Source organism: Bufo gargarizans, chromosome 8 (assembly GCF_014858855.1).
Source record: "Bufo gargarizans isolate SCDJY-AF-19 chromosome 8, ASM1485885v1, whole genome shotgun sequence".
NCBI classification, from domain to species: Eukaryota; Metazoa; Chordata; class Amphibia; order Anura; family Bufonidae; genus Bufo; species Bufo gargarizans.
Genome location: NC_058087.1, coordinates 200,527,016 through 200,671,194, shown reverse-complemented (window position 1 = coordinate 200,671,194; position 144,179 = coordinate 200,527,016). Strand labels below are relative to the sequence as shown.

The window sequence follows — 144,179 nt, the reverse complement described above, 5'->3', positions numbered from 1 at the left end:
GTCATCCACAGATCCCCCATAACAGTGCGTCACCCACAGACCCCCCCATAACAGTGCGTCACCCACAGACCCCCCCATAACAGTGTGTCACCCACAGATCCCCCATAACAGTGTGTCATCCACAGATCCCCCATAACAGTGTGTCATCCACAGATCCCCCATAACAGTGTGTCATCCACAGATCCCCCATAACAGTGTGTCATCCACAGATCCCCCATAACAGTGTGTCACCCACAGATCCCCCATAACAGTGTGTCATCCACAGATCCCCCATAACAGTGTGTCATCCACAGATCCCCCATAACAGTGTCATCCACAGATCCCCCATAACAGTGTCATCCACAGATCCCCATAACAGTGTCATCCACAGATCCCCATAACAGTGTCATCCACAGATCCCCCATAACAGTGTGTCATCCACAGATTCCCCCATAACAGTGTGTCATCCACAGATCCCCCATAACAATGTCATCCACAGATCCCCCATAACAATGTGTCATCCACAGATCCCCCATAACATTGTGTCATCCACAGATTCCCCCATAAACAGTGTGTCATCCACAGATCCCCCCATAACAGTGTGTCACCCACAGATCCCCCATAACATTGTGTCATCCACAGATTCCCCCATAAACAGTGTGTCATCCACAGATCCCCCCATAACAGTGTGTCATCCACAGATCCCCCATAACAGTGTGTCATCCACAGATCCCCCATAACAGTGTGTCATCCACAGATCCCCCATAACAGTGTGTCATCCACAGATCCCCCATAACAGTGTGTCACCCACAGAGCCCCCATAACAGTGTGTCATCCACAGATCCCCCATAACAGTGTGTCATCCACAGATCCCCCCATAACAGTGTGTCATCCACAGATCCCCCATAACATTGTGTCATCCACAGATCCCCCCATAACAGTGTGTCATCCACAGATCCCCCATAAAAGTGTCATCCACAGATTCCCCCATAACAGTGTGTCATCCACATATTCCCCCCATAAGAGTAAGTCCTCCACAGATTCCCCCCATAACAGTACGTCATCCACAGATCCCCCCATAACACTGTAACAGTAAACCTTGTGCTTTTTTTTTTTTAAATGTGCCAGGGGAAGATTGCTAGGGCAGATTAGAACAGATAGTGTAGTTAGTGTTAGTGGAGGGTCCTGCTTAAAAGAGTCTACCTTGCCGTGGTAGCAGGCTTCATATTATTTGGTCAAAAACGAATTCCTTACTGAAATCACTGATTATCACTTTTTACTGTCTTTGTAGTTGTAAAAAAATTATGAAATTGGGGGTAGGTCCTTGGGGGTGGAGGGGAGGTGGAGTCAGGATGGATTCTAAAGGGGCGGGGTAGGAGGGGGGGCCCAGGCCTTGAGCTGTGTAAGGGGCCCCAAAATTTCTGATGGCAGCCCTGATGGTACCAGTTGCGTCTTTTATGCGGGGAATATAACTCAACTGTTGGCGGGGATGAATGAAGCGAGCTAAAGCTTTACCCGGTTTACTGGAGTGTTCAAAAAGAAAACTCCTAAATTTTTCATGCTGTCTGCGAGAAGTTTCTTTAAGTAAGCCTAACAATTGTTCTCTAAGAGTAGTGAGCTCATAAAGGGTATGGGGATTTAACATTTGCTTGTGAGATCTTTCCAGATCAGAAACCTTGGACCACAGATTCTTAATTTTAGCTGCCTTTTCCTTTTTGAGCCTGGACCAATGCTGTATTAAAACGTCTCTCAAAACACACTTCAGTGCCTCCCACTGAATGGGAAGAGGCAAGGCATCCGAAGCGTGTATATCTAGAAATTCCTTTATGCTGGAAGAGATGGCCGCCCGACAGACGCTATCTTTGAGCAAAGTGTCATTCAGGCGCCAGACCCATTCTTTAGCCCAGAGGCCAGGCAGTTCTAGAGAGAGGAATACTGGGGAATGGTCAGACCATGTCATAGTGCCTATGTGGGAGGATGGATTAAACATCAACGCATGGTGGGAGATAAAAAACAAATCTGGTCTACTATAAGATAAGTGTGTCGGGGAAAAGAATGTATAGTCACTATTCTTCGGGTGTAGGATGCGCCACACGTCAACTAGTTACCTTGAGAAGAGGGAAGGATGCACCCTGGAAAGCGTCGATTTTGGAACCCGTGAGAGTCCCGACAAGGAGTCTAACGATGGCTCCTAGACCATGTTGAAGTCTCCACCCAACAGTATTATCCCTTCTGCAAACCTGTCCAGCTTCGACAACATTTTCCTCAAGGATTTTCCTTGGCCCACGTTGGGAAGATAGAGGTTTCCAATGGAACAAGAACCTCTCCAAGGGGTCCGCTTGATGGTCTAAAAGGGAATAAGAGAGAGATTTATATATGGCAATAGAAACACCCCTGGACTTCAAATCAGGATTAGTACTATGAGCCCAATAACCATAATGTTTGGTAGATAAAAATGGAACACGGCCGGTTCTAAAAGGCAAAGTCCCAGCACAGCCCAACGCCAGTTTGTTATCCATGAGAAAAAACAAAACACTAAACCACCAGAGGTTCAGCTAACTAGAAAGAACACTGTGTCCTAAAATATCATAAATGAAAAACAGGTGACATAATAATACTGAGGAATACAACTGTAGACCCCTGATATGGTGAGGGGTCCAAGCCTTTAAACCGTGCCAGCAACTAAAGGTTACTAAAGGGCAAGGACCTCCAATCCCAATGGGCCTGGAGAAAAAAAAAACTTGAGAATCATCACAATAAAGAGTCACAATACATATTCAGGTGAGATAATTGTCGTCCTGACGTCTCTGGGAGTTTAATCAATTTCTTCTGAACGGAGGACCCGTTGGAAGTGGAGCAATGCACTGCCAATCCGGTAAGCGAAGAGAAGGGAGGTCAAGCGCTTTGAGGATGGGGTCAAAATCCACAGGATCTCCCAGTTCAAAGCGTCGGTCATTTCTGCGGACAACCAGTTGAAAAGGGAACCCCCAAGAATAGGGGATATCATGAGCTTGTAGAAGATCCAGCAATGGATTGAGGGCCCTCCTCTGGGCCAACGTGGCTCGAGAGAGATCTTGCAATAACAGTAGCGAAACCCCATTAAAATCAATGGAGGTTAAGGTTTCGCGCTTTCCTCATTATTTCTTCTTTAACTGAGTAATAGTGGAGGCGACAAATCACATCCCGCGGCCTAGAGGGGTCTTGACTAATTGGTGCCAGAGTCCTGTGAGCCCTATCAATTTCCAGACGGTCCGAAACTGGGACTTCCGAGATGGAGCTGAATATGCCCTTTAGGCCCCTTTCACACGGGCAAATATTCTGCGCGGATGCGATGCGTGAGTTGAACGCATTGCACCCGCACTGAATCCCGACCCATTCATTTCTATGGGGCTGTTCACATGAGAGGTGATTTTCACGCATCACTTGTGTGTTGCGTGAAAATCACAGCATGCTCTATATTCTGCGTTTTTCACGTAACGCCGGCTCCATAGAAATGAATGGGGTTGCGTGAAAATCGCAAGCAGCCGCAAGCAAGTGCGGATGTGGTGCGATTTTCACGCACGGTTGCTAGGAGACGATCGGGATCGAGACCCGATCATTATTATTTTCCCTTATAACATGGTTATAAGGGGAAATAATAGCATTCTGAATACAGAATGCATAGTAAAATAGCGCTGGAGGGGTTAAAAAAATAAAAATAATTTAACTCACCTTAATCCACTTGATCGCGCAGCCGGCATCTCCTTCTGTCTTCACCTTAGCTGTGTGGAGGAACAGGACCTGTGGTGACGTCACTCCGGTCATCACATGGTCAGTCACATGATCCATCACCTTGGTAAAAGATCATGTGATGGATCATGTGATGACCGGATGTGACGTCACCACAGGTCCTGTTACTGCACACAGCTAAGATGAAGACGAGCGATCAAGTGGATTAAGGTGAGTTAAAACATTTTTTTAACCCCTCCAGCGCTATTGTACTATGCATTCTGTGTTCAGAATGCTATTATTTTCCCTTATAACTATGTTATAAGGGAAAATAATACAATCTACAGAACACCGATCCCAAGCCCGAACTTCTGTTAAGAAGTTCGGGTTTGGGTACCAAACATGCGCGATTTTTCTCACACGAGTGAAACCAGCCTTAGGGTTGGAATCAAGTCCTCTGTTTTAGTCGCCTCTGGAAGGCCTCTAATTCTGATATTAATCCTTCGATTCCTATTTTCTAAATCATTGTGCAATTTGTATAGTTGGCAAATGTGACGATCTCTGATAGTCCCATGTGTAACCAGTTCCTCCACTTTCTCAGCCGTGCGGTCCTGTATGGACGCTACCTCCTCCACCCTTTCCTCAATAGCTTGTATATTTGCAATAACTACTGACAGTTCCTGTTGATAGGAATTTTCCAAGCACTCCATAAATGTCTCCATTTCTTGTCTGATAGTAAGAAGTTTTACGTGCTCTTTCCAGTCCCATTGTTCCCTGTCAGGGGTAGTAAGAGGAGCCCCCTTGCAACTTGGGGACGCGGTAGCACCTAGCAGCTTGGCCGTTTCTGGGCCTTGTGGCGGCGAAGAATGCGCGGTTTGGCGGTTAAGTTTAGGTCCCATTGTTGCAGAAACTGGGGACTGCAAATGTGAAACAGGCAAGTCCCTTGAAATGTCCACAATAGCTAAGGCCACAGAGCTTCCTTGTACTGGAGAAGAACTCGTGGGATGGAGTGCGCCAGGAACAAAAGGCTGTGCGTCTATATTGAGTTGCAAAGCGTCACTTTGTCGATCGCGCACCATAAAGTAGCTATGTAAACCCCTGTGTGGACTGGGCTTTCCTTTAGCAGGTGTATTACTATTAGAGCTTTTCCTGGTGCCCACAATGTGGGCTATTCAGATATAGGCGCCCCCACTACTGATGTCTCAGCCCCTCATAACTGACGGTGGAGGGGGGTGACAAATCCAGGTATATAAAGGTCCTGGATACCAGGAGTTGGCTATCCCCAGGGCAGGCCTCTCATGTAATCAGGGCAGTTGTGGCCACAGGCTGCAAAATCCTGCAGCTTTAAGGTAAGCAGGGAGGTGGCCTCTTGTAACAGGGGGTCAGTCTCTCACCCGTCTCCTGGCCTTAGAAGACCGCCTAGCACACTGAAGACCCCTGCAGAGCGGGAGTCGCAAGTGCGCACCAGCGCCGTCAGAAGGCCTCCGTCTGCAAAGTAGGCCGCACTGGCCGATGCCGACCCGGCTCGCGTATCGGGACCGGGAAGGTTTCAGAATGATCCACAGGACCCCCGACAGTGGAGCGAAGCAGAGTCGCCTTTGTGGGTACTTCGGGTCAGGGTGGGAAGAACCTCAAAGATCCGGCATAGGCCTCACTCCTCGGCTTCCGGTCACGCCCCAAATCCTAATATTTAGATTGTTACAATGTCTGCATTTAGTGGATCAGCCTTAGTCTTAAAACATGGTCTTAGCTTTGTGGAGGTCTCGCTATGGTCTAAAATGTGTGAACTGACGATTGTCTTGACTCTGTGATGCTCTTTAAATGATCCTAACACTGAGGTCTTTCGATGGTTTTGAGTATGTGAACTTAACTTTGTCTTAACTCTTGTGGTATTTCTAACGTCTTAACTCTGTAGACCTACCCTGATCTTAAGGATTTATCATTTTAGTGGTATTTCTATGGTCTTAAGACTGGTGAACTTTCCATAGTCTCAACTTAAGGAACTGACCTTGGTCTTCACTAAGCGTTTTTCCATAATCTGGGCTGTGCAGTTGACATTGAGGTTTTGCCATGTTCCTTGTTTTTTAGGTTCTCTATTTTAAAATTAGTAATGATGAAATCAAATAAATATAAATCAGAGCACCTCTTCTGGAAATGAATCCTTAATTTCTAACATTGAGTCTCTTTTTCAACTTCATTACTGAGGAGACCATGGTTGTGTGAACAAATTAGGATATCTTCAAGTTCTGCAAACCAGATTTTATTAAAACAAGATTTGTTCTAAGGAGATGATGAAAGTTAGTGGCTAGTTTCCATCACCATAAAGAAGAGCCGTTTTTCCCATGACAAGGTTGGTGTCCTAAAAACTAATAGACACGACTGCACCCTTTAAATGTCTCCATGAAGTGTCAATAAGGTGGCCAGAAAGTGCAGCTTACAAGTGTCAGGCTTCAGCGACGGTTAGGGCTCCTAGGTCACAGTCAGGTGGAGGGTCTTCATTCTTCTGGGCATTCTTTTTATTTTTTTTAATCATTGGGGTCAATGTGTCAGCGTTTCTCAGATAGTTTGTTTCTGGATCTTTTTTTTTTTGCAGACACGTGTTTATGACTTTGTGTTATGGTTTATTTTACACGGGCTTGTACGCACATGCATCAGCCGACCTACTCCACCCATTCTCCATTGTTGGTATATTTAATAACTATATGACGAGATCTGCAGAATTTATTCCCATTCTGCTGGTGACGGACCATTCTGGAATTTAATATAAAGGATGAATAAGAGGATTGAGACACCATGCGGATATATATATATATACTGGTAAGCAGAGGCAGCACTCCGGAGACAGTGATAATGGACCCCTTTTTTCACCCAATACTCGATGCAACTATTAAGCTCTTCCCAGTGGAGTCTTTGTCAATCAGTAACTGAAGGGCTCAGCAGATATACATACATATATACACACATACATACAGTACATATATATCCAATAGAGTTCCCTCTTTTTGTGGAAAACCACTCGTCTTGGCATAGAAATTTGGTCAATTATTCGGATAAGTTCTCTTTCAGAGTGTTTTGCCTCTGTAAAAATGTTTGGACACTGGTATGTCCGTCCTTCTTTCAGGTATATATATCTATGCTGATATAGGGCTCATGAACATGACCGCGTGCTGGCCGTGGGAGATGTAGAACAGAGGTACGAATCAGAAGCCCATGGAAGCACAATGAAGTGCATGCACTACTTTTTTAAGGTGCGGAGCGTCGGATACGCACGCGGCTGCCTCACAATCGGTGCCCGTGCATTGCGGACAGCAATTTACTGTCTGCAGCATGGGCCCGGCCAGCACATGGTTGTGTGCATCCCTAAACCTGGTTTTAACGTCCCACATTGTAGAATCACAGGTTAAATACTGTTTAATTGTAAAACATTCACCTGTGGTAGGATGTGTAAAGTCACCTGTGGTAGGATGCGTAGAGTCACCTGTGGTAGGATGCGTAATGTCACCTGTGGTAGGATGCGTAAAGTCACCTGTGGTAGGATGCGTAAAGTCACCTGTGGTAGGATGCGTAAAGTCACCTGTGGTAGGATGCGTAAAGTCACCTGTGGTAGGATGCGTAGAGTCACCTGTGGTAGGATGCGTAGAGTCACCTGTGGTAGGATGCGTAGAGTCACCTGTGGTAGGATGCGTAGAGTCACCTGTGGTAGGATGCGTAATGTCACCTGTGGTAGGATGCGTAAAGTCACCTGTGGTAGGATGCGTAAAGTCACCTGTGGTAGGATGCGTAAAGTCACCTGTGGTAGGATGCGTAAAGTCACCTGTGGTAGGATGCGTAAAGTCACCTGTGGTAGGATGCGTAAAGTCACCTGTGGTAGGATGCGTAATGTCACCTGTGGTAGGATGCGTAATGTCACCTGTGGTAGGATGCGTAATGTCACCTGTGGTAGGATGCGTAAAGTCACCTGTGGTAGGATGCGTAAAGTCACCTGTGGTAGGATGCGTAAAGTCACCTGTGGTAGGATGCGTAAAGTCACCTGTGGTAGGATGCGTAGAGTCACCTGTGGTAGGATGCGTAGAGTCACCTGTGGTAGGATGCGTAGAGTCACCTGTGGTAGGATGTGTAATGTCACCTGTGGTAGGATGCGTAAAGTCACCTGTGGTAGGATGCGTAATGTCACCTGTGGTAGGATGCGTAAAGTCACCTGTGGTAGGATGCGTAAAGTCACCTGTGGTAGGATGCGTAAAGTCACCTGTGGTAGTATGCGTAAAGTCACCTGTGGTAGGATGCGTAAAGTCACCTGTGGTAGGATGCGTAAAGTCACCTGTGGTAGGATGCGTAAAGTCACCTGTGGTAGGATGCGTAATGTCACCTGTGGTAGGATGCGTAAAGTCACCTGTGGTAGGATGCATAAAGTCACCTGTGGTAGGATGCGTAAAGTCACCTGTGGTAGGATGCGTAATGTCACCTGTGGTAGTATGCGTAAAGTCACCTGTGGTAGGATGCGTAAAGTCACCTGTGGTAGGATGCGTAATGTCACCTGTGGTAGTAGGCCTTTATAATGTGTTCAACTAACATCATCAAAGGATGCAAGGATAGCCTTATCGAGTAGGGTGATGTCTTGTATCACATTCAGGAAATCCGTAGTGCCCCGTATGTGTGACTGTGTGTGAAAAAAGAGAACCCCTCCCTGACACAATAGGACGCCCAAGGGGGTTGGTCAAAGATTTTTGAATCTTGGGTAAAACATATAGTACAGGTGCCTCAGAAAGTCAAACTTAGGATGTACTTCCTTTTCACTCCATCGTCTCCGGATTTCACCAATGTAATCACTGGTATCACCACTGCCTCACCGTGTGAGATGAGATCTGCACAATCTTCAGTGTCCAAGTCCAATCTAGCATCTTTTGTGAACGTGTCAATGGCGGCATGGTTAGTGGCTGGGTTAAAGACACTTGTGTCAAATCGATCCATGTCGTCTAGTTTGAGCTCAGCGGCCGCGTCCTGTCGTGGTATGGACGCCAAACGCTGCTCATCAGACCAGACTTTCAATTTAATTGATCTAAACAGTATGTGGGGATCTGACTCCAGGTGAAACCAATCTGTCTCTGCACATGGCCAGAAGGACAGTCCTTTATTTAGGGGGGGTAAGTGGAAATATTTGCCACTACTGTCGCTATACGTTTAGTCCCATCTATTGCGAGCATTGCGCCTGCGCCCTGAACACTGGCTGCACAGCTCTTTCCATCTCGAGTGTGAGAACAGTGACCCGGGCGCATGTGTGTGTATGGGCACTGAGCATATTGAGGCCGCACTACGGAGCAAATTCCCTACACCTATGATCTCGGTGCGCTGACACATGCCTATCCGTGATCCAGCAACTGCGGGGTCCCCCTCACTTAGGGAGTCCCACCGATGGTGAACACTTCAATGACGTTTTCACCTTGTATATTTGTCAGTTAATCGCTTTATGGTGTTATTAACAATCACTATGTGTATCATGGGTTCACTTACTTACTCACTTGTTATTCACACTTATGTCACATCTGCCGTACCATATCCGTTATGTTCTGTACGGGATTACGTGTGAAATTAAGAAGAAACAGGTTTATATGTTTGATTGAATTAATTCTGTACTAATCAGGTTCACATTGCTGTGTGTTTATATGTACATGTATGTATTTATGTGCTTAGATACAGTACATGCTCCTTAGTTTGGGATCAAGCCAGTCGGACGTTTATTCATTACTTCCAGCTATCTGCAACATCATCCGGGACACCTCCTCCTCATCCTCCTCGTCCTCCAGTAGTGGGCCCTGGCTGGCCACATTTGTACCTGGCCTCTGCTGTTGCAAAAAACCTCTTTCTGAGTCACTTCTAAAAGACTGGCCGGAAAGTGTTAGAGATGACCCCTCTTCCTCCTCCTCCTCCTCCTGGGCCACCTCCTCTTCCATCATCGCCCTAAGTGTTTTCTCAAGGAGACATAGAAGCGGTATTGTAACGCTGATAACGGCGTCATCGCCACTGGCCATGTTGGTGGAGTACTCGAAACAGCGCAACAGGGCACACAGGTCTCGCATGGAGGCCCAGTCATTGGTGGTGAAGTGGTGCTGTTCCGCAGTGCGACTGACCCGTGCGTGCTGCAGCTGAAACTCCACTATGGCCTGCTGCTGCTCGCACAGTCTGTCCAGCATGTGCAAGGTGGAGTTCCACCTGGTGGGCACGTCGCATATGAGGCGGTGAGCGGGAAGGCCGAAGTTACGCTGTAGCGCAGACAGGCGAGCAGCGGCAGGATGTGAACGCCGGAAGCGCGAACAGACGGCCCGCACTTTATGCAGCAGCTCTGACATGTCGGGGTAGTTGTGAATGAACTTCTGCACCACCAAATTCAGCACATGCGCCAAGCAAGGGATGTGCGTCAAACCGGCTAGCCCCAGAGCTGCAACGAGATTTCGCCCATTATCACACACCACCAGGCCGGGCTTGAGGCTCACCGGCAGCAACCACTCGTCAGTCTGTTGTTCTATACCCCGCCACAACTCCTGTGCGGTGTGGGGCCTGTCCCCCAAACATATGAGTTTCAGAACGGCCTGCTGACGTTTACCCCGGGCTGTGCTGAAGTTGGTGGTGAAGGTGTGTGGCTGACTGGATGAGCAGGTGGAAGAAGAGGAGGAGGAAGCCGAGAAGGAGGAGGTGGCAACAGGAGGCAAAGAATGATGCCCTGTGATCCTTGGCGGCGGAAGGACGTGCGCCAAACAGCTCTCCGCCTGAGGCCCAGCTGCCACTACATTTACCCAGTGTGCAGTTAGGGAGATATAGCATCCCTGGCCGTGCTTACTGGTCCACGTATCTGTGGTTAGGTGGACCTTGCTACAGATGGCGTTGCGCAGTGCACACTTGATTTTATCGGATACTTGGTTGTGCAGGGAAGGCACGGCTCTCTTGGAGAAGTAGTGGCGGCTGGGAACAACATACTGTGGGACAGCAAGCGACATGAGCTGTTTGAAGCTGTCTGTGTCCACCAGCCTGAATGACAGCATTTCATAGGCCAGTAGTTTAGAAATGCTGGCATTCAGGGCCAGGGATCGAGGGTGGCTAGGTGGGAATTTACGCTTTCTCTCAAATGTTTGTGAGATGGAGAGCTGAATGCTGCCGTGTGACATGGTTGAGATGCTTGGTGACGGAGGTGGTGGTGGTGTTGGTGGTACATCCCCTGTTTGCTGGGCGGCAGGTGCCAACGTTCCTCCAGAGGCGGAGGAAGAGGCCGAGGCGGCAGCAGCAGAAGAGGCCGAGGCGGCAGCAGCAGAAGAGGTAGCAGGGGGAGCCTGAGTGACTTCCTTGGTTTTAAGGTGTTTACTCCACTGCAGTTCATGCTTTGCATGCAGGTGCCTGGTCATGCAGGTTGTGCTCCGGTTCAGAACGTTAATGCCTCGCTTCAGGCTCTGATGGCACAGCGTGCAAACCACTCGGGTCTTGTCGTCAGCACATTGTTTGAAGAAGTGCCATGCCAGGGAACTCCTTGAAGCTGCCTTTGGGGTGCTCGGTCCCAGATGGCGGCGGTCAGTAGCAGGCGGAGTCTCTTGGCGGCGGGTGTTCTGCTTTTGCCCACTGCTCCCTCTTTTGCTACGCTGTTGGCTCGGTCTCACCACTGCCTCTTCCTCCGAACTGTGAAAGTCAGTGGCACGACCTTCATTCCATGTGGGGTCTAGGACCTCATCGTCCCCTGCATCGTCTTCCACCCAGTCTTGATCCCTGACCTCCTGTTCAGTCTGCACACTGCAGAAAGACGCAGCAGTTGGCACCTGTGTTTCGTCATCATCAGAGACATGCTGAGGTGGTATTCCCATGTCCTCATCATCAGGAAACATAAGTGGTTGTGCGTCAGTGCATTCTATGTCTTCCACCGCTGGGGAAGGGCTAGGTGGATGCCCTTGGGAAACCCTGCCAGCGGAGTCTTCAAACAGCATAAGAGACTGCTGCATAACTTGAGGCTGAGACAGTTTCCCTGGTATGCATGGGGGTGATGTGACAGACTGATGGGGTTGGTTTTCAGGCGCCATCTGTGCGCTTTCTGCAGAAGACTGGGTGGGAGATAATGTGAACGTGCTGGATCCACTGTCGGCCACCCAATTGACTAATGCCTGTACCTGCTCAGGCCTTACCATCCTTAGAACGGCATTGAGCCCCACCAAATATCGCTGTAGATTCTGGCGGCTACAGGGACCTGAGGTAGTTGGTTCAGTAGGACGTGTGGCTGTGGCAGAACCGCCACGTCCTCTCCCTGCACCAGAGGCTCCACCACCACCACCACGACCATGTCCCTTATTAGATGTTTGCCTCATAGTTAGCATTCACAAAGCAAAGTAAAAAGTGGTTAAGTCTGTAAAAAATAATTACCCGCAATAAAAACCCTAATGTAGGGTATTGCACTCTATTTTTTTTACTCTATATGACAGCGGTATTTGTGGCCTAAATGTGACAGTCACTTATGCACGTGTAATCCCAGATGTGCAGTATATCAGAGGGTTTTTTCACCCCAGTATGCCAAAGCAGTATTTCTGGACTTGCAGACATGCAGATAGTTTGTGCTGGTGCACTATCGTTGCATAAAATGGCTGCCGATCATGTATTGATATTGACTAACTGAAGAAAAAAATGTTTATTTTCAGCAGTAGTTGGCTCAGGGCAGGCTTAAAACAATTGTGCACTGCACCCAGAAAACACTTTTGCTGTAGATCGCTGAGTACATAAAACAGTTCTTGATAAGATTTCTCCCTGATCTCTCCTTCACAGCAGCTGCAGCCTCTCCCTACACTGATCAGAGCAGAGTGACGGGCGGCGCTATGTGACTCCAGCTTAAATAGAGGCGGGGTCACATGGTGCACTGGCCAATCACAGCCATGCCAATAGTAGGCATGGCTGTGACGGCCTCTTGGGGCAAGTAGTATGACGCTTGTTGATTGGCTGCTGTGCAGCCTTTCAAAAAGCGCCAAGAAAGCGCCGAACACTGAACCCGAACTTTTACGTAAATTATCGTGTTCGTATCGTGCCGAACAACATAATTGGCCACAATGCAGCTTTAAGAACCAAAATGCTGTTTACGACATGCACAGATGCATTGCCGATCAATAACCTGCATGAGGGAGCCTGACTCTAGCCGGCGTCTCTCCTGATATAATGCCCAGTAGTGATGTCACCACGAGGCAGTTCTTCTTTGTTTTAGATCCTCTTCAGGCTTTATGGAAGAAGTCACCAGTGATGGATCCCCGTATACACTACAAGAAATTTAGACTAGCACATTCATATTCATAGTCACAGGTGCATATCCATAAAGCAAACATGGTTGATAAAAAAAATGGCTGCACAACATTTCACATTCAAACAATAGAGCTGAGAAATGGGGATCATTCTTAATTAAAGTGGTATTATACCTACTATAAATAGAAAAATGGAAGCTCTTAGCGCACATTTTGATCAAACTTGTGTCGGGCCCATCTACCAGGCGCCCAAGAGATAAGTCCAAGAGAGGCGGGAAATTAGTGTTGGGTACCCGTCTGCCGAAGCCACCTTGACGCCTGGTAGATGGGCCCAACACACGTTTGATCAAAATGTGCGCTAAGAGCTTCCATTTGTCTATTTATTGTAGGTATAATACCCCTTTAATGTAGAATTATCCCCATTTCTCAGCTCTATTGTCCTCGTATACACTGTCAGACCATACCACTGCCAGCCGGTTTAGCCCGGAGCACAGAGAGGACAGAATTGCACTTTGGACTTGTTGTTTATGCTCCCGGGAATGAGTCACTGACCCACAAAAACAGGTTGCTTAATGTCTATTGTTTAATGTGTATTGTTCTATTATCCAGCAATTAACTAAATCACACAAAAGGATAATTAAAATTGTCTGTATTGTAAATAATACCAGAGAAACAATCTCTGATACCTTTATATTCTGAGCATTGCACAAAGAGAGGAAAAAGCAGAAGACCAAAAGATGTGTGACACCGAGCAGGAGATCAGTCACCGTACTGTACATATGATGTGTAACAATCAGCAGAATACACAGGGATAAACCTGTCACAGCAGGTGAGACAAAGCAACGGTCTATAGATCTCCAGAGAGATGGACAGCAACATAAATGTGCCATGGGTTCACGTGTCTGGTGCTGAAACAGACTAAACTAAATATATTATACCTATAGTGACAATTCTAATACTGCCTACTATGTACAGGAATATAACTACTATAATACTGCTCCTATGTACAAGGATATAACTACTATAATACTGCCTCCTATGTACAAGAATATAACTACTATAATACTGCTTCCTGTGTACAAGAATATAACTACTATAATACTGCTCCTATGTACAAGAATATAACTACTATAATACTGCCTCCTATGTACAAGAATATAACTACTATAATACTGCTCCTATGTACAAGAATATAACTACTATAATACTGCTCCTATGTACAAGAATATAACTACTATAATACTGCTCCTATGTACAAGAATATAACTACTATAATACTACTTCCTGTGTACAAGAATATAACTACTATAATACTGCTCCTATGTACATGAATATAACTATTATAATACTGCCTCCTATGTACAGGAATATAACTACTATAATACTGCTCATATGTACAAGAATATAACTGCTATAATACTGCTTCCTGTGTACAAGAATATAACTACTATAATACTGCTCCTATGTACATGAATATAACTACTATAATACTGCCTCCTATGTACAAGAATATAACTACTATAATACTGCTTCCTGTGTACAAGAATATAACTACTATAATACTGCTCCTATGTACATGAATATAACTACTATAATACCGCTCCTATGTACAAGAATATTACTACTATAATACTGCCTACTATGTACAGGAATATAACTACTATAATACTGCCCCCTATGTACAAGAATATAACTACTATAATACTGCCTCCTATGTACAAGAATATAACTACTATAATACTGCTCCTATGTACAGGAATATAACTACTATAATACTGCCCCTATGTACAAGAATATAACTACTATAATACTGCTCCTATGTACAAGAATATAACTACTATAATACTGCTCCTATGTACAAGAATATAACTACTATAATACTGCCTCCTATGTACAAGAATATAACTACTATAATACTGCTCCTATGTATAAGAATATAACTACTATAATACTGCTCCTATGTACAAGAATATAACTACTATAATACTGCTCCTATGTACAAGAATATAACTACTATAATACTGCCTTCTATGTACAAGAATATAACTGCTATAATACTGCTCCTATGTACAAGAATATAACTACTATAATACTGCTCCTATGTACAGGAATATAACTACTATTATACTGCTCCTTTGTGCAAGACTATAACTACTATAATACTGCTCCTATGTACAAGAATATAACTACTATAATACTGCTCCTATGTACAAGAATATAACTACTATAATACTGCTCCTGTGTACAAGAATATAACTACTATAATACTGCTCCTATGTACAGGAATATAACTACTATAATACTGCCCCTATGTACAAGAATATAACTACTATAATACTGCTCCTATGTACAAGAATATAACTACTATAATACTGCTCTTATGTACAAGGATATAACTACTATAATACTGCTCCTGTGTACAAGAATATAACTACTATAATACTGCTCCTATGCACAGGAATATAACTACTATAATACTGCTCCTATGTACAAGAATATAACTACTATAATACTGCTCCTATGCACAGGAATATAACTACTATAATACTGCTCCTATGTACAAGAATATAACTACTATAATACTGCTCCTATGTACAAGAATATAACTACTATAATACTGCTCCTATGTACAGGAATATAACTACTATAATACTGCCCCTATGTACAAGAATATAACTACTATAATACTGCTCCTATGTACAGGAATATAACTACTATAATACTGCCCCTATGTACAAGAATATAACTACTATAATACTGCTCCTATGTACAAGAATATAACTACTATAATACTGCTCTTATGTACAAGGATATAACTACTATAATACTGCTCCTATGTACAAGAATATAACTACTATAATACTGCTCCTATGTACAAGAATATAACTACTATAATACTGCTCCTATGTACAGGAATATAACTACTATAATACTGCTCCTATGTACAAGAATATAACTACTATAATACTGCTCCTATGCACAGGAATATAACTACTATAATACTGCTCCTATGTACAGGAATATAACTACTATAATAATGCCGCTATGTACAAGAATATAACTACTATAATACTGCTCCTATGTACAAGAATATAACTACTATAATACTGCTCTTATGTACAAGGATATAACTGCTATAATACTGCCTCCTATGTACAAGAATATAACTACTATAATACTGCTCCTATGTACAAGAATATAACTACTATAATACTGCCCCTATGTACAAGAATATATTTACTATAATACTGCTCCTATGTACAAGAATATAACTACTATAATACTGCTCCTATGTACAAGAATATAACTACTATAATACTGCTCCTATGTACAAGAACATAACTACTATAATACTGCTCCTATGTACAAGAATATAATTACTATAATACTGCTCTTATGTACAAGAATATAACTACTATAATACTGCTCTTATGTACAAGAATATAACTACCATAATACTGCTCCTATAGTAGTATCAGTACAGCAGGTACAACTCCCTGGTAGCTGAATGGTATTATGGGTCCTTAGGGGCTCCTGTTCCCTTTTGAGAATTGCGTGGCTAAGGGCCCTTTCACACCTGCGTTATAGTCTTCCGGCATAGAGTTCCGTCGTCGGGGCTCTATGCCGGAAGAATACTGATCAGGATTTTCCTAATGCATTCTGAATGGACAGTCCGTCCTTCAGGATGCATCAGGATGTCTTCCGTTCCGGAACGGAACGTTTTTTGGCCGCAGCAAATAGCGCAGCATGCTGCGCTTTTTGCTCCGGCCAAAAATCCGGAACACTTGCCGCAAGGCCGGATCCGGAATGAATGCCCATTGAAAGGCATTGATCCGGATCCGGCCTTAAGCTAAACGTCGTTTCGGCGCATTGCCGGATGCGACGTTTAGCTTTTTCTCAATGGTTACCATGGCTGCCGGGACGCTAAAGTCCTGGCAGCCATGGTAAAGTGTAGTGGGGAGCGGGGGAGCGGTATACTTACCATCCGTGCGGCTCCCGGGGCGCTCCAGAGTGACGTCAGGGCGCCCCACGCGCATGGATCACGTGATCGCATGTACACGTCATCCGTGCGCCTGGGGCGCTCTGACGTCATTCTGGAGCGCCCCGGGAGCCGCACGGATGGTAAGTATACCGCTCCCCCGCTCCCCACTACTACTATGGCACCCAGGACTTTAATAGCGTCCTGGGTGCCATAGTAACACTGAAAGCATTTTGAAGACGGATCCGTCTTCAAATGCTTTCAGTACACTTGCGTTTTTCCGGATCCGGCGTGTAATTCCGGCAAGTGGAGTACACGCCGGATCCGGACAACGCAAGTGTGAAAGAGGCCTTAGGCTACTTTCACACTAGCGTTTTTCTTTTCCGGCGCTGAGTTCCGTCCTAGAGGCTCAAATCCGGCAAAGAACTGATCAGTTTTATCCTAATGCATTCTGAATGGAGAGTCAGTCCTTCAGGATGCATCAGGATGTCTTCTGTTCAGTCTTTTTGACTGATCAGGCTTTTCAGAAAAACGTAGCATGCAGTATTTTTACCTCCGGCAAAAAAGCCTGAACACTTTGACTGAACGCCGGATCAGGCCTTTTTTTCCATTGACTTGCATTAACGCCGGATCCGGCGCCGTGTGTTCAGTCAAAACGGATCCGGCTTTTGCATGTTAAACCCGAAAAATGTGAAAAAAAAGTTAGTCCATAAATGGCGGATCCGTTTTTTCCAATGCATTTTTCCATTGTGATCGAAAGCCTGATCAGGATTCAAATGTAATCCGTTTTCACACGTTTTTCCGGATCCGGCGGGCAGTTCCGGTGTCGGAATTGAACGCCGGATTAAAACAACGCTAGTGTGAAAGTAGCCTAAAAAAGAATTGTGCATGGCTAAAAACTGATCACAGGTCTCACTAACTCCCAGGGTGTTTTACAAGAGTCTTAGGAGGGTATCCTGGGGTTGGTTAGATCATACTATACTGACTTGTTTCAGAGGAAGGCTTTGGATAAGGAAAAAGTGACCCAATTCTTGGAGGCAACTCCAGGGCCTGATACTAGAGATTTAGACTTTTATCCTTTAACAGCAGAAATAACGGTGGAGGAGATAAAAGAGGTGATTGATAAGGTACATCTGAAGAAGGCACCAGATCCAGATGGTATTACAGAAGAATTTTATAAGAAGCTCAGAGACCTCTTAGCTCCAATCCTTGTGGATGTGTACAGAAATTGTCTAGAAAACCACCTGATGCCTCCATCCTTGAGGATGTCCTCGTCCTCATTAATTCTGCTGTCTAATGGGAAAGAGCCTAGTGATATCAAGAACTGGAGTCCGATCGCCCTCTTGAATGTCGACAGAAGGATTTTGGCCAAAATTCTGTTCTCTAGGTTAGTTTGTTTGTCCCGGGCACTGTTGGCAGGCTGTCAGTTCGGCACAGTGAAAGGGCGGAACATCTCTGGAGCAGTTATCTTGATAAGAGAGATGTTTGAGAGATGTAAAGCTCTTAGGTGTGGGAGATATGTTATTGGTCTTGACCAGGCTAAAGCCTTCGACAGAGTAGACCATGAGTATCTATGGGCAACTTTGTCAAAGTATGGTATTCCAGAACAATTTATTGATTGCCTAAAAACCTTGCATAGAGAGGCAGAGAGCTTTCCTCTGGTCAATGGTTGGCAGGGTGAAACATTCAGGGTTGAGGCGGGGGTGAGACAGGGTTGCTCGTTGAGTCCACTGCTGTATGTGTTTGCCTTAGACCCAATCCTGAGATCACTGCAGCGATGTGATTTTCAAGGAGTGCCAGTCCCTCATTGCTTGCCCCTGGATGTTGTTGCCTATGCGGATGATGTGACAGTGGTGATATCTGAACCTCGTGAGGTGGAGATGTTGACTGCAGCCATCAGAAGTTACTCTGAGGTCTCAGGGTCTTGGTCAACTTGAGAAGAGTAAACCTTTCTGGACATTGGAAACTGACCCTGATTTTGATCTGCCACAATTTGATCTGCCACAAATGAAGGCTTCCACCTATATTAAAATCCTTGGAGTTAAGTTTGTTAGGGAAGATAATGGCAAACTAAATTGGGAGTAAAAGTTGGATGCCGGAAATTGAAAGCGCTCCGTATAGTATTAGAATGTATTGGCTCCGATGAGCCGAAGTTATTACTTTGCGAAGTCTCGCGAGACTTAGCATAATAACTTCAGAAATTGATTTATACTGTAAAATAACATTTTCCGAACTCGGGTTCAGTTCCAAGTGTGGCAGGCGCAGCGCTATGAAGTGCCTTTTGCACCATGACATTAGAAGAATTTTGATATCTCTGACTTTTAGTCTAACCAGACTGTCTATTACTCTGTATTTCCTCTAGCGCCGTTCTATGGAAACAGTAGGTTTAAAGAGCACAGCAAATGCTTGAAATAACTTCTTTATTAACTTCAACTTTTCTTCATATATAACACTGCCACCTCCGCAGCAGATAGTCCATGTACAAAACACGTGTTGCATAAAGATTCACAACATGGCGCTATGCATAAGATGGTGGTTCAACTGTTCAATCTTGTCATTCAACATAAAATGGTGGATATATTTCTCTCTTCAGTATCTGTACTCTCACTTTAAGTCATTTAAGCACTTTATGATCTCTCTTAGAGGTATATCTGAGGTCTAACTAATAGTTCTACTTGCTCAACTTGGTTTCAGTTTGCAGTATGCAGTTAGCAGTAACTACTTGCAGATTGATTGAGTTTGATCTGGTATGGCTGTATGCAATATGGAATGCAAAATAGAATTTGAAATTGGTTGCAATTTGGTGAAATTTGTATGTGAACTTTGTAGTTTGCAATTGGTGGAACTGTAAGTAAACACACATATAATTGGTTCAGTATACAGTTCTAATCATTATATTAACAGTAAGAACATTATATAACTGTTTTTAAATACCTATTTTGGTCTCTCTGCTTCCATAAAACACAGCTCTTAGTGGAGTCAATGTCTGTTCAGCTCCTCTCTTTGGTTTAATGATTCTAGCAGCTCCTGCTAGGGGAATTTCCCACACAGGCTGTGTGTGAGGCTGGCTGTGATTGGTCAAAACTCTTGCTGTGTGTGAGGCTGGCTGTGATTGGTCAAGACTCCTGCCGAGCAACAACAGTTTAACTCTATGCTTTCTGTTGTTTCTGCTGTGCCATTGAGCTTCCCTTACATTATATAATGAATATTAAAGGGGCACAATATATAATAGTTATATGACATCCAAACATGAAGTCACTGTAAATAACTCTGCTTTTGTCTTAAACACACAAACATAGGAACTGTATTAAGGTTATTGGCAGGTTTAGCTGTATACACATATAAGCTATAATAGCAACCTAGGACAGGTCTTAGCTGGCCAGCTACCCCAAGTGGAATCACCTACCTACAGAGGAGAGAGGGTGGGCTGCATATGTTAAATCCAAGGGTTTTTATTGACTCCATGTTTCTTAAAGTTAATTTTGGTGACCTGGACTCAAGAGGGGTCGATTAACTTGTGACTACCTCCCCCAGTATTTGGACTATGGCATAGGATGTCTGAAGAAATGGGGTATATACAAGTCTTTCATTGAGAGTATAACCAGGAAAGATCTATACTCCAGAGTAGGTGGGACTTTCTATTGTTTATAGCTAGCACTTACAGATTGTCCAACCACAACCTTATAGGATAGTCTGAGGCTTCTCAATGTACCGAGGCTGCCCCCTTAATTCTGTGATATTGCCTCACTCTCATTGCAAGGAAAACTATTTTTCAGGGGGATTCTAAAATTACTCAGCGTGTCAGATCACATGTGTCCCTTAGGTTGTCAGCAGGGGGAGACTATGCTTCATTTTATCTCAGAGTGCTGGAGTGGACGGAAAATCTGGCATGATATAGCCACCAAGCTAAAAATCCCGTCATTACAGTCGCTAAAATACCCGGAAATCCTTTATGGGGTCACATCTCATGTGAATAACATCGACCGGGGGACCATGTATCTGATGATCACCGTCATCAAATATTGCCACTGGCAAACCAGAACCCGAGTGTCCATCCATAGCGATCCATTCCATCATACCACAGCTATAACCCTCACCATGTCAGAACTCAGGTGGATCCGGTCACTAGCGGTCAGGAAAAAATTGGAAAATATAACACTATGGAGGAACTTCCATCTAGCGCAGGCACGCTCAACCTGCGGCCCTCCAGCTGTTGTAAAACTGTACCTCCCACAATGCCCTGCTGTAGGCTGTTCGGGCATGCTGAGAGTTGAAGTTTTGCAACAGCTGGAGGGCCGCAGGATGAGCGTGCCTGATCTAGACTGATGGTTCAATTGTATGATGTGACTGTGTTTATTTTCTTATTTTATTTTATTTATTTTTTCTTTTACTGCTTTAGCTAAAATGTACTTTTAAGTTACAGTTAATATACATTTTTATTTTCTTATGAACATGTATGATTTATACTGAATGATCTGTGACTTATAAGGATAAAAAAGTATTTCTGTATTTATGTTTGTTTTATACAAATAAAAATTCACTTCTATGTACAAGAAGTATAATACTGCTACTATGAACAAGAATATAACAACTATAATACTGCTACTATGCACAAAAATATAACTACTATAATACTGCTCCTATGTACAAGAATATAACTGCTATAATACTGCTCCTATGTACAAGAATATAACTACTATAATACTGCCTCCTATGTACAAGAATATAACTGCTATAATACTGCCTCCTATGTACAAGAATATAACTGCTATAATACTGCCTCCTATGTACAAGAATATAACTGCTATAATACTGCTCCTATGTACAAGAATATAACTGCTATAATACTGCTCCTATGTACAAGAATATAACTACTATAATACTGCTCCTATGTACAAGAATATAACTAATATAATACTGCTCCTATGTACAAGAATATAACTACTATAATACTGCTCCTATGTACAAGAATATAACTACTATAATACTGCTCCTATGTACAAGAATATAACTACTATAATACTGCTCCTATGTACTAGATTATAACTACTATAATACTGCTACTATGAACAAGAATATAACTACTATAATACTGCTCCTATGAACAAGAATATAACTACTATAATACTGCTCCTATGTACAAGAATATAACTGCTATAATACTGCCTCCTATGTACAAGAATATAACTACTATAATACTGCCTCCTATGTACAAGAATATAACTACTATAACACTGCTCCTATGTACAAGAATATAACTACTATAATACTGCCTCCTATGTACAAGAATATTACTACTATAATACTGCTCCTATGTACAAGAATATAACTACTATAATACTGCCCCCATGTACAAGAATATAACTACTATAATACTGCTCCTATGTACAAGAATATAACTACTATAATACTGCCCCCTATGTACAAGAATATAACTACTATAATACTGCCTCCTATGTACAAGAATATAACTACTATAATACTGCCTCCTAGCTGTGAGGACGTGTGTCAGTAGCTCTCCTGAGGCTTTGGATGTCTGGAGAAAGCCCAGGGCGGGGCCACTCTGGGTGGGAATGCTCCCCAAGCAAGGCCCAGGCTTCAAGGCCTATTCTGGGAAACAATTCCCAGACCTCTCACACCATGGATAATTATCCAAAAGTTTCTTTGGAAGGAAGGAATGTTCCGAGTGCTGCCAGTCCCAGTGCAGCAGGAAGAAGCAAAGAAGAAAAGAAAGTGTTTGAAGTAAAGAAGGAGACATCACTGAGTGAGAGCATGGCTGCAGGTGTGCAATCCACCCCACCCGCAGGCAGACAGAGGAGAACCTCCCTGGAGAAGCAGACCATGCAGGAGAATCTGCAACAGTCTGTCCTGATGCGGTCTGACCGCACACGCTATGGAAGTGGAAACAGCGCAAAAGTCGCCAACACAACAGATGAGACCAGAGGGAGTACTGCAGGAAGGCTTCATGGGGCCACAAGTGCGGTCACTGGGAAGAACCAGGGGCCCAGTCACCAATCTGGAGATAGTGACCTTGCAGCAGTGACCACGGCTGCACCAAGTCCAGTGCAAGGACCAAGCAGAGGGACGCCTGTAAGGAGCCATTCTGTGAGTACACTGCCGACACAGCCCCCCAATACTCAGCGTGCACCAGAACTATGTCTGGCCGAGCGGATCCCAGCTCTGGTCAAGAGACTAGAGACTTTAAAAAAGACTAAACTACAGCTGCAGAAACAGATAGATTGTGTCTATAAGCTAAAGGCAGCAAACCCCAACAATCAGGCTGTTCACGACAAGAAGCTGAGCTCCCTCGCTGTGCAGCTCGCTGACACTGTGCAGGACATGGAGGCTGTACTGGAGCAGATGGGACCAGTCGCTGAATCCTTCAGAAACCAGCAAAGGCTTGAGGGACATGAGGAAAAACCTGCGCCAGAACCATCTACATCTAAACCCAGGTCTCCAACCTGTCCAGATGACACCCAGCAGGCCTGTGCAAGACCAGTCCTCAGACCAGCCAGCTTCCCTTTTGAGAAAGGGAATTTGTACAGAGAAGTGGGAGAAAGTGTCCAGCACCAGCAAAGACCTGCAGAGACTCCTCAAAAGGTACCACAAGTTCCAGCAGTTTGTACTGTGAAGCAGGACTATGGACTCCAACCAGAAGGTAACTCTGCAGTAGCAGTGCAGTCACCACAAGCGCTGGGGGGCAGTAGAGAGCAGCAGGACTGTGGACTGAAACCAGAAGGTAACTCTGCAGTAGCAGTGCAGTCACCACAAGGCCTGGGGGGCAGTAGAGAGCAGCAGGACTGTGGACTCTCGCCTAAAGGTAACTCTGCAGTAGCAGTGCAGTCACCACAAGGCCTGGGGGGCAGTAGAGAGCAGCAGGACTGTGGACTCTCGCCTGAAGGTAACTCTGCAGTAGCAGTGCAGTCACCACAAGCCCTGGGGGGCAGTAGAGAGCAGCAGGACTGTGGACTCTCGCCTGATGGCAGCAGTGCAGCAGAGAGCTCACAGGTCATGGCTCAGCAGGACTGTCGGGGCTCTGTACAGCAGGATCATACTACCAGTGACTGCGTTGATATGACTGCATGTGATGTTACTGATGATGTTTCTGCAGAGGGGAGCGCTTCACAGTCTGTGTGGGATTTGGGGTCATCTCTAGACTCGGGTCCACCATTAGGTCAGCCTTCAGAGGCTTGTGACCCGCAGAGTATTATGGATGGTGGTGGGGAGGGGGCTGTACAGTCTGATGCACAGCACTTCCCCCCTTTAGTTACACCAGAAGTGTCAGACCCCCATAGTGCAGGTGGTCAGCAGCCACCACAGCGCCCCCAAGTTCAGCAGGAGGGTGGAACTGGTGGTGTCTCCTCTGGTAATGCCTGGAGTCGTGGGTCACCATCCTTCACATCTAATGTGAATTATACAGGTCAGGCTTTTAAGAGGAGGAACGTGGTCAGGTTCAGGCATAGAGGGGCCAAGGAGGAGTTGCCTGACAGAAGGTTTGTGGTCCGTGAACTTCTGTGCCACCAAATAGGTTTCCTGCCATCTAACATCTTGGCAGTGATAAACCTTCCTGACAGGCAGGGGTATGACGTCAGCTTTAAACTCATGTCTGACCTGGACCGCTTCTGGGCTCATTTCGCCCGGGTGAGAGATGCTGATGGCTGGAATAAGTTCAGCCTCATCCCCATCTCTAGACCAGACACAGCAAGCGTCACCATAATATTCTGGAACGAGTCGGTACCCTACCAGGATATTGTTGTATGGCTAAAAAGACACTGTGACCTAATGTCAGATCTCACCAAGACCAGGGACGAGGATGACATATGGACTGGGGGGTGGAAGGTCCTGGTAAAGTTACGGCAGGTTAACAACATTACCCAGCATCTGCCCAACTCATTCTTTATTGGCCGGGAGAAAGGGGTATGCTTCTATGCGGGTCAGCCTAGAAAATGTTTTAAATGCGGAAAGGCCGGTCATATTGCGAGTGTGTGCACCCTGGTAAAATGTAACTTATGCGGGGAGATCGGCCATGTCAGCGCCACCTGCCAGAACATCCGGTGCAACCTCTGTGGTAGGATCGGTCACTCCCACAGGGACTGTCCAGACGCCTGGCATAATGTTTGTAAGGACTTCCCTGATGAGGACTTGCTGGAAGGGGCAGATGACCTAGAGGAGGAGATGTTGTTGTCAGGGTCAGCAGTGACACCGCCCGAGCCTCAGCACAATATGGGTGACAATATAGGTGACATAGTGCCCGACCAGTCCCAGCCAGGAGCCACTGAGGGGAACGGGGAGGTCACTGAGCAGGTTGTGGGCATGTCGTCTTCTGCCCCAGCGTCAATAAATCCACAGAAAAGACGGAAGAAGGACAAAACCAGCCGTAAGCCTGAGGGGGAATGGACCACTGTCCAAAAACCTTCCAAAAAGAAAGTAGACCCCGGGTCAGGTGTCATGACCATAACAAATAGGTACGGTGTCCTATCAGAGTCAGACGCTGAGGAAGAGATGGAGAGAGAGTTAAAGAGAGTGATAGATGAATTTAATGAGGACCAAGAGGGCGACCCCCCCACAAAAAGGAAACCCCCGCGAGCTAAACGTCTGTCCGAATCGGACATGGAGACAGGTGGTCGGCAGGTGGACTCAGACTCAGATCTATGATGATGGGGGTAATATCTCTGCTACTTGTGCTTTGCTTTGCTTTGATGGCTGACTTCAACCTTAAAGTGTTCTCCAGTAATGTGAACAGTGTCAGAGTGAGGAGGACCAGGCATGCGGTTTATGAACATCTAAGGTCTCTTGATGCTGATATATTCTTCCTACAAGAGACACGTTTAAATACGTTAGGACTCTTACGGGAAGCCGAGCGTGAATGGCGGTCTGGTCCATCCTTTTGGTCACTGGCTGTAGAACCAAGTGCCGGAGTCTCTATCCTCTTTAACACCAATGATGTAACTATACATAGGTTGACAGAGGTATTGATGGGAAGGTGCCTAATTCTGGAAGTTACTATTCGGGGTAGGAGGCTCCGTCTCATCAATATCTATGGTTCGCAGACAGTGACTGAAAGGATTAACCTTTATAATGAAGTGAAGCCATATCTCTTCACATCTATCCCTATCATCATGGCTGGAGATTTTAATGCCGCCAGGGCATCTAGTGACAGGACCTCTAATAGGCCTCTTACCAGAGACTCCAAGGTTCTAAACAGAATCATTCAACAGGCCGGGTTGTCAGATGTGTTTGTGCAGGGTGGTCGTAAACCAAAATTTACTTATTTTTGTGGTGAAAGAAGAAGTCGGATAGATTTAGCTCTGGTGAGTCCTACAGAGACCATTGGTGAGAAAGATGAGAAGATCGTCCCTTATTCAGACCATCTGGCCTTATATTTCTGTTTGGGTGTCACAAAGTGTTCTGGGACAGGTAGAGGGTTATGGAGACTTAATTCCAGTCTATTAGAAGACCCTTCGGTTCAGAGTCATGTTCACTCTCTTATACAGAGTCAGCTAGAGAGAGTGGACTTTTATGGCAATATGGCCGACTGGTGGGAGGATGTCAAGGATGAGATCAGATCCCTCTTAAAGAGACTGTCAGTTATAAAGGGGAAGAGTAAGTATGGCCAGTATCTCAAGCTGCGGAAAGAATTGGAGTCACTCTATTCGGCGGGAGGGGGTGACCAACAAAGGATTGACCTGCTGAAATCTGAGATGAGGCAGTATCAGTACAGCAGGTATACCTCCCTGGTTCTTGAACGGGATTATGGGACCTTAGGGTCTCCTGATCCCTTTGAGAATTGCCGGGAGCGAGTGGCAAATAAATCTGTCACCGGTCTCACTGACCCCCAGGGTGTTTTGCAAGAATCTCGGGAGGGTATCCTGGGGGTGGTGAGATCTTACTATGCTGACTTGTTTCAGAGGAAGGTTTTGGATAGTGACAAGATGACCCAATTCTTGGAGGCAACTCCGCTCCCTGATACTAATGATTTGGACTTTTCTCCTTTGACAGCAGATTTGACGGTGGCGGAGGTTAAAGAGGCCATTGATAAGTTACATCTGAAGAAGGCACCAGGTCCAGATGGGATAACAGCAGAATTCTATAAGACATTCAGAGACCTCTTGGCCCCAATCCTCGTGGATGTATATACAAATTGTCTAGAAAGTCACCTGATGCCTCCATCCATGAGAGTGTCCTCGCTGATTCTGCTGTCCAAAGGTAAAGAGCCGACCGACATCAAGAACTGGAGGCCGATTGCCCTCTTGAATGTCGACAGAAAGATTCTGGCAAAAATTCTGTTTTCTAGATTAGTTTGTCTGTCCTCAGCACTGTTGTCAGGCTGTCAGTTTGGCACAGTAAAAGGGCGGAACATCTCTGGAGCAGTCCTCTCGATAAGGGAGATGTTTGAGAGATGTAAAGCTCTGAGGTGTGGGAGATATGTCGTGAGTCTTGACCAGGCTAAAGCCTTTGACAGAGTAGATCATGAGTATCTATGGGCCACTTTGTCAAAGTACGGTATTCCGGGGCAATTCATCGATTGGCTGAAGACTTTGTATTGCGAGGCTGAGAGCTTTCCTCTGGTCAATGGTTGGCAGGGTGATACCTTCAGGGTTGAGGCAGGGGTGAGACAAGGTTGCCCACTGAGTCCACTGCTGTATGTATTTGCCCTAGACCCATTCCTGAGGTCACTGCAGGAGTGTGATTTTCAGGGGGTGCCGGTCCCCCATTGCCTGCCCCTGAGTGTTGTTGCCTATGCGGATGATGTGACTGTAGTGATATCTGAGCCTCGTGAGGTGGAGATGTTGTCTGCAGCCATCAGAAGTTACTCGGAGGCCTCAGGGTCTCTGGTCAACCTTGAGAAGAGTCAAGCTCTTTGGATATCAGACAGTGATCCAGATTTTGATCTGCCACAATTTGTGAGGGCCTCCACCTATATTAAAATCCTAGGGGTCAAATTTGGGAGGGATGATAACGGCAAACTAAATTGGGAAGAGAAGTTGGAAGCCGGAAATGCAAAGGTTCAGCGATGGAAGAACTGGAGGCTGACCTATAGAGAAAGGGTTAAAATGTTGAAGACTTACCTGGTCCCTGTCTTCTTGTATGTCTCTGTCGTTTTTCCTTTGCCAGAATCTTTCTCCGCTAGGCTCTTTAGCCTGTTCTTCCAACTGTTGTGGGGGAACAGGTTGAACCTGATAAAAAGAGGGATCACCTACCTACAGAGGAGAGAGGGTGGGTTGGATATGCTGAATCCAAGGGTGTTCTTTGACTCCATGTTTCTAAAAGTTAATTTTGGTTGCCTGGACTCAGAGAACAGCTCCCTGTGGGTGAACAGTGTCAGGGACTGGATATTGCCTTTTGCAGAATCTTGGGTGCGAGGCGGCAGTCTCAAGAGGGGTCGATGGACGAGTGACTACCTCCCCCAGTACCTGGACTATGGGCTGAAGTGTGTGAGAAGGTGGAAGATAGAGAAGTCCTACATTGAGGGTAAGCCAAGGAAACATCTATATGTGAGGATCTGCAGGGCTTTCTTTTGTTCTCCACTAGTCTTGAGGGATTGTGTGACTAGCACTTTACAAGAAAGTCTGAAGCTCCTCAATGGGAAACGTCTCCCCGCCAAATTCTTTGACATATCTTGGTTGTCATTACATGGAAAGCTATTTGTTAGGGGTAACCTAAAATTTTTGAGTGTTTCAGATAGGAACTGTCCTCTCGGTTGTCAGCAGGAGGAGACGATGGAGCACTTCATATCTGACTGCAGGGGTGGGAGGAGAATATGGGAAGAGGTGTCACAAAAGCTAAACATCCCATTACTGCAGTCCCTGACTTATCCTGACATCATCTATGCTGTTCCATCCAGAAATAGGAATGTAGACAGGGGGACAATGTACCTGATCATTTCTGTCATAAAATATTACCATTGGCACATGAGAACCCGCGTGTCTATACACAATGAGCCATTCCACCAGACCACAGCCGTAAACCAAATAATGTCTGAGCTCCAGTGGGTTAAGTCATTAGAGATAAGGAGTAACCCAAATAATAGGAAATTATGGAGGAATGTGTCTTTGGTTTAAAACAGAAAATATGTTATTTTGTGTTGTTTTGTTTTTTTGTTCCCCCCCCCCCCCCTCTTCTTTTTCCTCCCCAGCAAATGTGGACTTTATCAGTTTAATATAATTCTATAGGCATTCTAGCCGAGTAGTCTTTGTGTGTACAATGCCTGTTATTTTTTGGGTTTTGTATTGTAAGAATGTATTTTTATTGCATGTTTTTGTTTGTTTGTTTTCACAATAAAAATTGCCTCCTATGTACAAGAATATAACTACTATAATACTGCCTCCTATGTACAAGGATATAACTACTATAATACTGCTCCTATGTACAAGAATATAACTACTATAATACTGCTCCTGTGTACAAGAATATAACTGCTATAATACTGCTCCTATGTACAGGAATATAACTACTATAATACTGCTCCTATGTACAAGAATATAACTACTATAATACTGCTCCTATGTACAAGAATATAACTACCAGTACTATAATACTGCTCCTATGTACAAGAATATAACTACTATAATACTGCTCCTATATACAAGAATATAACTACTATAATACTGCTCCTATTTACAAGAATATAACTACTATAATACTGCTCCTATGTACAAGAATATTACTACTATAATACTGCTCCTATGTACAAGAATATGACTACTATAATACTGCTCCTATGTACAAGAATATATCTACTATAATACTGCCTCCTATGTACAAGAATATATCTACTATAATACTGCTCCTATGTACAAGAATATAACTACTATAATACTGCTCCTATGTACAGGAATATAACTACTATAATACTGCCTCCTACGTACAAGAATATAACTACTATAATACTGCTTCTATGTACAAGAATATAACTACTATAATACTGCTCCTATGTACAGGAATATAACTACTATAATACTGCTCCTATGTACAAGAATATAACTACTATAATACTGCTCCTATGTACAAGAATATAACTACTATAATACTGCTCCTATGTACAGGAATATAACTACTATAATACTGCCTCCTACGTACAAGAATATAACTACTATAATACTGCTCCTATGTACAAGAATATAACAACTATAATACTGCTCCTATGTACAGGAATATAACTACTATAATACTGCTCCTATGTACAAGAATATAACTACTATAATACTGCTCCTATGTACAAGAATATAACACTATAATACTGCTCCTATGTACAGGAATATAACTACTATAATACTGCTCCTATATACAAGAATATAACTACTATAATACTGCTCCTATGTACAGGAATATAACTACTATAATACTGCTCCTATGTACAAGAATATAACTACTATAATACTGCTCCTATGTACAAGAATATAACTACTATAATACTGCTCCTATGTACAAGAATATAACTACTATAATACTGCTCCTATGTACAAGAATATAACTACTATAATACTGCTCCTATGTACAAGAATATAACTACTATAATACTGCCTCCTATGTACAAGAATATAACTACTATAATACTGATCCTATGTACAAGAATATAAGTACTATAATACTGCTCTATGTACAAGAATATAACTACTATAATACTGCTCCTATGTACAATGATAACATACTATAATATGCTCCTATGTACAGGAATATAACTACTATAATACTGCTCCTATGTACAAGAATATAACTACTATAATACTGCTCCTATGTACAAGAATATAACTACTATAATACTGCCTCCTATGTACAAGAATATAACTACTATAATACTGCCTCCTATGTACAAGAATATAACTACTATAATACTGCTCCTATGTACAGAGAATATAACTACTATAATACTGCCTCCTATGTACAAGAATATAACTACTATAATACTGATCCTATGTACAAGAATATAAAGTACTATAATACTGCCTCATATGTACCAAAGAATATAACTACTATAATACGGCTCCTATGTACAAGAATATAACTACTATAATACTGCTCCTATGTACAAGAATATAACTACTATAATACTGCTCCTATAGTACAAGAATATAACTACTATAATACTGCTCCTATGTACAAGAATATAACTACTATAATACTGCTCCTATGTACAAGAATATAACTACTATAATACTGCCTCCTATGTACAAGAATATAACTACTATAATACTGCTCCTATGTACAAGAATATAACTACTATAATACTGCCTCATATGTACAAGAATATAACTACTATAATACTGCTCCTATGTACAAGAATATAACTACTATAATACTGCTCCTATGTACAAGAATATAACTACTATAATACTGCTCCTATGTACAAGAATATAACTACTATAATACTGCTCCTATATACAAGAATATAACTACTATAATACTGCCTCCTATGTACAAGAATATAACTACTATAATACTGACTATAAACTACTATAATACTGCCTCCTATGTACAAGAATATAACTACTATAATACTGCTCCTATGTACAAGAATATAACTACTATAATACTGCCTCCTATGTACAAGAATATAACTACTATAATACTGCTCCTATGTACAAGAATATAACGTACTATAATACTGCCTCCTATGTACAAGAATATAACTACTATAATACTGCTCCTATGTACAAGAATATAACTACTATAATACTGCTCCTATGTACAAGAATATAACTACTATAATACTGCTCCTATGTACAAGAATATAACTACTATAATACTGCTCCTATGTACAAGAATATAACTACTATAATACTGCATCCTATGTACAAGAATATAACTACTATAATACTGCCTCCTATGTACAAGAATATAACTACTATAATACTGCTCCTATGTACAAGAATATAACTACTATAATACTGCTCCTATGTACAAGAATATAACTACTATAATACTGCTCCTATGTACAAGCAATATAACTACTATAATACTGCTCCTATGTACAAGAATATAACTACTATAATACTGCCTCCTATGTACAAGAATATAACTACTATAATACTGCTCCTATGTACAAGAATATAACTACTATAATACTACTGCTCCTCTGTACAAGAATATAACTACTATAATACTGCCTCCTATGTACAAGAATATAACTACTATAATACTGCCTCCTATGTACAAGAATAATACTATAATACTGCCTCTAGTACAAGATAACTAATACTGCTCCTATGTACAAGATATAACTACTATAATACTGCTCCTATGTGCAAGAATATAACTACTATAATACTGCCTATGTACAAGAATATAACTGCTATAATACTGCTCCTATGTACAAGAATATAACTACTATAATACTGCCTCCTAGCTGTGAGGACGTGTGTCAGTAGCTCTCCTGAGGCTTTGGATGTCTGGAGAAAGCCCAGGGCGGGGCCACTCTGGGTGGGAATGCTCCCCAAGCAAGGCCCAGGCTTCAAGGCCTATTCTGGGAAACAATTCCCAGACCTCTCACACCATGGATAATTATCCAAAAGTTTCTTTGGAAGGAAGGAATGTTCCGAGTGTTGCCAGTCCCAGTGCAGCAGGAAGCAAAGAAGGAAAGAAAATGTTGGAAGTAAAGAAGGAGACATCACTGAGTGAGAGCATGGCTGCAGGTGTGCAATCCACCCCACCCGCAGGCAGACAGAGGAGAACATCGCTGGAGAAGCAGACCATGCAGGAGAATCTGCAACAGTCTGTCCTGATGCGGTCTGACCGCACGCGTTATGGGAGTGGGAACAGCGCAAAAGTCGCCAACACGACAGATGAGACCAGAGGGAGTACTGCAGGAAGGCTTCATGGGGCCACAAGTGCGGTCACTGGGAAGAACCAGGGGCCCAGTCACCAATCTGGAGATAGTGACCTCGCAGCAGTGACCACGGCTGCACCAAGTCCAGTGCAAGGACCAAGCAGAGGGACGCCTGTAAGGAGCCATTCTGTGAGTACACTGCCGACACAACCCCCCAATACTCAGCGTGCACCAGAACTAAGTCTGGCCGAGCGGATCCCAGCTCTGGTCAAGAGACTAGAGACATTAAAAAAGACAAAACTACAGCTGCAGAAGCAGATAGATTGTGTGTATAAGCTAAAGGCAGCAAACCCCAACAATCAGGCTGTTCACGACAAGAAGCTGAGCTCCCTCGCTGTGCAGCTCGCTGACACTGTGCAGGACATGGAGGCTGTACTGGAGCAGATGGGACCAGTCGCTGAATCCTTCAGGAACCAGCAAAGACATGAGGAAAGACCTGCGCCAGAACCATCTCCATCTAAACCCAGGTCTCTAACCTGTCCAGATGACACCCAGCAGGCCTGTGCAAGACCAGTCCTCAGACCAGCCAGCTTCCCTTTTGAGAAAGGGAATTTGTACAGAGAAGTGGAAGAAAGTGTCCAGCACCAGCAAAGACCTGCAGAGACTCCTCAAAAGGTACCACAAGTTCCAGAAGTTTGTACTGTGAAGCAGGACTATGGACTCCAACCAGAAGGTAACTCTGCAGTAGCAGTGCAGTCACCACAAGCGCTGGGGGGCAGTAGAGAGCAGCAGGACTGTGGACTGAAACCAGAAGGTAACTCTGCAGTAGCAGTGCAGTCACCACAAGGCCTGGGGGGCAGTAGAGAGCAGCAGGACTGTGGACTCTCGCCTGAAGGTAACTCTGCAGTAGCAGTACAGTCACCACAAGGCCTGGGGGGCAGTAGAGACCAGCAGGACTGTGGACTCTCGCCTGAAGGCAGCAGTGCAGCAGAGAGCTCACAGGTCATGGCTCAGCAGGACTGTCGGGGCTCTGTAAAGCAGGATCATACTGCCAGTGACTGCATTGATATGACTGCATGTGATGTTACTGATGATGTTTCTGCAGAGGGGAGCGCTTCACAGTCTGTGTGGGTTTTGGGGTCATCTCTAGACTCGGGTCCACCATTGGGTCAGCCTTCAGAGGCTTGTGACCCGCAGAGTATAAAGGATGGTGGTGGGGAGGGGGCTGTACAGTCTGATGCACTGCACTTCCCCCCTTTAGTTACACCAGAAGTGTCAGACCCCCATAGTGCAGGTGGTCAGCAGCCACCACAGCGCCCCCAAGTTCAGCAGGAGGGTGGAACTGGTGGTGTCTCCTCTGGTAATGCCTGGAGCCGTGGGTCACCATCCTTCACATCTAATGTGAACTATACAGGTCAGGCTTTTAAGAGGAGGAACGTGGTCAGGTTCAGACATAGAGGGGCCAAGGAGGAGTTGCCTGACAGGAGGTTTGTGGTCCGTGAACTTCTGTGCCACCAAATGGGTTTCCTGCCATCTAACATCCTGGCAGTGATAAACCTTCCTGACAGGCAGGGGTATGACGTTAGTTTTAAACTCATGTCTGACCTGGACCGCTTCTGGGCTCATTTCTCCCGGGTGAGAGATGCTGATGGCTGGAATAAGTTCAGCCTCATCCCCATCTCTAGACTAGACACAGCAAGCGTCACCATAATATTCTGGAACGAGTCGGTGCCCTACCAGGATATTGTTGTATGGCTAAAAAGACACTGTGACCTAATGTCAGATCTCACCAAGACCAGGGACGAGGATGGCATATGGACTGGGGGGTGGAAGGTCCTGGTAAAGTTACGGCAGGTTAACAACATTACCCAACATCTGCCCAACTCATTCTTTATTGGCCGGGAGAAAGGGGTATGCTTCTATGCGGGTCAGCCTAGAAAATGTTTTAAATGCGGAAAGGCCGGTCATATTGCGAGTGTGTGCACCCTGGTAAAATGTAACTTATGCGGGGAGATCGGCCATGTCAGCGCCACCTGCCAGAACATCCGGTGCAACCTCTGTGGTAGGATCGGTCACTCCCACAGGGACTGTCCAGACGCCTGGCATAATGTTTGTAAGGACTTCCCTGATGAGGACTTGCTGGAAGGGGCAGATGACCTAGAGGAGGAGATGTTGTTGTCAGGGTCAGCAGTGACACCGCCCGAGCCTCAGCACAATATGGGTGGCAATATAGGTGACATAGTGCCTGACCAGTCCCAGCCAGGAGCCACTGAGGGGAACGGGGAGGTCACTGAGCAGGTTGTGGGCACGTCGTCTTCTGCCCCCGCATCAATAAATCCACAGAAAAGACGGAAGAAGGATAAAACCAGCCGTAAGCCTGAGGGGGAATGGACCACTGTCCAAAAGCCTTCCAAAAAGAAAGTAGACCCCGGGTCAGGTGTCATGACCATAACAAATAGGTACGGTGTCCTATCAGAGTCAGATGCTGAGGAAGAGATGGAGAGAGAGTTAAAGAGAGTGGTAGATGAATTTAATGAGGACCAGGAGGGCGACCCCCCCACAAAAAGGAAACCCCCGCGAGCTAAACGTCTGTCTGAATCAGACATGGAGACAGGTGGTCGGCAGGTGGGCTCAGACTCAGATCTATGATGATGGGGGTAATATCTCTGCTACTTGTGCTTTGCTTTGCTTTGATGGCTGACTTCAACCTTAAAGTGTTCTCCAGTAATGTGAACAGTGTCAGAGTGAGGAGGACCAGGCATGCGGTTTATGAACATCTAAGGTCTCTTGATGCTGATGTCTTTTTCTTACAAGAGACACGTTTAAATACGTTAGGACTCTTACGGGAAGCCGAGCGTGAATGGCGGTCTGGTCCATCCTTTTGGTCACTGGCTGTAGAACCAAGTGCCGGAGTCTCTATCCTCTTTAACACCAATGATGTAACTATACATAGGTTGACAGAGGTATTGATGGGAAGGTGCCTAATTCTGGAAGTTACTATTCGGGGTAGGAGGCTCCGTCTCATCAATATCTATAGTTCGCAGACAGTGACTGAAAGGATTAACCTTTATAATGAAGTGAAGCCATATCTCTTCACATCTATCCCTATCATCATGGCTGGAGATTTTAATGCCGCCAGGGCATCGAGTGACAGGACCTCTAATAGGCCTCTTACCAGAGACTCCAAGGTTCTAAACAGAATCATTCAACAGGCCGGGTTGTCAGATGTGTTTGTGCAGGGTGGTCGTAAACCAAAATTTACTTATTTTTGTGGTGAAAGAAGAAGTCGGATAGATTTAGCTCTGGTGAGTCCTACAGAGACCATTGGTGAGAAAGATGAGAAGATCGTCCCTTATTCAGACCATCTGGCCTTATATTTCTGTTTGGGTGTCACAAACAGAGGACTTATGGAGGGTTATGGAGACTTAATTCCAGTCTATTAGAAGACCCTTCGGTTCAGAGTCATGTTCACTCTCTTATACAGAGTCAGCTAGAGAGAGTGGACTTTTATGGCAATATGGCCGACTGGTGGGAGGATGTCAAGGATGAGATCAGATCCCTCTTAAAGAGACTGTCAGTTATAAAGGGGAAGTGTAAGTATGGCCAGTATCTCAAGCTGCGGAAAGAATTGGAGTCACTCTATTCGGCGGGAGGGGGTGACCAACAAAGGATTGACCGGCTGAAATCTGAGATGAGGCAGTATCAGTACAGCAGGTATACCTCCCTGGTTCTTGAACGGGATTATGGGACCTTAGGGTCTCCTGATCCCTTTGAGAATTGCCGGGAGCGAGTGGCAAATAAATCTGTCACCGGTCTCACTGACCCCCAGGGTGTTTTGCAAGAATCTCGGGAGGGTATCCTGGGGGTGGTGAGATCTTACTATGCTGACTTGTTTCAGAGGAAGGTTTTGGATAGTGACAAGATGACCCAATTCTTGGAGGCAACTCCGCTCCCTGATACTAATGATTTGGACTTTTCTCCTTTGACAGCAGATTTGACGGTGGCGGAGGTTAAAGAGGCCATTGATAGGTTACATCTGAAGAAGGCACCAGGTCCAGATGGGATAACAGCAGAATTCTATAAGACATTCAGAGACCTCTTGGCCCCAATCCTCGTGGATGTATATACAAATTGTCTAGAAAGTCACCTGATGCCTCCATCCATGAGAGTGTCCTCGCTGATTCTGCTGTCCAAAGGTAAAGAGCCGAGTGACATCAAGAACTGGAGGCCGATTTCCCTCTTGAATGTCGACAGAAAGATTCTGGCAAAAATTCTTTTTTCTAGATTAGTTTGTCTGTCCTCAGCACTGTTGTCAGGCTGTCAGTTTGGCACAGTAAAAGGGCGGAACATCTCTGGAGCAGTCCTCTCGATAAGGGAGATGTTTGAGAGATGTAAAGCTCTGAGGTGTGGGAGATATGTCGTGAGTCTTGACCAGGCTAAAGCCTTTGACAGAGTAGATCATGAGTATCTATGGGCCACTTTGTCAAAGTACGGTATTCCGGGGCAATTCATCGATTGGCTGAAGACTTTGTATTGCGAGGCTGAGAGCTTTCCTCTGGTCAATGGTTGGCAGGGTGATACCTTCAGGGTTGAGGCAGGGGTGAGACAAGGTTGCCCACTGAGTCCACTGCTGTATGTATTTGCCCTAAACCCATTCCTGAGGTCACTGCAGGAGTGTAGTTTTCAGGGGGTGCCGGTCCCCCATTGCCTGCCCCTGAGTGTTGTTGCCTATGCGGATGATGTGACTGTAGTGATATCTGAGCCTCGTGAGGTGGAGATGTTGTCTGCAGCCATCAGAAGTTACTCGGAGGCCTCAGGGTCTCTGGTCAACCTTGAGAAGAGTCAAGCTCTTTGGATATCAGACAGTGATCCAGATTTTGATCTGCCACAATTTGTGAGAGCCTCCACCTATATTAAAATCCTAGGGGTCAAATTTGGGAGGGATGATAACGGCAAACTAAATTGGGAAGAGAAGTTGGAAGCCGGAAATGCAAAGGTTCAGCGATGGAAGAACTGGAGGCTGACCTATAGAGAAAGGGTTAAAATGTTGAAGACTTACCTGGTCCCTGTCTTCTTGTATGTCTCTGTCGTTTTTCCTTTGCCGGAATCTTTCTCCGCTAGGCTCTTTAGCCTGTTCTTCCAACTGTTGTGGGGGAACAGGTTGAACCTGATAAAAAGAGGGATCACCTACCTACAGAGGAGAGAGGGTGGGTTGGATATGCTGAATCCAAGGGTGTTCTTTGACTCCATGTTTCTAAAAGTTAATTTTGGTTGCCTGGACTCAGAGAACAGCTCCCTGTGGGTGAACAGTGTCAGGGACTGGATATTGCCTTTTGCAGAATCTTGGGTGCGAGGCGGCAGTCTCAAGAGGGGTCGATGGACGAGTGACTACCTCCCCCAGTACCTGGACTATGGGCTGAAGTGTGTGAGAAGGTGGAAGATAGAGAAGTCCTACATTGAGGGTAAGCCAAGGAAAGATCTATATGTGAGGATCTGTAGGGCTTTCTTTTGTTCTCCACTAGTCTTGAGGGATTGTGTGACTAGCACTTTACAAGAAAGTCTGAAGCTCCTCAATGGGAAACGTCTCCCCGCCAAATTCTTTGACATAGCTTGGTTGTCATTACATGGAAAGCTATTTGTTAGGGGTAACCTAAAATTTTTAAGTGTTTCAGATAGGAACTGTCCTCTCGGTTGTCAGCAGGAGGAGACGATGGAGCACTTCATATCGGACTGCAGGGGTGGGAGGAGAATATGGGAAGAGGTGTCACAAAAGCTAAACATCCCATTACTGCAGTCCCTGACTTATCCTGACATCATCTATGCTGTTCCATCCAGAAATAGTAATGTAGACAGGGGGACAATGTACCTGATCATTTCTGTCATAAAATATTACCATTGGCACATGAGAACCCGCGTGTCTATACACAATGAGCCATTCCACCACACCACAGCCGTAAACCAAATAATGTCTGAGCTCCAGTGGGTTAAGTCATTAGAGACAAGGAGTAACCCGAATAATAGGAAATTATGGAGGAATGTGTCTTTGGTTTAAAACAGAAAATATGTTATTTTGTGTTTGTTTTGTTTTTTGTTTCCCCCCCCCTCTTCTTTTTCCTCCCCAGCAAATGTGGACTTTATCAGTTTAATATAATTCTATAGGCATTCTAGCCGAGTAGTCATTGTGTGTACAATGCCTGTTATTTTTTGGGTTTTGTATTGTAAGAATGTATTTTTATTGTATTTTTTGTTTGTTTGTTTTCACAATAAAAATTGCCTCCTATGTACAAGAATATAACTACTATAACACTGCTTCCTATGTACAAGAATATAACTACTATAATACTGCTCCTATGTACAAGAATATAACTACTATAATACTGCTCCTATGTACAAGAATATAACTACTATAATACTGCTCCTATGTACAAGAATATAACTACTATAATACTGCTCCTATGTACAAGAATATAACTACTATAATACTGCTCCTATGTACAGGAATATAACTACTATAATACTGCTCCTATGTACAAGGAATATAACTACTATAATACTGCTCCTATGTACAAGAATATAACTACTATAATACTGCTCCTATGTACAAGAATAACTACTATAATACTGCTCCTATATACAAGAATATAACTACTATAATACTGCTCCTATTTACAAGAATATAACTACTATAATACTGCTCCTATGTACAAGAATATTACTACTATAATACTGCTCCTATGTACAAGAATATGACTACTATAATACTGCTCCTATGTACAAGAATATAACTATTATAATACTGCCTCCTATGTACAAGAATATAACTACTATAATACTGCCTCCTATGTACAAGAATATAACTACTATAATACTGCTCCTATGTACAAGAATATAACTACTATAATACTGCCTCCTATGTACAGGAATATAACTACTATAATACTGCTCCTATGTACAAGAATATAACTACTATAATACTGCTCCTATGTACAAGAATATAACTACTATAATACTGCCTCCTATGTACAAGAATATAACTACTATAATACTGCTCCTATGTACAAGAATATAACTACTATAATACTACTCCTATGTACCAGAATATAACTACTATAATACTGCCTCCTATGTACAGGAATATAACTACTATAATACTGCCTCCTATGTCCAAGAATATAACTACTATAATACTGCTCCTGTGTACAGGAATATAACTACTATAATACTGCTCCTGTGTACAGGAATATAACTACTATAATACTGCTCCTATGTACAAGAATATAACTACTATAATACTGCTCCTATGAACAGGAATATAACTACTATAATACTGCTCCTATGTACAAGAATATAACTACTATAATACTGCTCCTATGTACAGGAATATAACTGCTATAATACTGCTCCTGATAAATGAGATATTGGAGCAGTCAGAATAGCTTGTGCTGGGGTTGATGCTTCAGGTTCAGGTCTTTCTATTTCTGATGTGATTCATTTTGTGCATTGACACCTGGGACAATGTGCGGTGACGGTGGAGATGATGCACCGAGGTGACACTCCATTGTCTCTGCTGCGCTTTGCTCCTAGCACGTGTTCGCTTATTGTTTGTAAATTTACAGAGAAGATGAAGGTGAAGAAACATCCAGCCCTCGTGGCTCCAGGACGGGTCCGGTGACATTCCTGCCTTCAGGACCGCCACTCCACAAGGTATTTCAGGAGATAGAGATGAGATGAGTCGGGCATCTGCAGAGCATCTCTCAGCAGCACTGAAGCGAGGATGATGAGAGTCCTGGTTATTCTTCTGCTGACTGGTGAGTGCAGAGACAATCACTATGATTGTACCTAATGGAGACCATGCAGTCCTCTGTAGAAGGCTACAGTCTATTGCCCCTGTTATCAGCCATTTCATGGGGGATGTGACATGAAGTTATCTTTACTGCTGGGACCCCCCAGAGACATGGACTGGTACGTCGTCTGTGGTGATGGTTTCTTCTAGGTATTTCTATTGAGTACTACTCCCATCATGCGCTGCTGAGCTTTGTATGGTAAGGCTGGGAGACATTCAGTCTGTGGTGGTCCTCTCCGTAGTGAGGCATCTCTGGATCTATGAACTCTTAGATCAGATTGTCAGTTCTTGGGCACAGAGGCTGATGAGCAGTACGGTATACACATCTCTCCACAGGGACTGGGTGCCATACTGGGGGAATGACCACCCGCCTGGCTCTTACACTGGCACAGATTTTCATTAGGTGCCATGTTCTGCCTCTTGTATACAGCAGGGGGCACAATACTCCACATTCACCTGTAATAACTCCAATGACTCCCGATACGTCAACCTTCTCTTGTTTCTTCTCCCCCAGTCCTCCCAGCAGTCGTGCTCCCCGAGCGGCCGCTTCCCCCCGTCTGCGGCTCTCCGGTGTTCTCCCGGAGGATAATCGGAGGAACGGATGCAGCAGAAGGAGCCTGGCCCTGGCAGACCAGTATACTGTACAACTGGAGCCCGGTCTGTGGGGGGTCCCTGATCACCACCCAGTGGGTGCTCAGCGCCGCGCACTGCTTCTCCGCGTGAGTCACCCCTCTAATATATATATATATGTGCGATACTGCCTGCTGAGCCGTGTATCTAATCCTCTCCTGTGTGATACAGTCTGCTGAGCTGTGTATCTAATCCTCTCCTGTGTGATACTGTCTGCTGAGCTGTGTATCTAATCCTATCCTGTGTGATACTGTCTGCTGAGCTGTGTATCTAATCCTATCCTGTGTGATACTGTCTGCTGAGCTGTGTATCTAATCCTATCCTGTGTGATACAGTCTGCTGAGCTGTGTATCTAATCCTATCCGGTGTGATACTGTCTGCTGAGCTGTGTATCTAATCCACTCCTGTGTGATACTGTCTGCTGAGCCGTGTATCTAATCCACTCCTGTGTGATACTGTCTGCTGAGCTGTGTATCTAATCCACTCCTGTGTGATACTGTCTGCTGAGCTGTGTATCTAATCCACTCCTGTGTGATACTGTCTGCTGAGCTGTGTATCTAATCCTCTCCTGTGTGATACTGCCTGCTGAGCTGTGTATCTAATCCACTCCTGTGTGATACTGTCTGCTGAGCTGTGTATCTAATCCTCTCCTGTGTGATACTGTCTGCTGAGCTGTGTATCTAATCCTATCATGTGTGATACTGTCTGCTGAGCTGTGTATCTAATCCTATCCTGTGTGATACTGTCTGCTGAGCTGTGTATCTAATCCTATCCTGTGTGATACTGTCTGCTGAGCTGTGTATCTAATCCTGTCCTGTGTGATACTGTCTGCTGAGCTGTGTATCTAATCCTGTCCTGTGTGATACTGTCTGCTGAGCTGTGTATCTAATCCTATCCTGTGTGATACTGTCTGCCGAGCTGTGTATCTAATCCTAGGATTAGTAGCAGCAGTAATAGTAATGGTGATAGTAGTAGTAGCAGTATAGTGGTTGTAGTCAGGGGCGTAGATATAGGGGAAGCGGCTGCTTTTTCTTCTCTGTACATTTCTCCGGTGTTTCTTCTCTGTACATTTCTCCGGTGTTTCTTCTCTGTACATTTCTCCGGTGTTTCTTCTCTGTACATTTCTCCGGTGTTTCTTCTCTGTACATTTCTCCGGTGTTTCTTCTCTGTACATTTCTCCGGTGTTTCTTCTCTGTACATTTCTCCGGTGTTTCTTCTCTGTACATTTCTCCGGTGTTTCTTCTCTGTACATTTCTCTGGTGTTTCTTCTCTGTACATTTCTCTGGTGTTTCTTCTCTGTACATTTCTCCGGTGTTTCTTCTCTGTACTTTTCTCCGGTGTTTCTTCTCTGTATATTTCTCCGGTGTTTCTTCTCTGTACATCTCTCTGGTGTTTCTTCTCTGTACATTTCTTAGTGTTTCTTCTCTGTACATTTCTCCGGTGTTTCTTCTCTGTACATTTCTCCGGTGTTTCTTCTCTGTACATTTCTCCGGTGTTTCTTCTCTGTACATCTCTCCTGTGTTTCTTCTCTGTACATTTCTCTGGTGTTTCTTCTCTGTACATCTCTCCGGTGTTTCTTCTCTGTACATTTCTCCGGTGTTTCTTCTCTGTACATTTCTCTGGTGTTTCTTCTCTGTACATTTCTCCGGTGTTTCTTCTCTGTACATTTCTCCGGTGTTTCTTCTCTGTACATTTCTCCGGTGTTTCTTCTCTGTACATCTCTCCTGTGTTTCTTCTCTGTACATTTCTCCGGTGTTTCTTCTCTGTACATCTCTCCTGTGTTTCTTCTCTGTACATTTCTCCTGTGTTTCTTCTCTGTACATTTCTCCGGTGTTTCTTCTCTGTACATTTCTCCGGTGTTTCTTCTCTGTACATCTCTCCGGTGTTTCTTCTCTGTACATTTCTCCGGTGTTTCTTCTCTGTACATCTCTCCGGTGTTTCTTCTCTGTACATTTCTCCGATGTTTCTTCTCTGTACATCTCTCCGGTGTTTCTTCTCTGTACATTTCTCCGGTGTTTCTTCTCTGTACATTTCTCCGGTGTTTCTTCTCTGTACATTTCTCCGGTGTTTCTTCTCTGTACATCTCTCCGGTGTTTCTTCTCTGTACATTTCTCCGGTGTTTCTTCTCTGTACATTTCTCCGGTGTTTCTTCTCTGTACATTTCTCCGGTGTTTCTTCTCTGTACATTTCTCCGGTGTTTCTTCTCTGTACATTTCTCCGGTGTTTCTTCTCTGTACATCTCTCCGGTGTTTCTTCTCTGTACATCTCTCTGGTGTTTCTTCTCTGTACATTTGGATTTGTATGGATCCTGGGAGTTGCCGCTTTTTATTATATTTCCTCCTTTTTTTTAGTAAATTGTAGTTACTATATTGTGAACAGTTCTACAAATTTCTTATTGACCTGGGTGTTATTTTATTTATATTTCTAGAATCATGTTTCGTGTCAATGAATTGATATATTCCTGTTTACATTCAAGCTTCTCTGCACCTAATCCTGCTCACACAACTAAGGGTTTGTTACAATGTGTCAGTAAAGGTGAATGTATCAGTCTGAAGTTCAGGGATTTTTAGTTGACAGGAAATTGTTAAGACTGAATACAATAGTGGCAAATCCATTGCCAGGAGGCCTACACGATAATGATTACTGTGACTTGGGATGTGATTGGAGAATAAGGTTTTACTTAAAACCAATAGAACCCTAGTTGCTCTGCTTGGCCGGGGCAGGTGCACATATAATCCCGGTAACAGGCGTTGAGATTGTGATAACACCTTGTTTCTGCTCCTTTCAGATCCTCATCCGCCTCACTGTACTCTGTCTACCTGGGGGTCTACAAGATGGACATCCCCAATTCGAATGCGCTGCTAGCTAATGTGGACAGTCTGGTTATCCACCCCCAGTACACAGGTCCTGGAAGCAGTGGAGATATTGCTCTGGTCCACCTCTCCAGACCGATCACCTTCACCCAGTACATTCGCCCAGTGTGTATGCCATCAGCCTCCATGGTCTTCCCACCAGGATCCAGTTGCTATGTTACAGGATGGGGCCGGACAAAGTCTGATGGTGAGTAACCACAGTGACCCTCAGCCAGACGTTTACTCCAGATCCCCCCTATCTGTACAGTGGAGCCCCCTCTATTCTCCATCTTCCCCCTTTCTACATGCTAGCCTTGCTTTCCCAACGTGGTGCTTTCTCTTAGCCTTGTTCTTTTTCCTCTAATAATCTTCAGAGATGGTAGATCCTATACTATAAAATAATCCTCAGCTGCTGCAAAACTTCTTTGATAGAAAGAGGAGCTCCAAGAAGTTTCCCCCTCCTCATCCCAAAGAGGTTCTGCAGCAGATGCTTTAAAAAGTAAGAATAACACATGTCTAATTTTAATATGCAATGTTTTTCATGTTTTTAGTCATTATATGTGAATGTTGCCATTGGGGGGCGCCGTGGCTCTCAAAGCAGTGGTCATCATTGTGACGTCTGATTTATGAGCCCTAATCTTATAATATCCAGTCTATGTAATCTCTTCGTCCTCACACTGTGCCTCTGTTGTAGGTGTTCTTCATGTTTTGGTTGTTATATAGGAATGCTGCCACTAGGGGGCGGTGTGGCTCTCAGAGAAGTGGTCATCGTAGTCATTTATGAGCTCCAGTCTTATAATATCCAGTCTATGTAATCTGTCCTTATTGCGCCTGTTGATGTCTCATTTATGGGCCTAATCACTGTTTAATCTCCTGTTAAACCTTCCACCAGGTTATCTTCTCCCATGAGACTTCTCTGCGCTGCGGTTTCCGGTGATGAGACAGGGCACAGTCCGGGCGCGGTGCCAGTTGTTAGAAGTAGCTGGCATGGCGCCTGGAATGTCTCCTGTATCATTACATTTATTTCTGCTTCCCTCAGACTGAAGCTTCTGTTTGTTTGCTTGGGGCAGAGGCTCATGTGGAATATTGGGGGAAGAGTTGGAGTTTTGGAGGTGGGCAGTTGAGGCCACATTGAGGACCTCTGGAGGATCACCATTGGGTTCCATGCAGTAAGACTGCTCATTGCTTCACTTGTGTCTCTGCAGAATTCCTGGCGTCACCTAAGACCCTTCAGCAGCTGATGCTTCCGCTGATCAGCAGGGAGATCTGTGACCAGATGTACCACATAGACTCAGGTACCGGAGCCAGCGTGGCCATCATCAAGAGTGACCAAATCTGTGCTGGGTACCAAGCTGGACAGAGAGATGCCTGCCTTGTAAGTCCTAGAAATCTGATCTGGGGCCTGAATCTCATCTCTTTTTGTTGTTCTTATTTCATCCTTTGTTGATACAATGTTGCTGTTTTGTTACCTGGGAACATCAGACATTTTTATGCAGATCCACGGCTCTCATATATTACTTATGTTCAAACATGGTTCCCCCTTTCCCCGTGACGGGACAAGCTGAGCCTCTACGTGTAAAAGTAAGATTAACCGTCTGTCCAGGTCCCCGGACTGGAGCTCTGTGGCCTTCACTCTGGAGGGACATTTGACAGTAGAAGGTTATGAACACAATGGAAGGATCGAGAATCTCCACCAATCATGAGGAGCAATCAGGATTGATCTTATTATTGCCACAATGCATTTCAGGCCCAGATTGGTTTCTGGTTGGCACCAGTCCTGAAATGCAGTTAAATGTTGAAAATACATCAACCACTACTCCACTCATCATATTCTTTCCTCCTGATCATCCTGGAAAGTAGTGATTCCTCTTCTGTAGATTCATTCCAGTTGGCTAGATCACTGTTGACTAGGTCACTTTTCACCAGTTCAACATTCATTAGGAGACTATTTATCTAGATCAATATTCAATAGGTAATGATTCAGTAGGTAACTATTCAACAGTTCACTGTTCATCTAGATCACTGTTTACCATGTCACTATTCACCATGTCACTATTCACCATGTCACTATTCATCTGGATCTTTATTCACCAGGTCACTAGTCACTAATTATCTAGATTACTATTCACTAGGTCATTATTTCATCAGGTCACTATTCACTGGGTCACTATTCATCTAGATCACTATTCACCTAGATCACCATTCACCAAGTCATTATTTACCAGTTTACTATTCCTCTAGATCTTTATTCACCAGGTCACCATTCACTGGGTCACTATTCATCTAGATCACTATTCACCAGATCACTATTCACCTAGATCACCATTCACCAAGTCATTATTTACCAGGTTACTATTCCTCTAGATCTTTATTCACCAGGTCACCATTCACTGGGTCACTATTCACCAGATCACTCTTACCAGGTCACTATTCAATAGTTCACAATATTTTATTTCCACATTCAGCTTCTGCAATAATCATTGTGCACTTTCTATATAATGTGGGCTAAACGTGACCCTTTCTTCCTTTACAGGGAGACTCCGGGGGTCCTCTGGTGTGTAAAATGAATGGGTATTGGTACCAGGCTGGCATTGTGAGCTGGGGAGATGACTGTGCTCTGCCAAACCGCCCAGGAGTCTACACTTTGGTTTCATCCTATGAGTCATGGATCAACTTGTACATTATCAAGAGCTTCTCCTCCTCTTCTCCCAGTCTGGGTGCCTCAGTGCTGCTCCTTATGGTCTCTCTGATGCTGCATAGCTGATTAACGTCTCCCATGAGGCTAAGGAACCCAAAAAATAACTCTACCTAAATGCCTACAACGGCCAAAGTCACGACTCCAGATAAATGAGTATGGAGATTTATTTTAAAGACTAATTCTTCATGACTTGGTGAATATTGTGCATCCTCATCATCGTGTCTCATCTTTATTCTGCCTCTTCATCTTCATTGTTTCTCTTCATCATCATCGTGTCTCATCTTCATCATTACATCTCCTCATCTTCATCGTGTCTCATCATCATCATTACTTCTCCTCATCTTCATCGTGTCTCATCATCATCATTACTTCTCCTCATCTTCATTGTGTCTCATCTTAATCATTGCATCTCCTCATCTTCATCGTGTCTCATCATTACATCTCCTCATCTTCATCGTGTCTCATCTTAATCATTACATCTCCTCATCTTCATCGTGTCTCATCTTCATTCTGTCTCCTCATCTTCATTGTCTCTCCTCCTCATCATCATTGTGTCTCATCATTACATCTCCTCACCTTCATTGTGTCTTATCTTCCTCATTGTCTCCTCATCTTTCTCATCATTGTGTTACCTCATAGTCCTCATTATTGCGTCTTCATTGTGTATCCTCATTTTCTTCATTATTGTGCCCCATCCTCCTCATCTTCATTATCATTTTGTTTTCCTTCTGGAGAACATCCTGCTCACTGTGGGTTCTGTTCACCCTTGTGTGTCTTGAATGGATGGACGTCTTAATTCGTTACCAGAACATGATGGATTTAGCGGACAGTGGACAATGTAATAAGAAAAGTTGTAGCCATAGACGTCTTCCCCATTCCCAGTTCACCTCAAGAAGCAGACATGGATCAGAAGATTTGCACACAGAACTGAGGGGGCTACAGCAAAACATCCTCATATTAGATGCCCCCTTACAATCCCAGGACAAGGGGTCCAGCACATTGTATGGGATAATGGAGACATGTCCGTCTGCCCAGTCATCCTGCCCTCTGCTTGTGTTCCAGTCTGGGCACTGACGAATGGCAGCTGTGGGACTGCGATCTAGGGACTCCTTCTCCATGGACGCCACAGCAGCCAGCAACAGGACAGAAGATATTTCCAGGATTTTTGGGAGATTTTATAAATGGTGCAGAGCACATGTAAAGCCCACACCAACTAAATATGTGTTTGATCCTGTCTGGTCTCTGAGGACAGCATTTTGCAAGGATATCAGTCCCAGGAGCCCCATCTATGTATAGATCCATACACTGCCGTCCATATTGAGCAGACATGACCAAACAATCCTGCCGAGGAAATCGAACCATCCCCTCTGAAGTCGTGATCCCAGACATAACTAACTGAGCACTGAAACTTCGATAGGGGGTGAGTTATCCGACCTCCTGTGATTGTGACCACAAGACATTATGTGGAGGATTTCATTGTTCTTAGTGACACTGATACAATGTAACAATAATAATAACAATAATAATATTTTGTTTAATCTTGTATATAGAAGCTGACATAAGTAAAGTCACATAAATAAAATCTAGTTTCAGTATTCCAGCGTGTAATATAATGATTGCGGTCGTAGTCATTTATCTGATGTGTCGCCCCCTAGTGGCCCCTGCTGGTGCTGCACACGGACATGAATCAGGTCTTTTCAGACAGTATCTGCTCCTCTGGATCAATTCTTATACAAAGTTTTGACTCAGTCCCTTTGGCTTATATCAGCCGACATTGGGTCTTACCCAAAAATCCTTAAAGGGGTTCTGCCAACATTAACTCTTATTTTTAAAATTCAGCATGAAGAAGTTGTTATTTTGGAATTTACTTTCTGTTACAAAAATGTTTCAGTAGTGAGAAATTATCTTTACTTTATTATAATGGCGCCCCTGGTGTTTAATCTGTATAGTAATGTGCATGTCCACCTACTGAGGTGGTCACACATGCTCAGTTCCATCCTGTAACTACCACCAGCCAAATCTACTGTTAGAAGCTGCAGCAGTAAGGATATGCCCCCCTGAGGAAGGACGCATCCCCTATGAAGATCATCTAGCAGAGCAATTGGGGCAGTGAATGGGGAGGTCTGTGGATCCATGTGAGGTCCAGGGCTGCTTCTAGGAAGGACAACCCCTCTTATTTCTGAGTATAATACATTTATCCATAAAACACAATACAGATCATGGTTCTTGGCACAAAGGCTGATGCTCACATGTGGGTGTAAACTGAGCCATTCCATAAATGAAGGTATCTAGAAGGCTAAAAACCAGTCCTGAACTAATACTTCTCACAGCTGAGGATTGCTACATTGCAGCACATTTTACGATCTAGGGGTGCCGGGAATCGGACCCTCACTGATCAGATATTGAGAATATAAGGCTACTCTCACACTTGCGGCAGCAGGGTCCGGCAGGCTGTTCCGGTGAGGGACCAGCCTGCCAGATCTGTGATAAGGCTAGCCCACCATGTCGCCGGAAGTCTGCTCTGGCCCCATTCACTACAATGGGGGTGGGCCAGAGGTCTGGCTGCAGCACGGCAAACATCCCGAGAGGCGGACGGACCAAAACGACAGCACGCTGCAGTGTTTGTCTGGCCGCCTTTCGGCTTGTTGCCGTGCTGCAGCCGCAACCTCCAGCCCACCCCAATTATAGTGAATGGGGCCATAGCAGACTTCCAGCGGCACGGTGGGCTAGCCTTATCACATATCTGGCAGGCTGTTCCCCTACCGGACCTTGCTGCCGCACGTGTGAGAGTAGCCTTATATTATCAATATCGGATCAGTGAGGGTCCGATTCCCGGAACCCCTAGATCGTAAAATGTGCTGCAATGTAACAATCCTCAGCTGTGAGAAGTATTAGTTCATGACTGGTTTTTAGCCTCTAGATACCTTCATTTACTGACAGCAAGCAGAGATAATTAACATTGCAATGAATTGAAACACAGAGCATTTGCTTATACAATGACAGAAGACAGGAGCAGCCTCATTGATTTGCCGAGATCATCGACTGAGTGACCGAAGCGAAGGTCCACGTGTCATCCCCTTTTCTGATAATGTCCTGACCTCTCATGTCACCACCAGGCAGATCTTATTGTCCCAGGACTGGAAGTCAACTTAAGATGGAGAAAAGTCTAGGAGAAGGCATCAGTCCTAACAGGCACCACTTTATCAGGGTCACAGTGGATCATGGAGATGGAATCACAGCAGAAGCAATGGGCTCAGGAGGATCACCAGGAGGCTGACCATGGACCAGACATGAGAGTGAGCTCCACCATATGTGAAGCCCACATTTGTGAAAACACTGGGAGTTGAGGGTCCCACCTCTTGACCATGCGGGGTGGACTTCACAATACTGGTCTTGGGTTGTAAGGTGATGGGGGCTTTAGTTGTGTTGAAGATTTTACTTGGAAGTAAAATGCTCCCCCCATTGCTGTACGGCAAAGAGGGCACATACTGCTGAAGCCAGGACTGGTAGTACTGGACTCTGGTGTAAACTCCAGGCCGATTGGCCATTGCGCATCCAATACCCCAGCTGGTAATGCCAATCTGCAGCCAAACACCGTTCACGTTGTACATGAGCGGTCCACCGGAGTCACCCTGCAAACAAACAGCACAATCACTGAAAGTCAATCTACTGGTCAGTGGTCAAGAAGAGCGTCGTGTAACTGACATGTAAGGCTGCTTTCACATGAGCGTTTAAGCTGTCCGGTTTTTGAGATTCACCAGGACTTCTCATAACCACAGCGAAACTCTTCCGTTATTATAATCTAACCGTTCAGATTGGATCCGGTTTTATTAAATTGAAAATTAAGAAACCGGATCCGGCACTAAAACCAATGGGTGCAAGATCAGTTTTTTTCATGTCTGAATAATCCAGATCCGGCACCATTGACTTACATGGTTTTTGGTGCCAGATCCGGTTTGTTCCGTTTCTTATGACGCACGTCCGGCATGGGAACGCAACGAAACAGAGCAGAATGCATTCTGGTGCACTGCGCTCCGCTTTGTCCAGTTTGTCCCCATTGACAATGAACGAGGACAAAACTGAAGCATTTTCTTCCGGTTTTGAGATCCTCTGACGGATCTCAAAACGGGAAAGGAAATCGCAGATGTGAAAGTCGCCTCTGTAAATGTGTCCTTCATTCTTACACATGACACAGAGTTCTGACAACCCCTGTACAGAGGGGCTGAATACAAACGCAAACCACACTTTTCAGATTTTTGACATTGTGAAAATCTTGTATCATCTTCTTCTCACAGATTTGTGCCTTCAGTCAATCACATAAAATCTCAAAAACATACATTTACGTTTGTGGGTGTAATTAGTGATGAGCGGGAGGTGCCATATTCGATTTCGCGATATTTCGCGAATATTCGAATGAATATTCGTGTTATATTCGTCGAAATCGAATATTCGTAATTATTCCAATTATCGCGAATAATATCCGATTTTTTTTTTCGCGTATTGCGATTATTTATCTTGATAGTGTAAGGCAACGTTCCTATGCTAATTGACTATGGCTAGGCTAATATGTGTATTTTACGAAATTTCATGATTTGCTCTAACTTCGTCTCTTAGAATATTACGAATATTCTAAAAGAGGAAGTTAGAGCAATATTACGAAATTTCGTAAAATACACATATAGATTGTAATTTAGCTAATATAGTGCTATAATCCCTTTTTTTTCCTCTAATTTTTTTTTGCCTCTTCTGAACTTAAGTTTTGTAAAATATGTACACTATTAAAAAATATTACTATAGCAGTATATTAGCTAAATTACAATCTATGTGTATTTTACGAAATTTCATAATATTGCTCTAACTTCGTCTTTTAGAATATTCGTAATATTCTAAAAGACGAAGTTAGAGCAATATTAAGAACATTTGCAAAAGCCGAAATTGCGATGCGAGTAATATAACACGAAATAATCGCATGAAGATTTCAACTTAGCACAGCTATATTCCATATTCTAGCCTAATATGCAGTATAGCAGTGCTAAGTAGAAATCTTCATGCGATTATTTCGTATTATATTACTCGCATCGCAATTTGCGAAATTTCGTAAAATACACATAGATTAGATTGTAATTTAGCTAATATGGAATATAGCAGTAAGTTGAAAACGCCACTGACTGGAGCAGCCAGGAAGCCAGGAATCCAAAGGACAGGTAAGAACAACTTTAGAGAAGTGGGAAAGAAAAAAATATAATAATAAAAAAAAAAAAACGAATATTCGAATTCGCGAATATATAGAACGATATTCTAAATATTCGCGAAATCTCGAAATTGCGATATTCGAGAAAAAAATTCGCAATTCAAATATTCGCGCTCAACACTAGGTGTAATGTGGAAAAATGGGGAAAAGTTCAAGGGTATGAATACTTTTTCAAGGCACTGTAACTAAGGCATAAAGAAAATATTAGTGCCCACGTAACAGCTTCTGCCATAGCAGTGCCAATCATAAGCCTAAGACAAGGTAGCGCTCAAGTATTAACCAGAAGTGAGGCATCAGGAAAACGAGTAGAATGGACTAGAGAAGGGGCACTACTACACCGGAGACTAGAGAAGGGGCACTACTACACCGGAGACTAGAGAAGGGGCACTACTACACCGGAGACTAGAGAAGGGGCACTACTACACCGGAGACTAGAGAAGGGGCACTACTACACCGGAGATAGTGAAGGGGCACTACTACACCGGAGACTAGAGAAGGGGCACTACTACACCGGAGACTAGAGAAGGGGCACTACTACACCGGAGACTAGAGAAGGGGCACTACTACACCGGAGACTAGAGAAGGGGCACTACTACACCGGAGACTAGAGAAGGGGCACTACTACACCGGAGACTAGAGAAGGGGCACTACTACACCGGAGACTAGAGAAGGGGCACTACTACACTGGAGACTAGAGAAGGGGCACTACTACACCAGAGATTAGTGAAGGGGCACTACTACACCAGAGATTAGTGAAGGGGCACTACTACACCAGAGATTAGTGAAGGGGCACTACTACACCAGAGATTAGTGAAGGGGCACTACTACACCGGAGACTAGTGAACGGGCACTACTAAATCGGAGATTAGAGAAGGGGCACTACTACACCGGAGACTAGAGAAGGGGCACTACTACACCGGAGATAGAGAAGGGGCACTACTACACCGGAGACTAGAGAAGGGGCACTACTACACCGGAGACTAGAGAAGGGGCACTACTACACCAGAGATTAGTGAAGGGGCACTACTACACCTGAGACTAGAGAAGGGGCACTACTACACCGGAGACTAGAGAAGGGGCACTACTACACCAGAGATTAGTGAAGGGGCACTACTACACCTGAGACTAGAGAAGGGGCACTACTACACCGGAGACTAGAGAAGGGGCACTACTACACCGGAGACTAGAGAATGGGCACTACTATACCAGAGATTAGTGAAGGGGCACTACTACACCAGAGATTAGTGAAGGGGCACTACTACACCGGAGATTAGTGAAGGGGCACTACTACACCAGAGATTAGTGAAGGGGCACTACTACACCAGAGATTATCGAAGGGGCACTACTACACCGGAGATAGTGAAGGGGCACTACTACACTGGAGACTAGAGAAGGGGCACTACTACTCCAGAGATTAGTGAAGGGGCACTACTACACCGGAGATTAGTGAAGGGGCACTACTACACCAGAGATTAGTGAAGGGGCACTACTACACCAGAGATTATCGAAGGGGCACTACTACACCGGAGATAGTGAAGGGGCACTACTACACCGGAGATTAGTGAACGGGCACTACTACACCAGAGATTAGTGAAGGGGCACTACTACACCGGAGATTAGTGAACGGGCACTGCTACACCGGAGATAGTGAAGGGGCACTACTATACCACAGACTAGAAAAGGGGCACTACTACACATGAGACTAGAGAAGGGGCACTACTACACCAGAGATTAGTGAAGGGGCACTACTACACCAGAGATTAGTGAAGGGGCACTACTACACTGGAGATTAGTGAAGGGGCACTACTACACCAGAGATTAGTGAAGGGGCACTACTACACTGGAGACTAGAGAAGGGGCACTACTACACTGGAGACTAGAGAATGGGCACTACTACACCGGAGACTAGAGAATGGGCACTACTACACCGGAGACTAGAGAAGGGGCACTACTACACCAGAGACTAGAGAATGGGCACTACTACACCAGAGACTAGAGAAGGGGCACTACTACACCAGAGACTAGAGAATGGGCACTACTACTCCAGAGATTAGTGAAGGGGCACTACTATACCAGAGATTAGTGAACGGGCACTACTACACCGGAGATTAGTGAACGGGCACTATTACACCAGAGATTAGTGAAGGGGCACTACTACACCGGAGATAGTGAAGGGGCACTACTACACCGGAGATTAGTGAACGGGCACTACTACACCAGACATTAGTGAAGGGGCACTACTACACCGGAGATAGTGAAGGGGCACTACTACACCGGAGATTAGTGAACGGGCACTGCTACACCGGAGATAGTGAAGGGGCACTACTACACCAGAGATTAGTGAAGGGGCACTACTACACCAGAAACTAGTTAACTTGCACTACTACACCTGAAAATAGTAAAGGGACACCACTATATCTAGAGAAGGGGCACTACTACACCACAGACTAGTAAAGGGGCATTATTACACCTGAAACTAGTGATGGGGCACTACTACACTAGAGATTAGTGAAGGGACACTACTACACATGAGACTAGAGAAGGGACACTACTATACATGAGACTAGAGAAGGGGCACTGCTACACCTGAGATTAGTGAAAGGGCACTACTACACCAGAGACTAGTGAAGGGGCACTACTACACATGAGACTAGAGAAGGGGCACTACTACACCGGAGATTAGTGAAGAGGCACTACTACACATGAGACTAGAGAAGGGGCACTACTACACCGGAGATTAGTGAAGGGGCACTACTACACCGGAGATTAGTGAAGGGGCACTACTACACTAGAGATTAGTGAAGGGGCACTGCTACACCAGAGATAGTGAAGGGGCACTACTACACCGGAGATTAGTGAAGGGGCACTACTACACATGAGACTAGAGAAGGGGCACTACTACACCGGAGATTAGTGAAGGGGCACTACTACACCGGAGATTAGTGAAGGGGCACTACTACACTAGAGATTAGTGAAGGGGCACTGCTACACCAGAGATAGTGAAGGGGCACTACTACACCGGAGATTAGTGAAGGGGCACTACTATATCACAGACTAGTAAAGGGGCACTAGAGATTAGTGAAGGGGCACTACTACACCAGAAACTAGTTAACTTGCACTACTACACCTGAAAATAGTAAAGGGACACCACTATATCTAGAGAAGGGGCACTACTACACCACAGACTAGTAAAGGGGCATTATTACACCTGAAACTAGTGATAGGGCACTACTACTCGAGAGACTACAGAACAGGGAATACTACACCTGAGACAAGTGAAGGGGCACTACTACATCTGAAACTAGTAAAAGGGAACTATTACACCAGAGTCTTGTGTAGGGGAACTACCACACCTGAAATTAATAATGGGGCACTAATACACCAGAGACTTGTGAATGGGCACTACTAAACCTAGAGAAGGGGCTTTTACTACACCTGTGATAAGTAAAGGGGCACTACTACACCTCAGACTAGTGAAAGGAGACTACTACACCTAAAGGAGGGGCTTTACTACACCTGAAACTAGTAAAGGGGCACTACTACACCAGAGACTAGTAATGGGGCACTACTACACCAGAGACTAGTAATGGGGCACTACTACACCAGAGACTAGTAACGGGGCACTATTACACCAGAGACTAATGTAGGGGCACTACCACACCTGGAATTAGTAATGGGGCACTATTACACCTGTGACTGGTGAATGGGCACAACTAAACCTAGAGAAGGGGCTCTATTACCCCTCTAGAGAAGGTGCATTACTCTGGCTGTGGGTCTTGTCCAGGTACTTTGTAACCATATACCAATGCAAGAGATTGTTGAAAATGTTTCATTTTATGTTAAGTGTTTCCTTTTATCGCATGATAAAAGCTTCACCAGGACACTGAGAAAGTGGTGAACAGCCTGCCCCCTGCTGGAGCTTCACATAAAGACACTTTACAATACTCAAAACAATGAAGACAGTAAAATGGTACTAACTAAAATGTTTTGATTCTGTTTTCACCTACTACAACCCCCAATGTCTCTCCGTACCTGACATGAATCCTTCTTCCCCTCTTGGTAGCCGGCACACATCATGTCATCCTTGATAAGACTATAGCTGGACCTAGAGGCCCTACCAGAGTTGTACATTGTGTTGCAATGTGTGTTGTCTATCAGCTCTACCTTCACCTTCTGAAGAGTTTTAGGGGTGGGGAGGGGCACTGTGGAAAACAAGAAGAACACAACTCGTGTCACTGTTATGGCCAACATCAATTTTGGTTTATCTTTGGGACCTCTGCTTTACCATCTTCTTGTACATTTCCCCAGCCTGTGGTCCAGCACAAGGTCCCCTCTGGCAGCTGGACAGCTTGAGATGGCAGGCACACCGGAAGGATAAAATCTGTAAAATTGACAGGACTCTCTAGTTTCACCAAAGCAATGTCCCCACTGGATCCCTCACTTGTAAAGTCGGGGTTGATAATTATTTTTTCCACTGCTCTGGACACTGTTGTGTTGTTCTGGAGGTCTGATAACTGGTATGCCCCAAGATAGACTATGTATGCAGAGGTATCCTCAGACCTGGAAGGCAAGAAGGTGCATGGTGATAGGATGTCCAAGAAAACCAGGAGGTTACAGGGTTTCTACCACAACAACAGGTGGGGTGGATCTGAGTGCAACAAAATAGTATCACACATCAGTGGCTCAAAGGAACGAGACTAATGTCTATGTCCAGAGAGCTTCAAGATGAAAAATAACAAGCTTACTAAACCTTAAATTACAGGTCTACATAAAGTGGAGGGTCCATAGCAAAAATCATAATGGAGCTTGCTACTGCCATCATGTAGACCGGGATTCTTTCCGCAGGATGTTCAACGTACATAAGTGGCTGCACACATTTCAGATGTACCTTCACCACGTTAATCACATCATGAAGGTAATATTTTCTGTGATGTCTATAGTCTGTACTGACCCTTGGAGATTAAGAAGCATCTCATTATTTGGGGTTGATCTAGACCCATGGCGGTGCCCAACCACCAATAGACAGCACCTTTATATATTAGATATACTTGCTGACATCCTATTTTATCCACTACCTAACCACTTATGGTATACTTGATATGGCACACTAGTCAGAAGGACAGCAGCCTCACCACCCTTATCTTATGAATAGGGGGAAGAATGCCAGGAACTTACACCATAACGCAGTGAGCGGCTGTCAGCACCCAGGTGTCACTGATGAGGGAGCCTCCACAGTGGGCAATGCCATTGAACTGCAGGCTGATCTGCCAGGGCCATTCTCCCGGAACAGAGTCTTCTCCTCCCACAATCCTTTCAGAAAAAATTGGCTTTCCACAACCTGATAAATCTAGAAAACACCATTAGAAGATATTAATACTCCACAGATAGTATCAGACCTATGGAGCAGGTAGAGCAATGCTATGGACTAATCTAGACTGAACTCTGTGGTCAGAGATGAAAGGATGAATTAATATGCAGTGAACTGAACCACAGGGGTGATTCCAGGTGGGGTGGATATGCTGCTGTTTTTCTGAGTCCCTGTTGGTAAGAAATCTATGGAGCATCTTGTGCAAAAGAGGAAGGACCACTCTGAATGTGGAGGATCATAGAACCAATCTGCAGTGGTAATAGCTGCTGCACCTTACAGGTATGATAGGACCATGACTCAGCCAGGGTTCATGGGTTCACATTTGCTAGTAAATCCCCAGGTTGGGATATTTCTTACCTGAAAGCGCTCGAATTCCCTGGAATCCTGTGGAAAGGGGAGAAAACAAGAGATTATAAACCTTGTACAGACAGGATGATGAGGGTGAGGATAATGAAGATGAGGAGGATGAAGATGATGAATATGACATGGATGATGAGCAGGATGATGAGTTCAGGAGTCTCTGGGTCAGTAGATGTGGGGTGGACAGTAGGTTCTTACCATGCTGTGTGAGCAGGGTGAGGAGCAGGAGAAGCTTTGTCATGTTGCTGCTGCAGGAGATGATGGTGTCTTCTTCTTGACACGATGAGACGGTCACTCTCTGTATTATGGACACGGTGGTGACACGGCTTATATGCAATATTAAAGCTGCTGGACTGGTTCTATACATTTGTCATGGTGCAGGGATGTTCAGATTTCTCCTGGATAAATGAGGTGACAATCTACTGGATGGCGGATGGACCTGAAAGACATGCGCCACAACTAGAGATTAGCGAACTTCTCAAAAATGTGATCAGGCTGCTTTGCCAAATTTTACAAAAAAATTAGCTTTGTGACAAATTACTTAATCTCGAAACACATTTCTTTGTAAGTAGTGGGTGTAATGGCGAGGAGCGGTGATTGTGCCTCCCCCATCATTGAAACCCTCAGATGACGCATTCAGCGGTGATCGCAGCATCTGAGATCAATATTAAGGCCTGATTAAGGGTTGATCCCCAAAAAATATTGTTCTTGCCTCATACATTTGAGTGCGAAGAGGCCGCGGTGGCCATCTAGCTTGAAGATCCAGCGCGAAATCTTGCGTGGCGTGTGATGACGTCATTACTTGACCGGCGTAGTGCCATTATATGTCACCACGCACAAGATCTCACGCGGGATCTACAAGCAAGATGGCCGCATCAGCCTCTTCACGCTCAAATGGATGAGGTAAGTATTATTTTTTTTATTTATTTTTTACAGCAATTTCAGGGAATATCGATTCGTTACTGCGAAGCACAAGGAAATTTTCCACTTTGTCAACTTCGATTCGCTCAACACTAGCCGCAACCCAAGGTTCATTCTTATTGACTACTTATTGATTTGGTGCTGCCCAGCCATCTATAAGGCTACTTTCACACTTGCATTGGTAATTCCGATATTGAGATCAGGCAGAGGATTTAAACGGATCCATTTTGATTTTGCACATCAGGATGCATCCGTTCCTTTAGGAATGAGGTTGTGAGAAATCAAAATAGAAAAAAACGGATCCGAATCACTAAATACATTAACAGTCAATGGGTGACGGATCTGTCACTATTGACTTACATTGTTTCAGTGATGGATCCGTTTTTTTCCATTTTATTGACCGGACACAAAACTGAATACTGCCGGAAAGGAAGACATCCTGATACATCCTGAACGGATCTCTTTACATTCAGAATGCATGAGGACCAAACATTTTTTATTTATTTTTTTCGGTATTGAGATCCTCTGCCGGATCTCAATACCGGAAAACAACAATGCAAGTGTGAAAGTAGCCTAACCAGAGTCTGAGACAGACTGAAATCCAAATACTGACTGGATTTACATTTCTTGTATGTTATTGAGTTCACATCACCATTTAGCTTTCCCGTAAAAAAAAACGAATATTAGACGGAAATAACTGATGCAACAGGGTCAATTTTTTTTCGGATCAGAAGAATGGAAGGCTAAACGGTGATGTAAACTCAGCCTTACTGTCCACAATTCCACCTGCCTAAGACTTTTGCCCAGTATTGCTTTGGGAATTGGTTGTAGCGCTGTATGCCACTCCTTTATCTTGTCTGCGGTTGGACTGTCTCCTCAGCTCCCCGAGCACAGGAAGATTCCTCTGGACAGGGAAATAGTGAGCTCATCACTGTTTTTCTTGAATTGTAGAGTCACGGGTGATTATCCATTATAAATGGTAGATATCCGGTCACAGTTCTTCAAATTTTTGTTACGTGTGAAGGGAGAGAAATGCTGAGGGCCATTTCTATGCTTAATGTGTAAAACATATTGCAGGTGACATGAGAGCCGCGCCTTCCCCCGACATCTAAGGCATGAACATAATTGTGTCATAGGAGGGTCACAGTCCAAAAATTATCACCAGAGCAGGACTATAGTCCAATAATCATATCGAGTGCAGAACTATAGTTCAATAATCATCACCAGTGAAGGACTATAGTCCAATAATCATCACCAGTGAAGGACCATAGTCCAATAATCATCACCAGAGCAGTACTATAGTCCAATAATCATCACCAGTGAAGGACTATAGTCCAATAATCATCACCAGTGAAGGACTATAGTCCAATAATCATCACCAGTGCAGGACTATAGTCCAATAATCATCACCAGTGAAGGACTATAGTCCAATAATCATCACCAGTGAAGGACTATAGTCCAATAATCATCACCAGTGCAGGACTATAGTCCAATAATCATCACCAGTGAAGGACTATAGTCCAATAATCATCACCAGTGAAGGACTATAGTCCAATAATCATCACCAGTGCAGGACTATAGTCCAATAATCATCACCAGTGAAGGTCTATAGTCCAATAATCATCACCAGTAAAGAACTATAGTCCAATAATCATCACCAGTGAAGGACTATAGTCCAATAATCATCACCAGTGCAGGACTATAGTCCAATAATCATCACCAGTGAAGGGCTATAGTCCAATAATCATCACCAGTAAAGAACTATAGTCCAATAATCATCACCAGTGCAGGACTATAGTCCAATAATCATCACCAGTGAATGACTATAGTCCAATAATCATCACCAGTGCAGGACTATAGTCCAATAATCATCACCAGTGCAGGACTATAGTCCAATAATCATCACCAGTGCAGGACTATAGTCCAATAATCATCACCAGAGCAGGACTATAGTCCAATAATCATCACCAGTAAAGGACTATAGTCCAATAATCATCACCAGTGCAGGACTATAGTCCAATAATCATCACCAGTGCAGGACTATAGTCCAATAATCATCACCAGTGAAGGACTATAGTCCAATAATCATCACCAGTGAAGGACCATAGTCCAATAATCATCACCAGAGCAGTACTATAGCCCAATAATCATCACCAGTGAAGGACTATAGTCCAATAATCATCACCAGTGCAGGACTATAGTCCAATAATCATCACCAGTGCATGACTATAGTCCAATAATCATCACCAGTAAAGGACTATAGTCCAATAATCATCACCAGTGCAGGACTATAGTCCAATAATCATCACCAGTGCAGGACTATAGTCCAATAATCATCACCAGTGCAGGACTATAGTCCAATAATCATCACCAGTGAATGGCTATAGTCCAATAATCATCACCAGTGCAGGACTATAGTCCAATAATCATCACCAGTGCAGGACTATAGTCCAATAATCATCACCAGTGCAGGACTATAGTCCAATAATCATCACCAGTGAAGGACTATAGTCCAATAATCATCACCAGTGAATGACTATAGTCCAATAATCATCACCAGTGAAGAACTATAGTCCAATAATCATCACCAGTGAAGGACTATAGTCCAATAATCATCACCAGTAAATGACTATAGTCCAATAATCATCACCAGTGAAGAACTATAGTCCAATAATCATCACCAGTGAAGGACTATAGTCCAATAATCATCACCTGTGCAGAACTATAGTCCAAAAATCATCACAGGAGCAGGACGATAGTTCAATAATCATCACCTGTGCAGGACTTTAGTCCAATAATCATCAGCAGAGCAGGACTACAGTCCAATAATCATCCCCAGAACAGGATTATGGTCCAATAATCATCACCTGTGCAGGACTATAGTCCAATAATCATCACAAGTGAAGGACTATAGTCCAATAATCATCTTCTGGGCGGGGCTATAGTCCAATAATCATCACCTGTGCAGGACTATAGTCCAATAATCATCACCAGAGCAGTACTATAGCCCAATAATCATCACCTCTGCAGGACTATAGTCCAATAATCATCACAAGTGAAGGACTATAGTCCAATAATCATCACCTGTGCAGGACTATAGTCCAATAATCATCACAAGTGCAGGACTATAGTCCAATAATCATCACCTGTGCAGGACTATAGTCCAATAATCATCACCAGAGCAGTACTATAGCCCAATAATCATCACCTCTGCAGGACTATAGTCCAATAATCATCTTCTGGGCGGGACTATAGTCCAATAATCATCACCTCTGCAGGACTATAGTCCAATAATCATCAGCAGAGCAGGACTACAGTCCAATAATCATCACCTGTGCAGGACTACAGTCCATTAATAATCCCCAGAACAGAACTATAGTCCAATAATCAGCACCAGAGCAGGACTACAGTCCAATAGTCATCACCAGAGCAGGACTATAGTCCAATAATCATCAGCAGAGCAGGACTATAGTCCAACAATCAATAATTGATACAATATTGACACGTCTTGTGAAACCTTCTCAATCCTTCCTCCTTGCTTTGTGAATAGTCTTCATACTTCCATTGAGCACCATAGGGACATAACATCTGAATCAGATCTCACTTCACCACAACAAGTATTTTGTATAGAATTACTGAGTATTATTCTAGAGGAGAATGATTTCCTCCATGGGGATGATTATTATGCACAGTGAAGTGGAACCGCCATGGGTTCTATCCTGGCGCCATCGTATGCTAATGTGTGCGTGATTCTTTTTGAACAGGAATATGTCCACACCCACTCCTTGTGTAATCAACATGTGATAGCTGGTACCGCTTCATAGGTGATATTTTGTGTCTATGAAGAGGACCAGAACACACGATCGATCAGTTCTTCATCCTGAATTTCCCTTCACGCTTCATAAGAACACAGAAGACATTAGTTTTCTTGACACCAGGATAATGAGGGAGCCTTCTGACACATTCACCACAGATCTATGCACCAAACCAACAGATCACAGTAGCCTTTTATATTGTTCTAGTTGTCACCCAGGAGCACTAAAAACTCCCCACCACAATCTCAATTTACAAGGGTCAGGCGGACTGTATCTAGTCCAACAATACTTGGTAGCAGACTAATAGAGATGCAAAATAAATTCTCCACACAGTAATACCTCATCTCTGTACTGGAAGATGAGTTGGAATCAGTTAAATTAATCATAGAGGGGGCCCAAAAATTCTCAGGACCAACTAGGGTAACATGTGCTACTACTTGTCATCCTCTTTTTCCCAAGGAAACGTCGGCCGCTCTTACACATTGACTTAAAGGATAGCTGTCTTACATCTGATGGCATTAGAGGTGGAGCTTGTTAAGAGCTCCCTTCTTCCCAGAATTCCAGAGGAGCATGTATGACCTATAAGTCTCCTCAGGCTGATTAAGGCGCTCTCTCCCCAAGGACCCCCCAAAACAAGTCACATCCAAAAATAGAGGAATTTACCCACACACTCACTCACTTACCTTTACCTGTTATAAGAGATCCAAAAATCTACGAGATAAACTCATGAAAGCCGATGTAGACAGTTTGGTTACACGACCCATAAAACAGTTCCTCCAGACTTCCAGGAATTTCCGTGTCTAGGATGTGCACAATGTTCGGGGCGTGATAAATGGAGATCATGTTCTACAGCCATACAATGGTCGTCACTATCAGTTATTACATATGCTGAAATGCCTATACCAATACACCATTAGATGTGGCAATCTGTTACTGCCAGTTCCAGCAGATTTTGACCAATGGAAACATCACCCCTCACGACTGAGATTTATGGTGCTAGATCACATTCCACAATTGTGACGGAAAGGGAGACAGAAGAGCTTTACTGAGACAAAGGGAATCTTTATGTATACATCGGCTGGATTTGCTGTTGTCTAAAAGAATGCAACTTTTAGATTTGCCATTTCCATCTCGGAAATTAATATATGTACAGTTGTGTTCAACATAATAGAAGCCAGACATCACTAACCTGATCAATCACAGTTTTTGGTAGAAATGATAGTTCTACATGGCAAATTTACTAGCAGGTGTAGTAGAGTAATAGAAACCCAACAGACCCAACAGTCGTGCCATGCATGCTGCTGATTCTCTGTAATTCAATCACTTATTGAAAGGGGCATGTCCAAAATAATAGCAGTGTGGAGTTCAATGAGTGAGGTCGTTCATTCTTTGAAAAACAGGTGGCAATTATTGCCCTTATTTAAGGAAGGAAGGCAGCAAATGTTGTACATGCTGGTCACAGTGCATTTCTCTCTGAAATTGTGAGTAAAATGGGTCGTTCCAGACATTGTTCAGAAGAACAGCGTACCTTGATTAAAAAGTTGATTGGAGAGGGAAAAACATATAAAGAAGTCAAGAAATGATCGGCTGCTCAGCTAAAATGATCGCAAATGCTTTAAAATGGCAACCAAAACATGAAAGACGTGGAAGAAAGCTAAAAACTACCATTCAAATGGATAGAAGAATAGCCAAAATGGTGAGGACTCAGCCAACAATCAGCTCCAGGAAGATGAAAGAAGGTGTACAGTTCCCTGTGAGTCCTGTTACAATAAGAAGACGCCTCTGTGAAGCCGAGCGATCTGCAAGAAGCCCCCGCAAAGTCCCACTGTTGAAAACAAGACATGTGCTAAAGAGGTTACAATTTGCCAAAGAGCCCATTGACCGGCCTGAAGAGACATTTTGTGGACTGATGAAAGTAAGATTGTTCTTTTTGGGTCTAGTGGCCGGAGACAGTTTGTCAGACGACCCCCAGACACTGAATTCCAGCCACAGTACACTGTGAAGACAGAGAAGCATGATGGGCAAGCATCATGATATGGGGATGTGTCTCATACTACGGTGTTGGGCCTATTTATCCCATACCAGGGATCATGGATCAGTCTGAATCCATCAGAATACTGGAAGAGGTCCGGCTGCCTTATGCTGGAGAGGAAATGCCCTTGACATGGGTGTTCTAACAAGACAACAACCCCAAACACACCAGTAAACGGGCAACATCTTGGCTCCGGATCAACAAGACTGACGTTATGGAGCGGCCGGCCCGATTCCCGGATCTTAATCCAATAGAAAACTTGTGGGTGACATCAAAAATGCAGTTTCTGAGGCAAAACCAACAAATAGAGAAGAACGGTGGAATGTGGTCCAATCATCCTGGGCTGGAATACCTGGTCACAGGGGCAGAAGGTGGTGACTCCGAGCAGCACAGACATCCAGCGTATTAGTGACGGGATTCAGAGGAAAGAAAAGATTCAGACATTTCTCAGTTTATAGAGTGAATGTTTGAATTTGTAAAGAAGAAGACAAACACTGCTATTTTTTTGAATAGTCTAATATTCACTTTTCTTCAATTTTTTTTAAAGGAAAAACACAAATTTTATATGTTTTTATTAATGTTTTGATGTGGAATAGAATGTCCTTTCCTTTTATCATCTCTTCTATTCCAACAATGCTGTTACATTATAAGGAGCATTGGTCTATGCCCTCACGCACAGTCCCACATAGGACCTTCGTACCCATGCTGGTGATGTGACAGGTCTTTGTCATGCGCATTATATTGAACAGTAGGAGCCTTCTGATGGGAGGATACCAGTCGAAAAGGTCTTCTTTCACGTGCCACCTCTCTGGCACGTTCCTTGAACCGCAAATCAATTCGAGTGGCCAGGGAGAAGAGTTCATCCAAGGTAGAAGGAACATCCTGTCCGGCCAGCTTGTACTTAATTTTCATGGAGAGACCCTCCCAAAAAGTGACCATCACAGCCTCATTGTTCCAGCCTAGTTCAGAGGCCAACATACTGTCACGGACATTCCCGTGGCAGGTACCAGGATATTAAAGAGGCTGGCAACACAGGGGTTAAATTGACAAGTTCCTTGTGGATCTTATAGTTAAGTCTTGTCTTTTCTTATTGTATTGTGTTTGTTATTTTCCCTGTTGTCTGTATCTGGAGGGGAATGATGCAGAGGCTCATCGTCTGGAGCTAGAACTCCTCAAGCGGGAGAGCGAGCTTCCTCTAGATGAGCTGCTGCAGAACCTGCCTCCTGAGGTCCTACAGGATGACTGTCTCATGCAGGTATGTGTGCTCCAGCGTGCCATGAAGTTCTTCCTTGGGGCTGTTTGTCCTTCAGTGAGACTTCTCCGATGACAGAGGAACAGTTTTCTTGGATATATGAATGTCTTTAAGTCTGTATCCAGTAACCTGATTTACATAAGGGGTGGGCTTCCAAGGGGCGGCCGGCCGTCCTGCTGCATCTGGTCCCTGTTCCAGCGTCGTGTCGCTGTGTGCGTGAGACTGTGGGCCTGAGACAGAGACTTCCATTCATCCATCTGGGGGGGAATGGGTTGTCTCTGGTCCTAACCTTATTTCAGGGCCTTATAGGGAAATAAGGGCCTAGTTATCCTGCATATGAATAGTCCTACCTTCAAGGTCTATTCATATTGATAGATAGTTAGGGCCCGGATTAGGGTTATATAGGAGGTGACCTGTTTCTTCCCTAGTTTCCAGGTCCAGTTACTGTTCCCCTTCTCTTCTGTGTTCAGTGTGGTGTTCTCCCCCCCCCCCCCACACACACACTGACCGTGACATTATAGGATCCACAAGGAACTTGACAATTTAACCCATGTGTTGCCAGTCTCTCTGATCTCCTGGTACCTTCCACGGGAACGTCCGTGACACATACGGAACGGGGCTCCATACTGGCCTACGAATGAGATCCCTTGACTCAACCGCAGTATAGAGGAGGAGGTGCGTCCTGGCTCATCGAATACCCTGCGGAAGTCCTCTAGGAAGGCCTGTAGATCCATTATGACAGGATCATTCCTCTACCAGAGTGGGTTAATCTAGGCCAGCAGCTCTCCAGTAAGTTGAGATATAAGAAAGGCCACTTTGACTCGGTCAGAGGCAAATTGGTGAGGCAAGAGTTTGAAATGCAAAATGCATTGATTAATAAACCCCCAATACTGCTTGGGGTCACCACTGAAGCATGTAATAGCTAACAGTCGAGGTCCAAATTCTGGCACGTAGAGAGATGGCTGAGCCAGAGATGGGTTTGCCACTGCAGCACGACCTTGTGGTGCAGGATTGGCAGATGTCAGGTCATTTAGAGAAACATTAAAATTGCGGAAATAGGAAAGAATTTGCTCCTGGTGCTCACCATGCTGTAGGGCAATCTCCTGATATAATTCTGTGAGGCTGGGGGGTTTCAGATCAGCGGGGTCCATGGCCTGAACAAACTGTAACGGATCAGTGGGTGTGAACCCGCTGTCCCACGTGACCAATCTCCTCAGAGGGCAATGTCTAAGTGCACCCCTCCTTCTTCACAATACCTCTGATGGTGAAGATAGACTTTCCTGAGGGGGTACAACAGGTGCTACCTCTGAGGTGGATTGGAACACGAGGGAAATGGAACCTGGGTGTGGACCCACTGGACTGACCTCCAGATGGTACGAGACACCCAGAAGGCGCTAAGGGTCTAGAGCCTGATCTGAAGAGTCGGGACAGGCCGGAAGTACGGCAAAGTCTGCGTACAAAGTCTGAGGTCAGGGCAAGCGGAAATATGGCGATGTCCGTGTACAAGATCCGAGGTCAGGGCTGGCAGCAATATAGCAAAGTCAGTCTGTTAAACGTAATCCAAGGTCTGGTACACAGTAATAGTAAGAGCAATGGAACACCTTTTGCAGTGTCCCAGGGGGGTCAGTAGTGTAGCTATAGGTATGCTGGGCTTTGTAGTGCAGGGCAACCCACTAACCTGGGATTCACTGCCGTCTTCAATCTGGGTAGATACTGGAACAGGCAGTTCATAAATGTTCGTGACGCCAGTGCCAATTGAACGGTGACACGCCGTATAATGTTATGTGGAATAATGGAGTAACCACGTGATAGCCAACCAAAAACTGGAACTTTACTGGAGTGGTCAATAGTCATCAAGCATGGACATCATTGGAAGCGCAGTTCCATTGAAGACAGTTGGTTTTACATAGGTTGACAGTGGTTTCATAGAAGTTACAGACTGGCCGGTTATAGCAAGGTGCATTACAGAGTGTTAATCACAGGAGTGGCAGTACAGGCGGCTTGCACTCTATTCCTGACTGGTCCTGAAACATGTGACTTATTCTCCAAGGTCTAATGCCCTATCTCTGGCGTATCCTTGAATCTGTCTTTACCGAGTACCTCCTCTGTTACCTTGAGTACCTCTTGCTTCATCAGGTTGGCCTCTGTTTTATTCTGTGTCCCGGCTGGTTGAATATGACGTTTCGGCTAAAATGGCTAATGACTCAGGAGGGGAACCTTTTCCTTGGATCCGGAACCCGGTTACAGGGCCTATACTACCCTCTCCTAGTCGGCAGGCTTCAGGCCTGCTCTACTCTCACAGGCCCATGGCCTGGCCTTGACTCAGACACAGGATCATCTCTGACTCCTTCTCCCACTGTCTGCCTGCTTTCTACTTCCTGACTGGGCCTTATATAAACTAGGGCTCCCTAGCTCCCTCTAGTGACTCAGAGCTGGAATGACACCCTAGCCGGCCTGCACATGCACGTTTCACAGTAACAGGGAAATACATAGCATTATATTAGCAAGATGTTTTATACCAACCTCCCCATAAATACAGGGGGAACGACAGCACACAAGTGACCCTTCTGTAGTGACGGGGTATTACTCTCCCGTACACTACATACCCCGCTGCTTTAAGCTGAGTACGACCTCGTACTCCATCAGGGCCCGCCCAACTGGAATCATTACCTGAAATAGAGACAGACACATGCATGCATACATATATGTCATTTACACTCTTATCAGACCCAATTGGCAAAGGTGAAGTGCGGTGACAAGGGGCGTCGATCTCTTCTTCTCAGGATAGTGTGTGGAACGGGGGCGCTGACCTGGCACAGCGAGATGTTTAAAGAACCAGGATAGTCCATGACAATGAATAAGTCCATAATAAAATCAATATCTCTGAGGCTCGCACATAGGAAGTCCATCTCTGGGCACATAGACGTGAAAAAAACCGGTTATTAAATACAGTCAGCAGCACATATATAAAATGACAATACAGGACTCTGACAATACCAGGGCCATGTTATCCTGGCAAGTCCTGCTTACCCTTTAAAATAGTGCTGACATAAAAATGTCTTTTCAACCTGAAATGGGGGTTAAAAGGGAAAATGGTGCAAACTTAAGGCACAACCGGGATATTTTAGCAGCAGGCCGGGTGTCCCAAACATAAAATGGGCAGGCTGGGAGCAGTGGTATTCAATGGCACTTTCATTTGGTTATAATGCCACCGGCCGTGTAGAACTGGCAGTAAGCTTCACCAGCTTTGCCAACAGGAGGGAACAACTCAGCCATGATGGATACACGTCTGTGGAAACATATAGCAAGGCCTAGCCGGCCTACTTACAGTCGGGTATCATATTCCTCATCAGAAGAGGATTCCACAAAAGGTTCTTGTAGCAAGTGTTCGGGTAAAGCAGGCCACATCTGGAACCCATCCCCTCGTATGATTTTCAGAGGAGGAGGTTTATCCTTCATTGCCTCGATTTCATCCTGGGTTCTGGGGAACGGGATGCACTGGACGCAGCCTGCGTACCCAAGGTCCTCTACCCAGTAGATCCTCTTCCACAGGGCTTCTATGTCCACCTTCTCACTAGTCAGTGGTTCCACCGGGGGTCCGGTAATGGTGGCCTCCAGTGTAACTGCAGTGGCTGCCGCCAGACGCCGGGCCTCAGCGCAGTCCTCCGACCGCTGGTAGCTGTCTTGTCTCTCTTTTGCCACCTCCCGCCTCACTGCTTCAGGAGGGGGATATTGCTCAGCCGGCCCCTGCAACACTATGGGCTCCCAGAAGACATCGGGCCCGAGGTAGATCTGGCTGTGTAGGTGAGTGGATCGGGACGGTTTAACTCTCGCCTCCTCTGTTTCAATCGGGTCAGCACCCTCCTTGTCTTGATCCCAAGTTTCGGGCGGCGCCCTGGGGCGGGTGACGGCGGTGGCATAGGGGCCCCTTAAACTCTCTGCTGGGGTGTACTCGACTATCTCCCCCAATGTTAAATTGTGGAGGCGCTCCGGCAGATAATGGCGTTTTACTGAACGCCGGTTAACGAAGAAGTCCCGGCCAGTTCCCAGCTCCTGGATAAATCCAAACCCCCGCTCCTTATCGAAGGCCACCACGATCCCGCGGCGCCTTTCCAGCTGGGGCTTACCTGGGAAGGAGTCTCCCTGTATGGATTTGGCCATCTCCTCAAATCGCTTTTTCCTGGTAGTGTTCTTCCTTGCGACCGCAGCTCTCAATTCGGCCATTAGTGCCGGCCATTGCGCAGGCCGGCGACGGGTCACCCGTAGATCGATGGCTTGTTCCTGGAAACCGGCCGCCCAGGCTGGGGGATCCCATGCCTCCAAAGCAGGACAGTCCGGTGGAGTGGCGCCCCACTCACACGTGGAATCAAACTCGGGCCTCTCAGCGTCCGCCATCTCCATGTCTTCTTCCCCTGTACTCAGCGTCCACACTGACTCCTCCCTCAGACTGGGCAGGCCTACCTCCGTCACAGGCCCGCCTCCTAGGCGTAACATTTCAGGGAAGGCAGCCGCCTCATGACTCATCAAGGTGGGTGGCGCTCCAGGGCATTCTCCTCCTCCCTCTTGGAAGGTTTTGGCGCCAAATATTCGCGCCTCTGCACTCCGTGATGGCGCAGTAAGGCATTCCATGGCATCGGCAGCCATTTTGGATGTCCTGATGCTGCTATTCAGTGACAGCAAGCAGGATGATGAAAAGTCCAATAAATCACAGTCCACAAATACGATTTTCTCTCTGGGGGTAGCGCAACACAGTACAGCGCCTCCGATTCCTCCCAGGCACAATTGTAATCCACTGGCTTGGAAATAAAGGGTACAGTCCTTGCAATACGGTGGTGGAATAGTTAAAGCACACAGTTCACACTTCTCTGCACTCCAGAAGCATGCAGATCCTGTTCGTGACGCCAAAAAGAGCGATGGAGTGTCCCAAGGGGGTCAGTAGTGTAGCTATAGGTATGCTGGGCTTTGTAGTGCAGGGCAACCCACTAACCTGGGATTCACTGTCGTCTTCAATCTGGGTAGATACTGGAACAGGCAGTTCATAAATGTTCGTGACGCCAGTGCCAATTGAACGGTGACACGCCGTATAATGTTATGTGGAATAATGGAGTAACCACGTGATAGCCAACCAAAACTGGAACTTTACTGGAGTGGTCAATAGTCATCAAGCATGGACATCATTGGAAGCGCAGTTCCATTGAAGACAGTTGGTTTCTATTTGAATACAGGTGGTTCTTAGAAGTACAGACTGGCCGGTTATAGCAATGTTCATTTCAGAGTGTTAATTACAGAAGATGCAGTACAGGCGGCTTGCACTCTATTCCTGACTGGTCCTGAAACAGGTGACTTATTCTCCAAGGTCTAATGCCCTATATCTGGCGTACCCTTGAATCTGTCTTTACCAAGTACCTCCTCTGTTACCTTGAGTACCTCTTGCTTCATCAGGTTGGCCTCTGTTTTATTCTGTGTCCCGGCTGGTTGAATATGACGTTTCGGCTAAAACGGCTAATGACTCAGGAGGGGAACCTTTTCCTTGGATCCGGAACCCGGTTACAGGGCCTATACTACCCTCTCCTAGTCGGCAGGCTCCAGGCCTGCTCTACTCTCACAGGCCCATGGCCTGGCCGTGACTCAGACACAGGATCATCTCTCACTCCTTCTCCCACTGTCTGCTTGCTTTCTACTCCCTGACTGGGCCTTATATAAACTAGGGTTCCCTAGCTCCCTCTAGTGACTCAGAGCTGGAATAACACCCTAGCCGGCCTGCACATGCACGTTTCACAGTAACAGGGAAATACATAGCATGACATTAGCAAGATGTTCTATATCAACCTCCCCATAAATACAGGGGGAACGACAGCACACAAGTGACCCTTCTGTAGTGACGGGGTGTTACACTCCCGTACACTACACTTTTCACTGGAACTAGACAAGCTAGAGACCAATATTGTTCAACTGATTTCCAGCTATTGGCTGGGGAAGACTGAGGGTGTGCGCGCACTGCCCCACATAAGGAGGAGGAGCACGCGCAACCTATACACAGTCAGAAAGCTCTGAGCATGGAGCACAAGCGCCATGAAGGGGAGATGTCGGTGGCAGGAGCCGCTGCAGAGCAGAGAAGCAGAGTCCGCGCCGACACGAGAGAAGGTAAGCCCCCACGGAGCCCAGGACAGCGGGAGGTGAGAAGCCCCGTGTCCGTGTGGCATGTGGTAGTAGTGGGGCCCGTGCTAACAGGACTTTAGTCCTATAATCATCTACAGAGCAGGACTATATGTCGGTAATAGCGAAATGACCAGGAGGTCGGAATGCCAAGTAAAGAGAAAAATCGCTGCACTCCGATGTTTATGTTGCAAGTAAAGATATATTTTATTGTCCTTTACAGAGACATCAAACGGATTTCTGATCCAGATATTATTATCATCATTTTTTCACAGTAAGTCACCGAACGTTTCTGTCCAGGTGGATCTTCTTCAGCGGTGTTGGCCGTGTGAGTAATATGACGTCAGGGAAGGCTGGAAAAACGATATCTTTATTTGTAACATAAACATTGGAGTGCAATGATTCTTCTCTCCACAGTTCAGGACTATAGTCCTATAATCAGCACTAGAGCAGGACTATAGTCCTATAATCATCAACACAACAGGATTATAGTCCTATAATCATCAATAGAGCAGGACTATAGTCCTATAATCAGTAGCTGGAACAGGATTATAGTCCTATAATGATCACTAGAGCAGGACTATACTTCCATAATCAGTACCTGGAGCAGGACTATAAAGTTCCTTGATCCTAACCTGGAGCATTGAGCTCCCCCTAGTGGTCATTAGCAGGACACACAATGCCCAATCCTTCCTCTCCTGCTGTGAGGTCCTGGTAGCACAGTTATCATTTTCTGCCACTGTCACCTATGTTTTCCTATCACCCTTTGCCCATTTCATGTATTTTGTGACAGAGGTGGAAGAACAGAGGTCGTAGCCATTAGAGATTCATTATTGCAACCATTTGCACCTGACCTCACAGACTGGGCAATGACGGAGGACAATGAGTTCATCCAACAGCTATCCGGGTGAAGATCCAGGGCCATGGTTTGGGGGAGGGGAGTATTCTGACACCCCTGTAATGGACACATGAGAAGGTCATGGTGGACTAGACTGGTCCCAGTAGAATACAACATTGATATGTTTAAGGAAAATCCAGTTTATAGCATAAATCAATAGTTTTAGAGTTTTTATTTTTTTATATTAACCTCCTTATCTGTTACTGTCTGGTCTGTGGAGATCACTTCTCAGCAGCCATCTTCTTATCTTCACTGGAAAGATTACAATGACAATAGGCAAAGTCACAGCTGATTCCTCTCCTTCCCTGCAGATCGTTGGTGAATATTAGACTTGTCGTTGGTGATATAGTGAAGATGTATTCAAGTCCTGCTTGTAACGCTGTAACCTTGCGGCGTGTCTCTTCAGCTTTCACAGCTGGTGGCTCACGGGCATAGGGAAAAGCCTGGCAAGTAGTACCTTCAGAAAGACCTTTGGTGTGACGTCACATCATACAGATATCTATCGGGTCCACAAAACCTTCCGACGCATTTTGGATTCTTTCATCAGGGAAGTGTGTGTGAAAGCTGAAGAGACACGCCGCAAGGTTACAGCGTTACAAGCAGGACTTTAATACAGCTTCACTATACCACCAATGGCAAGTACAATATTTACCCACAATCTGTGATGACTTTTTATGTTTGTATTGTATGCCGGCCAGCGCGGGTATCTTTACTCTATTTTCAGTTTTGTTTTCCCTCAGTGCTGGAAGATAGCCACTATAATGTGATGCCCAGCAGTGGTCATTTGCCTTTTTATTTGCATACAGTCAGCGGTAGCGCGGGTGTAATCCACTTTATTATAGGTCATAGAGCATGTCCACTGCCCTGTCGAAAAGAGGTCAATCAGTGATGGTCACAGCTCACCTCCTCCCCCTCCCTGCACAATGTCATACTTGCATGCCACTTTCAGCTAATATATGGTAGTCTGCTGGCATCTGTAACGGGACATCAGGGTCCGGTTAGTAACACAAAACAATAGGGCACATTTATTAGGACTGGCATTTTAGACGCTGGTCTTAATAAAGCCCTAAGCGGGCGGTGGATCCGTCCTAGTTATGAAGAAGTGCCAGCCTCTCCATAACTTCGGCGCATCCAGCACCAGTTCTAAATTTAAGAAGCTCCCGAGCTTCCAAGCGGTCTTACATTTAGACCATTTTCTACGCCTAAAACAGGCCTATAAAATGGCAAATGAGACGGGCCAGCCAGCGCCTCCCCTCCCCGGCCCCCAGATTAGTGAATGACTCCCAAAGTTCTCGAGCAGACACAGTGCATATAATAATAATGTTAATATGTGTTTACACATTATTATTATCTGAAAGACTGAACAGAGGGAGAGAGGACCCGTGGTACGGTTACACGGACGCCAAAATATGCCGTGGGTCAGGATATGAGTGTAATAGTCTATAGTTTTGTTTGTGACGACAATTGCAGTGGGCGCAGGGAACTAACACAGGGCCCTTTAAGATGTTGTAACTCACGTACCAGGTGAGGAATGCCAGAGTGGTATAATGTCTCCGTATGATAGTGGTAATAGTGTCACGGCTGGACTCCTGGATCCTGGCTCACTTGCAATAAATTGAGTGTGGTGCTAGCAGGAGTAATAGAGGAATTTGCAGCAATAATTGAGGTCCAGACCTTTGGTAAAGTTAAAACTTGTCTTTACTAGTTGTAGCTTTCATCCAAGCAAGATACAGCATTAGTATTTGGTCCCAGCAGGTATTGGCAATGTGTGGCAGGAATATATATCTTCTGCTATATCATGTGCCTGGAGCTTTGCAGGAAAAGGCGTCTGCTTAATAGCTCTGTAATGTGGCAGGAATTTGGCTTCTGCACTATCTATCGTCTGCTGTGTGGGGATTGACTAGTTGAGGAGGAATATGGCTCCTCCTAGTTATCTGGACGGTACTCACAGCTATTGTGTCAGGGTATGCTTCCTCCTGGAACTGGAGTTGTCTGCTTGCTTCTTCCAGCTGAAGCTGCAAGACTCAGGCTGGGGATGATGATCAATTATCTCAGCCGAGACAAGATCCTGGCTTTGGATCCCTATATCTGGGAGCTCCTACACGCACAGCCTTCCCCTAGCAGGGGTGGGTTACACTCTCACTAACTTCCTTCCCTCCCCATAAGGCAGGATGTGGGCGCAGCCCACTTTGCTCACATAGGGGGGAGCTGAACTGGAATGAACTATTCCAGCTCAGAAACACTAAACTGGCTCTAGTCCCTGCTAACGCATTGCTGCCACCTGCTGGTGAACATAGAAATTACAGCAATATACATTTAACAAGGCTTTCAATGCACATTTGTGATGGTATTATGTGAAATTACACAAGATGACAATGTAAATGCTCTTAACAGGTTGTAGCGGGGTAAAAGAGTTTAGTAACACAACTCTGGGGTGTTACAATTGCTTTCCTGAGGAGGTCAATTTTCAGGTTGTTTTTTAAAGGTTTGAATGGTGGAAGACAGTCTAATATGCTGGGGGAGTGGGTTCAAGAATACAAGGGGCGTACATGAAAAATCTCAGAGAAGGTTGTGTGAGGAGCAGATAGAAGAAGAGCAAAGAAGGAGGTCCTGTGAGATTGGAAATTACACATGAGGAAGCATCAGGAGATTAGGTCAGAGATGAATAGAGAGCACAGGATCTGGACTGGAGATTAAGCATAGGTAGATATCAGGAGATTAGATCAAAGATGTTTGGAGAGGAAATGTTGTGGACTGGAGATTATGTGTGAGGAGGATTCAGGAGATTATATCAACGATGTATGGAGGGGACAGGTTGTGGACTGGGGAATATATGTGGGGAGGTATAAGGAGATTAGTTCAGAGATGTATGGAGAGGACAGGTTATGGACTGCAGATTATATATGGTTAGAAATCAGAAAATTAGGTCAGAGATGTATGGAGTTGACAGGTTGTAGACTGCATATTATGGGTGATGAGGTATCAGGAGATTATATCAAAGATGTATGTGTCACGGCGGGGAGTGGGGGAAACCAGACACCGTGCGGTGTCAAAGGGTAAAGGGGATCAGCCAGGCCAAAAAGGAGTAATAAGGGAGCAGGTCACCTCCTACCACATCCCTAATCCTCTCCCTGACTCCTCACCCTATGAGCGGACCCCGATGGTGGGACGGCTCATACCCTGGATACCTAATATCCTGAGTCGCCCTGGAAATCCCTCACTTAGGAGCAGGGGGAGAGACGACCTGTTCATCCCACTCATGGAGGAACAGGAGTCTCTATCTGAGGCCAGCCACACATACAGCATATGGAGATGGCAGGTAAGCGAAACCAAAAACACACTAACCTGCCACAGACACCCTGACTGGATCCCGTGCACAAGTGCTGGTGTCCACACCAACATTAGAGGACACAGCACACACCACAAACCACACAGGGACCCAGGACACCCATAGCTGCAATAAACATAAGACAGGGGAATGTCTAGCCAAACATGCTGGACACCAAACACCACCAGACATGAAACACCAAACCAAACATACCAAAACCCTAAACATAACCCACTCCATACAAATAAGGACAGGAAGGGAAGGAGACACCGGAATAACATTGATGACCACAAGGTTGTCCCTCACTGGACAGATGGAACACCCTGGACTGGAGCAGAGCTCCAGCACCAACAACAGCTAAAGTACCACTGACTCCAGCCAGGAAACCACAAAAGATATAAGCCAAGTGACCACACCCAGTGAGGGAGTTAACCCTTACAGCACCAGAGGGAGGCTACAACTTAAAGGGGAAGTGCACACACAAGCATACCAAACACATAACCACCGGCAACAGCATGCGTGGCAACCATGTCAGAAGGCCGAGACACTACCACTGCATGCTCTCACAGCAACACAGCAAACCAAAGACCGTGACAGTATGGAGGGGGCAGGTTGTGGACTGGAGATCATGTGTGGGGAGGTATCAGAAGGTAATATCAGAGATGCATGGAGAGGATAGGTTGTGAACTGGACATTATGTGTAGGGAGGTATCAGGAGCTTATACCCGAGATGTATTGAGAGGACAGGTTGTGAACTAGAGAATATGTGTGAGGTGGTATCAGGAGATTAGGTATAAGATGTATGGAGATGACAGGTTGTGAACTGGAGATCAAGTGTGTGGAGGTATCAGGAGATTATATCAGAGACGTAAAGAAAGGACAGTTTGTGGACTACAGATTACATATGTGGAGATTAGATGAGAGATCTGTGGAGAGGATAATCTGTGGATTGAAGTGTTTTTGTGGGGAGACATCAGGAAATTAACAATGAATTCCTATGGGTGTCACTCACGAGTGTGAGTACGAGAAAGAACTTCAGCAACATGAAGGCTCATCAGGAAAAAAAACATAAAACATAAATATTGCAACAAAAGGCTTTTTATTACATTTGATAAAAACACGGGACTACATAACAAGACCGGAAATTATTTACATTTGATATAAATTACATATGAAGCTTTGGTGGTCTGTTGAGTGTTTGTAGAATTCACAGACATAAACTCAAAGTCAAATTACGAATTGATAGCAGTAGAGCAAATGTAGGAATCAAAGCAAGTCCTAAACCTGACCTCACGAAGAACACCATCGTGAAGAGACCCGTCCTTCAAATGGAGATGGACAGACTAGTGGGCTTTCTCATAATGGTGGTTATAGTAGTCATGATGCTGACTGAGCTACAGAAGTAGCACAAGACCCAAGAGGATGAGCAAGACATTAGCCATGGACCAAAGATTAGAATGTGCTCCACTGCTTGGCTGAGCGTTCCCCATGTTGGGATCGGTATTATTGTCGGTTAGGTTCCCGCTCTCTGTAACATTTTTGTCATATGCCATATAACTAAGGCTACTTTTGTTTGGTTGGAATGTAAGGTTTTGCTTTGTGATATTGATGTTATTGGTCAGATACAAGCTGTTGAATTTTTCCATCTTCCGCTCAGTTATAGAATCCTCAATCCAGGACAGGTAATATTGGACACTTGTATAGACCCCAGGATGTTTGGGCTCCGCACATCCAAAACCCCAGCTGACGATGCCAATCTGCACCCAGACACCGTCCATATTATAGACAAGGGGTCCACCTGAGTCACCCTGTGAAGAAGAAAAATGTGGAAAACATCTTTAGCATTCTCATTAACCCATTGCTATCACCTTCCAAGAAGATTTTTATCTGGAGATGAATATCAGGAAATAATAATCCTGAAGATGCCTCAAACAGAAAATGAATAATCACAACCTAAGCCATAAATATAGAAGAGAAAACTTGAGATGAAGAAGAACATGCGGCACCGCAACAGCAACTGTACTAAAAATCCAAGTTGGGGGGGAGGGTTGACTTTTTTGTAAAATTTTAGCAAATTGATTTTTTGTTTTATTTTACTGCATTCGTATATAAGCACATTTTTCAAGTAAAGGTGGCCGTACACAATAGAGTTTTGTCATCTGATATCAGTAGAGGCTTCATAACTCTTCAACGTTTGCAGGTATTGGAGGACAGAAGTAATGGGCAGTTGGATTCAAAATCCCCCATCCTTTTGTATAAAATACCACCAGGGCAATCTGAAGAAGACACCTCTCCACATTCACAGCAACCTGAGCATGCATGTGTATGGAAGGCTGGAAGAGGTCACGGCCTGCTATGTCAGGCTTCCTTAAGACCTTCTGCTAGAACATTACCTGAGGGTATGTTCACAGGGCAGAATCCAAGGCAGACAAATCAGTAGCAGATCAATAGCTGAAAACAGGTCATTTTTGGTGGTGGATTTATAGTAGTATTTACATTTTAGAATAATTTTTGTTTCAGGATTTGAAAGTTTTTAGTAACGTTTTTAGAAGTGTTTTGGCAGCATTTTTCTTATCCAGTCCTTGGATGGGATAAAGTGGAAGTTTTTTGGGGCAGAGAAGATGCCACTAGAAATGCTTCTAAACTGCTTCTAATTGAAGTCAGTAGGAGATTGTCGGTGGCATTCTAATGTCGGTGGATTCCAAGGTGGAAAAATGTCAGTTTTCTGAAACGGAATCCACACCAAATTTTAATTGTGTGAACATACCCTGAACACAGTAGTTGCATATCTCCACATACCTGACATGAATCTTTCTTTCCTTCTTTGTAACCAGCACAGAGCATGTCCTTCTGGATCAGCTTGATTTTGGGGTTGTAGCCCAAGCTGGTCTGGTACATGGATTCACAGTTCTTGTTGTCAATCAGAGCGAGCTGGACCTTCTGTAAAGTTCCTGGGCTGGGCAGTGGCACTGTGAGGAGAGGATGTCTTTATTACAACCTAACAGACTACGACTCCCACCGTATTTCCACCATAATCATTTAGTTATAGTTTTAATTCTAAATCCTTCTGTCCGGATGACTCTACATAATTACATGGTGGGAAGAGGCCAGCTAGCTTTCCCAATAATTACTCCCCCTGTCTACTGACCTCAACTAGACATGTCAACCATCATCTATGTATCCAGGTGACTATGGCCTTACCTCCATCTTTAATGTCGCCCCAGCCAGTTGCCCAGCACAAGGTTCCCTCAGCGAGTTTCAGAGTCTTAGGTGGCAGACAGACGGGAAGTACATGGGGGCTGAAATTGACTGGTTCTTCTAACTGCACCAAGGCAATGTCTCCACTGGATCCTTCGCCTGAGAATGTGGGGTGTATAATGACTTGCTTCAATCTTCTGACCACAGTGCTGGGGTTCTGCAGATCCGAAAGCTTACTCACTCCAAGGTATGTGGCATATGCTGAGATATTCACCGGCCTGCAAAAGAAGTAATAAGAAAACATGTCCTTAAATGCCTTCTAACCTTGGGACGTCTTTTTCTTGGAATTCTACGTTTGGCAAATGTCATAAATTGGTGATTCCTGAGAGGTAAAGCATGGGGGACAGGAACCATTCCAATAGGTTTCAGGTCTGTCTATCATTTAAGAAACCTGCCAATGAGTCTGGTTCACCTATGGAAGCCTATGATCTACCATAGATGAAGCAGTCGCTCTGTTAAATGCATTGGAGCAATATTTCTGTGAAAACTTTTGACTTTTCCAGTGTCCTCCATGGTTTACTTTTGTGCTTTTTGTCCATAACCAAAACAGACTTACGTTTCAAAGCAATGAGCGGAGGTCAGCACCCAGGAATCACTGATGAGTGACCCCCCGCACAGGGCAAAGCCATCTCTCTGCAGGCTGACCTTCCATGGCCATTCTCCAACCTGTGAATCTGTTCCTCCTACGATTCTTTCTGATACCAATGGCCTTCCACAACCTGCACCATCCAAAGAGAAGCTGTCAGACACTGATATATCACTTCTTCCATATGAGCAGAGGACATTGATGGGACATCTTGGACTGACCAGCTAACATGTCAACCATTCCCAGTTACTACAGATTACCACCATAGACGAGAGTGCAGAGAGAGACATGCAGCTAAATGGTCCATATAACATGAACATGTGTCTAGTGTCCACATACATGAGTCAATAACATAGAACATGGACCTACCTGTCAACGCCAGAAGACCCTGGAGTCCTGGATGAGCATCACAAAGGAGGAGAAAGAAAGGAGGGGAGACAAATAGAAGATGTTAGTCCTACTACACTGATATTATCATCTAGACACGCTATTACATCACACATCATGCCCCCCTCCCTGGAGTATGACCTAATTGTCTAAAGAGACATCAGACTCATGTTTATCAGCGATGCATATGTTGGAAACATTACTGGTCCAAAATAAAAATATAAAAATAACCCAAAATGAAAATCTCGGTTGCCATGTTAGATGTGGCCCCCAGGGTCCTGAGGTTCTTACCGTTCTGTGAGAGAAGTGAGAGAAGGAGCACAAGAAGCTTCTGCATGATTCTGTGGTGGTGAACCTGCTTGTCCTTCTACAGATGTCTATCATTTGATTGCTGATGTTCTTCTGTTTGGTCATGCTGAGGACACGACTTATATAGAACCCTAGAGCTGCCCAACTGGTTGTGGCTCATTAGCATCTTAGCAAAACATGAACATGTGGAGAGGCTCTCAGTGACACTCGGGTTTTGTATTTTATGTGGTTTTGTGTTGTCTTCTGTGCTATGATTTATTTTCTGTGGAATTATATGTTGAGCTGTATTTTGTGTTTCATTTTATGTTGTATTTTGTGTTTCATTTTATGTTGTATTTTGTGTTTCATTTTATGTTGTATTTTGTGTTTCATTTTATGTTGTATTTTGTGTTTCATTTTATGTTGTGTTTTGTGTTTCATTTTATGTTGTATTTTGTGTTTCGTTGTATTTTGTGTTTCATTTTATGTTGTATTTTGTGTTTCATTTTATGTTGTATTTTGTGTTTCGTTGTATTTTGTGTTTCATTTTATGTTGTGTTTTGTGTTGTATTTGATATTATATTTTCTGTTTTGTAAAGGTTATAGATGAGTTTTGAGCATTTTCTGGTCTCAGTATGAATTGGACCAGTTCAACTTTCACCATTTAAGGGTCACTGAGTCTTCATAAAAACTATTGATATTTCATAGGGACATATCAAAAGTTTTGATCGGTGGGGGTCTGAGTGCTGAGAACGGGGAGAGAGACGCGCTCACGTGCAGTGCATTCATAAAGTCCTCACACCCTCAGGACAGTGCATTCATAAAGTCCTCACACCCCTCACTGTTCTCACATTTTGTTCTCTTGCTCCTTGTGCTATCACTTCCCCCATCATTCTGCCCTCAATCCTCCATAATGAGAAAGTGAGAAGAAGGTGAGAAACTTTCACTAATTTACTGAAAAGGAAAAAGTATAGTCTCACATTTGCTCAGGGCATAAGTATTCCTAGAGTTGTCCCTAAGCAGCTCCTGCGTTGCCTTGGCTGTGTACTTAAGAATATCTCTGGGCTCCTTTCAGTCTCCCTGCCCCCCAGACACGATGCTGCCCCACCATGCTTCACTGTAGGGATGGTATTGGGCAGGTGATAAGCGGTGCCTGGTCTCCTCCAGACATGATGCTGCCATCACCATGCTTCACTGTAGGGATGGTATTGGGCGGGTGATGAGCGGCGCCTGGTCTCCTCCAGACACGATGCTGCCCCACCATGCTTCACTGTAGGGATGGTATTGGGCGGGTGATGAGCGGCGCCTGGTCTCCTCCAGACACGATGCTGCCACCACCATACTTTGCTGTAGGGACGGTATTAGGCAGGTGATGAGCGGCGCCTGGTCTCCTCCAGACATGATGCTGCCACCACCAGGCTCCACTGTAGGGATGGTATTGGGCGGGTGATGAGCGGCGCCTGGTCTCCTCCAGACACGATGCTGCCACCACCATACTTCACTGTAGGGATGGTATTGGGCAGGTGATAAGCGGCGCCTGGTCTCCTCCAGACATGATGCTGCCACCACCATGCTTCACTGTAGGGATGGTATTGGGCAGGTGATAAGCGGCGCCTGGTCTCCTCCAGACACAATGCTGCCCCACCATGCTTCACTGTAGGGATGGTATTGGGCGGGTGATGAGCGGCACCTGGTCTCCTCCAGACATGATGCTGCCACCACCATGCTTCACTGTAGGGATGGTATTGGGCAGGTGATGAGCGGCACCTGGTTTCCTCCAGACACGATGCTGCCCCACCATGCTTCACTGTAGGGATGGTATTGGGCAGGTGATGAGCGGCGCCTGGTCTCCTCCAGACATGATGCTGCCGCCACCACCATGCTTCACTGTAGGGATGGTATTGGGCAGGTGATAAGCGGTGCCTGGTCTCCTCCAGACATAATGCTGCTACCACCATGCTTCACTGTAGGGATGGTATTGGGCAGGTGATGAGCGGCGCCTGGTCTCCTCCAGACATGATGCTGCCACCACCATGCTTCACTGTAGGGATGGTATTGGGCGGGTGATGAGCGGCACCTGGTCTCCTTCAGACATGATGCTGCCCCCACCATGCTTCACTGTAGGGATGGTATTGGGCAGGTGATAAGCTGTGCCTGGTCTCCTCCAGACATAATGCTGCTACCACTATGCTTCACTGTAGGGATGGTATTGGGCAGGTGATAAGCGGTGCCTGGCCTCCTCCAGACATAATGCTGCTACCACCATGCTTCACTGTAGGGATGGTATTGGGCAGGTGATGAGCGGCGCCTGGTCTCCTCCAGACATGATGCTGCCACCACCATGGTTCACTGTAGGGATAGTATTGGGCAGGTGATAAGCGGTGCCTGGTCTCCTCCAGACATAATGCTGCCACCACCATACTTCACTGTAGGGATGGTATTGGGCAGGTGATAAGCGGCGCCTGGTCTCCTCTAGACATGAAGCTGCCCCCACCATGCTTCACTGTAGGGATGGTATTGGGCAGGTGATGAGCGGCGCCTGGTCTCCTCCAGACATGATGCTGCCACCACCATGCTTCACTGTAGGGATGGTATTGGGCAGGTGATGAGCGGCGCCTGGTCTCCTCCAGACATGATGCTGCCACCACCATGCTTCACTGTAGGGATGGTATTGGGCAGGAGATGAGCGGCGCCTGGTCTCCTCCAGACATGATGCTGCCACCACCATGCTTCACTGTAGAGATGGTATTGGGCAGGAGATGAGCGGCGCCTGGTTTCCTCCAGACAAGACGCTTAGAACTGAGGCCATAAAGTTCCATTTTGGTTCCATCAGAGCAGAGAATCTTGATTCTCACAGTCTGAAAGTCCTTCATGTGTATTTCCAGAGAAATTAAAGGCCCTCGAGGTAAGTGTAATAACAAAGGGGCTGAATACTTATGTCGACGTCATAGGGGCTGAATACTTATGTCGACATCATAGGGGCTGAATACTTATGTCGACATCATAGGGGCTGAATACTTATGTCCACGTCATAGGGGCTGAATACTTATGTCCACGTCATAGGGGCTGAATACTTATGTCGACATCATAGGGGCTGAATACTTATGTCCACGTCATAGGGGCTGAATACTTATGTCCACGTCATAGGGGCTGAATACTTATGTCGACATCATAGGGGCTGAATACTTATGTCCACGTCATAGGGGCTGAATACTTATGTCGACATCATAGGGGCTGAATACTTATGTCCACGTCATAGGGGCTGAATACTTATGTCGACATCATAGGGGCTGAATACTTTTGTCCACGTCATAGGGGCTGAATACTTATGTCCACATCATAGGGGCTGAATACTTATGTCCACGTCATAGGGGCTGAATACTTATGTCCACATCATAGGGGCTGAATACTTATGTCCACGTCATAGGGGCTGAATACTTATGTCGACATCATAGGGGCTGAATACTTTTGTCCACGTCATAGGGGCTGAATACTTATGTCCACATCATAGGGGCTGAATACTTAGGCCCAGGCCACATCTTAGTTTTTCCTTTTTAATATATAAGCAAAAATTCCTAAAACTTTGTCACTTTTTTATTATGGGGCATTGAGTGGATATTGATGGGAAAACTGGATTTTTTAAAATCTTAGGACAAGATGCAATATATCAAAATGTAAAAAAAAAGTTAAAGGGTGTGAAGACTTTCTGAATGCATTGCGTTGGGCCGTCTCTCCTTGCTGTAGGAGACAAGATGTGCCATAGACTTCTATTGAGTCTGCCTCACTTTTCTCCTGCAGGGATATATATCTCCTCGTTCTAGTGATTGTCGGGTCTCAGAACTCAGACTCCGCCGATTAAAACTGTTAAATTGGTCCAATTTATACTGAAATCAGAAAATGTGACCCTTTAAACAAAAATATGTAACGTAACCCATTAAAGAAGCAGGGCCGGCGATACCTGAGAGATATGTTCTAGAGCATCCTGGAGGGGAGATGGTCTCATACTACAGGGTAGGGGCCAAATAGTTATCAAAATAAGTGCCTACTCTTACAGAAGTGGGTTTCGGCTTGAGCTGGCCTTATACATCTCATAAATAATAGCTGAACCCGACGATGTTGGCAACACCGGCTAACCTTCTTATGTCTATGGGTAGCCTCCTGGCTGCCCCCTACAGAAAAATAAATAAGGGTTGGGCATTTAAATTTCAAGTACCTCCTTGGGGAGATAAGGCATCACCAAAAGAGTCCCCATTCAGGACAGACCACATTCAAGCTTGGCAGAGGAGTCGGGAGAGACAGACGTTGGCTGAACGAGCATTCGGCAGACGGCTATCTAATGTTTATGATCACTTATATACTCCAATAATCAGGAGAAGGGTCGCGCTTTTGAACGCCTGCCCCATGTACTCCTGCCTGGAGATCAGCCACAAAACAAGCAAACAGCTATAAAATCCACTGGATGTGGACAGGAAGGGGTAACCGCCCCCTGACTTCTTGCGGTACCCATGTACATAATGTGACTCTTGGGTGGCCAAGGACTGTTGCTGATTTTGGTGGATAACCATTGAGACAGTTTGATGAATCTGGCAGCCAAGACCAGAGGAGACTAATCCAGAGAGTGAAGCTCCATGACAGGTGAGAGAGGCTACCTAAAGCTTCCATATTCTGCTCAATATTACCAGGGTGCACCTTTACACAATAAGACTGGGGGGCAGCAGAGAAACGGGTATGAGACAACCACTGAAACCATCTAATAATCGGGTGTCCTGAGACCATCTCCATAGCTCAAAGTTCAGAAATAATTTCACCCAGAAAAGATAATATTATCATTAGTGTGGTTTTGCCTTAGGCCCAACACCAACACCATATCTGGTTGTCCTAAAAGCCATGAGAAAGACTCCTAGACCACATTACTGGCCTGAAGAATTCTGTATACATTAGAAGAAGGTGCAGATTTAACATCAACAATAAAACATATTCTTTTTATTCCAAAAACATTACAATCACAGCCAGGACACGGGGTGTACAGGCAAGGCGACGGCTCTTTCGCATTTCACACTTCTTCGTGGACCTGTGAGATGTAAAGTCACACTGATGTTGGCTCTGCGCCAATCACTGTTTCCAGAGGAGGCTTCTCTTCAATCTCTCACCCGGATCAGAGGGTTATCTACCATTTTACATCTCTTCCTGATCTTCTCACTTCCCAGCAATTATTCGAGAGATGCAGTCTACCCATCTGACACTGGCTTGAAATGTCACAAATTCTCAACGTCAGTCATTTCTGTCTCCATCCCATGCATATGGTTAAAAACACATCTTGAAGAAGGGGTAACCTCACTGTTATATGCTGCTATCAATTAACCGCCAAACAGATGTAAAACTACCATACAAGCAGTGATGGGGACTTGAACACTGATCCATCCTTCTCCATTGTTGATGACTTCATTTAGCAATAAAAGTGCAAGTGACTGGTCGACAAGGCTACCTGTGCTAAGAGACATGAGAAACTTGTGATCTTCACGACTGTTAGAAAGATGATGTCTCAGTTGTCCTTGGAAGAGTTTGTTCAGGGCCGATTATCAGGAATGAACGATCGTCTGAATGCTTCTTCCTTATAATCGTCCAATGTAAATGCTTGTTGATTGGGTGAAAGCATTGTTGATGTGGACACCTGAATTGTTTTGGGGCAGCAGATTGTCCTGTGTAATAAATCAGGATATGGATGGGCGATGGCTACCTCACATGGAGCTCCCTCCTCCATTAACGATCAGGCAATTATTGGGAAGGAACCTGGCCATCATAGAAGATGGATTGTCTTGCCAAAGGCTATCTTCTCAACAGTGCAAGGCGGTCATCGCTAGGTAGTTTTAAAAGCCAAGCAACAACTATGAGGCTATTCAAATGGCCGGCCAGTGAATAGCCACCATAATAAAATAGGACATGTCCTATTTTTGGCCATTTTTATGGCTAGACTAACCCTATTAAAACCAATTAGTCCATTTTTAAAGGCTGTGCATGCATCTAAAGGCCATTAAAATGGTTGAACTGTAATAAAAAAGGGGCCATTCAGGAGTTAAAATAAAACATACTCACCTCATCCACATGCATGCACATGGGCACTCGCCCCTTTCTAGAGATGTAAGGCCAGAACTTGGATGCCCAACCTGAGGCAAAATCGCCATGAAGATCTGATAGTGTCCATTTTTCACAATTTCTCACATGAATGTAGCCTAGAAGCCCTACTAATTTACCTGGACCAGGGCATTGGCCGTAGACCCTACAGGAAAATTTCAAGGTGGGCCAATGCTGTCCTTGCCGCTGGCCAGGTACATAATGAATTCTCAGCTGTAATTAACTGGTTCTGCTGGGACGTTATTTTGAGCTACGATATTGTTGACAACCCCCCCCCCCCCCCCACTACTTGTGTTCCCTGGCCTTCTATCAATTCAGACCCTTCAAAATGGGACCACTTTTGGTTCCCAATCCGCCCCTGTTCTCGGATTGAACAAAGTGTCTCTGGGGAGATAAGCAGCCGTAAAACACTTTGGGCATATCGTATCTCAGGATAACTAAAACATTAAAGATCCCCCCCAAGTCTTTGAAGCTTTGATGTAAAATACTGCCCAAGATCATTATCTCCATTATGGCACCAGCTGACTCAATGCTTTTGGTTGCGTAGATTGGACCTGTCTATGTTCAACTTCTGTAGAGATGGGACCTGTCCAATTTTTGTTTTGTTTGTGTTAACAAACCATTATCTTAGACTCATTAGATACTGACCCACGAGCAAGCTTGATAGGACAGGATGCAAAGGTTTCCTGAAATGCTGGTGAACTGTTTTAAAGGGACTTTTCCATGGTCAGTTATCGGGAATGCACATTTATATAAACTCTTGTTCCTGATTTTTGGTTTAAATGCGCTGCTTATATGGAAAAGCTGATATCGCATTTCAGGACATATGGATGAGGTCCACGATGGAGCATATGAATCCTAGAGTGACTATACTTACCTTATCTATTATTACTATTACCCTCAGTGTCTGTGGTGTTTTTGAGTGGGTTTTTGTTCATTCTGCTTCTTTTAGTTTTGGGGGGATTATTGTGTTTTCTGTGGACAAACTAGAATAATATTGTTTGAGAACACACAAATGTAAAATGTAATGTCTGATGGTTTGTTGAACATTGGTTAAACGTGATGGACATTTGTCTTTTTGAATCACACAAACCATGTAACAATGGGAGTTGTATCAATAGAAAAATATTTTTTTTTTAAACCCTCGCTGTAATTTTGTAGGGGCGTCTTTGCCTTGTGGAGATTGCTCACCCAGAAAAGAGAAATATCCTTCAGCTTGTCTACAGATCAGTGAATTACAATGACCATTGTCATGCAGGATGAGACTGAAGGAACTGTAAGCCAAACATCTCAGAACGCAACCTGTCAAAGCCATCCAGGACTGTTTGGAATACCTGCAGGGAGGAAGCCATTACTGCATGGCAGAAAGTCACATACGTTGAGCACAATGAGTACTGGTCACGTCTACACTCATTTACATGACAGTGGTTGTTTACCAGGAGAAGACTAGATGTGGCTTATTAGTAAATCCTCTTTTCTTGTTTTTCAGCTGCAAAGGTTGAAGGTCTCCTTAGAAATGTTAGCTGTTTCTTCTGGAAAAACCAGTGTTGGTGGCCAGAGGGAAGACAAATGACAGGTGACATGCCATCACAGCTGCTAGAATCTACTTCTAACCTGTAAACATTTTTCCCAGGAGGCCGATGGCCAAACAAAACCTGATCCATACACCACAGATATTACAGTATCTCCAGGCTGAAGGAACTTTCCCAGTTGACCCCTCGGGCTCGAATTCCTGCAGTTACTACGTGACCAACACAAGGCCTTGTTTCTGGTTAGTGAAGGACTCAATTCATGGGTAAAATGATAAACTGCTATAAAATTCTCTTAGGGTGGATGAGCAGGACATGGATGCTTATCCTCCCTGCATTGTCATGGCAATGCCCAGATTTCAGGTATATTATTACTGGTTTCTAGTCACCTAGACTAGCATGGACTGTAACTGCTGTGACTAGGGTTGAGCAAACCAGAACTGTAAAGTTCGGGTTCGTACCGAACTTTAGGATTTTTGGACCCCCGACCTGAACCCGAACATTTCAGTAAAAGTTCAGGTTCGTTGTTCGACGATTTCTTGGTGCTTTTTGAAAGGTTGCAGAGCAGCCAATCAACAAGCGGTTAACCGTCTGACCTTAGAAGCCATCACAGCCACGCCTACTAATGGCATGGCTGTGATTGGCCAGTGCAGCATGTGACCCGGGCTCTATATAAGCTGGAGGCACGTAGCGCTGCACGTCACTCTGCTGTGCTTAGTGTAGGGAGAGGCTGCTGCTGCTGTGAGGGAAAGAATAGGACAGAATCTGTTATCAGAACTCCAATTGTACTCAGCGATCTACATACATATATCCGTCTGTTAGTTAGGTGGGCGGCGGCGGCCATTTTATGCGAGCTCAGTGCACCAGCACAGCATTTGAGCTTTTGTGACATTCAAATCCAAGCTTGAAATACTGCAATAATAATCTGGGTGTTTTAAAACACCCTTATTGTTCAAAATACACTAGTTTACAGCCCTTGCTCCATCTGGACGTATGAAATTCAAGGATTATATACTGCTGTCATATTCTGCTAGTAAAATACTTGATATTGCAGCCTTTGCTGCATCTGTGATTGTTAAAAACAAAATTGAAATACTTTAATAATTTTCTGGCTTTGAAAAAACACCAATTTTTGGTAATAACCTTCATCTGGGGCCTCTGCCGCATTAGTCAGTGTGTGATTTAAGCTAAAAAAACTGCTATAATTTTCTGGGTTTTAAAAAACACGCTTTTTGTGCAAAATACACAATTTTACAGCCCTTGCTGCATCTGCACGTGTGAAATTCAATATACTACTTTCATATTCTGTTATAAAAAAAACACCCATTTTGGACAAAAAAACTACATTTTGCAGCCTTTGCTGCAAATGTCCTTGCGAAATACACCCTTTAGATACTGTGGTTCTATTCTGCTATTAATAAAACACCCATTTTAGGCAAAAATCTTCAATTGCGCCCTAGTCTGCATCTATACGCGTGAGATGCACCCTTTACATACTGTGGTTCTATTCTGCTATTAATAAAACACCTTTTTTGGGCAAAATACACAATTTCACAACCCTTGCTGCATCTGCACATGTCAAATTCAAGGGTTATATACTGCTGTCATATTCTGTAATTAAAAAAACTCAAATTCTGGGCAAAAAACTTAATTTCTCACCCTTTGCTGCATATGTCATTGTGAGATGCACCCTTTACATACTGTGGTTCTACTCTGCTATTAATAAAACACCCATTTAGGGCCAGATCCTAAATTTGAGAAATATGAGCTCATCAAATGAGGGAAGTGGCCAGAGCCGGCGCCACCTGTAAGGCTTAGTGTGCACTTCCTTTCAGTCCGGCAGGAGCTCGGCCACGCTACACTAGAGGTGGGGGGGAATGATAGTGACAAGGGAAGGGGGGATAAGAGTGACAAAGGAGGGGGGGGAGTGACAAAGGAGGGGGGAATGAGAGTGACAAAGGAGGGGGGGATGAGAGTGACAAGGGGGGGGATGAGAGTGACAAGGGAGGGGGGAATGAGAGTGACAAGGGAGGGGGGGAATGAGAGTGACAAGGGAGGGGGGGAATGAGAGTGACAAGGGAGGGGGGGGAATGAGAGTGACAAGGGAGGGGGGGAATGAGAGTGACAAGGGAGGGGGGAATGAAAGTGACAAGGGAGGGGGGAATGAAAGTGACAAGAGAGGGGGGAATGAAAGTGACAAGGGAGGGGGGGAATGAGAGTGACAAGGGAGGGGGGGATAAGAGTGACAAGGGAGGGGGGGAGAGAGTGACAAAGGAGGGGGGAATGAGAGTGACAAGGGAGGGGGGATAAGAGTGACAAGGGAGGGGGGATAAGAGTGACAAGGGAGGGGGGATAAGAGTGACAAGGGAGGGGGGATAAGAGTGACAAGGGAGGGGGGATAAGAGTGACAAGGGAGGGGGGATAAGAGTGACAAGGGAGGGGGGATAAGAGTGACAAGGGAGGGGGGGATAAGAGTGACAATGGAGGGGGGGGGAGAGTGACAAAGGAGGGGGGAATGAGAGTGACAATGGGGGTGAATGAGAGTGACAAAGGAGGGGGGGATGAGAGTGACAAGGGGGGGAATGAGAGTGACAAAAGAGAGGGGGGTGAGAGTGACAAGGGAGGGGGGAAATGACAGTGAAAATGGGGGAATAAGAGTGACAAGGGAGGGGGGGTGAGAGTGACAAGGGGGGGAATGAGAGTGAAAAGGGAGGGGGGGTGAGAGTGACAAGGGAGGGGGGGGAATGAGAGTGACAAGGGAGGGGGGAATGAGAGTGACAAGGGAGGGGGGAATGAGAGTGACAAGGGAGGGGGGAATGAGAGTGACAAGGGAGGGGGGGGAATGAGAGTGACAAGGGAGGGGGGGAATGAGAGTGACAAGGGAGGGAGGGGGGGTGCAATGCACAAAATCAGGTGTGCACTGCGCAACGCCATCTGTGGCAAGGTGCACCTGACTACGGATACGTGGACCAGTAAGCACGGTCAGGGACGTTATATCTCCATAACAGCACACTGGGTAAATGCAGTGGCGGCTGGGCCTGAGGCGGATAGCAGTTTGGCGCACGTCCTTCCACCACTGTGGATTGCAGGGCGCTTCAGTTTGCCTCCTGTTGCCACCTCCTCCTACTCAGCTTCCTCCTCCTCTTCTTCCACCTGCTCATCCAGTCAGCCACACACCTTCACCACCAACTTCAGCACAGCCCGGGGTAAACGTCAGCAGGCCATTCTGAAACTCATATGTTTGGGGGACAGGCCCCACACCGCACAGGAGTTGTGGCAGGGTATAGAACAACAGACCGACGAGTGGTTGCTGCCGGTGAGCCTCAAGCCCGGCCTGGTGGTGTGCGATAATGGGCGAAATCTCGTAGCAGCTCTGGGACTAGCCGGAATGACGCACATCCCTTGCCTGGCGCATGTGCTGAATTTGGTGGTGCAGAAGTTCATTCACAACTACCCCGACATGTCAGAGCTGCTGCATAAAGTGCGGGCCGTCTGTTCGCGCTTCCGGCGTTCACATCCTGCCGCTGCTCGCCTGTCTGCGCTACAGCGTAACTTCGGCCTTCCCGCTCACCGCCTCATATGCGACGTGCCCACCAGGTGGAACTCCACCTTGCACATGCTGGACAGACTGTGCGAGCAGCAGCAGGCCATAGTGGAGTTTCAGCTGCAGCACGCACGGGTCAGTCGCACTGCGGAACAGCACCACTTCACCACCAATGACTGGGCCTCCATGTGAGACCTGTGTGCCCTGTTGCGCTGTTTCGAGTACTCCACCAACATGGCCAGTGGCGATGACGCCGTTATCAGCGTTACAATACCACTTCTATGTCTCCTTGAGAAAACACTCCTGGCGATGATGAAAGAGGATGTGGCACAGGAGGAGGAGGAGGAAGAGGGATCATTTCATAGGGTTTCCGGCCAGTAATTCCCAAGTGGCTCCGAGGGTGGGTTCCTGCACCCACAAACCCAAGGTACACAATTGTCCAGCCAGGGCACAGTTCTGGAGGATGACGAGGTGGAGGATCAGGAGGAGAAGATGGAGGAGGAGGAACCATGTTCACAGCACGGTGGCACCCAGACCAGCTCATGGCCATCACTGGTGCGTGGCTGGGGGGATATAGAGGACACAGACAATACACCTCCCACAGAGGACAGCTTTTCATTGCCTCTGGGCAGCCTGGTAGATGCGCTGCTGGTGGCATTCCCACCTGACAGCGGGGGCACAGTGGAAGCACAAGGCGAAGGCAGAGAATGAGGAAGAGGTCGCCAATGCAGCTGGGGCACCGTCAGCACCTCAGAAGGCAGGGTTAGCATGGCCGAAATGTGGAAAAGCTTTGTCACCTCGCCGCAACAACCAGCACCACCAGCTGATATGGAACGTCTTAGCAGGAGGCAGCATTTCACCAACATGGTGGCACTGGTGGATCGCATCGCTGCCAAGGAGGTAAGTATAAGTGTTTATTTTTTTGGTGTACAATACTGGTGGCTACTAGCACGTAATGGAGGTCTCTGGATACTGGCACATAATGGGGGTCTCTGGATACTGGCACATAATGGTGGGCTGTCATTACTGGCACATAATGGGGGTCTCTGGATACTGGCACATAATGGTGGGCTGTCATTACTGGCACATAATAGGGAGGCTGTTATTACTGGCACATAATGGGGGGCTGTTATTACTGGCACATGATGGGGGGCTGTTATTACTGGCACATGATGGGGGGCTGTTATTACTGGCACATGATGGGGGGGCTGTTATTATTGGCGCATGATGGGGGGCTCTGGCTACTGGCACATAATGGGGGGCTGTCATTACTGGCACAAGGGGGGGCTGTCATTACTGGCACATAATGGTGGGCTCTGGCTACTAGCACATAATAGGGGGCTGTCATTACTAGCACATTTGGGGGGCTTTTATTACTGGCACATGATGGGGGGGCTATTACTGGCACATGATGGTGGGGCTATTACTGGCACATGATGGGGGGGGCTATTACTGGCACATGATGGGGCTGTCATTACTGGCACATAATGAGGGGCTGTCATTACTGGCACATAATGGGGGCTGTCATTACTGGCACATAATGGGGGGATGTCATTACTGGCACATAATGGGGGGCTGTCATTACTGGCACATAATTGGGGGCTGTCATTGCTGGCACATGATGGGGGGCTGTTATAGCTGACACATAATGGGGGGGCTGTTATTACTGGCACATTATTACTCAGACACTGTGTTTCAAAAGAGGTAAGGAATTTTCTAGACACAGTATCTCTATTGTCTGATTGCAAATGAGCATAGGCAAGTAAGGTGTTAATTTGCTGATGGGGGAGGAGCCTTTGTGGGAGTGTGTGTATATATATCCACACAGTATTAGCTTGCTAATCATAGCTTGCTGTTTTTCCAAGGCTGCTATTTCAAGTGCTGCTTGTTATAAGTGCATTGGAGATATTCAGGAGATACTCAGGAGGTGGATACAATCTAAACAAGTAAGATTTTTTTGCTAAAATCTTTCCCCTCTTTACAATGGCAGACCTGGTTCTGTGCAGGAATTGTTGTGCTTTAATTTCAGGTTCCACTCTTCAGAGGTTTGGATACTGTCTGATCTGGAGAAAGCTCTCCATAATTCAGCAGGAAATTACCTTTTTGAAATATGAGATTTTTCAATTAACCACTAAACAAACTCAGGCTGAGAACATTGTAATGCCACTGCCACAGAGGCCCCCTAGAAATGGAAGATGGGTTACTGTAGGTTCAGGTAGACTGAGAGTTGTGGATAGAAGGCATGTCCCACAGTCTGTGGCTCTCCATAATTCATTTGCAGCACTTTCAGAGTGCAAGAGCAACATGGAGGATGGCTCAAGCACAGTGGGTGAGAAACAATCATCTCCCATGCCTAAAGTATGTAAGACTGCAGCCAAAGACAAAAAGGAGAAGGTGAGGATTGATAGAAAGCAGCTGTTGGTGGGCGATTCCATCATAAGAGGTGTGAAGTTTGAGGAGAATGGTGTTGTGAGATGTCTCCCTGGTGCTACCGCTAGCAGGGATAGACGACGGATCCTAAATATTGTTAGGCAAGCAAAGCAGGAAAGGGAAGTGGATGTTATTCTCCATCTTGGGACAAACTATCTGGCTTGCAATGAGGTTTCAAAGGTGAAAGAAGCTTTTCACACACTTGGAAAGGATATACGGGAGGTTGCATCAACTGTTTCATTCTCTGCAGTTTTGCCTGTGCAGAACCTTCAGCATGACAGGAAGATGCGCATTAAGGAATTCAATGTATGGCTTGGTGAATGGTGTCGGAACCAAGGGTTTGGCTTTGTGTCTTATGTTAGCTCTTGTTGGAATGGAAAAGAACTGTACAAGAAAGATGGTTTGCATCTTTCTCTCAAGGGAACGAATGTCCTCGGTGAACAGTTCCAAGTATTTTCGGAGAAGCATTTAAACTAGGAAAGGGGGGCAAAAGAATGATAATCCAGCAGTCCGACTGCCCCCCGGAACAATGCCAGAAGAGGCCAGTAGCACAAAGGTTAAGAAATGACAAGCTCAGAGTCTTGTCTACAAATGCTCGCAGTCTAGGGAATAAGATCAATGAACTTGAGGCTATAATGGCATCTGAGAATGTAGTGGCTGTTACTGAGACGTGATTCAAGGGGAGTAATGACTGGGATATATCAATACCAGGGTTCTCTCTATACAGGAAAGACAGAGAAGGCAAGAAGGGGGGAGGGGTGGCCCTGTATGTGAAAGATAGCATAACATCTAATTTGATACACGTTAGCGAGAACAATTTAGAGTCCGTTTGGGTTACCTTGCAGCTTGATAATCATCAGGTAACTCGTGTAGGTGTGATATATAGACCACCTAGCCAAGTCAAAGAATTAGATGATCTACTAGTTGAGGAAATAGCTACAATGACATTGAAGGGGGAAGTTATCATTATGGGAGACTTCAATCTTCCAGATGTAAACTGGAAAACCAAAATAACTAGTTCTGCCAGGAGTACAGATATTCTAAATTCCCTACTGGGATTATCTCTACAGCAAGTAGTGGAGGAGCCAACTCGGAAGGAGGCCATTTTAGATTTAGTATTCACAAATGGGAATTTGGTATCTGATATTACTGTAGGGGAAAGCTTGGGATCTAGTGATCACCAGTCAGTGTGGTTTACTATAAGTACAGTGACTGAGTCACACCACACAAAAACAAAAGTTTTAGATTTTAGAAAAACTGACTTTTCTAAAATTAGATTAGTGGTATACGAGTCCCTATCAGACTGGAACAGTTTTATTGGAGTCCAGGAGAAATGGGACTACTTAAAAGTGGCACTATTGAAGGCAACAGAAAATTGCATTAGGCTTGTCAGTAAAAGCAAAAAAAGGAAGGGACCACTGTGGTACTCAGCAGAAGTGGCCAAAATCATTAAAAACAAAAAGATAGCATTTAGGAATTATAAAAAAAAAAAAAAACGAGGATGACAGACGAATTTATAAGATTAGGCAGAGAGAGGCCAAACAAGTTATAGGAGCTTCAAAAGCACAGGCAGAAGAGAAATTAGCTCAGTCAGGGAAAAAAGGCGATAAGACATTCTTCAGATACATAAATGAAAAAAGGAAACTAAAACAAGGAATTACCAAATTAAAAACTAAAGAAGGAAGGTATATGGAAGAAGATAAAGAACTAGCTGACTGCCTCAATGAATACTTCTGTTCAGTCTTTACAAAGGAAAATGAAGAAGGACCTCAGTTAGGAAAGAAGACTAATGAATCTTTTGACGCATGTGTCTTTACAGAGGAAGAGGTTCTAAGTCAGCTGTCTAAAATTACTACAAATAAGTCACAGGGGCCTGATGGGATACACCCAAAGCTATTAAAAGAGCTCAGCGGCGAACTAGCAAAACCATTAACAGATTTATTTAACCAATCACTGGCAGCAGGAGTCGTCCCAGAAGATTGTAAATTAGCAAATGTTGTGCCCATTCACAAGAAAGGTAGTAGGGAGGAATCGGGCAACTATAGGCCAGTAAGCCTGACATCAATAGTGGGGAAATTAATGGAAACCATACTTAAGGAGAGGATTGTGGAACATCTAAAATCCCATGGATTGAAAGATGAAAAACAGCATGGGTTTACTTCAGGGAGATCATGTCAAACTAATCTTATTGATTTTTTTGATTGGGTGACTAAAATAAAAGATGGCGGAGGTGCAGTAGACATCGCTTATCTAGACTTTAGTAAGGCTTTTGATACTGTCCCACATAGAAGGCTTATCAATAAAGTGCAGTCATTGGGCTTGGACTCCCATATTGTTGAATGGATTAGGCAGTTGCTGAGGGACAGACAACAGAGGGTCAATGGAGTATATTCAGACCAAGGTCTTGTTACCAGTGGGGTACCTCAGGGATCTGTTCTGGGACCCATATTGGTTAATATCTTTATCAGCGAAATTGCAGAAGGCCTCGATGGTAAGGTGAATCTTTTTGCTGATGACACAAAGATTTGTAACAGGGTTGATGTTCCTGGAGGGATACACCAAATGGAAAAGGATTTAGGAAAACTAGAGGAACGGTCAAAAATCTGGCAACTAAAATTTAATGTTGATAAGTGCAAGATAATGCACCTGGGACGTAAAAACCAAAGAGCAGAATATAAAATCAGTGATACAGTCCTAACCTCAGTATCTGAGGAAAGGGATTTAGGGGTCATTATATCAGAAGACTTAAAGGTAGGCAGACCATGTCAGAGAGCAGCAGGAGATGCCAGCAGAATGCTTGGGTGTATAGGGAGAGGCATTACCAGTAGACAGAGGGGGCGCTCATGCCGCTCTACAGAGCACTAGTGAGACCTCATCTGGAGTATTGTGCTCAGTACTGGAGACCATATCTCCAGAAGGATATTGATACTTTGGAGAGAGTTCAGAGAAGAGCTACTAAACTGGTCCATGGATTGCAGGATAAAACTTACCAGGAAAGATTAAAGGACCTTAACATGTATAGCTTGGAAGAAAGACGAGACAGAGGGGAGATGAGAGAAACTGCTAAATACATAAAGGGAATCAACAAGGTAAAAGAGGAGAGAATATTTAAAAGAAGAAAAACTGCTACAAGAGGACATAGTTTTAAATTAGAGGGGTAAAGGTTTAACAGTAACATCAGGAAGTATTACTTTACTGAGAGAGTAGTGGATGCATGGAATAGCCTTCCTGCAGAAGTGGCAGCTGCAAATACAGTGGAGGAGGTTAAGCATGCATGGGATAGGCATAAGGCCATCCTTCATATAAGATAGGGCCAGGGGCTATCCATAGTATTCAGTACATTGGGCAGACTAGATGGGCCAAATGGTTCTTATCTGCCGACACATTCTAGGTTTCTATATTATGGGGGGCACTATAGGGGCATCTTCTGAGGTCACAAAGAAGGGGTGTTTTATATGGGGGGCTCTGTACAGTAGAATTTTATACTGGGACACATTATGGTGGGTACTATGGGGAAGGTGGGAGAGGAGTACTATGGGGTCATCTACGGGGGCACTAAGAAGGGGTATTTTATACTTGCAAATTATGGGGGACACTGAGGGCATCTACTGGGGCATTTTATACTGGTACATTATGGGGGCACTAGGAGGAAGGGGGGAGAGGAGCACTATGGGGGCATTTACTGGGGGCACTATATAGGGGTATTGTCACGGCCATGGTTATGGTCGTGACTTCTGAACCGCATGCGGTTGTCAGCGGTCTTTGGTTTGGTTGTCAATCACAGGTGAGGGCTGTGGTATTTGCCTCACCTGTGGTTGCTGCTGGCAACAGTATGTATGTGGCAGCATAGCAGTCTGAGCTGTGTCGTCGCAGCTTGCTATGTTGTGCATGCGGTTGCGTGTGTTGTTTTGTGCACTTCCCCTTTAAGTGGTGTTTTCCCTTCCCTGGTGGTGGAAGGGTTAACTCCCTTTCTGTGTGTGTGAGACACTGGGTGTGTCTGTGTGGGTGTGGCCACTTAGGCCTATAAAGCCTCTGTGTTTGGCATGTCTCAGTGGGTTGCTTCAGCCATGCTTAGCTGGAGCAGCCTCCTGTGCATTACATCTGCCAGTGGGGGCCACCCTTGTGGTCATAAACTAACTGTGACTCTTAAGTTTATGTTGATGTCCATTTGATGTTTTCCTTTGTTATGTTATGCACCTATGGATCTGGGTTCCTGTGTGTTTGTGTGTGTGCTGTGTCCATCTGTGTTTGGGTGTGGACACTTGTTGTCTTGCACGGGATCCAGTCTGAGTGTCTGTGGCAGGCAGGTGTGGAAGTGCTTTTCAGCCTCCTGCCATATCCATAGGCTGTTTATGTTCCTTTCCCTGCAGCTTGGCCAGTGAGACTCCTGTTCATTCGTGTCCAGAAAGAACATGTCATCTTACCCTGCTCCTTGTTCCAGGGCAACCCTGAGGGCTAGTAGGGACCCCTAGGCATCCGGTGTATGAGTCCTCCCACCTTCAGGGTTGACTCATATGGATAGGAGTCAGGGTCAGTTTAGGGACGCGATAGGAGGTGACCTGCTCCCTAATACTGTCGTCCTGGTCAAGCAGCGCGTAACATCTTCTGGCATCGCACAGCTGAGGGTTTTCCCCATCCTCAGCCGTGACAGGTATTTTATACTGGCACATTATGGGGGCACTATGGGGACATTACCTCAACTGGGGGCATTACAAGGGGGTATTTTTTCCACTGTCACATTATAAGGAAAATTATTTCTACTGGGGGGGGGCATTATGGTGGGCTTTATTACCCCCCCATGGTATGACCCCCTAGTAGCAGCACCGACCTCTCCCTGCTCTGCTATCCCTCTGCCCCTTCTCCAAATACTTATTATGAAATCTTTCTCATTAGGATAAAACACAACATCAGCTCCGCCGAGCCCCCGGCCAAGTGGTGAAGTGGCGTCCGAGACCCCCAAGGGCCAAGCCAAGTAATTGTAAGATTTCATATAAAATATGTTTATGTTATACACATATAGCATACACTGTGCCCCACAATATACAGTATACTGCTACACTGTGCCCCACAATATACAGTATACCGCTACACGGTGCCACACAATATACAGTATACCTCTACACTGTGCCCCACAATATACAGTATACGCTACACTGTGCCCCACAAAATACAGTATACCTCTACACTGTACCCCACAATATACAGTATACCGCTACACTGTGCCCCACAATATACAGTATACCTCTACACTGTGCCCCACAATATACAGTATACCGCTACACTGTGCCCCACAATATACAGTATACCTCTACACTGTGCCCCACAATATACAGTATACCTCTACACTGTGCCCCACAATATACAGTATACCGCTACACTGTGCCACACAATATACAGTATACCTCTACACTGTGCCACACAATATACCTCTACACTGTGCCCCACAATATACAGTATACCTCTACACCGTGCCACACAATATACCTCTACACCGTGTCACACAATATACAGTATACCTCTACACTGTGCCCCACAATATACAGTATACCGCTACACTGTGCCACACAATATACAGTATATCGCTACACTGTGCCACACAATATACAGTATACTGCTACACTGTGCTCCACAATATACAGTATACCTCTACACTGTGCCACACAATATACAGTATACCGCTACACCGCGCCACACAATATACAGTATACCTCTACACCGTGCCACACAATATACAGTATACCTCTACACCGTGCCACACAATATACAGTATACCTCTACACCGTGCCACACAATATACAGTATACCTCTACACCGTGCCACACAATATACAGTATACCTCTACACCGTGCCACACAATACACAGTATACCGCTACACTGTGCCACACAATATACAGTATACCTCTACACTGTGCTCCACAATATACAGTATACCTCTACACCGTGCCCCACAATATACAGTATACCGCTACACCGTGCCACACAATATACAGTATACCTCTACACCGTGCCCCACAATATACAGTATACCGCTACACTGTGCCCCACAATATACAGTATACGCTACACTGTGCCCCACAATATACAGTATACCTCTACACTGTGCCCCACAATATACAGTATACCTCTACACTGTGCCCCACAATATACAGTATACCTCTACACTGTGCCCCACAATATACAGTATACCTCTACACTGTGCCACACAATATACAGTATACCGCTACACTGTGCCCCACAATATACAGTATACCTCTACACTGTGCCACACAATATACAGTATACCTCTACACTGTGCCACACAATATACAGTATACCTCTACACTGTGCCCCACAATATACAGTATACCTCTACACTGTGCCACTCAATATACAGTATACCTCTACACTGTGCCACACAATATACAGTATACCGCTACACTGTGCCACACAATATACAGTATACCTCTACACTGTGCCCCACAATATACAGTATACCTCTACACTGTGCCCCACAATATACAGTATACCGCTACACTGTGCCACACAATATACAGTATACCTCTACACTGTGCCCCACAATATACAGTATACCGCTACACTGTGCCACACAATATACAGTATACCGCTACACTGTGCCACACAATATACAGTATACCTCTACACTGTGCCACACAATATACAGTATACCGCTACACTGTGCCACACAATATACAGTATACCTCTACACTGTGCACACAATATACAGTATACCGCTACACTGTGCACACAATATACAGTATACCGCTACACTGTGCCCCACAATATACAGTATACTGCTACACTGTGTAGTCTGTTCTATAAGCACCATTGTTTTGTGGCGGCGGACAGAAAATAATCCGGAAGAGCTCCTCCCGAGACCAGGCTCTGGATCCGTCACTGCATGGTGGGGCAGTATGTGTGCACACGCCTACACGTACTAACTGACGGGTCTGCCCCCTTCAACTTCTTGGTCTCCAAATTGGGCACATGGCCTGAGCTTGCCCTTTACGCCTTGGAGGTGCTAGCCTGCCCTGCAGCCGGTGTATTGTCTGAACGTGTGTTTAGCACGGCAGGGGGCATCATCACAGACAAGCGCAGCCGCCTGTCCACAGCCAATGTGGACAAGCTCACGGTCATTAAAATGAACCAGGCCTGGATCCCTCAGGACTTGTCCGTACCTTGTGCAGAATAGACCTGTATACCGGCACTAAGCAGCCATTGTTATACTGCAGCGCAATCGCTCAGTCTTGTATTTTGGATATTTCACACTCTTTTGGAGGGTACCCTAATTTTACTAAATTAAATTAAAACCAAAAATTTGTGTAGGCTACGTCCTCCTCCTCCACCGCCGCTTCCACATACACCGCCTCCTCAACTTCCTACTCCATATGGACCTGGTCCTCCTAGATCAAGATTATTTTTTATTTTTACGTATTTTATGTTATTTGAAGTCATTTCACTATCCACATTTGTTTGCAGAGCACTTGCCATGCTCCTAACCACATTTTGACACCATTTGCAGCCTTCTAGCCCTTTCCATGACATTTTTACAGCCATTTTAGTGCTCAAAAGTTCGGGTCCCTGTTGACTTCAAAGGGGTTCGGGTTCGGGGTCAAGTTCGGGTCCCGAACTCAAACTTTTTCCGAAGTTTGGCCAAACCTGTCGAACTCGAACATCAAGGTGTCCGCTCAACTCTACTTGTAAGTTATCATGTCTAACATCTGCTGCTGCTATTTAGGAGAGCTAATTTAAATATTTTTCACAGAAACCCAGAGGGGCATCGCCTGGCCTACAATACTGCACACATGCACTTGGCAGAGTAGGGGCATCGTCTGGCCTACAATACTGCACACATGCACTTGGCAGAGTAGGGGCATCGTCTGGCCTACAATACTGCACACATGCACTTGGCAGAGTAGGGGCATCGTCTGGCCTACAATACTGCACACATGTACTTGGCAGAGTAGGGGCACCGTCTGGCCTACAATACTGCACACATGTACTTGGCAGAGTAGGGGCATCGTCTGGCCTACAATACTGCACACATGCACTTGGCAGAGTAGGGGCATCGTCTGGCCTACAATACTGCACACATGTACTTGGCAGAGTAGGGGCATCGTCTGGTCTACAATACTACACACATGTACTTGGCAGAGTAGGGGCATCGTCTGGCCTACAATACTGCACACATGTACTTGGCAGAGTAGGGGCATCGTCTGGCCTACAATACTGCACACATGTACTTGGCAGAGTAGGGGCATCGTCTGGCCTACAATACTGCACACATGTACTTGGCCGAGTAGGGGCATCGTCTGGCCTACAATACTGCACACATGTACTTGGCAGAGTAGGGGCATCGTCTGGCCTACAATACTACACACATGCACTTGGCAGAGTAGGGGCATCGTCTGGCCTACAATACTGCACACATGTACTTGGCAGAGTAGGGGCATCGTCTGGCCTACAATACTGCACACATGTACTTGGCAGAGTAGGGGCATCGTCTGGTCTACAATACTGCACACATGTACTTGGCAGAGTAGGGGCATCGTCTGGCCTACAATACTGCACACATGCACTTGGCAGAGTAGGGGCATCGTCTGGTCTACAATACTGCACACATGTACTTGGCAGAGTAGGGGCATCGTCTGGCCTACAATACTGCACACATGTACTTGGCAGAGTAGGGGCATCGTCTGGCCTACAATACTGCACACATGTACTTGGCAGAGTAGGGGCATCGTCTGGCCTACAATACTGCACACATGTACTTGGCAGAGTAGGGGCATCGTCTGGCCTACAATACTGCACACATGTACTTGGCAGAGTAGGGGCATCGTCTGGCCTACAATACTGCACACATGTACTTGGCAGAGTAGGGGCATCGTCTGGCCTACAATACTGCACACATGTACTTGGCAGAGTAGGGGCATCGTCTGGCCTACAATACTGCACACATGTACTTGGCAGAGTAGGGGCATCGTCTGGCCTACAATACTGCACACATGTACTTGGCAGAGTAGGGGCATCGTCTGGCCTACAATACTGCACACATGTACTTGGCAGAGTAGGGGCATCGTCTGGCCTACAATACTGCACACATGTACTTGGCAGAGTAGGGGCATCGTCTGGCCTACAATACTGCACACATGTACTTGGCAGAGTAGGGGCATCGTCTGGCCTACAATACTGCACACATGTACTTGGCAGAGTAGGGGCATCGTCTGGCCTACAATACTGCACACATGTACTTGGCAGAGTAGGGGCATCGTCTGGCCTACAATACTGCACACATGTACTTGGCAGAGTAGGGGCATCGTCTGGCCTACAATACTGCACACATGTACTTGGCAGATTAGGGGCATCGTCTGGCCTACAATACTGCACACATGTACTTGACAGAGTAGGGGCATCGTCTGGCCTACAATACTGCACACATGTACTTGGCAGAGTAGGGGCATCGTCTGGCCTACAATACTGCACACATGTACTTGGCAGAGTAGGGGCATCGTCTGGTCTACAATACTGCACACATGTACTTGGCAGAGTAGGGGCATCGTCTGGTCTACAATACTGCACACATGCACTTGGCAGAGTAGGGGCATCGTCTGGCCTACAATACTACACACATGTACTTGGCAGAGTAGGGGCATCGTCTGGCCTACAATACTGCACACATGTACTTGGCAGAGTAGGGGCATCGTCTGGTCTACAATACTGCACACATGTACTTGGCAGAGTAGGGGCATCGTCTGGCCTACAATACTACACACATGTACTTGGCAGAGTAGGGGCATCGTCTGGCCTACAATACTGCACACATGTACTTGGCAGAGTAGGGGCATCGTCTGGTCTACAATACTGCACACATGTACTTGGCAGAGTAGGGGCATCGTCTGGCCTACAATACTGCACACATGTACTTGGCAGAGTAGGGGCATCGTCTGGCCTACAATACTGCACACATGTACTTGGCAGAGTAGGGGCATCGTCTGGCCTACAACACCGCTTACGTGCCATACCATGGACTCTCCATAATAAGAAGGACTAACCGACAGCGCATATATATTGTTGAGAAACACTCATTTGTGTACTAAATGCTGAAATAAATCACAAAGAGAAGTTCAGACCGATTCCCAAACCAGTGGAACCAGTTCGCTCATCGTTAATTGCTGATCATTCTCACCGGGAGCTGCCGGCCAGCTTTCCCCTCATATATGCAGACTGTGTCTCTTGTATTCTGAGGATGAGACTTCTGGAAGATTCCTGGGGTCCATCCACCCACCAAGCTGTTGTGTTTCTTTTTGTCTGTGTCCTGGGCCCATTACCTGTTGCAGTGTTTGTGTTGCGAGCATGAACGGCGCTCAGACGTTGTGAGAGAACAAAAAACTGGTTTACTTTACTTGGGACAAAACAGTGACCATTAACTGTAACATCATCATCAAGATGGAGACCACCAGCGAGAACATCTCCATCGTCACCAGACAGTACATACCCTGGAGGAACTGCACTGGAATAAGCAGTGATGGTTAACACAGCGCCATCTACTGTCAGCTTCACACGGCTCCTCCTGCATTAAGCTGCAGCTGTTGCTGTATTCCAACAATCGATGGGCTGGTAACCCTGAGGCTCTGGCAGAGTATGCCCATCTCAGCGTCCTCTTCTGGTCACCGATGGAGTCTGACAGAGTCTATCCTACTAAGAACTTGACCGGCGTAATGTCGAGTCGCTTACCTCTTAAACTCCACTCCCCCTCCCAATAATGACAGACTCAGCAAGTGGATTATATGGCCACAGCAGCCTTTTATTAATAACATAAATACAAATAAATATCATAAATACATAACTTAACCCTTGGCCTTCCCACCTGAAGGCCCCGCCCTAAAACCTTACCAAGAACCCATGAATGCCAACACGGGGAGGGTCCTTGAAGCCCCATAAATGACGGATAACTGGCCTCGCCCTCAGTTAAATTACCTCTAGCCGATGAACGCCAGCTCAGAGGCAGGAACCGGTAACCAAGGGCAACCAACTTGGGCCGCTACCCGCCATATCACACCTTAAACCAGTACCTGGGGAGTCCAGAGCCTCCTTTGGCTCCCTCCCCACCACGCCAGAGCCACCATAACCACCAACTCCAAGGACCCCCCACCGCCCACGACTCAAGAAGGTGAACACCTCACCTACTTGTGTCCCGCCACACCCGCAGCGCTAATTCAATGCCGTCCTGCAAATCGGAACACCAGAGATCAATCCCCACCCCGTTCAAGTGCACCCCATCTCTCCTCCAAACGCCCCCACACCGGGCTCCAGCTCCCTATGCCTAACAACAATGGCACCGTTACGTGCCACAAACCTACCAACTGCCCTGTTAACCTTGATTCGCGCCTTATTCAGCCGCTCCACAGACCTCGCCTCTCTCCAATGCTGGCGCGGCACCACATCCGACCAAACCGTCACCAGTCGCGGATATTGCGCCCACAAACGTAGCAAGTCAAACTTAATGTCCCTCGCTAACTCCCTGAAGGGGCGTGCCCCCAAATCATTCCCCCCGACATGCAACACCAAAACATTAGGAGGCCTATCCAACCGTGCAAATCTGTAAAACTCAGGAAGAACCCGACTCCACAGCATCCCACGCATCCCAATCCAACGAATTACCGCCACCTCTCTCGAAATCGACAACTGCCGCCCGTCCGGCCTGACTGCCGCTCGCAACGCTCCCCAGAACACGTAGGAGTGCCCCATAATCCAAACCAAGCACGGTGGAACACCTACAAGAGACAAAGAAAAACGTCAACCAAACACTGCCATCTACCCCCAGCCCCCTTTCCCGCAAGTTCCTCATACCCATGAGGGCCTCACATATGACCGAAATCGAATAGACTCCCAACGGCCAATACGCCGAATAACGTCATCGCCCAACCCCCTCCTGGCAGCCTCCGTGGCCGCCCCGATCCGATAAGAATGTCCCCCATACAAAGAGGGATCCTTACCCAAGCCCGACAAGCATGATCGCAGAACTGCTATAAACTGGAAACGAGAAAGATAAGACCCGTCCCCATGAACTAATAAAGGGCCCGCTCCCCCTGACCCATCCCGTCCCCAAAACTCCCTGAGGCATCGAACCGGGCACGCGACCGAACCCTCTACTTGGAACAACACTACCCTACAACCCCGACCCAGCTGGTCCGTTTTTGACCGTCTAATGCAGAATTCCAAACGGTCATCAAATAATTCCACATCCTGCCCACAAAGGCCTCCCGCCCGCCCCCTACTTGGACTAACCAACTCTCCGATCCTCAAGGCCCCAAAAAAGGCGAGCGAAAAAGCCAACCTAAACAGCCCAACCTCCCATTCCGAAATACAAACCCCTTCCAACTGACCCAACAGATCCACCAACAAACTAAAAGAAATCGGACGGCGACTATCCACATCGGATGCACGCCTCCTCCAACCACGCAAAGCTTGCGCAACCCAAAAAGACTTCGACACATCCACCACCCCCCGGCTCCGACAACCAAAGGCCACACCCGCCATAAACTTGACCACCCTGGAATACGACCACCCCTCCTCCCGACAGTGCCCCACCCAAAGCAACATCAACGCGCTATCCTCCAACCCACAACCCTGCAACCGCCGCCTCCAGGCCTCCTACAGGGCCCACGCCCGTTCATACGCCGCCCAGGTTCCCGCCGCCAAAGAACCCCTCACCAGATCCTCAACCGACCGAACGGCAGATTCCACATTTCCGGCGGAAAGCTGGTCCCCTCCGTCTCCGCCTCCGGTGCCAAAGCGCGAAAACGATCCCACTGGAAACGAGACAAAGCATCCGCAATTGAGTTACTAACCCCCGGTACATGAGACGCCACCACCCACGCGTTTAAAGACAGGCAACCCCACGTCAAATACTGAAGCAACCGCACAACCGGTGGCGACGAAGCTGAATTGCGATTAATGGCCTCAACCACCCCCATATTATCGCAATGAAAACAGACCTTCCGATCCCGAAAGATTCCACCCCAAATGGACACTGCCACCACAATGGGGAAAAGTTCCAGCAACACCAAGTTTGTCAACAAGCCCTCCTCCTTCCATACATCCGGCCATTCCCCCACACACCAACGGCCCCCCAGAACGCCCCAAAACCCCGGCCCCCAGCCGCATCCGTAAACAAATCCAAATCTGCTGCCGACACTCCGTCCGCCATCCACAAGGACCGCCCATTGTACGTTTCCAAAAAAGACGCCCACACCGTCAAGTCATCCTGCAACTCACGGGTAACCCGAACAAAATGGTGGGGAGACCGCACTCCCGCCGTTGCCCTAACCAATTTCCTACAAAAAATTTGCCCCATGGGCATTATGCGACACGCAAAATTAAGCTTGCCCAATAGGGAATGCAACTCGCGGAGCCGCATTTTCCGTTTTCCGCAAGCCACAGACACCTCCCGCCGCAAATCCACAAGTTTATCCTCAGGCAACCTGCACTCCATAGCCACCGTGTCAATGACTATCCCCAAAAAACTCAATCGCGTCTTCGGGCCCTCCGTCTTTCCAGACGCCAAAGGAACACCGAAAAGGCGAGATATGGCTTCAAAAGAATGCAACATCACCGAGCAGCCATTAGAACATGGCGGCCCGATAAACAAAAAATCATCCAAATAATGAATGATAGAACCCCAACCTGACCGCTCACGTACCACCCACTCCAAAAAAGTACTGAACTTCTCAAAATAAGCGCATGAAACCGAACAACCTATTGGCAAACACTGGTCAACAAAATACCCCCCATCCCAGAAACACCCCAACAAGTGCTGACACTCCGGGTGCACCGGCAAAAGACGAAATGCCGCCTCAATATCAACCTTGGCCAACAGCGCCCCCTGCCCATACAACCGGACCCAATGAACCGCCTCATCAAACGACGTATATACAACCGAACACAATTCCGGCGCGATCCCATCGTTAACGGAGTTCCCTTTTGGGAAAGAAAGGTGATGTATAAGGCGGAATTTATTCTGCTCCCTCTTAGGTACGACCCCCAACGGAGACACCCGCAAATCCTGCATCGGCAATTCCCGAAAGGGCCCTGCCATGCGACCTAACTCCACCTCTTTGCGCAGTTTCTCTGTCACCACTCCAGGAAGTTCCGTCGCAGAACGCAAATTTTTTACCCCCGACCCCCCAACCCCTTCAACATACGGAATCCGAAAACCCTCCCGAAAACCAGCAAGCAAAAATTCCGCCGCCTCCACATCAGGGTATTCATTTAGAAAACGCTCCATCTCTGCCACCCGTATTGGCGTCCGCCCCTTTTCCAGCCGCATCATCCCCACTCTTACCCCTGCGCCCCCTGAAGCAACGCTGCGCCCCGTGGTTTCCCCCGCAAAAGGAACACTCGTGCTTGAACTTGCACTTGTCCCCGTACTTGCATCCCCCCTCATTGAACGAAAAACAGAGTCCCTTAACTGAGGCCGCCGAGCGCTCCGATTGCCCCGAACCCCCGGCTCCCCCCGGAAAGGGCTGCCCAGCCCTGGCCGGAGTCATAACCCGCATCCACAGGCCAATGTCTTTATGGTCCCAGCGCATACTAGGCCGGACCGCCTTCCGCTGCCTGAACTGCTCGTCATACCTCAACCACCCCAAACCCCCATATACTCGGTATGCCTCGCCTATTGCATCCAGATAACAGAAAAGTGCTGAACAATTATCTGGCGCCTTCTCCCCGATAACACTGGCTAAGATCACAAAAGCCTGTAACCAGTTTGAAAAAGTCCGCGGAATCAAACGAGAACGCCGCTTATCCTCTTCCTCCTTTTTCCTATCATCCCGCCTATCCCGGTCCAAATTAAAGCGCTCCAGGGGAAGCAGCGAAAATAAATCCACGTACTCCCCTTTCCAAATTCTCTCCCTAACCTCCTGCTTCAAGTGCGCCCCCAGCGGCCCCTCAAAGCACACATAAACCTCCCCTTTCGCAGCGTCATCCAAACGCGGCTCCTCACCATCCTTCTCCCTGGCCCCGTCCCTTCCTTTATCGCCCTCCTTATCCGCCACTCCCTGGTGCGCTGCCCCAACCCCACCTCCAGCGCCTGAACTGCCGTCCCCAGCACCCGCCCCACCAAGACCCCCGGCCGCACTCACACCCAGCAATCCCGGACGTTGCACCCCCCATGCCATCAAAGGGGACCCCGCCACTATCCCCGTACCTACCAACCCCGTCACCAAATCACGCAACCCCAACAACAACTCCCCCAACCCACCGGCAACGGACACCCCGGAGACTCCCACCACCCCCGAGGCTCCCCCACTATTAGCAACCACTAAAGAGGAATCCCCGCTTATCTCACCTGGCTGCGCGGACGCTGTGACTCCACCAGCCGGAACGTGAGGCACCGAAACTTGACTGGCGACGAACTCCCGTCCAGACGCCCGCATCTGTTCTGTAACATCTCTGGAATCTGTAGACCCTGCAGCCTGCAAACCTGCAGCTGCGCCACTAGATGTCTCCCTCACAGCACTTGTAGATCCCAAGGCCTGCAGTACCTCAGCCTCGCCACCAGATGTCACCCTCGTCCCGCTTGGAGCTCCAAGAGCCTGCAGATCTGCAGCTCTGCCACCAGATGTCGCCCTTCCTTCATCCTCCAGAGTCGACCTGAAGCCAGCGCTGAGCTGCTCCGGTGAGTAAACAAGCTCAGGGCCACACACAGGACCCCGCCGACCAGCAGATGCAGCCTGCCTTCCTGTCACACGCCGGGCAGAGAGACCAGGGCCCGATCCCTCTGCCGAACCAGCTCCGGATCCCACGCTGCCTGCATCAGAGGAGAGGGGGAGGTCCCGCACCCCCCTCCTAGGGTCCCGCCGTACCACAGGATTCCTCCCAGCACGCGACTGCCTGGAAGAACGGGTACTCACCGCAGCGCGTGCTGGAGGGGCCACAGAGGGGCTCCTTAACCGGCGCCGGACCCTCGGGGTCACTTCTGGACTTAGGCTACTTTCACACTAGCGTTCGGGTTTCCGTTCGTGAGCTCCGTTTGAAGGAGCTCACGAGCGGACCCGAACGCAGCCGTCCAGCCCTGATGCAGTCTGAATGGAGGCGGATCCGCTCAGACTGCATCAGTCTGGCGGCGTTCAGCCTCCGCTCCGCTCGCCTCCGCACGGACAGGCGGACAGCTGAACGCTGCTTGCAGCGTTCGGGTGTCCGCCTGGCCGTTCGGAGGCGTGCGGATCCGTGCGGATCCGTCCAGACTTTCAATGTAAGTCAATGGGGACGGATCCGTTTGAAGATGCCACAATGTGGCTCAATCTTCAAGCGGATCCGTCCCCCATTGACTTTACATTGAAAGTCTGAACGGATCCGCGCAGGCTACTTTCGCACTTGCGAATTTTTTTAAAGTTATTAATGCAGACGGATCCGTACTGAACGGAGCCTCCGTCTGCATTAATATGAGCGGATCCGTTCAGAACGGATCCGCCCGAACGCTAGTGTGAAAGTAGCCTTAGGCGCGCCGGAGGCCTTGTCCTCCGCGGCCGGCTGGAGGGGAGAGCCGAAGCAGTAGCCTCCCCAGACCCCGGGAGCAGACCTTGAACGGTAGCCTGCAGCCATCCAGATCCCCTTGCAGTGTCCCAGGGGGTCAGTAGTGAATGCTGGGCTTGGTAGTGCAGATCAACCCACTAACCTGGGATCCACTGTCGTCTTCAATGGGGCAGATACTGGAACAGGCAGGTGATTAAAAGTTCGTGACGCCAGTGTCAATTAAACGGTGACACGCCGTGTATAGCAATGTAGAAGAATGAAGCAACCACAGGATAGCCAACCAAAAACTGGAACTTTACTGAATATCAGTGATAATCATACATGGACGCAGTTGGAAACGCCGTTCCATGGAAGACAGTTGGTTTCTATTTGAATACAGGTGGTTCTTAGAAGTACAGACTGGCCGGTTATAGCAATGTTCTTTACAGAGTGTTAATTACAGGAGATGCAGTACAGGCGGCTTGCACACTATTCCTGACTGGTCCTGAATCTTGTGACTTATTCTCCAAGGTCTAATGCCCTATAGCTGGCGTATCCTTGAAGCTGTCCTTATCTAGTACCTCCTCTGTTATCTTGAGTACCTCTTGCTTTATCAGATTGGCCTCTGTTGTATTCCATGTCCCGGCTGGTGCTTAGGATGTTTCCGCTACAATGGATGATGACTCAGGAGGGGAACCTTTTCCTTGGATCTGGAACCCGGTTACAGGGCCTTTACTACCCTCTCCTAGTCGGCAGGCTTCAGGCCTGCGCTCCTCTCACAGGCCCATAGCCTGGCCTGGCCTTGACTCAGACACAGGATCATCTCTGACTCCTTCTCCCACTGTCTGCCTGCTTACTACTTCCTGACTGGGCCTTATATAAACTAGGGCTCCCTAGCTCCCTCTAGTGACTCAGAGCTGGAATAACACCCTAGCCGGCCTGCACATGCACGTTTCACAGTAACAGGAAAATACATAGCAGTACATTGACAAGATGTTCTATACCAACCTCCCCATAAATACAGGGGGAACGACAATACCCAAGTGACCCTTCAGTAGTGACGGGGTATTACTCTCCCGTACACTACACCCTGCTCTCTGCTGCCGCACGGAGCTGTGCCAGGAGCGCTTCCACCTCAGACATCGTGGGACAGGAACACCAAAAGAGGTACTGCAGCAGCTCAGACACGGGCTGCTGCCACACTGCTGTCCTCACAAAATGGCCCCTTTTCCCGCCCCTGCTAACCCTTTTAACCCCTTAGCCACACCTCCATCCCTTACGTCACTATCCTTCCTCCTTAACCCTTTGTAACCCCGAATCCTCTCCCTCCAAGCCCCAGTCATGCCAGGCCTCCATCCAGCCTTGCAGCCCTGCTTCCGGCCTGCACTAGTCAGCTGCTTTGGAGCAGGCTGCAGTGGGCTGCTACTGATTAATAGTCTGCAGCTGGAGGAGATACCAGGCCGGAGAGGAGCTGAACACTTCCTCTGCCTTCGGCTCTTGCCCAAGTATGCTGCAGGAGACAATATCATGGAGAGCGGATTCATGATATTATGACTAGGGATGAGCGAACTCGAACTGTATAGTTCGGGTTCGTACCGAATTTTGGGGTGTCCGTGACACGGACCCGAACCCGGACATTTTCGTAAAAGTCCGGGTTCGGGTTCGGTGTTCGTCGCTTTCTTCGCGCTTTTGTGACGCTTTCTTGGCGCTTTTTGAAAGGCTGCAAAGCAGCCAATCAACAAGCGTCATACTACCTGCCCCAAGAGGCCATCACAGCCATGCCTACTATTGGCATGGCTGTGATTGGCCAGAGCACCATGTGACCCAGCCTCTATTTAAGCTGGAGTCACATAGCGCCGCCCGTCACTCTGCTCTGATTAGCGTAGGGAGAGGTTGCGGCTGCGACAGTAGGGCGAGATTAGGCAGATTAACTCCTCCAAAGGACTTGATTAACTGATCGATCTGCAGCTGTGGATCATTGAGCTGCTGATCCTCAATTGCTCACTGTTTTTAGGCTGCACAGACCGTTTGTCAGTCACATTTTTCTGGGGTGATCGGCGGCCATTTTGTGTCTTGTGGTGCGCCAGCACAAGCTGCGACCAAGTGCATTTAACCCTCAATGGTGTGGTTGTTTTTTGGCTAAAGCCTACATCAGGGTGAAGCTGTCACACCAAGTGCATTTAACCAGCAATAGTCTGTTCATTTTTTGGCCATATACAAAATCAGGGGCAAGCTGCGCCTGTCACCAAGTGCATTTAACCCTCAATGGTGTGGTTGTTTTTTGGCTAAAGCCTACATCAGGGTGAAGCTGTCACACCAAGTGCATTTAACCAGCAATAGTCTGTTCATTTTTTGGCCATATACTAAATCAGGGGCAAGCTGCGCCTGTCACCAAGTGCATTTAACCCTCAATGGTGTGGTTGTTTTTTGGCTAAAGCCTACATCAGGGTGAAGCTGTCACACCAAGTGCATTTAACCAGCAATAGTCTGTTTATTTTTTGGCCATATCCCAGTCTAATTCTGTCACTAAATCCATACCGGTCACCCAGCGCCTAAATACTAGGCCTCAAATTTATATCCCGCTAAATCTGTCCTTAGTGCTGTAGCTGGGCGAGTTATTTAGTGTCCGTTCAAGCACATTTCTTGTTCTGGGTTGAAATACAATTCCCAATTTAGCAATTTCATAATTTAGTGGTTTCTGCTATATCAGAGCTATTTGAAATCTATCCCTAAAAGGGTATATAATATTCAAGGTGCACATTGGGTCATTCAGAATAACTTCACACACACACGCTACTGTGTATTTCCAAGTCTAATTCTGGCACTAAACCCATACCTGTCACCCAGCGCCTAAATACTAGGCCTCAAATTTATATCCCGCTAAATCTGTCCTTAGTGCTGTAGCTGGGCGAGTTATTTAGTGTCCGTTCAAGCACATTTCTTGTTCTGGGTTGAAATACAATTCCCAATTTAGCAATTTCATAATTTAGTGGTTTCTGCTATATCAGAGCTATTTGAAATCTATCCCTAAAAGGGTATATAATATTCAAGGTGCACATAGGGTCATTCAGAATAACTTCACACACACCCGCTACTGTGTATTTCCAAGTCTAATTCTGTCACTAAACCCATACCTGTCACCCAGCGCCTAAATACTAGGCCTCAAATTTATATCCAGCTAAATCTGTCCTTAGTGCTGTAGCTGGGCGAGTTATTTAGTGTCCGTTCAAGCACATTTCTTGTTCTGGGTTGAAATACAATTCCCAATTTAGCAATTTCATAATTTAGTGGTTTCTGCTATATCAGAGCTATTTGAAATCTATCCCTAAAAGGGTATATAATATTCAAGGTGCACATTGGGTCATTCAGAATAACTTCACACACACCCGCTACTGTGTATTTCCAAGTCTAATTCTGTCACTAAACCCATACCTGTCACCCAGCGCCTAAATACTAGGCCTCAAATTTATATCCAGCTAAATCTGTCCTTAGTGCTGTAGCTGGGCGAGTTATTTAGTGTCCGTTCAAGCACATTTCTTGTTCTGGGTTGAAATACAATTCCCAATTTAGCAATTTCATAATTTAGTGGTTTCTGCTATATCACAGCTATTTGAAATCTATCCCTAAAAGGGTATATAATATTCAAGGTGCACATTGGGTCATTCAGAATAACTTCACACACACCCGCTACTGTGTATTTCCAAGTCTAATTCTGTCACTAAACCCATACCTGTCACCCAGCGCCTAAATACTAGGCCTCAAATTTATATCCAGCTAAATCTGTCCTTAGTGCTGTAGCTGGGCGAGTTATTTAGTGTCCGTTCAAGCACATTTTTTGTTCTGGGTTGAAATACAATTCCCAATTTAGCAATTTAAAAATTTAGTGGTTTCTGCTGTATCAGAGCTATTTGAAATCTATCCCTAAAAGGGTATATAATATTCAAGGTGCACATAGGGTCATTCAGAATAACTTCACACACACCCGCTACTGTGTATTTCCAAGTCTAATTCTGGCACTAAACCCATACCTGTCACCCAGCGCCTAAATACTTGGCCTCAAATTTATATCCCGCTAAATCTGTCCCTAGTGCTGTAGCTGGGCGAGTTATTTAGTGTCCGTTCAAGCACATTTCTTGTTCTGGGTTGAAATACAATTCCCAATTTAGCAATTTCATAATTTAGTGGTTTCTGCTATATCAGAGCTATTTGAAATCTATCCCTAAAAGGGTATATAATATTCAAGGTGCACATTGGGTCATTCAGAATAACTTCACACACACCCGCTACTGTGCATTTCCAAGTCTAATTCTGTCACTAAATCCATACCGGTCACCCAGCGCCTAAATACTAGGCCTCAAACGCAGCCGCCTGTCTACAGCCAATGTGGACAAGCTGACGTTCATAAAAATGAACCAGGCATGGATCCCACAGGATCTGTCCGTCCCTTGTCCAGATTAGACATTAACTACCTCCCCTTAACCATATATTATTGGACTCCAGGGCACTTCCTCATTCAATCCTATTTTTATTTTCATTTTACCATTATATTGCGAGGCTACCCAAAGTTGAATGAACCTCTCCTCTGTCTGGGTGCCGGGGCCTAAATATATGCCAATGGACTGTTCCAATGTTGGGTGACGTGAAGCCTGATTCTCTGCTATGACATGCAGACTGATTCTCTGCTGACATGAAGCCAGATCCTCTGTTACGGGACCTCTCTCCTCTGCCTGTGTGCTGGGCCTAAATTTATGAAAATGGACTCTTACAGTGGTGGCTGACGTGAAGCCTGATTCTCTGCTATGATATGAAGACTGATTCTCTGCTGACATGAAGCCAGATTGTCTGTTACGGGACCTCTCTCCTCTGCCTGGGTGCTGGGCCTAAATATATGCCAATGGACTGTTGCAGTGGTGGCTGACGTGAAGCCTCATTCTCTGCTATGACATGCAGACTGATTCTCTGCTGTCATGAAGCCAGATTGTCTGTTACGGGACCTCTCTCCTCTGCCTGGGTGCTGGGTAGTGTTGAGCGCGAATATTCGAAAAGCAAATTTTTTTCGCGAATATCGCAACTTCGCGATTTCGCGAATATTTCGAATATAGTGCTATATATTCGTAAAAACGACTATTCGTTTTTTGTTTTTTCCCCCCCCCCACAAAATTACAGTACACATATAATTGATTGTTTCCCAAAGGTCCAACAGCTCAGATCTTACTCACATTGCCTAGAAAGTGATTGAGGCGCGAATCTTCGTAAGGCGATGTTATTAGCGCACATGCGAATATCGGCACGTCCCAGAACAGAGGCAAAGGGCTTTGCATTCATACATTAGTGAATTGAGTTGCGAATCTTCGTAAGGCGATTTTATTAGCGCACATGCGAATATCGGCACGTCCCAGAACAGAGGCAAAGGGCTTTGCATTCATACATTAGTGAATTGAGTTGCGAATCTTCGTAAGGCGATTTTATTAGCGCACATGCGAATATCTACACTTGTCCCAGAACAGAGGCAAAGGGCTTTGCATTCATACATTAGTGATTGAATTGAGCTGCGAATCTTCGTAAGGCGATTTTATTAACGCAAATGCAAATATCTACACTTGTCCCCAGAACAGAGAGGCAAAGGCCTGTGCATTCATATAGTATAGCACCATATTCGCGAATACGTAGAACTTCGTAAAATTCGATTTACGAATATTCGTATTTTTTATTTTACTTTCCACCTTACAGATTACATTGATCTGTACTCTGTCAACTACTGTCATCACCCCCCACTGTATCTCGATTGATTCCCAAAAGTCTCACATTCCCTAGAAAGTGATTGAGGTGCGAATCTTCGTAAGGCGATTTTATTAGCGCACATGCGAATATCTACACTTGTCCCAGAACAGAGGCAAAGGGCATTGCATTCATACATTAGTGATTGAATTGAGTTGCGAATCTTCGTAAGGCGATTTCATTAGCGCACATGTGAATTTTGCATAGCATATGTATTATGCGATAATTCGAATTATCGCATATGCGAAATAATAACGAATTTGAATAATCGCTAATATTTTACGAATATTCTTTCGAATATTCACAAAATTTCGCGAATTCGAATATGGGACATGCCGCTCAACACTAGTGCTGGGCCTAAATTTATGACAATGGACTGTTGCAGTGGTGGCTGACGTGAAGCCTCATTCTCTGCTATGACATGCAGACTGATTCTCTGCTGACATGAAGCCAGATTCTCTGTTACGGGACCTCTCTCCTCTGCCTGGGTGCTAGGCCTAAATATATGCCAATGGACTGTTGCAGTGGTGGGTGACGTGAAGCCTCATTCTCTGTATGACATGCAGACTGATTCTCTGCTGACATGAAGCCAGATTCTCTGTTACGGGACCTCTCTCCTCTGCCTGTGTGTGTGCTGGGCCTAAATATATGCCAATGGACTGTTGCAGTGGTGGCTGACGTGAAGCCTCATTCTCTGCTATGACATGCAGACTGATTCTCTGCTGACATGAAGCCAGATTCTCTGTTACGGGACCTCTCTCCTCTGCCTGTGTGTGTGCTGGGCCTAAATATATGCCAATGGACTGTTGCAGTGGTGGCTGACGTGAAGCCTGATTCTCTGCTATGACATGCAGACTGATTCTCTGCTGACATGAAGCCAGATCCTCTGTTACGGGACCTCTCTCCTCTGCCTGGGTGCTGGGCCTAAATATATGCCAATGGACTGTTGCAGTGGTGGGTGACGTGAAGCCTGATTCTCTGCTATGACATGCAGACTGATTCTCTGCTGACATGAAGCCAGATTCTCTGTTACGGGACCTCTCTCCTCTGCCTGGGTTCCGGGGCCTAAATATCTGAGAATGGACTGTTCCAGTGGTGGGTGACGGGAAGCCAGATTCTCTGCTATGGAACCTCTCTCCAATTGATTTTGGTTAATTTTTATTTATTTAATTTTTATTTTAATTCATTTCCCTATCCACATTTGTTTGCAGGGGATTTACCTACATGTTGCTGCCTTTTGCAGCCCTCTAGCTCTTTCCTGGGCTGTTTTACAGCCTTTTTAGTGCCGAAAAGTTCGGGTCCCCATTGACTTCAATGGGGTTCGGGTTCGGGACGAAGTTCGGATCGGGTTCGGATCCCGAACCCGAACATTTCCGGGATGTTCGGCCGAACTTCTCGAACCCGAACATCCAGGTGTTCGCTCAACTCTAATTATGACATTTTCTGCTGCATACACAACCAGGAGCTGTAGGCAGAGGCCGGGGTCCAGCTCAAGTGAGATCACGGCAACCCCCGGAAGCGCGATGCCCCATGCGGCCAATGTGGGCATCGGTAGTTGCGCTGAACACCGTAAGCCTCGCTGATGGGGCTTATAGTGTTCATGCTGCAATTCTTATTTTGGCCACCAGATGGCAGGCCAGGATAAGAAATTAACAATCTGCAATCTAAGGGCTCATGCACACAAACAAGTTTTCTTTCCGTGTCTGTTTAATTTTTTTTTTCTGGACCGTATACGGAAACACTGATTTTAATGGGTCCGCAAAAAAACTGAAGTTACTCCGCGTGCATTCTGTTTCCACATGTCCGTATTTCTGTTCCGCCCAAAAAATAGAACATGTCCTCTTATTGTCCACATTACGGACAAGGATAGGACTGTTCTATAAGCGACGAGCTGTTCCGTTCCACAAAATATGTAATGCACATGGTTGTCATCCACATTTTTTGCGGATCTGTTTTTGTGGACCGCAAAATAAAAACAGTCGTTTGCACGAGGCCTAAAACTCATTTTTAAAATACCTGATGGCACAAAATGAAAAATAAAAAAAAATTAATTTAGAAGCTCATATATGAGCTTCAAAATCCTAAATATAAAAATGTTAAAAAATATATAAAAAATAATAAAAAAAACATCAAAATGTAAATTACCCCCCTTTCTGTATAATAAAAAAATAAATACCTAAATAACAGTAAACATAAACATCATGAGCATCACCGCGACCAAAAACGCCCATACTATTAAAATATTTGTAAAAATGTCCAACACGGCGAATGGCGTAATGGAGAAAAGGTTCAAAATGGCCCATTTTCCATTTCTTCATTGCTTCTCTTACCCCAAAATTTTTTATAAAATGTGATCAAAAAGTCACACACACACAAAATAAGCCCCTATATAGCTCAGTAAGCATAAGTAGAAAAAAAGTTATGGGGGTCAGAATATGGTGATGTAAAAAAAAGTTTACATTTCTTTTTACACTATTTTACACTATTTAGACATAAAAAACCTATACATATGGGGTATCGTCGCAGTCATACTGGGTCAGTTTTGATACAAAACAAAACGCCGTGGGAACAAAACCCATAAAACGAGAGAGGAATTTCATGTTTTTTTTCCAATTCCACCCCATTTGGAATTGATTTTTTTATCACTTTCCACTACATTTTATTCCATAATTAATGGTGGCATTAGAAAGTACAACTTGTCCTGCAAAGAATAAGCCCTCATACGGCTATGTCAATGGAAATATAAAAAGGGTTTGGCTCAAGGAATATAGGGAGGAAAAATGAAAACGCAAAAACGAAAAAAAAAACTCTGGTAGTGAAAGGGTTAACTAGCAATGTCTATAATAAAGCTCACACCATATAGTATCACCATTAACCCCTGTCTTCTGATGGCGGGTGGCCCAGGTCCCCGGTCTGCAGAGATGTCTTCTCAGTGCAGGCTGCTGCTTCACAGCTGAAGTCGGAGGAGGCTCCAATCCCAGCTTTTAACTCTTTGATCGTGTCAGGCTCTATACTGCGCCATGATCAAAAGGGACTTCCCCTCTGCTCTTGGGGACTGGGGGAGCTATTCGTAGTCAGCCCTGTCTGAAACAAAATGATAAAACAGTAATCCCCATAATAAAAAAAACAACCAGCCCCCCCACACACACAGAAAAAAATCACCATCATTTACTATAAAATACATTTTATTGCGCACAAATTACATAAAAATCCTAGCGATATACCATCACTGTCTGAGATAGGACTGCCCCTTTAAGGGCTTTTCAGGCTGAGGATGGGCCTTCAATATAAGATCGATGGGGGTGCGACATCCGGCACCTCCGCCAATCAGCTGTTTGTGGGGGTCGCAGCGGTGCTGTCACGGATGGTGTTGCAGAAAACTAGAGGTCACAAATATAGATCCAACTGACTTGATCCCAAACTAAGAAACAAATGGGTGAGTGTCATGGTTTTACCTTCTCACTGTTCTCCTTCGTTTGACATGTGCTGGCGGCCATCTTGGTTTCTGGGTTTCTTGTAGCCTCCCACCCTGCGGCTTCTCCTTCCCACTGGGAGGAGCTGGATGCCTAGCTCATATATATAGGAGGTCTGTGGCTTCAGTTCCTTGCTTGGTCCTCCTGTGTTCACATGCTTCTAAGACTGCTGCTGCTTCTGGTTCCTGATCCTGGCCTCGTCTGACTACCCCGTTGGTTCCTGATCCTGGCTTCGTCTGACTACCCTGCTGGTTCCTGATCCTGGCTTCGTCTGACTACCCTGCTGGTTCCTGATCCAGGCTTCGTCTGACTACCCTTCTGGTTCCTGACCTCTGTCTACGCAAGACCCTGCTTCGGTTTAGCCATCCGCTTGGACTTTTGCCTTACAGCTTGCTTTTCAATAAAGCCTTCTTATTTCCACTTATCTCTGTTGCACGTCTGGTTCATGGTTCCATGACAGTGAGCCCTATAAAAGCCCTAGAGCTCTCCCTGACTGCTCAGCCCATGCAAAGATCTTTATGATAGAAAATTGCATGTCCTCGTACCTAGACTGTGTGACACCTGAACACCCTATAATAGTGAGGGGACACGACCACCGGCTCCCTGCACCTAATACGGAGAGAGTCAGGGTCACCTAGAGTCAAGCCAACAGGAAAACATAAATAAAGGAAAAGACTTATCTGTAGAAGCAGCATCTAGCAGTGAGCACAATCCAGGAAGTTGTATAAACCGCAAAGTGATGCAGTATGGGAGGGGATATAAAGGGATGCAATCAGTGCAACTAGATGACAGCTGAGAGAGGGAAACGAGATGACAAAACGAAAGCAAAACAAAAGAACCTCAAGCAAGAGGTACTGAAGAGCGTCTGTCAGAGCTTCTCAGAGATCTGGCGGTGACAGGTGCTGGGAGAAGAAGCTTCAATGGCGTGCCGTCACCCCATCAAATAGCAGATGGCTGCAATACTGAAGGGCAAATTATGTACTGGTAGTGAACTTTGCAGCGGTCAGCAGAAGTCGTCATGGCGGTCTGGGTCAGATAGAGAAGAGATGGAAAGAGAATGTGTGAAACTGAAGGAGATGTCACCTATGAGTCACATATATGCATATTTAGGTCAGGAGGACACACATTGTGACTGGACACTATCAGCATGTAGGAACAAGGTGAATGGTAATAGGCAGAACAAGAGCTTACTGTACAACCAGGACGAACCTGCTCGAAGCTGCTGACTCTAGTCACAGTGTGGCAGGGCGGAGTGGGGAAGGGGGTCCAAACGTGGGGCAACCCAGGTAGGTGTTGTGCTCTGCTTTACCTGCCACTGGTATCAGGTCCGTATTTCTAGCAATAACACTTCAGCCCCAAGTGGACTATGTAGCCCTGGGACCGCCTGCGGCTGAGGGGGGTGTAATATTGGGCAGATGTGACTGTGGTGTTTCTATGACTTTGGTTATTACTACTTCTGTAATATTCTTAGGTGTAGAGATGTCGGCAGACTGTAAGTACGTCAGCTCTACCACCAGAAGGCGTTGTACCTGGCTGAACCATGGATAATCCTAGGTCCAGAGCTTCTGGTGATGACATCACTCACACCCGCATCTTCCACTGCTGTGACTCCAGCAGAGGGGGGGGGGGACAGATGTAAGTTCAGCAAATAAGTGGGGACCATACGAAAGGGTTAATGCCGCCCCCATCCTAATCTTCCAGTTTGCATTGATTTATGGCCTGCAGTAAAAGCATGAGGATCGGCGCCATTATCACCGCTGGATACTTACCTGGATCAAAGTCCTCGTGATGTCAGCGAGGTCCAGAGAAGACGCTGCACCTTGACCTCTGGAGACCCTGCTCCAGTGACATCCGTGGCAATGTCCTGATACGTCACCATTATTGCAGGTACTGCTCGTGGCCGGTCACAGGCTCAGCTGCGATCAACGACGGTCACATCAACACTTTATTTAGTCCATTTATTTGCCTATTCTTAAAGGGCCATACATCGCAAAATGACGCAGTGGAGGGCATCAGGTTTGACCTGTCCCATATACCGCCCCCTCATACTGTACACGTTACATACATGTGCACAGGCAGAGACTCATGTACGCTCAAAAAACACATTTATTGATGTCAGTGATGTCATTGGAGGGAGAGACCACAGCTCTGCACAGGCCCATGTCCTCTATGAGACCAGGCGGGGGCTAAATCTCTTCAGCGGCCCCTGAACACAGTTATTGCAAGATCTGTGGCCCCTCAGATGTGGCCCCTGAATGCTTATGCCTTCTTCTTGTGTGGCCGGCGGAGGTAGGTCTGGTAGTAGAAGTTGAGGAACAGTATGATCAAGGTGATGATGTAGATGAAGACGGCTGAATTAAACCCATCAGGAAACGGGCAGTCTGTGAAGAGGTTGTATCCGGAGTGAAGAGCAATTGCTGCAAACTGGGTCTACGGGAAGAAGACCTTATATCAGTATAAAGTGATAACATGTCACAGAGTTCGGCACTGGTGTGACCATTACCACAGTGTATAACATCCAGCCTCTAGCCATGCAGTTACCATTACCACAGCTTATAAAATCCAGCCTCTAACCATGCAGTCTACCATTACTACAGTGTATAACATCCAGCCTCCAGCTATGCAGTTTACCATTACCACAGTGTATAACATCCAGCCTCTAGCCGTGCAGTCTACTATTACCACAGTGTATAACATCCAGCCTCTAGCCATGCAGTCTACCATTACCACAGGTGTATAACATCCAGCCTCTAGCCATGCAGTCTACCATTACCACAGTGCATAACATCCAGCCTCTAGCCATGCAGTCTGCCATTACCACAGTGCATAACATCCAGCCTCTAGCCATGCAGTCTACCATTACCACAGTGCATAACATCCAGCCTCTAGCCATGCAGTCTACCATTACCACAGTGCATAACATCCAGCCTCTAGCCATGCAGTCTGCCATTACCACAGTGCATAACATCCAGCCTCTAGCCATGCAGTCTACCATTACCACAGTGCATAACATCCAGCCTCTAGCCATGCAGTCTACCATTACCACAGTGCATAACATCCAGCCTCTAGCCATGCAGTCTGCCATTATCACAGGTATATAACTGTGAATGTCAGGAGGACGTTACCGGCCTGACTGCATTGTACCAGCTTTACAGTCTGGTGGAGGGGGGGTAATTCTATGGGAGGTTTTCAGGACTCGACCTCGGCCTCTTAGTTCCAGTGAAGGGAAATCTTAATGCTTCAGCAGACAAGACATTGTGGACATTTGTATGGTGGCAGCTTTGTGGGAACTGTTTTGGAAGGCCATATTTCTGTTCCTCCATGACCGCACCCCAGTGCACACAGCAAGCTAAATAAAGGCATGGTTGGGGGAGTCTGGAAGAACCTGACTGGCCACACCGAGCCCTGACCTCAACTCCATCCACCACCAAACATCAACAACACCAGAACAGAAACATTGCTAACCAGGCCTTCTCCACCAAATCAGGATCTGACCTCACAAATGCTCTTCTGGATGAAGGGGCAAAAATGTCCACAACACCCTCCAAAATTGTGTAGAAAAATTTCCCAGAAGAGCAAATGGGGACCAACTCATATTAATGAGTATGGATGTAGTATGTGATGCCATAAAAGCTCCTGTGGATGGAGTGTGGGGGGGTCATATGGTGGATTAAACTGTAATCTCCGGTTACCAGCTGCAGGACGGTCAGGTAGCGCTTCCACCACAGGTATTTCTGCACCGATGGCCCCAGCACAGCGAGCGCGTAATACAAGTACATGAAGATGTGGACAAAGGAATTGAGCATCCCTATAAAAAATGCTGAGAAGACAAAAGTGAGAACAATGGTGACTTAGATAAGATGGAGGTGCCTACCATAGATAAAAACCAACACTATTTGATACCGGAGGTGTCTTGTTTTTTTACTGGACCCCTGAACAGGAAATGTGGGTGTCAGGGATGGGTCGCCTGATATGAAAGGCAGATTTGTTATTCAGGAGTGCAGGAAAGCTGGAGACCAGCCACATGGGAGAGGCCATGATGGGCACGTGGCTTGTCACCTCCGGGATATATAGAAGAAGGAGATTTGTTTTAAGGGAACTAGTTCTCAAGGCAAAATCTGCAAGAAGTGGCTGAGCCAGGGGGCTCTAATAGTATTATACCATGAGAGGGTTAATCCTGGGAATGTGGGGTCAGGGCAGCGCCAGGCAGGGTGGGGGGGATGATACAGATGTCGCTTCATACTCACCCTGCCCCCCGGCCACGTATTTGACCCCAGCCCACCAGTTAAAGATCATGGTGGCGTGGTGATATACATGGAGGAACGAGATCTGGGTAAACTTCTTCCTCATAATGAAGAAGATCTGAAAGAGAAGACGACACCACAAGAAATCTGAGAACTGAGATACCTCCCAGGATTACTGACATACGCCCCAGACTTTATATCAGAGTTAGTACAGGAATCTATTTAGATGGTTGCTTTCCTTCAGCTCCAAAGGACAGTTTTTGGAAGAAAGCAGCCTTAATGTCTGCCTCCCAGGAATAGCAATATCATCTTCATCTTCATCATTACCGTCGTCATCTTGTAATGTCCTGGAGTGCTATTACCACCTCATTTTGTACCCCCCACTATCTGTATTGTGTGATCCTGTGTCATCTTGCGTAATTTTTTATGTGTCTTGCAAAAATTTTAGGATTTCTATGCAACTGCTTATGTTAATATGTAATGTGCCTGGTTCACCAGCAGGTGGCAGCAAACTTAGCAGAGCTCGCTCCTGAAGGGGAACCATCTAGTTCCATTCCAGCAGAAGAGAAGGAGTTTAGTTAGTCAGTGGGTCAGTCTAGTCCACCCTCCTGAGGGAGAGGTTGTGTGTTGGCTAGCAGAGCACTGCCAGCTATGCTTGATCCAGAGGCCTAACCTCAGATGTCTACATGTTTGCCTGTCCCCTCCTGGGCTGGCATTGCCTCCTTCCAAGCTGAAGTTAGAGCTTGAGGTACTCAAAGCCAGAACAAGAAGTTCCTAGGAAAGTAAGAGACAGACTACAGCTAACCCAAGTTCCAGCAGAAGAGGAAGAGTTCTTATTCATTCAGCCTAGCATAGCAGAGCTGACATTGTTGCAGAAGGATTTGCCTGCCAAAGTGAAGCCAATACCTGCTGATGACCAAGAAACCGTTTGGAAACCGTTTGGATTACCGTTTATGCCAAGTAAAGCTGTGTTCAACGTTACTACAAGTCTGGACTCCATTTATTCCACCTTCTACACCATCCAAGTTCAACTACACCCTTTTGCACTGCTTCGGACTACACCAGAACTGTGAACCAAGGATATCTCGGTAGGAGCACCGTAACACGTGCATACAACATCTACAGAGACATTGTAAGCCACTCTACACCACTCTGGAAATCCTATACTGGGTACCACCAATACCATCTACAAAGGGGACTAGAAGTCCCCATTGCTTAACTGCAACTGGTGTCACATTTGCTTGTATGTTGCTCTATATTTTGTAGCAGTAGGCCCATTGCAATCTGCCCAGTCCAAAACATCCACATCCAAAACACATTGCAGCACATTGTCCTTCATCACGTCCCACATGCAGAACGCAACGTTTCGAGCCATTATCTTGATGAAGACCCTACAGATGCATTCAGTCATGTGGGACAGGCCACGAATAAAGAGGACTAGGTGGACCCTATAGTTATCTCTTTCTGTGGGAGGATAGTAGTGTCTGCACAAGGTCAGGAAGCAGCTTGGCCTCCACCGGGCTCTACCAAGCACTCATAATAGGGGAGAGGAATAATTCGAAACCAGGACCCTCTAGCAGCAACCTACCTCCAGCAACAGCAGATGATCTGCTGTGGTGAACTTTCCAATGCCCAATTCAAAATCTGTACTCTGAAGACCCCCCATACAAACTTATTGGAACCCAGCCCCCAACTTTATACAGGGAATGAAAGGAAAGAGTGAAGACGCGGACGCCATACTCACTGTGTCCAGAAGTTCAATCACTTTGGAGAAGAAGAACCACCAGCAGACCCTGGCCATCTGCAAAACACCAAAGCATGAGATCAGGGTGAGATGGACCTTCTCTATAGCCAGGCGCTAAGGGGTATGTTCACACTTAGCAGATATGCTGCAGAATGCCTCAGCACATTTGAAGCATGTGTACAGCATATCATATTAACAGCTAAGTGCAAAACATTTTCAGAAATCTCATCCGTCCAGTGCGGGAAAAAAAACACAACCCACAACATGTTAATTTTACACTTTGCAGTTCATAGGGTAAAATCTGTGGCAAATCTGCACCAAAACCTGTGACAAATCTATATGGAAAAAGAGGATTTTACTGCATTTCCACGCAGAAACTCCACCCTGTGTAGCCTTACCCTAACACTGCAATATTACACCAGCCCGGACTCCATAGTGTGGATTCCAATTACTGTTATGGTCAGTGATGATGATATTAGAGGGCGGAGCTGTGACAACCTCTGTGATATAGAGCAGCGAGCCTTGAGAACAGCTTTCTGAATCTAAACCAGGAACATCAGCTGTCCAGACCCTGCAGAACTGTCATCACTGATGCTTTGGAGAAGGACAGTGTCTAGCGGCAGGAGCAGAAGTATCTCCAAGACCCAGCACAAAAGTCACTCCAGCAACACTTGGACGTAAGGAGGACTGGGAGTGGTAAGTACTTACTCTTTTTTGTCTGGTCTAGAGTCTGATTTAATGTTGAAGTTCAGGTCTGAAGTATATTTAGGGGTATGATTTGAGATCTGAACTAAGTAAGGATTCAGCATTAATTTGAGGGGTCTGATCTGGGGTTGCAATGAGTTTAGGGATCTGGTCTGTGGTCGGAATGAGTCAAGGGTCTGAATTAATTGTATGGGCTGTTGTAAGGTCTTATTCATTCTAAGGGTTTAGTCCTAATTAAGATTAGGAACCTGCATTACAATAGAGGTCTGGTCTGGTGTCTAAATACCTTGTTGGGGCCTCAATAAGGCTTTATTCATTTTAAGGGTCTGGTCTGAGTTTTGAATCAATGTAGGGGTCTGATCTGGGGTCTCAATGACTGCAGGGGTCTGGCCTGGTGTCTGAATTACTACAGGGGACTGGTATGAGGTTTGAGTGACTGCAGGGGACTGGTCTAGTGTCTGAATAACTGCAGGGACTGGTCTGAGGTCTGAATAACTGCGGGTGTCTGGGCTGAGGTTGTCTGAATGATTGCAGGGGTCTGGTCTGGTGTCTGAATGACTGCGGGTGTCTGGGCTGAGATCTGAATGAGTACAGAGGTCTGGTCTGGTGTCTGAATGATTGCAGGGGTCTGGTTTGAGGTTTGAATGACTGCAAGGGTCTGGCCTAGTGTCTGAGTGACTGTAGGGGTCTGGTCTAGTGTCTGAATTACTGCAGGGGACTGGTATGAGATCTGAGTGACTGCAGGGGTCTGGTCTAGTGTCTGAGTGACTTCAGGGGTCTGGTCTAGTGTCTGAATGACTGCAGGGGTCTGGTTTTCTGTCTGAATGACTGCAGCGGTCTGGTCTGGGGTCTGAATAACGGCAGGTGTCTGGGCTGAGGTCTGAATGACTGCAGGGGTCTGGTCTGAGGTCTGAATGACTGCAAGGGTCTGGGCCAAGGTCGTCTGAATGACTGCAGGGGTCTGGGCTGAGGTCGTCTGAATGACTGCAGGGGTCTGGGCTGAGGTCGTCTGAATGACTGCAGGGGTCTGGGCTGAGGTCGTCTGAATGACTGCAGGGGTCTGGGCTGAGGTCGTCTGAATGACTGCAGGGTCTGGGCTGAGGTCGTCTGAATGACTGCAGGGTCTGGGCTGAGGTCTGAATGACTGCAGGGGTCTGGGCTGAGGTCGTCTGAATGACTGCAGGGGTCTGGTCTTAGGTCGTCTGAATGACTGCAGGGTCTGGTCTGAGGTCTGAATGACTGCAAGGGTCTGGGCCAAGGTCGTCTGAATGACTGCAGGGTCTGGGCTGAGGTCGTCTGAATGACTGCAGGGTCTGGGCTGAGGTCGTCTGAATGACTGCAGGGTCTGGTCTGAGGTCTGAATGACTGCAAGGGTCTGGGCCAAGGTCGTCTGAATGACTGCAGGGGTCTGGGCTGAGGTCGTCTGAATGACTGCAGGGGTCTGGGCTGAGGTCGTCTGAATGACTGCAGGGGTCTGGGCTGAGGTCGTCTGAATGACTGCAGGGGTCTGGGCTGAGGTCGTCTGAATGACTGCAGGGTCTGGGCTGAGGTCGTCTGAATGACTGCAGGGTCTGGTCTGAGGTCTGAATGACTGCAGGGTCTGGGCTGAGGTCGTCTGAATGACTGCAGGGGTCTGGTCTCAGGTTTGAATCACAGCAGGGGTCTGGTTTGGTGTCGGAATTACTGCAGGGTCTGGTCTGAGGTCATCTGAATGACTTCAGGGGTCTGGTCTTGGGCCTGAATGACTTCAGGGGTCTGGTCTGGGGTCTGAATGACTGCAGGGGTCTGGTCTGGGGTTTGAATCACAGCATGGGTCTGGTTTGGTGTCTGAATGACTGCAGGGTCTGGGCTGAGGTCTGAATGACTGCAGGGGTCTGGGCTGAGGTCGTCTGAATGACTGCAGGGGTCTGGTCTTAGGTCGTCTGAATGACTGCAGGGTCTGGTCTGAGGTCTGAATGACTGCAAGGGTCTGGGCCAAGGTCGTCTGAATGACTGCAGGGTCTGGGCTGAGGTCGTCTGAATGACTGCAGGGTCTGGGCTGAGGTCGTCTGAATGACTGCAGGGTCTGGTCTGAGGTCTGAATGACTGCAGGGTCTGGGCTGAGGTCGTCTGAATGACTGCAGGGTCTGGTCTGAGGTCTGAATGACTGCAAGGGTCTGGGCCAAGGTCGTCTGAATGACTGCAGGGGTCTGGGCTGAGGTCGTCTGAATGACTGCAGGGGTCTGGGCTGAGGTCGTCTGAATGACTGCAGGGGTCTGGGCTGAGGTCGTCTGAATGACTGCAGGGGTCTGGGCTGAGGTCGTCTGAATGACTGCAGGGTCTGGGCTGAGGTCGTCTGAATGACTGCAGGGTCTGGTCTGAGGTCTGAATGACTGCAGGGTCTGGGCTGAGGTCGTCTGAATGACTGCAGGGGTCTGGTCTCAGGTTTGAATCACAGCAGGGGTCTGGTTTGGTGTCGGAATTACTGCAGGGTCTGGTCTGAGGTCATCTGAATGACTTCAGGGGTCTGGTCTTGGGCCTGAATGACTTCAGGGGTCTGGTCTGGGGTCTGAATGACTGCAGGGGTCTGGTCTGGGGTTTGAATCACAGCATGGGTCTGGTTTGGTGTCTGAATGACTGCTGGGGTCTGGGCTGAGGTCATCTGAATGACTGCAGGGGTCTGGTCTGGGGTCTGAATTACTGCAGGGGTCTGGTCTGAGGTCTGAATGACTGCAGGGGTCTGGTCTGGGGTTTGAATCACAGCATGGGTCTGGTTTGGTGTCTGATTTACTGCAGGGTCTGGTCTGAGGTCATCTGAATGACTGCAGGTTCTGGTCTGAGGTCTGAATGACTGCTGGGGTCTGGGCTGAGGTCATCTGAATGACTGCTGGGGTCTGGTCTGGGGTTTGAATCACAGCAGGGGTCTGGTTTGGTGTCTGATTTACTGCAGGGTCTGGTCTGAGGTAATCTGAATGACTGCAGGGGTCTGGTCTGAGGTCTGAATGACTGCAGGGGTCTGGTCTGAGGTCTGAATGACTGCTGGGGTCTGGGCTGAGGTCATCTGAATGACTGCTGGGGTCTGGTCTGGGGTTTGAATCACAGCATGGGTCTGGTTTGGTGTCTGATTTACTGCAGGGTCTGGTCTGAGGTCATCTGAATGACTGCAGGGGTCTGGTCTGAGGTCTGAATGACTGCAGGGGTCTGGTCTGAGGTCTGAATGACTGCAGGGGTCTGGTCTGAGGTCTGAATGACTGCTGGGGTCTGGGCTGAGGTCATCTGAATGACTGCTGGGGTCTGGGCTGAGGTCATCTTTATGACTGCAGGGACCTGATCTTAATATGTCTTATTTTTGCCCATATGACAAATTATAATGACTCTTAATGTTTTACAAAGTTCGTAAAACATCGACAAAATCAACGTCAGGAGCAGCAGTACCTCTTGGTGTCCACCCTCTTGACCACAATATAAAGGCTGGTTGTCAGTATTATGGATTGGAGTGGAGCTGCCGACCCAATGTGACTGTGAAAATATTTGTTGCTTTCCAAAGACACCACACTCCTGATCGAGGCTAAAATTGCTCCCCCAATGCCCTTATATTGTGTTCTCGGAAAGCAGAATGTCTGTGATGTTTTGAGGCTCCAGTGAATTCTGTCCCTGTGATTTTCCCAGACCCTGCAGTCCTTCAGACGACCTCATCCCTGTCATTTCTTATTTATTTCTGATGCTGACATCATCCACGGAGCTGTACAGGCAATCTCATTGCTTTCTGTCGCCCATGGAGCTCACAATCTAGATTTCCTATCCGTATGTCATTGAAAAGTGGGAGTAAGGGCTCATGCTGCGGACAGCAAATTGTTGTTCCGCAATGCACGGGCACCCACATGCGGATCGCGGCTCCATTTACTTGAATTGGGTTCACGATACGCATCCAACTACTACTTTTTTGCGGTGCAGAGGCACGTACAGTAAACCTACAGAAGCATTCCGTAGTGCTTCCGATCCGTGCCTCCATTCCGCAACTCCGTCATCCACACAGCCGTGTATTGCAGACCCGCCGTATGCAGGCCACAATATGACCACGGCCAGCACACGGACGTGTGCATGAGCCCTAAACCGGAGTACCAGGAGAAAAGCCATGCCACGCAGATGTTGTCCTTGGTTGGATTTGAACACAAGACCCCAGTGCTGCAAGGCACCAGCACTAACCACTGAGCCACTGCTAACCACTGAGCCACCATGTTGCATAATAATGTAAGACAGTTACTCACCCGCAGGCCCAGCCCACTGCTACTGTAGTCCACCGGCTGGCAGTAATAACTGTATCCCGCCAGCACCGATGTCACCAGAAACTGAGGGAAAAACACAAATAATCAGGAAAATACAAATAACAGGTAGATCTCAGGTCTACGATGTCTGTTAGATGAGGTCATGGACAGCATGGAAGAGGGTCTGTGTAGATCAGGGTGGAGTACACTGAAGCTCAGGTCTGTTAGATGAGGTCATAGACAGAATGGTATGGAGGTGCAAGGTCCATGTACATCAAGGTGAAGTATATAGAAGCTGAGGTCTGTTGAATATGGTCATAGACAGCAAGATATGGATGTAGACAGTCTATGTAGATCTGTGTAGGCTGGAGTATATAGAAGCTCAGGTCTGTGAGATGTGAGTTCATAGACAGAATGGTAGGGAAGTAGATGGTCCATCTAGACCCAGCCTACACAGATCTACATAGACTGTCTACATCCATATCTTGCTGTCTATGACCATATCCAACAGATATTAAATGTGATGTCATAGACAGTATGGTATAGAGGTAGACTGTCTATGCAGACCAGGGTAAAGTATATAGAAGCTCAGGTCTGTGAGATGTGAGTTCATAGACAACATGGTATGGAGAAAGAGGGTCCATGTAGATCAGGGTGGAGTAAATAGAATCTCAGGTATGATAGACAAGGTCAAAGACAGTATGGCATGGAGGCAGAAGGGCAGTGTAGATGAGGGTGGAGTATATAGAAGCTAAGACTTGTTAGATAAAGTCACAGCAGTATGGTATGGAGGTGCAGGGTCCATGTAGATCAGGGTGGAGTATACAGAAGCTCAAGTCTGAGCTCAAGATGAGGTCACAGACGACAGTATGGTATGGAGGTGCAGGGTCCATGTAGATCAGGGTGGAGTATACAGAAGCTCAGGTCTGAGCTCAAGATGAGGTCATAGACAGAATGGTATGGAGGTGCAGGGTCCATGTAGATCAGGGTGGAGTATACAGAAGCTCAAGTCTGAGCTCAAGATGAGGTCACAGACAGTATGGTATGGAGGTCGAGGGTCCATGTAGATCAGGGTGGAGTATACAGAAGCTCAAGTCTGAGCTCAAGATGAGGTCACAGACAGTATGGTATGGAGGTGCAGGGTCCATGTAGATCAGGGTGGAGTATACAGAAGCTCAAGTCTGAGCTCAAGATGAGGTCACAGAGACGACAGTATGGTATGGAGGTCGAGGGTCCGCGTAGATCAGGGTGGAGTATGTAGAGGTTCAGGTCATCCATATAAGAAGAAGACTCACCTCATAAAACATGTAGGCAGACAGCGCCACCAGAGCCAGATTATAGATCAAGAGAACGGTGCGCAGGGTGAAGGCTTCCCGCCCCTCCATCAGTTTAGGGCCTAGGGCCACAAGAATGAGGTAGATGGTAAAGATCAGGATGACAGGGACGGGCGAGTAAACGAGGAGCCAGGGGTCCGTGCGGCTGTCTGTAAATAAGAGGTAAACAGGGGAGCTCAGTAACAGAATGAATGTGATCTACATCATAGGGCTAGACCTGAGGGTATCTGCAAATGTATTGTTATATATTGTTGTATGTCATGTGATGCCATTCATTCCAGCAAGAAGAGGTATGGTTGGAAGGAACAAGGCTAAGCACCCTATTCCTCCACTCTTGTTAGGAGTGGTCCTGCTCCCTGCCAGGAAGGGGAGATAGGACAGACATTCCAGGGCTTCCACTCCAAAGAACAGTATCCAGATCTCCTGAGAGACCATTGCTACAGGAAGATTGCCAGAATCAAGAACACTGCTTCCAAGAAGCTCAGAGTTCCAAGACAGCAGATTGATCAGCAAAATCACAGCTTTACAGACCCTGCTGCCGGTGAGGGAGAAACAGGTCAGACACCCATCACCTAAACTAACTACAAGGCTGTATGACACAGTGGACACAAGTGCCTGCTAGTGCCAATAAATTGCAACACATCCTACCGCAATACAGTACCTCCTCATCTGGTGCCAGAAACTGCACTTTGTACTTAATACTATTGGATGTGACTCACTATGTTTATTATCCCTGTATTGTGATATCACTTTATTGATTATCTCTGTGCTGTGACATCACTGTGTGTATTATCTCTGTACTGTGACATCACTGTGTTTATTATCCCTGTACTGTGACATCACTGTGTGTATTATCCCTGTACTGTGACATCACTGTGTCTATTATCCCTGTACTGTGACATCACTGTGTGTATTATCTCTGTTCTGTGACATCACTGTGTGTATTATCTCTGTACTGTGACATCACTGTGTCTATTATCCCTGTACTGTGACATCACTGTGTCTATTATCCCTGTACTGTGACATCACTGTGTTTATTATCCCTGTACTGTGCTATCACTGTGTGTATTATCCCTGTACTGTGACATCACTGTGTGTATTATCCCTGTACTGTGACATCACTGTGTCTATTATCCCTGTACTGTGACATCACTGTGTTTATTATCCCTGTACTGTGCTATCACTGTGTGTATTATCCCTGTACTGTGACATCACTGTGTGTATTATCCCTGTACTGTGACATCACTGTGTGTATTATCCCTGTACTGTGACATCACTGTGTGTATTATCTCTGTACTGTGCTATCACTGTGTGTATTATCCCTGTACTGTGACATCACTAGGTGTATTATCCCTGTACTGTGACATCACTGTGTGTATTATCTCTGTACTGTGACATCACCGTGTGTATTATCCCTGTACTGTGACATCACCGTGTGTATTATCCCTGTACTGTGACATCACTGTGTGTATTATCCCTGTACTGTGACATCACTGTGTGTATTATCCCTGTACTGTGACATCACCGTGTTTTATATCTCAGTATCAGTTTGTGTGACCCTTCAGTTGGAGGGACCACCTATCAGTTGGAGGGACCACCTATCAGTTGGAGGGACCACCTATCAGTTGGGGAGACCACCTATCAGTTGGGGGGACCACCTATCAGTTGGGGGGACCACCTATCAGTTAGAGGGACCACCTATCAGTTGGAGGAGACACCCATCAGTTGGGGGGACCACCTATCAGTTGGAGGGACCTTTCATTTTCTTACCTCCATTCTCCAAGGCCCAGATGTAGAAATCGTGGACTGCCTGCCACGTGGACCCCATTCTGCAGACCTGTAACGCAGACACAAACTGTAGAGGATGTCCCAGCACCAGAATCCTACCGATCCCTACAATCAGGAGCAAGAATGTACGACAGCATGGGCACTGCGGGCGAGCAGAGGACAATCACTCTCAGCAGATTAGGAGGAAATTCCTGAGACACAAGTGTAAATCGTTTCCCTGCAGCTTTGCACATCAGGACCAGATGCCACCGCTGTGACCCGGGAATGTCATCAGCTGCACATATAGCAAGGCTGCCACCAGAAGGAGGACTGCAAGTCTCAGCAAGGTCTGAGCGTTTTATAAAGCAGCCATCACAATACATCACTACTTGAGTGCAGCTCTCTGACGCTGTCTCACTTCTTGGCAGTTATTCCATCTGTAACAACCTATCCCTCCTCATAGGGAACAGCAATGAGACTGGTCAGGCTCCGACCACTGGGACTTCCACAAGTCACGTGAATGGGGACCCCACCCCTGCCGGGCCCCCTCTAAAGAATGGAGCAGCAGTGTGCAGGGTATGGGGCCTCTATTCTCATGATCTGCGGGGGTCCCAGCGGTCAGACACCTCACATGTAATCGTTGGGCCCCTTTCACAGGGGCGCGTTTTTCATCCGGATGTGATGAGTGTAGTGAATGGACCCCAACCGTCACCTGAATCCAGACCATTCATATCACTGGTTCTGCGCACATGAGCGACGCTTTTCACGCATCTTCTCCGCGTTCAGGAGAGATTGCAGCACGTTCTATATTGTGCTCCATAGAAGTAAATGGAGCTCGTGTGAAAAACGGAAAGGTTATGTTAGATCCTAATGGCCGGCGCTCCGAACGTATATTTCGAAAACATTTCATGAAGATAAAAAAAACTTAAAAACATAAAAAAAAAATAACAGTATACAATTATAAGAAAATAAAACCCAACTGCTCCAGTGTAGACGTTCTCCGCGGGCCCGGCCGCCGTAAAAAAGGTGGATCCACAAAATATATTATATAATAAACCCTTTTTCTTCAAATTACCATCACGGCGTTTATTATATAATATGTATTTACGGCTGCAGGGCCCGCGGCGAACGTCTAGTGTTATAGTGATTTATAATGCTGTGTGTCTCTGTCGGACCTCACTGCTACAGGATCATATTGACATGACGCAGCATGTACTGACATAACGCAGCATGTACTGACATGACGCAGCATGTACTGACATAACGCTGCATGTACTGACATGACGCAGCATGTACTGACATAACGCAGCATGTACTGACATGGCACTGTATGTACTGACATAGAGCTGTATGTGCTGACAAAACGCTGTATGTACTGACATGGCGCTGTATGTACTGACATGACGCTGTATGTACTGAGATAACGCTGCATGTACTGACATGACGCTGTATGTACTGACATGACGCTGTATGTACTGACATGACGCTGTATGTACTGAGATAACGCTGCATGTACTGACATGACGCAGTATGTACTGACATGACGCTGTATGTACTGAGATAACGCTGTATGTACTGACATGACGCTGCATGTACTGACATGACGCTGTATGTACTGACATAACGCAGCATGTACTGACATGACGCTGTATGTACTGACATGACGCTGTATGTACTGACATGACGCTGTATGTACTGACATAACGCAGCATGTACTGACATAACGCAGTATGTACTGACATGACGCTGTATGTACTGACATAACGCAGCATGTACTGACATAACGCAGCATGTACTGACATGACGCTGTATGTACTGACATGACGCTGTATGTACTGACATAACGCAGCATGTACTGACATAACGCAGTATGTACTGACATGACGCTGTATGTACTGACATAACGCAGCATGTACTGACATGACGCTGTATGTACTGACATGACGCTGTATGTACTGACATGACGCAGCATGTACTGACATGACGCAGCATGTACTGACATAACGCAGTATGTACTGACATGACGCAGCATGTACTGACATGACGCAGTATGTACTGACATGACGCAGCATGTACTGACATGACGCAGCATGTACTGACATAGCGCAGCATGTACTGACATAGCGCAGCATGTACTGACAATACGCTGAATGTACTGACATAACGCAGCATGTACTGACATAACGCAGCATGTACTGACATAACGCAGCATGTACTGACTTAACGCTGTATGTACTGACATGACGCAGTATGTACTGACATGACACAGTATGTACTGACATGACACAGTATGTACTGACATAACGCAGCATGTACTGACATAACGCAGTATGTACTGACATAACGCAGCATGTACTGACATGACGCAGTATGTACTGACATGACGCTGTATGTACTGACATGACGCTGTATGTACTGACATGACGCTGCATGTACTGACATAACGCTGCATGTACTGACATAGCGCTGCATGTACTGACATGACGCTGTATGTACTGACATAACGCAGCATGTACTGACATGACGCTGTATGTACTGACATGACGCTGTATGTACTGACATAACGCAGCATGTACTGACATAACGCAGCATGTACTGACATAACGCAGCATGTACTGACATAACGCTGTCAGTACGATCCTGTAGCAGTGAGGTCCGGCAGAGACACACAGCATTATAAATCCGTATAACGCCATGTGCTCTTGCAAGTCCAGTAGTGTCCAGAACGGAGGCTCACGCTCACACACGGATTTCCACATTGGATGCGCTCGTGTGAAACAGCCCTAACTGTGAAGAAGGGAGACAGCGTTAGGGCTCATACACACGAGCGTATTTTCTCCCGCGTCCCTTCCGTGTTTTTTGCAGTTTGTAAGTGGAACTATTCACTTCAAAGGGGCCACACAAAAAAAAAATGACTCCATGTGCGCTGTTTCCGTTTGTCTGCATGGCTGCTCCGCAAAAAAGTAGAACATGTCCTATTATTGTCCACATTACGGACTGTTCTATTAGCGACCGGCCGTTATCCGTGTTTAGCGGACCCACGATTTCTGTACCGCAAAACCTCGTTGTGTGGATGAGCCCGTAGCTGCACTGACATGTAAAGAGCTAAGGCTTTGTGGGACTTGCAGTCCTCCTTTCGGGATTTGTATGCAGGAAATGCACACGGCCATAACTTTGCACAATTTTTCACGGTTTTGGTGCATTTTTTGTGTGGAATCTCACAGCTGAGAGGCGGAGGACTTTACGGTCCGCATGTGAGATCAGAGCTCCTTCTTTGTTAGGGCTTGTTCACACGACCGCGCCGTGTTTTGCGGTCTGCAAATTGCGGATCCGCAAAACACGAATGCCGCATGTGTGCCTTTCGCAATTTGCAGAACGGAACAGGAGACCCATTATAGAAATGCCTATTCTTGTCCGCAAAACGGACAAGAATAAGACATGACTCATAATTATTCTTACCGGGCCACGGGATGGAGCCACGAATGCGGAAAGCACACGGAGTGCTGTCCACATCTTTTGCGGCCCCACTGAAGAACAAAAACTGTGGCTCGGATGCAGAACAAGACCACGGTCGTGTGAATGAGCCCTTATGCTGCAGATTTTTTCTGTGGGAGAATTCACCCATAATTCGCGACACGTGCGGGGAGCTTTAATGCATTGAGACACACGATCACATCAAAACACGGATCCACAAAAAGTACAAGTAAAATTCGTATTGCATCCGTTTTTTTTTTGCAGACCGATTGAAATGAATGGTTCCGCATAGGGGCTGCAAAAAAAAACTAAACGGAAAGGAAATGCGTCCATGTGCATGAGCCATTAGTAGAAGAAAGGACTCCCCCACCGGGCGAGAGCCTCTATCGGGGCGATATCAGTCACAGGTGGTGTGGGGGGTCTCTGCCCGCACTGGAGGAGCTCTGCGTCCCCCTGCTCACACTTCATTCATTTCCTCAGGAGGCGCCCCCTCCCCCGCTCTCACCTGTCACACACCCGCAGCGCCCTCGTCTTCCAGCGCAGGGTCACCCTGGTCTGTCACAATAACCCCGTGTAATCCATGGTGAACGGAGGCTTGTTACACAACAGCGTTCAGAGGACGGTCCCTGCCCCGCCCAGATTAACCCTTAGAGTACTTTCACACGAGCGTTGTTCTTTTCCGGCACTGAGTTCCGTCCTCGGGGCTGAATACCGGAAAAGAACAGTTCAGTCTCATCCCCCTGCATTCAGAATGGAGAGCGGTCCGTCCAGGTGCATCAGGACGTCTTCACTTCAGGACAGAGATAAAACCGCAGCCTTCCAAGAGCTCGAACTTTTTTATTTTTCCGTTTGAGGGCTTGTTTTTTGCGGGACAAGTTGTAGTTTTTAATGGCGTCATTTTGGGGTAGACATAACTTTCTGATTAACTTTTATTAACTCTTTCTGGGACGCAGATGGGAAAAAAACTACTGCCTACTACTAGCAATACTGCCGTGAGTTTTTACGTTATATATTTTGCGGGGTTAATTTTTTGGTCATTTTTCGCGTCAGTACAATTACAGCGATACCAAATACACATAGTTTTTTAAAAATGTTTTACTACATTCATGCAATAAACCCCTTTTTTGCCGCTTCCCAAGACCCATAACTTTTTTTTTTTCTATGGAGTTGTTTGAGGGCTTGATTTTTCTGGGACGACTTGTAGTTTCCATATCATTTTGGGGTAAATAACACTTTTTGATCCCTTGTTATTAAGTTTTTTGGTAGCAACTAAGAATAAATGATCAATTCTGGCATTATTTTGTACTTTTTTTTTTTACGGCGTTCACTGTAGGAGATAATCTACATGTGTAGAGCAAGTTGTTACGGACGCGGCAATACCAAACATGGGGGGGAATATTTTATGTTTGGAATTTTATCATTGGAATTATTTTTTTACTTTTTTAATCATTCAGTAGTCCCACCAGGGGACTATAACAATGCACTCTCCTTGTAGAGCACATTGGCATCCCGTGATAGTCCTTGCAGGGTGCCGATAGGAGACAGGAGGAGTCCGCTCCCTCCGTCCTGGCTTACATGCGGCGGGCGCCACTCCTGCCAGTCCGGGCTCTTAGAACAGGAGCGCGGCTCTCATGTGAGCTGCACTGGGGACTAAGGCCCCTTAGTGACCACCGTAAAAAGGCGTATGGGTGGTCACTAAGGGGTTAAAAGGTTAGAAAAGTCACAATGCGCCTGTTTAAGGGCTCATGCACATGACCGTTGTTGTTTTGCGATGCGTTTTTCACGGTTCCGTTGTTCAGTATCTGAGTTTATTTTTTCTCTGATTTAAGTTCTCTTCCGTTCCGTTATTGCACAAAACCGTATCCATATGGTTTCCGTAACTGATTAATCACCATACACATGAGCAATATGGGCTGGGCGTAGCGTTTCTACAGTATGGATCCGCAAAATACTGATGACATACGGATGTGTTCCGTGTGCGTTCCATATTTTTTGTGGACCCATTGACTTAAATAGGGCCTCGGACCGTGATTTGCAGACAATAATAGGACATGCACTACTTTTTTGCGGAACGGAAATACGTTTTTTCGCTCCCATTAAAGTGAAAACGGAAGCGGAAATAAAATACATTCGTGTGCATGAGCCCTTAGTCTACTTTTTCCTATTTCAGACTATTTAGACCGTCATTTACTAATGTTTTCAAGGCGTTTGCTCCTCGTTTGACAATTTTCAGCCTTAAAGGCTCGTTCACACGAACGTGTGAAACCCGTGCTGTGGACCGCAAATTGCATGGGCACAGTCCGTGGGGCAGGCGCATGGGGATCGCAGACCCATTCACTTGAATGGGTCCGCGATCCTTCCGTTCCCACAAAAAGATACAGCAAGTTCTAGCTTTTTGCGGTGCAGAAGCACGGAAAGGAACCCCAGAAAGCACCCTGTAGTCCTTTCATAGTGTTCCGTTCCGCATCTCCGGATTTGTGACCCATTGAAATGAATGGGTTCGCATCCGTGATGCGGAATGGCCACCGAACGGTGCCCGTGTATTGCGCAAATGCGGCCCGCAATACGGCAACAGGCATCACACGTTCGGGTGAACGAGCCCTTAGGCCATGGATGTCAAACTCATGGCCCTCCAGATGTTGCAAAACTACAACTCCCATCATCCTCTGATAGCTGTAGTATGCCCAGGCATGATGGGAGTTGTAGTTTTGCAACAACTGGAGGGCCACGAGTTTGACATCCCTGCCTTAGGCCTCCTGCACAAGACCGAATGTCGTTTTCAGTGTCCTGCAGGTAGTTTCTCCCGGATCCGTTTTTTCGTATTTTTTTTCCGTATTGTTTCTGGTTCCTTTTCGTTATTTCGTTCCGTTTTTCTTAATGGCATATACAGTATACAGGAATTACATAGAAAAAATTGGGCTGGGCATAACATTTTCAATGGATGGTTCCGCAAAAACAAAACAGATACGGAAGACATACGGAATGCATTCCATACGTGTTCCTTTTTTTATGCGGACCCATTCACTTAAATTGAGCCATGAAATGTGATTTGAGAGCAATAATAGGACATGTTCTATCTTTCAATGGAACGGAAAAACGGAAATACTGCTCAATGAGGTGAAGAGGAATCCTAGAGTGTCAGCTAAAGACTTACAGAAGTCTCTGGCATATGCTAATATCCCTGTTAGCGAATCTACGATATGTAAAACACTAAACAAGAATGGATTTCATGGGAGGATACCACAGAGGAAGCCACTGCTGTCCAAAAAAACACATTGCTGCACGTTTACAGTTTGCACAAGAGCACCTGGATGTTCCACAGCAGTACTGGCAAAATATCCTGTGGACAGATGAAACCAAAGTGGAGTTGTTTGGAAGAAACACACAACACTATGTGTGGAGAAAAAGAGGCACAGCACACCAACCTCAAAACCTCATCCCAACTGTGAGGTATGGTGGTGGGGGCATCATGGTTTGGGGCTGCTCTGCTGCGTCAGGGCCTGGACGTATTTCTACCATCGAAGGAAAAATGAATTCCCAAGTTTATCAAGACATTTTGCAGGAGAACTTAAGGCCATCTGTGCACCAGCTGAAGCTCAACAGAAGATGGGTGTTGCAACAGGACAACGACCCAAAGCATAGAAGTAAATCAACAACAGAATGTCTTAGGCTACTTTCACACTTGCGTTCGGAGCGGATCCGTCTGGTATTTGCACAGATGGATCCGCTCCTATAATGCAAACGATGGTATCCGTTCAGACGGAACCGTCTGCATTATATTTCACTTAAAAAGTCTAAGTACAATTTGTATTCAGACGGATCCGTCCAGACTTTACATTGAAAGTCAATGGGGGGCGGATCCGTTTGAAAAATGCACCATATTGTGTCACCTTCGAACGGATCCGTCCCCATTGACTTCCATTGTAACTCTGGACGGATCCGTTTGCCTCCGCCCTGCCAGACGGACACTTGAACGCTGCAAGCAGCGTTCGGGTGTCCGCCTGCTGAGCGGAGCGGAGGACAAACGGTGCCAGACTGATGCATTCTGAGCGGATCCATTCGGGGCCGCTTGTGAGAGCCTTCAAACGGAACTCACAAGCGGAGCCCCAAACGCTAATGTGAAAGTAGCCTTAAACAGAAGAAAATCCGCCTTCTGGAGCGGCCCACTCAAAGTCCAGACCTCAACCCGATGGAGATGCTGTGACATGACCTCAAGAAAGCGATTCCCACCAGACATCCCAAGAATATTGCTGAACTGAAACAGTTCTGTAAAGAGGAATCTTCAAGAATTACTCCTGACCGCTGTGCCCGTCTGATCTGCAACTACAGGAAACGTTTGGTGGAAGTTATTGCTGCCAAAGGAGGTTCAACCAGTTATTAAATCCAAGGGTTCACATACTTTTTCCACCTGCACTGTGAATGTTTACATGGGGTGTTCAATAAAAACATGGTAACATTTAACTCTTTGTGTGTTATTAGGTTAAGCCGACTGTGATTGTCTATTGTTGTGACTTAGATGAAGATCAGATCACATTTTATGACCAATTTGTGCAGAAATCCATATCATTCCAAAGGGTTCACATACTTTTTCTTGCAAATTATATATATATACACACACTACACACACACACACACACACACTACTCACAAAAAGTTAGGAATATTTGGCTTGTGGGTGAAATTTCAGGATGAACATAAAATTACCTCTAACCTTTACAGGAGAACTTAATGTCACCTTCTCTAACCTTCTGAATGTACACGTCCAACTGTTCAGTGTTTCAGGACTTTTTGCACAACTTGCTGTTCTCTAACAAGGAGCTTAACAGCAAAATTTACAACAGGTGTTTGGTCCATGAATTGCCCAATACATTTCCTGGTTCAATTATAATTGGTATTAAACCGTCCTCCTCATCATGCTGCTCACATTATGAGACCAAGACGACACCTAACAAATGAGGCACAGTACCTCGCCATTGTGAGGCTTGAAGCAGGATGTTTTCAGACAGAAGTCGCCCCTGAGCTTAGAGTGTCACAGAGTGTCATCAGGAGGTTGTATCAGATCCAGAGACTGGAAGAGTCACAGAAAGGCAGAGAAGTGGACATCCTATACTGATGGCCGCGTTATTGTGAATAATGCCCTGCGGAACCGGATGATGAATGCCACAAAACTCCAGGCACATGTAAGGGAGGTGAGAGGCACCCAAGTGTCACGTCAGACCATTGGAAACCATTTACATCAGCGTGGTCTGCGTGCTAGACGACCTGCAAGGGCTGCTGACCATACCACCAGGCACAGGTGTCATCTTGTATGGGCCAGAGAGCATTTACACTGGATAAAGGACCAGTGGGCCTCAGTGCTGTCCACTGATGAAAGTCGATTCACGATGAGTAGAAACGCTGGCCGTCAAGAAGAGCGCTGTGCATCAGCCACTGCTGTCACCAGACGAGCCTTTGGTGGTGGTGTTACAGTGTGGGCAGGTGTATCTAGGCAGTACAGAACTGCCCTACACTTTGTGAATAGTCCAGTGACAAGCCCAGACTACTTGACGAACATCATTAATCCAGTCATTGTGACTCTGCATAAACAACACTGGCCTAATGTCATCTTCATGGAGGACAATGAGCAAGCTCATGGAGGTGGCATCATTAGGGAACAGCTGCTGGAGACTGAGGACCTCTAATTGAGTGGCCTGCACTTTCTCCAGACCTGAATCCCACCTATTGGACCAGCTGAATCGCTGTGTAGAAAATATATCTCTGTAACCCAGAACCTCAATGACCTGAGGGCCACCCTTCAAGAAGAGTGGAATGCCATGCCTCAGCAGACAATCTGTAATAAAGTGAGGAACCGCACTCCGTTCAAAAAGGTATCAACGGTGCCAATCAAGGGCTGTTAGGCAGTTATCCAAGTCATTCCTGGGGCGCTGGATGCAGGGTTAGAGTGCAGCCAGCGCCCCAGGAATACCACTACCCACCCTACAGATAACATGTCCACTGATGAAGGTCCACAGTGACCAAAACGTCTGGAAAGAAATATTCTGTCATTTGTTCATATATACCACGGGCAAATGAATGATGCAGAAAATATGAAATAAAACTTTACTTGAATTGCAAAACTTTCAACCCGAGTGTCTCAATATTTTATTACTTGGATAACGGACTAACAGCCCTTGATTGGCACTGGTGACACCTTTTTTTTTAACTTAGTGCAGTTCCTCACTTTACTACAGATTACGTGATTACTGCGGGATACCAGCACCTTCAAACAAGCATGACGAATATCTTTTCGTATGATACGATCGCAGCAGAGAATTTAGTGTCCAGGGTAAACCTACCCAACGAGTTTTTGCACATACCAAACCATGAAATGAAAATCTGCGAGTACGAGCGGGACCGCAAGCGACTCATCGGATGGGAACTGCATTGCAGTACACTTACTGAATACTACAAAAACAAGCGTATTCCAAGAGGCCTGAGATCTCATCTCCGACCCACGCTTTTCGCAGACAAAAAAAGAATTCTGCGAACGGTTTGAGAGCATCTTGAACAAGTGTTCCCTCGACCTGATCTTATTAACCATAGAGGAATTACAGACCTCAAACAGCGAACTAGCCTTACAAATCAAGACCACCGAAATCCAGTTGACCTCGACCACACCAGAG

The 144,179-nt window shown here is 46.0% G+C and overlaps 4 protein-coding genes across 5 annotated transcripts; 1 reads left to right on the top strand and 3 right to left on the bottom strand.

Moving 5' to 3' along the window:
• The first annotated feature begins 6,392 nt into the window (after positions 1-6,392).
• On the top strand, positions 6,393-48,272 carry LOC122944849 (prostasin-like). The gene is made up of 6 exons (XM_044303529.1): positions 6,393-6,504; positions 40,300-40,491; positions 41,041-41,245; positions 43,945-44,216; positions 45,214-45,383; positions 46,542-48,272. Exons 2-6 carry the CDS (start codon positions 40,458-40,460, stop codon positions 46,770-46,772), a joined length of 912 nt encoding a protein of 303 aa, XP_044159464.1. The 5' UTR covers positions 6,393-6,504; positions 40,300-40,457; the 3' UTR covers positions 46,773-48,272.
• Positions 48,273-49,939: 1,667 nt separating this feature from the next.
• LOC122945573 (serine protease 27-like) lies at positions 49,940-57,926 on the bottom strand. Its single transcript, XM_044304641.1, has 6 exons — positions 57,884-57,926; positions 57,683-57,709; positions 57,133-57,304; positions 56,243-56,517; positions 55,990-56,159; positions 49,940-50,338 (listed from the first exon to the last, which is right to left on the bottom strand). Exons 1-6 carry the CDS (start codon positions 57,924-57,926, stop codon positions 49,940-49,942), a joined length of 1,086 nt encoding a protein of 361 aa, XP_044160576.1.
• A 19,555-nt stretch (positions 57,927-77,481) lies between these two features.
• LOC122945572 (serine protease 27-like) lies at positions 77,482-109,676 on the bottom strand. Its single transcript, XM_044304640.1, has 8 exons — positions 109,589-109,676; positions 106,236-106,272; positions 105,901-106,013; positions 104,568-104,744; positions 79,902-80,064; positions 79,289-79,563; positions 78,887-79,056; positions 77,482-77,895 (listed from the first exon to the last, which is right to left on the bottom strand). The coding sequence occupies exons 1-8, from the start codon at positions 109,674-109,676 to the stop codon at positions 77,482-77,484; spliced, it is 1,437 nt and encodes a 478-aa protein (XP_044160575.1).
• A 12,417-nt stretch (positions 109,677-122,093) lies between these two features.
• LOC122945123 (elongation of very long chain fatty acids protein 4-like) lies at positions 122,094-138,169 on the bottom strand. Of its 2 annotated transcripts, none has more exons than XM_044304006.1 (8): positions 138,023-138,169; positions 134,047-134,113; positions 132,238-132,425; positions 130,946-131,026; positions 125,994-126,050; positions 124,253-124,367; positions 123,698-123,825; positions 122,094-122,435 (listed from the first exon to the last, which is right to left on the bottom strand). In XM_044304006.1, the coding sequence occupies exons 2-8, from the start codon at positions 134,102-134,104 to the stop codon at positions 122,265-122,267; spliced, it is 798 nt and encodes a 265-aa protein (XP_044159941.1). In that variant the 5' UTR covers positions 134,105-134,113; positions 138,023-138,169; the 3' UTR covers positions 122,094-122,264. The 2 variants fall into 2 exon arrangements, with proteins under 2 accessions (XP_044159941.1, XP_044159942.1); XM_044304007.1 differs by having other exon boundaries at positions 134,047-134,169; positions 138,023-138,156.
• Positions 138,170-144,179: the final 6,010 nt, after the last annotated feature.

Excerpts from the sequence above, each read along its gene's own strand:
- LOC122945573 (XM_044304641.1), bottom strand. The coding sequence starts at position 57,926 with ATGACAAAGCTTCTCCTGCTCCTCACCCTGCTCACACAGCATG. Across the intron at positions 57,710-57,883 it reads CACCCTGCTCACACAGCATG|GATTCCAGGGAATTCGAGCG; the intron begins GTAAGAACCTAC and ends CCCTTTCCACAG. Across the intron at positions 56,160-56,242 it reads GGGAAATGTACAAGAAGATG|TGCCCCTCCCCACCCCTAAA; the intron begins GTAAAGCAGAGG and ends TGTTTTCCACAG.
- LOC122944849 (XM_044303529.1), top strand. The coding sequence starts at position 40,458 with ATGATGAGAGTCCTGGTTATTCTTCTGCTGACTG. Across the intron at positions 44,217-45,213 it reads GGGCCGGACAAAGTCTGATG|AATTCCTGGCGTCACCTAAG; the intron begins GTGAGTAACCAC and ends GTGTCTCTGCAG. Across the intron at positions 45,384-46,541 it reads GACAGAGAGATGCCTGCCTT|GGAGACTCCGGGGGTCCTCT; the intron begins GTAAGTCCTAGA and ends CTTCCTTTACAG.
- LOC122945123 (XM_044304006.1), bottom strand. The coding sequence starts at position 134,104 with ATGGGGTCCACGTGGCAGGCAGTCCACGATTTCTACATCTGGGCCTTG. Across the intron at positions 123,826-124,252 it reads ATACGTGGCCGGGGGGCAGG|CATTTTTTATAGGGATGCTC; the intron begins GTGAGTATGAAG and ends TTGTCTTCTCAG. Across the intron at positions 122,436-123,697 it reads ACCTGACCGTCCTGCAGCTG|ACCCAGTTTGCAGCAATTGC; the intron begins GTAACCGGAGAT and ends TTCTTCCCGTAG.
- LOC122945572 (XM_044304640.1), bottom strand. The coding sequence starts at position 109,676 with ATGCGGGCGTCTGGACGGGAGTTCGTCGCCAGTCAAGTTTCGGTGCCT. Across the intron at positions 106,273-109,588 it reads CACAGCGTCCGCGCAGCCAG|TTTATAGCAGTTCTGCGATC; the intron begins GTGAGATAAGCG and ends TCTCGTTTCCAG. Across the intron at positions 77,896-78,886 it reads GAAAGAAAGATTCATGTCAG|GGTGACTCAGGTGGACCCCT; the intron begins GTATGTGGAGAT and ends TCTTCTTCACAG.